General features: G+C 38.2%; 11 protein-coding genes and 1 long non-coding RNA gene across 17 annotated transcripts; 6 read left to right on the forward strand and 6 right to left on the reverse strand.

The window, feature by feature from the left end:
- The first annotated feature begins 11,883 nt into the window (after positions 1–11,883).
- LOC141643668 (mitogen-activated protein kinase kinase kinase 3-like) lies at positions 11,884–19,362 on the forward strand. Its single transcript, XM_074452917.1, has 11 exons — positions 11,884–12,568; positions 13,771–14,064; positions 14,583–14,670; positions 14,849–14,911; positions 15,236–15,396; positions 15,578–15,653; positions 16,208–16,267; positions 16,387–16,494; positions 16,590–16,829; positions 18,372–18,463; positions 18,570–19,362. Exons 1-11 carry the CDS (start codon positions 12,117–12,119, stop codon positions 18,835–18,837), a joined length of 1,902 nt encoding a protein of 633 aa, XP_074309018.1. The 5' UTR covers positions 11,884–12,116; the 3' UTR covers positions 18,838–19,362.
- An 8,698-nt stretch (positions 19,363–28,060) lies between these two features.
- Positions 28,061–32,843, forward strand: LOC141643660 (uncharacterized). Its single transcript, XM_074452905.1, has 4 exons — positions 28,061–28,480; positions 28,669–28,774; positions 29,587–29,798; positions 30,695–32,843. Exons 1-4 carry the CDS (start codon positions 28,292–28,294, stop codon positions 31,970–31,972), a joined length of 1,785 nt encoding a protein of 594 aa, XP_074309006.1. The 5' UTR covers positions 28,061–28,291; the 3' UTR covers positions 31,973–32,843.
- Positions 32,844–33,166: 323 nt separating this feature from the next.
- LOC141643661 (NAD(P)H-quinone oxidoreductase subunit O, chloroplastic) lies at positions 33,167–34,738 on the reverse strand. Its single transcript, XM_074452906.1, has 6 exons — positions 34,402–34,738; positions 34,245–34,300; positions 33,817–33,882; positions 33,699–33,740; positions 33,518–33,577; positions 33,167–33,373 (listed from the first exon to the last, which is right to left on the reverse strand). Exons 1-6 carry the CDS (start codon positions 34,625–34,627, stop codon positions 33,344–33,346), a joined length of 480 nt encoding a protein of 159 aa, XP_074309007.1. The 5' UTR covers positions 34,628–34,738; the 3' UTR covers positions 33,167–33,343.
- A 1,848-nt stretch (positions 34,739–36,586) lies between these two features.
- LOC141643662 (protein ENDOPLASMIC RETICULUM-ARRESTED PEN3) lies at positions 36,587–40,241 on the forward strand. Of its 5 annotated transcripts, XM_074452910.1 has the most exons (4): positions 36,587–38,104; positions 38,359–38,462; positions 39,254–39,334; positions 39,760–40,241. In XM_074452910.1, the coding sequence occupies exon 1, from the start codon at positions 36,671–36,673 to the stop codon at positions 37,994–37,996; it is 1,326 nt and encodes a 441-aa protein (XP_074309011.1). In that variant the 5' UTR covers positions 36,587–36,670; the 3' UTR covers positions 37,997–38,104; positions 38,359–38,462; positions 39,254–39,334; positions 39,760–40,241. The 5 variants fall into 5 exon arrangements, with proteins under 5 accessions (XP_074309011.1, XP_074309013.1, XP_074309009.1 ...); XM_074452912.1 differs by lacking the exon at positions 38,359–38,462; XM_074452908.1 differs by lacking the exon at positions 39,760–40,241 and having other exon boundaries at positions 39,254–39,758.
- Positions 40,242–41,683: 1,442 nt separating this feature from the next.
- Positions 41,684–44,649, forward strand: LOC141643669 (ABC transporter I family member 10-like). Its single transcript, XM_074452918.1, has 6 exons — positions 41,684–41,855; positions 42,005–42,179; positions 42,531–42,617; positions 43,328–43,453; positions 43,537–43,659; positions 44,369–44,649. Exons 1-6 carry the CDS (start codon positions 41,785–41,787, stop codon positions 44,582–44,584), a joined length of 798 nt encoding a protein of 265 aa, XP_074309019.1. The 5' UTR covers positions 41,684–41,784; the 3' UTR covers positions 44,585–44,649.
- Positions 44,650–45,029: 380 nt separating this feature from the next.
- On the reverse strand, positions 45,030–48,706 carry LOC141643670 (large ribosomal subunit protein uL10c-like). 2 transcript variants are annotated; one of them, XM_074452921.1, is made up of 2 exons: positions 47,923–48,706; positions 45,030–45,549 (listed from the first exon to the last, which is right to left on the reverse strand). In XM_074452921.1, the coding sequence occupies exon 1, from the start codon at positions 48,626–48,628 to the stop codon at positions 47,924–47,926; it is 705 nt and encodes a 234-aa protein (XP_074309022.1). In that variant the 5' UTR covers positions 48,629–48,706; the 3' UTR covers positions 45,030–45,549; position 47,923. The 2 variants fall into 2 exon arrangements, with proteins under 2 accessions (XP_074309022.1, XP_074309021.1); XM_074452920.1 differs by having other exon boundaries at positions 47,897–48,706.
- A 626-nt stretch (positions 48,707–49,332) lies between these two features.
- Positions 49,333–55,519, reverse strand: LOC141643663 (putative polygalacturonase). Its single transcript, XM_074452913.1, has 5 exons — positions 54,862–55,519; positions 51,590–51,710; positions 50,748–50,922; positions 50,504–50,574; positions 49,333–50,404 (listed from the first exon to the last, which is right to left on the reverse strand). Exons 1-5 carry the CDS (start codon positions 55,324–55,326, stop codon positions 49,767–49,769), a joined length of 1,470 nt encoding a protein of 489 aa, XP_074309014.1. The 5' UTR covers positions 55,327–55,519; the 3' UTR covers positions 49,333–49,766.
- Positions 55,520–58,267: 2,748 nt separating this feature from the next.
- LOC141643664 (uncharacterized) lies at positions 58,268–63,551 on the reverse strand. Its single transcript, XM_074452914.1, has 7 exons — positions 62,836–63,551; positions 61,664–62,102; positions 60,361–60,416; positions 60,028–60,258; positions 59,266–59,557; positions 58,810–59,006; positions 58,268–58,657 (listed from the first exon to the last, which is right to left on the reverse strand). The coding sequence occupies exons 1-7, from the start codon at positions 63,234–63,236 to the stop codon at positions 58,504–58,506; spliced, it is 1,770 nt and encodes a 589-aa protein (XP_074309015.1). The 5' UTR covers positions 63,237–63,551; the 3' UTR covers positions 58,268–58,503.
- Positions 63,552–77,830: 14,279 nt separating this feature from the next.
- On the forward strand, positions 77,831–89,689 carry LOC141643672 (DExH-box ATP-dependent RNA helicase DExH6). Its single transcript, XM_074452922.1, has 14 exons — positions 77,831–78,241; positions 79,318–79,408; positions 79,697–80,015; positions 80,141–80,215; positions 81,170–81,214; positions 81,531–81,621; positions 81,937–81,995; positions 83,070–83,228; positions 84,483–84,535; positions 85,171–85,204; positions 85,280–85,369; positions 85,493–86,494; positions 86,989–88,065; positions 88,526–89,689. Exons 1-14 carry the CDS (start codon positions 78,109–78,111, stop codon positions 89,066–89,068), a joined length of 3,771 nt encoding a protein of 1,256 aa, XP_074309023.1. The 5' UTR covers positions 77,831–78,108; the 3' UTR covers positions 89,069–89,689.
- A 1,013-nt stretch (positions 89,690–90,702) lies between these two features.
- Positions 90,703–92,199, forward strand: LOC141643665 (uncharacterized). Its single transcript, XM_074452915.1, has one exon. It carries the CDS (start codon positions 90,959–90,961, stop codon positions 91,856–91,858), a length of 900 nt encoding a protein of 299 aa, XP_074309016.1. The 5' UTR covers positions 90,703–90,958; the 3' UTR covers positions 91,859–92,199.
- A 481-nt stretch (positions 92,200–92,680) lies between these two features.
- On the reverse strand, positions 92,681–99,167 carry LOC141643673 (uncharacterized protein At2g02148). Its single transcript, XM_074452923.1, has 8 exons — positions 98,661–99,167; positions 96,799–96,922; positions 96,364–96,705; positions 95,489–95,651; positions 95,102–95,225; positions 94,949–94,993; positions 93,267–93,530; positions 92,681–93,096 (listed from the first exon to the last, which is right to left on the reverse strand). Exons 1-8 carry the CDS (start codon positions 98,898–98,900, stop codon positions 92,995–92,997), a joined length of 1,404 nt encoding a protein of 467 aa, XP_074309024.1. The 5' UTR covers positions 98,901–99,167; the 3' UTR covers positions 92,681–92,994.
- A 1,754-nt stretch (positions 99,168–100,921) lies between these two features.
- On the reverse strand, positions 100,922–101,432 carry LOC141631585 (uncharacterized). The gene is made up of 2 exons (XR_012537659.1): positions 101,365–101,432; positions 100,922–101,230 (listed from the first exon to the last, which is right to left on the reverse strand). It is a non-coding gene; the product is annotated as an uncharacterized LOC141631585 (long non-coding RNA).
- Positions 101,433–115,060: the final 13,628 nt, after the last annotated feature.

Here is a 115,060-nt window from a genome sequence, read left to right on the forward strand (position 1 = left end):
TTGTCAATTTAACTAAATGAAATGCACATTTTGTAATGTAAACTTTTAGTTTAGCCTAATAAAGTGACATGTGACTCAAAATGAGATATAATCTCGACATTTTATGACATCCTAACCTTAGGTAGACAAGCACATTGCTTTGACTCGGGATTTGACGGTTTATAGAAAATGAAGACGGTTTTTGACCCGGACTCCAAATGTACTCTAATTACTGCCAAAACGACCGTATCGGCGCGTAGATGACAACTGAGAGGTAGACATTAATATTTGAGCAATCACTTGACGATAATCTTACGAACTGTCACAAATCGTTCCGCGTACCAAACATGCGGCCCAATCATCACCGGGTGGTTTGCGGGAGGTGCAGAAACGAGGTGTCTACAGAGCCCCCACTTTGACTGAGGCTTGGACAAGGCGAAAGTCAAAGTATAGCCATCAGGTCAATCGAAGATTACAACCTGACGACTATGGCGACGCGAGGCGACTCAAGGGGTCTGAGCCAAGGACTTGTCGTCGGGAACATTTTAGAGTCCGTCGACTATCGGGAGGGTCGTTTAAAGTCCATTAGACTACGTAAGGAAGCTCGCTTGACCATAAGAAGAGACCATACCTGAGATACCCCTGGGTGAAACGGGACTGAAGACGCTTCGGCAAAAACTCTTTGGTCTGAAGATAACTTGGTGTCTGAAGGCATTAGGGGTCACAGGGATTCTGAAGAAACTTCTTAACACTTCTGAAGGCTAAACTCTGAAGGCTATCTCCCTCTGAAGGAAAGGCTGAAGGATAATTCTCTCTAAAGGGAAGGCTGAAGGATAATTCTCTCTAAAGGACTGAAAGGGGACTTAACTGAAAAGGAGTTATCTGAAGGTTACTGAAAGGATTATTCTGAAGTGTCTGAAGAAATAAAGGATTATCTGAAGAATCATGTGAAGGGTTGTCTGAAGGGATTATTCTGAAGGTATCTAAAGGATCTAAAAGATCTAAGGGTTTATCCTGAAAGGGTTACCTAAAGGGATGAAGGATCGCCTGGGGGTATCTGCCTGCTTCTGTCCTCAAGCAAACTCTCGTTGGGGAATGAAACGATGACTTTGGGGAATCTGCCTGTCTCTGTTCTCAAGCGAACTCTCGTTGGGTGAGTAAAACGATGACTTTGGGGAATCTGCCTGTTTCTGTTCTCAAGCAAACTCTCGTTGGGTGAGCAATACTGCAAAATACCGCTGCGCTGGACATAACGATTTGAGCAATACTGCAAAATACTGCTGCGCTGGGGAGAATGGAGACTTGAGCGAAGCCCCCAGTTAGAGCGAGCACTGCTTCTGATACTTACCTGCATGGTTAGTAGCCACACAAGAATGCAATCTAATATATGCACGTAAGCAATTATCACATGGACCTCAAATGAGGAAACACATAGGTTTTCAAAAGTTGTTTCTTTATAAAAGTCGTTTAAACTTGTTCAAAAAAGTTTGTCGTTTGTAATGCGTTATGCATATTCAAATGGGCTTTAGACATAGGACCTGACATGACGTAGACCTTATATGGACGTGAAATATAGACTTAGGTTTGACTGACGCGACACTAATTTAGACTTGACGCGACACAGGGATGACTTTGACAGACTTTGCTTAAGCATGCGCAACCCCTAGGCAAGTGTGGGTGACAATGCGTATCAGTTCCAAAGGTAGGAGAATTGCAAGAAAGATGGGGCACATAAAGACAAGGCATGAGCCATGGACCATCTGTCTACTAGGACTTCTTTCACCACCATTTGCTGTAAAAGAGACCCCTCTTGAGGCACGATAACTTGGAGAATCGATCTAAGATCTTTGTCATTGTCCGGACCGAGTACTAGCTAGACTTAGAGGAATAAAGGAAGGGTGGCATCTTGGAAGAGAAGCCCCCAGGATGAGAAGATGACTTTGGACTTTTGGTAAAAAGGGAGACTGTGCGACAATAAGGAGCCCCCAGTATAGAGGTGGAAATGTAAATTTGGAAGGTTGAAATGGAAAGGGATGTTAATTGAGGTTGGAAGTTTGAAAATTGAGGTTGGTTGATAATTGAGGTTGAAAGTTGGGGTGGTTGTGTCCTTGAGGATCGCCACGTATTCACGTGAAGTGAAATCAAACCAGATCGTAGTTCTGAGGTTTGGTTAATTTTGTTTGGGTGTTGCGGTTGTATCCTTCTTGTGTAAGAAAGGACTGCCTACGTATCCACCTGAAGAGGTGAAATCAAACCAGATCGTAGTTCAAGTGTGTGCCTAAGCTATGTTGTTAGGGCCTTAAAGTGCAGGGTCACAAGGGTGATATTCCTTTGGTGATTTAAAGAATAGATTTGAGATAACCCCCTCTGATCATAGACCAAAGAGGTATAATTTTGTTAGTAAAAAATTTCCTTGTCATGTGAGCACACTTAGTGGACCCTAAGGATGTATTGGGTATGTCCCGTTCTAGGTAACAAAGTATTTGAAGACTCCGTGTTTGGGTCAAGGTGAAACTGGATTGGATATTTGGAATGTGGAGCTCGGAAATAAGAGGCTTTGATGAACAAATCTCTGGAGCTTTGATTTTGTGGAGTTAAGGCTTGATGGGATTATGGCTTGTAGTATGGCTTGGAAATGGAGTCTCTTGGCTTGATGTAGCCTGAGCACATAAAGGTGGGTTAAAATGACGTGGGTTCAAGTTTCCATGTCTTGGCCCTAAAGGATGGGTATACTCGACGAGCTTTAGAGGATTCTCAAAATTCCTAACTATCTCCCTATAACGGTCTCGAGAAGGACTTAGGGTGCGATGTGTGAAAGGCTAAGTGAGGGTGCTAGCTAACCATCTTCATTGACGTCTTGATTCTGCCTAGACTTCAGCAGTATTCTATATAGCATTTGATTTCATATTCGGTCTTGATTCAAACTCAGATTCTTGGTCTAGAATACATTTCGGCTTTTGCTCAGATTTTTGATTCAGGTTTTTGAGGATAATTTTAACTTTGGATATTGACATTGCTTGATTGAGCCTTTGTTCTTATTTTGACTCTTTTGTGTTGGATATTGATCTTGGTCATTTCTCTTGATTGAGCCTTTATCTTTGATCATGGCTCGCATCGTCTTGGATTTGATTGCTACCATGGATTTGAGTCAGACTAGCACCTTTGGATGTGAAACGGGTTGGTCTTTAGTAACACGGGTTGTTTATTGTGGGGAATGGGCTTGCCTTCCGTCATGGATCGTTAACAAGGGAGATGGTCTGGATTCGTCCTAGAATCTCTTGAGATAGGCTCGTGCTAAACTAGGGTTATATTGTGGTTTCTATTGCCAGACATGGAATAGGTAAAGAAAGAACACGGAGTTTCAGGTCCTCTACAACTTGGAATGGAACATTGTCTAAGTGTACTCACATTGACTTGGAACGTGTTGTTGTTCATTTTAAAATGTCTCAAACCAATTCTTGTTGTCACAGGAAAAGGGTAGAGGAAGAGATAGGATAGAATATGTGGATTGAAAATTGTACTTTCATTGAAATGAATAATGAATGTATTTAACATAGACTCGAGAAGACACGTGACTCGTGGGACAGCCCCCAGGTTGCCACTAGGAATGGAAATGAAGAAAGATACTAGAACAAATATGAGATGGAAAGCCTAAGACTCGGACTCGGACTCGGACTTTGACTCGATCCTAGAACTAGACTCGTAATCATCGGCCCATGCTTGAACATTTTCCCTTCCAGCAACTGGCTTTGGCATTCGGCTTTGAGCATTCACCCATTTGAGCACCTCGTCCTCATCATTGGGAACATTGGAAGGATAACAGTCAAGAAGAGTTTCTTGATAAGTGGTATATCCATGAGGATTGCCTAAGCTACCTTGTGGGTTAAAGGTTGAGAGGGACAACCTCCCGCTTTCGATCATATCCTGAATGACATGTTTTAATTTGTAACATTTCTCTGTATCATGCCCTTTGCCTCTATGGTATTTGCAGTAGGCGTTCTCATCCCAGAACTTGGATTTCTTTTCGGGTTCGGGAGTAGGTCCTATAGACTTCAACATTCGTTGTTCCATGAGTCTCTGAAGGGCATCGGTGTATGTAATACCAATGTTGGTAAATTCCCTAGGAGGTGTATCCTTCTTGTCAAAAGCCTTTGTGAATGACCCTGGAGAATTGCTAGGTTTCTTTGACGAAGGATCCATGAGGATGCCTTTATTGATTTTGATTCCCGGATAAGAAGAACTAAGAATAGATTGTCTACTTATTGCTTTCTCCTTAGGACTGTCAAATTGAGGGTTTGTCTGGACACTTTTCATTTTGAGAGGTTGGGCATCAAGCTTCTTACCCGTTTCGGCGAGCAGGTTTTCTATGTTGGAAAGTCGAGAGTTTAGAGTATCAATAGCTCCCTCTATTTTGGAGAATTTATTGTCAAAGGCCCTGGAAAGCATGAGCATTCCATCTTGGATATCTCCGTCTTCGAGGACATTGATTTCTTTATCATCATGAGGATCGAGGAGGTGAGAACAGTCTAGAGATGACTCTTCGTCATGTTTAATGATATTGGACCCAAGAGGGTCGGTCTTCTTGGATTTCTTGGCGGAAGGTGGCACAGGAAGCTTGCGATCCTCGATCATATCCTGAATAATATGCTTTAGACAAAAGCATTCCTCCGTATCGTGTCCCCTACCTTGATGGTACTGACAATATGAATCGCCCTTCCATCTAGGGAATATCTTTTCGTGGTCCAGGGGTTGGACCGATTGGATGAAGTTTTCCCTGGGAAACCAGTCTTCGTAGAGCCACTTCATATGTGGTTCCGAGGTCAACAAATTCCCTATGGGCTCGTCCCGGCCTTCTGGGTGGAGTTTCCAAGAGGTTGACTCCCTTGCCTTCATTGGCCTTCTTAGATGGGTGAGTCGTGTTGAAGCTAAAACTTGGCCTTGGGGTATGAGAAGATGGTAAAGGTTTCATCATGTCTATCTTGTCTTCCATATTGGTGACACGAGTTCTCAAGTCTTCAACGGTGGCACGAAGCTTAATGACTGCAAAGACTTAGTCCCTTGACGTCGACGGATAAACGTTCTTGAATACTTTCATCGAAAATTGCAGAATTCCTACCGAGAAGAAAATGATACGCATTACGACTTGACTTGACATGGGATCACGCATACTAAGGCAACAAACAAAGGATACATGACGAGACGAGATGACTAGACTCTTGACTTGTGAATCCAGGAGACATCGTGAGTGACCTCTCGTGTTTGGACTCACGGTGCTTGACTTTAATTTAGACTCGAGTGTTGACTTTGACAGAGTGACGTTTATGTGGTTGACCTTATTGACGGGATTGATGACACGTGTTGATTATGGACTCGAGGTCTGGTTATAGGTGTTTAAGAAGACTACTGTAGTTTAGACTCAAATATGAGGCCCATTAAGACTCGTGTGTTGAGCCTCGGAACGTGTGACTCGAGTGTTTAGATCCTAACTGAATTGGGGTAGGGGGGTCCACAATGACGGCGTGACGCCTTAGGACTTGACCTGAATTTGAAAAGACCCAAAATGTAAAGAGAGACGGGTTTATGACTCGACGGAGTTCCGACTAGGACATAGTCGGTTTGAACTTTGACTCTAACTTAGCCCAGTTGAATTTACATATTTACATTCACATTGTTTGAAAATATTTTGATTAAAACATTTTTTTTTCTTTTTTTTTTCGGACCCTTTACGTTTTTGTTTTTTTTTTTTTTTTTTTTTTTTTTTTTTTTTTTTTTTTTTTTTAGAAAACGTTTTTTTCTTTTTTTTTTGGTTTTTTGTTTTTGTATTTGGTTTTGAAATGGGTTTTAGGCCCGAAGTTTTGACTCGACAATTGGACAGAGTTTCGGCTTAGGCTTTTTTCGAAAAAAGGTTTACAAAAAGGTTTTTGATTTTACAAAAAAAAAAAAGTTTTTGTTTAGAAAATGGTGATCACATAAGGTACAAACAATCATACAGGCATTATAACGGGATGCTGAGTGCATTTAAATGGGTTTTGGTTTAAGGGGTGGGTTGCCATACCGAACAATCAAACCCGAAGTCTGTGGAGAGGCTCGTGCCAAACAAGAGTAAGGTCGATTCCTAGTCCATTTCCTCAAGTAGTGAAGGTCCTTGATACAAACAAGAGTAAGCATCATGGTATGGATGACGTCAATCGCTATCCATCCTTAGGCCCAAATAAGAATTAGGACCGTTTAGACGGGACGATTGGTCGAATGGGTTGGGTTGGGCCTAGGAAGGCCGAATTAAACGGTCTAGGAAGACCGAGTTATGAAAACCGACAATTGTCTTGTACAAACTTATTCCCTAACCTTGTTCAAGTTTCACCCTAGCTACACGTAAGTGTATGTCCCCAGCGGAGTCGCCAAACTGTGGACAGCGGGCCGCCCACGGGGGCGCTTGGTTGGGAAACGAGGGACAAGCGTTTGCATTTTGTAAGGAGTCGCCACCAATTTTTATGGGAAATTGGAACCGTTCGAATACCTCGTGTCATGTCAAGACACAAAGTAGTGACATGAACACTAAGCAATCGTTACCCTTAGCATTCTATGTCTAGAATGACTCTCGTGGATGCCAATGAACACGGGTGCTCACGGAGATCTGGAGTAAGGGGTGAGGGTACGTATTAGGAAGCTCTTTTGATCGAACACCTAATCCCGCCCGCCTCGATAGCGGCCTCTACTAATGATTAGGGAGTTTATTCGTACTTGATATATCGTCGGTTATATGCATGCAATGCAACATCCATTAGATTAATCCTAGCATGTGAGAATTTAACTAAGTCGGTGAACAATTAGTTTATCATACAATTAGGTCGAAGTTGTATTTAATGCTCAAATTACATGTAAAATCATACAAACAATAAAAGCAATACAATAATTATAAATTACAATAATGAAAATTACAATAATTACAACGGATAGGCGATTTATGTCGAAAATACCTTTAAAACGGATGATTTGATAAAAAGGAATAAAAGAATAAAACAAAGAAATACGAACAAGTCAGAAGGTGATAATACGAGTATTAGTGGATTAATACGTAGACTAATTAAACTAAGGTCAAAGCAGAAAAAGGAGTTCAGAGGCAGAATTCACCCTGGAACAGGCGCAGCAGACACTGCGCCCTTTGGAAGAGGCGGCAGCGATTCTTTGTCGTCTGTTTCCAAGGGTGAGTTCTGGCTGTGAAGCCGGAACTGCAAACCGTTAATGTTGATTGTTAATTTTAAGGATTGATTGATAATAATTATCCGGATGAAAGTGATTAGCATGTTATTTACATATGAATGATGGTCATAAAAACAGTAAAACATGGATAAGACGGATTAAAGACGGATTAATTACGTGAAGGGTCGATGTTAATGAATGATTAATTAAACTAACTAACTAACTAAACGAATTATTAACTAAACATGATGAATGAAACAAACATGGATGCAAATATATCAACGACTTAACCTCGAAACTCAATATGAACGAAATTGAACTTCTAAAACCCAGATTTGAATATTAATGACGAAAACCCGTAAATATTGATTATCTAGGATTTAAGTCGGAACAATGATGAATTAAGCATATACATGATGATGATGAACAGTTATATACATGTGAATTGATATGTTATTATGATGAACGAATTAATGACGAGCAAAACAAAAGAAATAAATTTGATACGAATTACAGAGGACGGAGGAAGAAGAAAAGAAGCAGAAGCTGCGGAAGCCCCTCACGAAGAGGCGCAGCAGTGCTGCGCTCCTTCAAGAGGCGCGGTTGTTTTGCGTCTTTTCTCGACGTCATCCACTAGAAATCCGAAAAAAAGGTTTTAAAGACGGTTTTAGAAATCGGTTTTAATGAGGTACTTTCGACATAAACCTTACAATTGTTATACAATAATAAAATACAATAAATAAAGATTATACACCCTCAGACTTACATGTTGACGGAACGAGAAGAACTAAGAAGATCGATTAGTGATGCTCGACGCGAATGCAAGGAAAGAATGCCCTCGAAAGAGGAAAACGATTTAACAAGTTGATTAATTAGATTGATTGAGTGTAGTGGTCAAATTGGTCGGTCATGCAACGGAGAGGCTGGTACCCGGAAAGATCCGAGCTTACGTGGTCGAAGGTTCAAGCACGTAGGCGCCAATTAGTAAGAACGAAGTCTAGAATGCAAAGGGAGAAGAGAAGGGCGGACACTCGCGTGAGAAATATGAGGAACCAAGGCTCCTATTTATACTAATCACATGACGGAATTATGGTAAGAGTAGGATACGGAAAGAAAGATCCGGAAATAACCGACTTAGGTTAAACGCGGAAACTTGGACAAAAAGAAAACCCTGGGGAAGAGGCGCAGCAGATAGCATCGCGTCCCTTGGAAGAGGCGCGGCACTGCCGCGCCCTTTCCCGGTAGGTTCCTCTCGCGCGTAGAAAACGCGTTTGAGACTGTCGTATTTTAGGCATAACTTTCTCTACAAGACTCGTATTTAGGTGATTTCGGTGGCGTTGGAAAGCTAAAAGAAAGATCTAGAACTTTATGTGAAATAGGCCTGACCCAAAAAAGTCGTTATGACCTCGTAAAACGGGCCTAAAGATCGGGTTGTCAATTTAACTAAATGAAATGCACATTTTGTAATGTAAACTTTTAGTTTAGCCTAATAAAGTGACATGTGACTCAAAATGAGATATAATCTCGACATTTTATGACATCCTAACCTTAGGTAGACAAGCACATTGCTTTGACTCGGGATTTGACGGTTTATAGAAAATGAAGACGGTTTTTGACCCGGACTCCAAATGTACTCTAATTACTGCCAAAACGACCGTATCGGCGCGTAGATGACAACTGAGAGGTAGACATTAATATTTGAGCAATCACTTGACGATAATCTTACGAACTGTCACAAATCGTTCCGCGTACCAAACATGCGGCCCAATCATCACCGGGTGGTTTGCGGGAGGTGCAGAAACGAGGTGTCTACAGATGGACCTATGGTAGGCCGACCGAGGGGTCTTGGATATGAGTACGCGGATATGTGCCACGGCTGGCGGGTTGCCAGGCCGAGACCCAGGTGACAGGCCGATGGGTTGCATCGGCTAGGCTGTCTGAGTCGTTGACTTTGCTGTGGATATCTTTGACCTTGCTCAATATGTTGACTTGGTCAGCGGTGCAGAATATGCCCCATCAGATCGTACTAAGTAAGCCTGTGCAACTCTACAAATAAGTTATTTCTATACTTCAACTATAAATCTGACTAAATATAATTGAGATTAATAGATATTTTACAAATTTGACATTAAAAAGTGGATAAAATTTTAAACTACATTGAATGGATTAATTTTTTTTATTCCCACATGAAATAGTTGACCGTATTTTTGTACTTTCTTTCTTTCTGTACAGTTAATTTAGGTTTATTTTGGAGTGCATATACCCCATGCACGTAATAAGAAAATCGTGTATATATAAATGTTGCACATTCACTAAAATATAATTTTATAACTTATTTATATATTTTATCTACATATGTCCGTGCAACTTTGCACGGGTTCTAAACTAGTTAATTAATAAAATGAGCTATTTGATAATAAAATCACACAAAATCGATGTTAGTAAAAGGACAAGACGGGATTTAAATGACACTAAATTACTACTTAACGATTCTCTCCACATTTAAACTTATGCTTGAGTAAGCTAATTAAACTGAATTAAGCATCTTTCATGTAAAAATAAGCATATAAAGGTGAGGAGATAGGGGCAGTGACACCATCTTTATCTTCAATAGAACAATCAATGATGTAATGAGGTAGCATAAAGATGTGCAAAACAAATGAAAAATGGGATAACCAATCTGATAAGGAGGTGGTTGAATATAAGGTAGCCAAGACTTAGGAGGTGGCTATGTAAGTGTCCAAGTTTAGAAGGTGTACTGCGTGGGCAACAAAATGTATAGGGGGGATAAGGGTGGCAAATTTATAAGGGGTGGTTGCAAGCCCACGGCACTAAGTATAAGGGAGTGACCGCATAAGTGACAGTTTAAGAGAGTGGACATTAGGGCGACAAAGGATAAAAGGGTGGCCGGTCCCATGGTGACAAGGTATAAAGGGTGAAGTTGTTCGGATTGTAGGCCTCGTCTTATGAATTATGATACAAGGATAGTCGGTGTTTAAAACTTAAATTGATTGTCTTTGATGAACATTTTTGTGTAGTGATGAGGTGTACGTCTGGGTTTTATGTAACCATATAAAAAGCTGATTTTTTAATTGTCCACAATACATAAAACTCCTCAAGAAGATAAATAAATTAAATTACAAGAGAGGATTTGAAGTTGGGAATAGAAGAGGCAAAGATTGAAGGGTTAGTGAATTGAAACAAGGTAAAACAAAGAAAGAAAGGCGATTTAGGATATCCACATGATCACATGGTGATGATTGATGAACAAACATTTATGTCCCACCTTACATTCACCCATATTCTGATATTCATATCATATCCTAAATTTAAAATAAAAAATAAAAAATCGTCATTCATATCCCACTCATTTTGTTTAGGATGGATGGATATACAATGTGGGAGTGAAGGACAAACATTATCTTATCAAGCTTGAATTTGAGCCAAAATAGTTTTTCCTGGCCAAATCGACATGGTCTGAGCTAGTTAACCAAGTTCTAGCCTCAAAATAGAGAATGTTTTCTTCTCCACTGTTAATTAAGGGTACTAATAAAGGTTCCGATGCGGCTGGTCCGGTGAAAGGGGTGGTGTGAGGCGACCGAGGAGGGGGGAGTTGAATTGTAATTTGAGAGAATTATACAAAATGGAAAGTAATGGTGTAATGATAAGGGTATAAATGTTATTTATGTCTATGATTGAGCATAACCTAGAATGAAACTATCATCCGTACTTGAAACGGAACAAATAGATGGACGAGACAAAAAGTAACAATTTTGACTCCAATGGTGGAATCTAGTAGCTAAAACGTGGGTGAACTCGTAAGGATCCGAGGTTCAAACCTTTGTAAGGCAATCTCGTGCAAGGTATTTATGGTATGAGACTCTAATATTATGTTGAATATACGTTAAGTCTGTCATCCTCGGGTGGTTGACTTGGTTTATGTGGTTTGTAAGCTACCACGTATATTCTGAAATTTATCCAGTGCGCATTAAAGGTAGCGGCTATTGGTTATAGCGTATACTTAGGATCTCAAGGCGCACCAAAGGTAGTAGTCGTGTGTTCCTCGTCATCCAGAAAAGCAAAAACTTATCTCACCTATCAACATGGATCAATAGTTTACCATTTTAAATTTAAGACGAATATAACCGTCTTAAAGTAAACCCGATAAAATTAACAAAACCCGAATAACCTAACTCGTATTCGACCCGACACCCAAACTCCATACCTAAACCCGAATTAACCCGACCGGAATATTTATTGTTGCACACTGATTATTATCTATTTATCCATAAATAATTTGATAATAGTTGCTCCAAAAATGACCCGAAGCCTGCAAACCCAAAAGTAAACCGATTCGAACTGACTCGACCGGAACATGACCCCGGTTAATCCGATTAGCAGGTTTATGACTTAAAAGTAGACATGACAAACAAGTCAATCGGGTCGGGTTCGGGTCAGGTCAATTTCGGATCTGTAGACTTCAGGTCGGGTTGGCTCATTTCAAGTTCGGCTCATTTTCGTGTCAACTATTATCAAGTTATTTTGTGAATATATAATCAGCTTGCAACCTTGCAAGTTGCAACAATAAACATTTAGATCGAGTAATATTTATGGGTCAATTTGAAATCGGGCCAAGTTCTAGTATTGGGTCGGGTCTACTCAAAAGGACACCAAATACGATGACAATAAAGAAGACAAGTGATTACTACATTGAGAACGTAAGAGGGTCTCATAAAATTCCTAAAAATCCACCCACTCCTTCGCTTTCTACTCGCCTTTGTGGGTGTTTGTCCCCTCTCCTTCCTTCTTCATCTCTGTCTCCTCCCTCTCCTTCTTCTTCCCTTTATCTTTTCCCCAAATCATTACCTCACCTCCTTCAATCTCTAAAATCCAATTTTCAATCATCATCATATTAATATTATATTACTATTAATACTATGCTTGCAAAAATGAATATGAATGGTTGGTTTTCCAAAAAAACCTCCAAAATCAAGGAAGAAACCCATGTTAACACCTTATATACAGAAAATGGTAGCACTAATTCCAAGAAAAACAGGTCTACAATACGTAGTTCTGAAGAGGGTATTCCATCCCCAAATTTGAGGAGAAATGGTAGGGATTTGGGTAGTTCTGGTTCCGGATGCGGCGGCGGTAGCGGTGGTTTTGCGGGGTTGGACTCAAATGTGGAGAAAAAGGCGGTGGCGGTGACGGAGGGGCATCCGCTTCCTAAACCATGTGGTGATCATGGGCTTGGGCTTGGGCATGGGTCTGGGTCTGGGTCAGGGGTTGTGGTATCTGGGTCAGCTTCAATTTCTAGTGTTGGGTCTTCGGATTCGAATTCGGATGACCCGGTTCCTCCTTTGGATCCTCCTCCATGTGGGTATTCCAGGTTTGTTCATTTTCAAAAGATCCTTTTTTTTTTGTTTAAGGGTTTTTGTAGAGATTTGTGGTTGGTATTTGTAGAATTAAATGATTGAGATTTGGTAGGTGAAGTGTGATTGTTTTGAGATAATTAAGTTGCTGAAAAATTGGGTAGTTTAGAGTGTGATCTTTGATGTATGAGCTGTACTTTTGGTGGATTAATATAGTTTATTTATGGGTGTTGTGCTTGATTGTGCTGTTGCTTCTGTTATCAACTTTATCAGTGAGTGTAAAGCAGGCTGCTTTTACTGCTTTTAAGGTGGCACTTGGAGATATGGGATACCTATGAAGTATATACAGTGGTTCTTAGATTTGTGTACGGGTTTCGAATGATGCGAATGCGAGATTTTGTTGTCATACAGTGCAACTGTGTTATATACTACTCGTATCATAAGGTCATAAAGATGATGTAGCTAGGTTTGGAGGTTTACAGTTAGAAATTTAGATTTCGGTTAGGGATTCGCTCTACCACCAGGGAACAAAATTAGGAATTGGCTTGAGCTTATGCTACCATGGCGCTTGCTAATAGCGTATCACACATAGAATGGTATGTATTCATGTCGAATTAGCCAACCATGGAGGATGAGTTATTGAGACTAGTAATTGCTAATGGCCAATTATGATCAGAAGAAAGTAATTTTACTGACCGTAGGTATTTCACAATAATGTGTCGAAGGCTCTTTGCTGATAATGGAAGTAGGGCAGTATCTGAGACTGCCTGTATGACATGTCAATCGTCATGTTGCTGTTGCTAGTAGCTGCCTAGCTTTGCGAATGTCTAGTTGTAGTCATCTTGACAATTGATCAGCTGGGACTTTCTATTTTCCCTAGATAAAGGCTATGAAAGTGATCCGAGAAATCTTGGAACACTCTCTCCTTGATCACTGACAGAGTGACAGTTGAGTCACCAAATAATAGAAGTAGATTTCTCACCATTTTTAGGTTTTGCTCCTTTAAATATCTCCCTCTGGCACTCAAATCATCAATACTGATCAGATGTAGCCTATTATTTGAGCTGGTTATATGATACTTTATTGGAAAAATTATTGTCTGTAACTCTGTACTTATTATACTTTAACGAGTATTGTTATCTGAACACTTAATGTTTCATAACTTCATGAAGTGGGAAGCTTGTTTATGTTGTGATCTTGTGTGTGGTCAATAACTCAGCTCAAGGGCGAGGAGTCCTGGCCCTGGATCACGAGGAACTCCAGGTGGTACGTCACCACTTCATATGCGGATGACTGATATGAATACAGAATCTCTGACCCGTAGACAAGAAGGAGGGGGGAGCCAAGGTCATCCTTTGCCCTTACCTCCTGGTTCTCCTAGTAGCCCTCCTTCCTTGCCCAATGGAAGAGCTGGTCTGGTAATTGAAAATGCACAGAATTCTCTATCCAAATGGAAGAAAGGGAGGCTTCTTGGAAGGGGAACGTTTGGGCATGTGTATCTTGGTTTTAATAGGTAATGAAATCTTTCATATACGTTGACATCCTGGATTGTTGTTTTGAGATTCTTTAGATGCAATCATTTTGAAGTTTGAATAAACCATGGTATTCCAATCCAATCCAATCCAATCCATTCTATCCATTTATTTTCTGGAGGTCAAACTTACAAACTTTGACCGTACTTACAATAAAAATATGAAACTTTGGATGTTGAATCTAACATGTAGAGATTTGTTATGAGAAAAATCTTTCATAAATTATATTTTTGCTTTTAACAAAGCATGTATAAACTATAAATGGAGAAAAATATGGTCAAAGTATCATGTTGGAGACCACCCGAAGTAAATGGGTAAAATACTAGAATGGATGGGATTGGAGGGAGTATTAAATGTCGGTTTAGGACTTGATCCCAGAATTGCTTGTTAGGGTTTGATGTTGATAACTCGGTCGTGGTGTGGCGTCACATTCTAGAAATTTTGGGACCCTTTTTTTCCTTTGTCTTTACCTTTTTATGATTCCTATCAATTTCTGCAGTGAGGGCGGACATATGTGTGCAATAAAGGAAGTGAGGATTGTTTCTGATGATCAGAACTCCAGAGAATCGCTTAAGCAACTCAACCAGGTCTCTCATTTCACTCTTTTCTACCTCATGCTGACTAATGATTTATTTCTTCTCTCCATTGCTATTGATTTTTCTTTCAACCTTTATTCATTTTTTTAAGTATTTGTATATGCACTGATGAAATGAAGAAGTCCGCAAGTTTTTGCTAATGTAGATTTTTTTTTTTTTTCATTTACAGGAGATAAATTTGCTTAGCCAGCTGTCACATCCAAATATCGTTAGATACTATGGCAGTGAGCTGGTATGTCTCAATTTTATTGTTTTCATGGTACTTATTTTCCTTCACAAAGACACAAACCTATCCAAATGAGGTGTTAAAATAACTTTTGTCGACAAATGGGTATACAGGTGGGGTTTATAATTGAAGGTTTTGGTTTCATATTATAATTAACTCGAGATCGTCTTACTAGCGGCTAATTGATTTTCCTGTTGCTGAGAATGTCCGCTAACCTGTTTCATATTAGACTTCACCTTCTGCAATCGAGAAGTAGAAGCATGTATTGACTTATATGTGTTGCGGTAGCCAGAAGCAATCAGTTGCTCTAACATTGCATATTTTTCTTAGGGTGGAGACACGCTATCAGTATATTTGGAATTTGTCTCTGGTGGTTCTATTCATAAATTACTTCAAGAATATGGCCCGTTTAAGGAACCTGTTATTCAGAACTATACAAGACAGATACTTGCTGGGTTGGCATACTTGCATAGCAGAAAAACAGTTCATAGGTACTTTTCTCTTCGATAATTCTTCCTGCATACAGTTTGTTGCAAATAGAGTTAACTTCGTGATATTAACTTTGTGACATTCTGTTATCCAGAAATCAGAATCTCCTCAACATTGAGTGAACGGGCTTCGTTTGAAAAAATGAGTTAACTTTGTGACATTACCTTTCAATATGACTGACAGGGACATAAAAGGAGCCAACATATTGGTTGATCCTACTGGCGAAATCAAACTAGCAGATTTTGGCATGGCGAAACACGTAGGTGACTTTTGCTTGTAAAAGCCTTAAACTTCATCGTTGCTGTGCATGGTATTAACTATTAAATCTAGGTTGAGACTTGATCTTGACATTGGTCTTTGTGACCTGGTCTGGTCATTACTTTGTAAATGTAGCCGATACCCTCCTAAAATGTATCTGAATGACCTTCAAAACCTTGATAACCCGCTCATGATGCAGTTTCATGGCCGATATTTAATACCATGGTATTGTGTGCTAATGTTTGAAGGTAACAATGTTGGCTTGTCCTCTGTAGTCTTTACACACTGTGCTTTAAACAAGCTATTCCTGTTTTAAATTGAAATGTTGTGGTGTTACCTGCTGATCTGGTATATAACTTTCTGGCGTGCAGTTTCACTAGTACATCCGTTATTAATTATTCCTGTTGGTTAATAACGTGAGGCCTGAGTACATGACCTTTTCTATTTATTTCCTCTTTATCATGTTCCCCTCTCTAAAGCTTTTGATTGATCCTTTTTTTTTTTTAAAAAAAAAAAAATATACTTCTAACTTACTTTTTAATTTGTCTAATGCAGATAACATCTTGTGCTGCAGTGCTTTCATTTAGAGGAAGTCCTTACTGGATGGCGCCGGAGGTGCATTTCACTCCTCCCTATAGCTCTTGGTTTGCTTTTAACTCAGGAGTCAGGACGACCTCACTCATTGGCGTTCTCTGTGATTTCTACTAAAATATTATTTCCTTTTACACTCACAGGTAGTGATGAATAAGAATGGATATAGCCTAGAAGTTGACATCTGGAGTTTGGGGTGTACAATTTTGGAAATGGCTATGGCAAAACCACCTTGGAGTCAATATGAAGGGGTATGTCGATTGAGAGTTTGTCACTTTTGCAATCGAAAGCAACTTTGAAATGTGAACGTGGAATTAAAAATCTTTTTGCCATGTTGAATTTGCAGGTGGCAGCAATATTTAAAATTGGAAACAGCAAAGATATTCCAGTAATTCCTGATTTCTTATCCGATAATGCAAAAAGTTTCTTAAACCTTTGCCTGCAGCGCGATCCATCAAAGCGTCCTTCAGCGTCATATTTGCTAGAACATCCATTCGTTAAAGACCAATGTGCTGGAAAGATTGTCAATGTTAGCACAATGAATGATACAACGCCATTCTCATTCGATGGATTCTCCAACAAGCCCGTAAGATTCCTGTTTCTTGGCTCTATCATATGTTTTTGTTTTAATTGGTAGATTGCATTACAGTACACTAGGGAATATGACTCAGTAGTCAGTACAGTAAATCAAGTAAATCCCTCGATAAATAGACAAGCCTATTGAGAAGAATAAGGACAAAGATGAAAATTATCGCGTTATTCTTGGTGGTAGATGTTCCTTGTATGACAATCTATCTGGATGTTTATAAAGAGACATGAGGGTTTTTGGGAATGTAGAAGCATAGGTCAAGGTCACTCAAAACTTGAGGAAGTGTTGTTCAAACGGAAGTGCTTCGGTAGTTTGGGACTTGTAATATGAAAATCGTCCTAAACTTTTCCATTTAACCCCTCCAATCAACAGATGCCATCTGAGGACTTGAGGAGTGAGGCGCCTAGGAGCTAGCACCATTTCACAGTTGTTCATAGAGTGCATAACCTCAACCTGCGTCAGGCCCTTTGTGTGAAGCTAGCAAACTATCATTATGTGTTAGTGTTTTAAGGGCAACCTTAATGGTGGAAGCTGTTTCTCAGTTTGTACCATTGGGACATCATCTCCAGTCTCCACCATCAACCAAAAAGTCAAAAGCCGTTCCTCTTAAAAACCTCAAGCAAATTTTCAACCAGGATCCAATCTCTCACCTTTAACATTGGAAGTCGAAGAAGTAACTCCCATTATAACTTGCTCCGTAATTTTGGGGTGGTCATTGATTGGGATTTCTTCCCACTAAAGCTTTTTATTAAAGGCCAATAGAGTTAAAACTTAAAACCAACCATTCTGGATGGCCTAAGGAGTTCATTGACAAGGATTTCTTCTCACGGTGTCAACTGTTAATTTTTTTTTTTTCTCTCTTTGGTAATGATATATTATAACTATTGGATAGATAAATATGACAAATTTTACTTTATCTCTCTTCTATGGTTGGATAAATTAATAGTTGAAGTACGCATAAGTTGACCACCGAAATAAATGGGTACAATATACTCCATTTGGGATCGAGGTTGTATATGATAGGATATTCTTTCAGTCTCTTAGGCCCTGTTCTTTTGGACTTGAAGTTGCTTAATTTAAGTTCACTTCAGATCCTATAAGTTCGATTCGATTCGAGATCGATCCTATAAGTTCGATTCGAGATCCTATAAGTTGATTCCGCCGATCCTATAAGTTCGATTCGATTCGAGATCCTATAAGTTCGATTCGATTCGAGATCCTATAAGTTCAGTTCAGATCCTATACATCACTTAATTTAAGTTCAGTTCAGATCCTATAAGTTCAGTTCAGATCAGATCTTATAAGTTCAATTCAGATCCTATAAGTTCAGTTTAAGTTCAGATCATATAAGTTCAGTTAAGTTCAGATCCTATAAGTTTAGTTCAGATTCTATAAGTTCAGTTCAATTCAGATCTTATAAGTTCAGTTCAGTTCAGATCCTATAAGTTTCAGTCCAAAAGAACAGGGCCTTAGTTGCTATATAAAGTACAGATCTCTGTGGAGGCATTACAAAACTTAATATGTTGTTTACTGTTGCAGCAACCCTTGGAAATTCAGCCTCGACGGAAGAGTATCAGTTCCTACGACATGGAGAACATGAGAAGACCAGGGCCGACTATATGGGAGGCTAGGTAAGCCTTCTACGCTTTTGTAACTGATAAGAGAAAGGGTGAAAATCTCTACCCTTGTGTTGTGTAATTTCTTTTTTTATAAATTAAACAACATATTTGGGTTCAGGGACAATCGTCGATCAATTACGTCATTGCCTGTGTCGCCCTGTTCGAGTCCTTTACGACAACTAGGAGCCACTTCCAAGAGTTGTTTTCTTTCACCACCACACCCATCTTATGCTTGGCCGGGGCAAAGCAGCAGCTACAACTCAAGTAATCAATCGTTATCTCCCACAAGAAGACGTCCTGTAGGCTATACACTTGATCCGTTGATTGAGTCAACGCTATTTAAAGGTCAAACGCCTGGTGGATCCCCCAGAATGCGACTCTTGTGAGTATCTTGACCGCAAAGTATTCCCTCCATTTCAATGAATAACCCCCATTTGACTTTTTTAGTGAGGAGAAAAAAAAAAGCCAACTGGGCCTTATTCAATGAAATTGAGAGAGTTTATATGTTGTCTCCCCCAAATTCCCAATGATTTTGGATGGATGTACATATCTTGAAGCTTCTTGGCGAACACGGGAAAAATGTCGGGCATTTTATTTCCTAAACTTGCCACAGCGAAAAGGAAATGAATCTGACTGAAGATACTTCAATGAGGTCATCTCTAATACTTGGGAAACGGGACATGTAATTTAGGAGTCGGTAGCTCGTGCGTTGATCACTTGATCGACTCCACTAGACACGGGTTTCCGATGATGATGTAAATGTAATAGTATTGTCTATAGAAATGATGCTTCTGTGAATTGGAAGCTGTGTGTTTAATATAGTTGAGAAGATGTAAAAGGTCTCAAGGCAGCATAGGAAAGACTCATTATATCAGAAAATGATCATAAATCGCATTATTCTTTAGGCTAAATCATCAATTACTCCCTTTTATAATGCACTTTTTCAAAATTGCTCCCTTTTAAAAAAAAAAATAAAAAATTACACCCATAAAATTGTAAAAATTTTGAAATTGCTCCCAAATTCCTATATTTCTACTTTTATGACGAAAATGCCCTTAATTTATTTTTTTTCTCCTTCTTCTCCTCCTTGTCTCCCTATTTTTTATTCTCCTTTTGTCTTAATCCCTATACACCGTTCAACCACAACAATCACCGTCTTTCACCGCCAACCACCACAATCACCCACTCTCTCTAAACTCAACCGTTCAATGATGATATGAAACCCAACAACATATCTAATAACAAAATAATCAACAAATTAGCCGAATTAAACGATAGGAACCAAGTAATAAAACAAATAAGCAAGAGAAGGGTAGAGAAGACAAAGAAGAATGGAAAATTGGAAATTAAGGAGAGAAAGAAGAATGAAAAAATAATATGAGAATCAAGGGCATTTTCGTCCTAAATGCACAAAAATAGGGATTTGGGAGCAATTTAAAAATTTCAGCAATTTTCTGGGTGTAATTTTTAAACTTTTTTTAAAAAGGGAGTAAATTTGAAAAAGTGTACTATAAAAGGGAGTAATTGATGATTTAGCCTATTCTTTATGTTATTCTTATTTCTGAAAGCTAGTCCACAATGATGAAACAGGGGTTAGGAGTCGAGAGAAGTCAGATTTTCCAAAGGACAAATAAACAGTGTAATACTCGTAATTTTTAGGAAAAGTCGAAAATATTCTTCCAAAATTCATGTTTTATTGTTGAGGAGGGCGGTAGCCGGTAGGGCGTACGGCTATTATACCTTCATGAACAAATCTTTTATCCCATTTTCAGATCGCATTTTCATGTTTGGTCTCGCGATCTTTCCTAAAGCACCACTGCTTAATCACGAAGGAAAAAAAGTGTGTAAATCACATATAGCACAGGCTAACACCACTTTTTTGTGGCTAGAATGAAGGCTATAGGATAACAAAGAGTCTTGTTTGTGACGGTTTCTTCAAAGAGATCTTTTCCAACCCCTTTCCACTGTGTCTCACTCATTCCCACTTGCCCCTTTGTCTCACGTCTCTTCAAAATAACGGATTTGAATTTGTGATAGGAATAAACTCCTATCGAGTAATCTCTTCGTCCCAGACTAATCCTCCGTGTTTGCTTTTTATACAAAAAAAACCAAGAGAAATAAAAGACGACTTTAAAATTGTAGACAAAAACAAATAGATTCCTCATATTTTATTGACGAAGTAATTATGAACAATTTCACATCTATATATATATATATATATATATATATATATATATATATATATATATATATATATATATATATATATATATATATATATATAAGAGAGTTTTTTCGAGCGATCTGAGAGCGTCCACATCATCAAAAATCAATTTAGGAAAGTATAATTTTTTATTTAAAAAATAAAGTGGAAAATTTTTTAATTATCATAATATGTATATTTCCTAAATTATATTCAAGTGATATTTCCAATTTTTATATCAAACTTTTACATTTCATTTGGCAAAAAAATATCGTTAAAAAAGTATGAAAATAATATAATTAGCTTTGTGTTAAAAAAATGCTATCATTTGGCACATATTATAGATGATATACTTCTTAATACGTAAAATTGTGTACTTTTTAGTATTTTTGTCCCACATTGGAAAATAAGTACTCCCTCCATTCAACTCCACTTTACAAGTTTGCTTTATCACGTTTGCCAACGCAGCTTTTACGCGATAAATATCATTAGCTACGTATTTGCAAAAATTATAAAAGTTAAATATTTTTAATGTACTATTAAAGACGAATCAAATAAGATCCCACATGAATATATTTTCACTTATGTATCGAGAGAAAATTAATGTTGAATGTTCGTTTGTGAATAGTGCGCAAAAGAGAAACTTGCAAAGTGGAGTTGAGTGGAGGGAGTACTACATATAAATAGTAAAATTGTCTCACATCGAAAGATTAGTATAAGGTGATGTGATCCTATGATTATAAATAGGATGCATACTTGGAACTTATGTATCCACCCAAATTTTTTTGAGTCTCATAAATATTGTTTTAAAGAGCTCTTAAGATTTTCTATCATTATCTTACGATATGATATAAAAAATACAGTGGAAATCGTTGGGAACTATCCGGGAAAGAGTTAAGAACATGAACAAGAAAATTAAAAAATAACTAAAGGTTTTACAAATGGTAGTCTCATGACACAATACAAAACTAAAGATTTTATTAATGGTTGTCTTATTAATGCAGTAATAGAGCGTTAATGAGTCGTTATATGTACGATGTAGAGACCCATATCTAATGATCGAGACTAAGTGGTTTTACCTTCAAAGAAAAATAATATGTATACAATAGTGGTTTTTAAAGAAGAAACATGTATTTCTTGGTATGTTATATCTTTCACATTGAAAAATAATGTAGGCATTATGAACATACTACGTCTAAATAATTAAATTATGTATCTCATATTGAAATAATAGTATACAGTAGGGTGGTTCTATAAATATAAATAGGTGACATCCTTGAAACTTAAGTATTAATCCAAAATTTTTTGATATAAAAGATAAAGACTTTTTAGTATGTTATATGTCCCACATTGAAAAATAATGTAGGTGTTGTGAATATATTATGTATAAATAATAGAAATGTCCCATATATATACATTTTCTATATTATATTAAAGTGATGTTTATAATTTTGATATAAAAACTTTATATTTCATTTGAAAAAAAAAGTATCGTATGAAAATTATATAATTAGATTGTGACCAAAAAATGTTATCATTAGAGTGTATATTGTATTGTATTGTATTTTCTCATTATTAAATCGGGTTGATGTCAAAGTAGGTGCAAAAAAAAATTGGTGTACTTAGTATGTTATTTGTCCTACACTGAAAAGTAACGTAAGTGTGGTGAATATACTATGTATAAATAATAAAATTGTCCCACATCGGAAGATTACCATAAGGCATGGTGATCTTATGATTATAAATAAAAGTCATAACCCAAAATTTTTTGATTCCCTTAAGTATTGTCAGAGATAACTTTTAAAAGAGTTTGTATTACTGTCTCTACAATAATAATTTCTAACCTAAGTTAATGTTTGGAAAATCTTTTAGTTATTATAATATATACTATGTATTTCTTATTTTATATTCAAGTGATGTTTCTAATTTTTATATAAAAACTTTTAAATTTCATTTGACAAAATAATGTCGGTAAAAAAATTATGAAAATAATATTATTAGATTCATGGTAAGAAATGCTATCATTAGAGTATATATAGATTTCATATAATTTGCACATATTAAAGATGGTGTATTTCATAGTATGTTATATCTCCCGTATTGAAAAATAATATAGGTGTGATAAAATATACTACATATAAAAAATAGAATTTTCCCACATCGAAATATAGCATAAGATGGGTGATTCTATGAGCATCCTTGGAACTTAGGCATCAACCCAAAATCTTTTGAGTCGCCTAAGTATGTAGTCGCCTAAATGAACTAGTTTGAATGCCCGTGCGTTGCAACGGGGTAATGAACTTATTTATAATGCAAAAAAAAATATTATAAGGGTTTAATGTTTACATTCTATGTCTAATGATTTGTTTACATATTATTAAAATATCTCTTTCAAAAAATAATTAAAGATTAATATATACGTGGGTTAACTCTTATTTATAATCATATAATCACCCACCTTATACTAATCTTTCGATGTGGGACAATTCTACTATTTATGAGTAATATATTCACCAATATTTCGATGTGGGACAATTCTACTATTTATGAGTAATATATTCACCAAACTTGAATTTTTTTCTGATGTGGGACAATTCTACTATTTATACGTAATATATATTCATCAAACCTGCATTATTTTTCAATGTGAGACAAATAACATACTCAGAATTACACCATCTTTTTTGCACTTAATTCGGCATCCAACCAAATCTCGAATACCGAATACAGACAATTGCTACTCATTATATCTAATAGTTATATTTAAATTTAATAATATGATCAAGTACTCTCCATTAATATTTGTACGTTATTTTTCTTCAAAAAAAAAATGTAACATAATTGAGATACGGAAATTTCCCGTGTTACCCCTTAATTTTGTCAGATTTTCCATGTTACCCCTATTTTTAAGAATCTGCCTATGGTATCCTTGAGTTTCCATTTTTTTGCCCATGGTACCCCCTAATGTAAAGGCTGTTAAATGTACGTTAAGTTTGATGACGTGGCAATAAAATAACAATTAAAAAATAATACCCCTTTATTGTTTTATTGGTACGGATATCTCTCTCTTTTAATACCCCTTTATCATTATAATATTGGAAATTCTCATGGTAACCTTGAACTTTGATAGATTCCACATGCTACCATGGACGTTTGTTTTCTATTTTTTTTATCATAATTAAAATATGTGCAAATGATAGGAACCTATACTCTAATGATAAAATATTTTTTAACACAATTCTAATTATATTATTTAAACGTAGTATATTTACCACACCTACAATATTTTTCAATATGAGACATATAAAATCTATAGGTAGAAAATATAATGATATAAACTTTTAAGAGCTCTCCAAGACAATACTTAAGAGACTCAAAAGATTTTGGGTTGATGCCTAAGTTCCAAGGATGTCTCCTATTTATAATCATAGAATCACCCACCTTATGCTATATTTCGATATGGGAAAATTCTATTTTTTATATGTAGTATATTTATCACACCTATATTATTTTTTAATGTGGGACATATAACATACTATGAAATACACCATCTTTAATATGTGCAAATTATATGAAATCTATATATACTCTAATGATACCATTTCTTACCATGGATCTAATAATATTATTTTCATAATTTTTTTACCGACATTATTTTGCCAAATGAAATGTAAAAGCTTTTATATAAAAATTAGAAACATCATTTGAATATTAAATAAGATTTATAGAGTATATATTATAATAACTAAAAGATTTTCCAAAGATTAACTTAGGTTAGAAATCATTATTGTAGAGACAGTAATACAAACGCTTTTAAGAGTTCTCTCTGACAATATTTAAGAGAATCAAAAGATTTTGGGTTATGACTTCTATTTATAATCATAAGATCACCCTGCCTTATGGTAGTCTTCCGATGTGAGACAATTCTAATATTTATACACAGTATATTCACCACACTTACATTACTTTTCAATGTAGGACAAATAACATACTAAGTTCACCATTTTTTTTTGCACCTACTTTGACATCAACCCGATTTAATAATGAGAAAATACAATACAATACAATACAATATACACTCTAATGATAGCATTTTTTGTCACAATCTAATTATATAATTTTCATACGATATTTTTTTGTCAAATGAAATATAAAGTTTATATCAAAATTATAAACATCACTTTAATATAATATAGAAAATGTATATATATGGGACGGTTCTATTATTTATACATAATATATTTACCACACCTATATTATTTTTCAATGTGAGACATATAACATACTAAAAGTATATATCTTTTATATCAAAAATTTTTGGGTTAATACCTAAGTTTCAAGGATGTCTCTTATTTATATTTATAGAATCACCCTACCGTATACTATTATTTCAATGTGAGATACATAATTAAATTATTTAGACGTAATGTGTTCATCATGCCTACATTATTTTTCAATGTGAAAGATATAACATAGCAAGAAATACATGTCTCTTCTTAAACCCCCCTCCCCCACTATTGTATACATATTATTTTTCTTTGAAGGTAAAACCACGTAGTCTCGATCATTAGATAGGGATCTCTACATCGTACATATAACAGTAAAATCTTTAGTTTTGTACTGTGTCAGGAGACTAATTTCCACTTTATTTTTTATATTATATAATAGATAATGATAGAAAATCTTAAGATCTCTTTAAAACAATATTTATGAGACTCGAAAAATTTTGGGTGGATACATAAGTTCCAAAGATACCTCTTATTTATAATCATAGAATCACATCACCTCATACTAATCTTTCGATGTGGGACAATTCTACTATTTATATGTAGCATATTCATCACACCTACTTATTTTCCAATGTGGGACAAAACATACTAAAAAGAACACAATATTACGTATTAAGAAGTACATAATTTTTAATATGTGCAAATAATATGAAATGTATACTCTAATGATAGCATTTTTTACCACAAAGCTAATTATATTATTTTCATAATTTTTTTAACGATATTTTTTTGCCAAATGAAATGTAAAAGTTTGATATAAAAATTGGAAATATCACTTGAATATAATTTAGGAAATATACATATTATAATAATTAAAAGATTTTCCTCTTTATTTTTTACATCAAAAATTATACTTTCCTAAATTGATTTTTGATGATGTGGACGCCCTCAGATCGCTCGAAAAAACCCTCTTTTATATATATATACTAGATTTAATGCCCGTGCAATGCACGGGCCACTTGTAATATCGTGTTTTAAAACGTTATAGAAGAATACCATTACAAACTTCAGTCCAGTCATGGCACGACTCGATTCGACGTCATGTTGATTGAACCACGCATCCTAATACATTTTATTGAGCTATATGATTAGTTAACGTTAATGCTATTAATGACTTGACTTGAATGGCTTAAACCTAACCCACACCCGAGTAAAAGACCAAAAACCTTAATCGACCTTATCTGACTCGACCTGACCTTATATGACTCGACCTAAATATTTATTGTCCTAGGTTGACTGTTATCCCTCAACTTTCATGTTAATCATGTATTTGCTCCGATGAACATATTGAGATGAATTTCTCTTTTTGTCCCATTTAATTATTCAACTTTCCTATTAAAAGTTAGTAAGTCACAAGTATCAGAGTACCGTATAAGACCATCATAAAGGAAAATCTTAATAAAAACAAAAGTTTATTATAACAAACTAACAAACTTTCAGCTCATTTGTTTACCTATTCCGTTTTAGGGTATATAATTCATTTGTTTATCTTTTTATATTAGGAAGACTTTTGATGAGTAATCTGATCATACACAAATTGTCCCTTCCCGTTCCTTAGTCTTTGTGTCAAACTAAAGGTAAACAAATAACGGAGTCGGAAGAACTATATTTTATTCCGTGACAAAAAGAAAAGCTTAGGGACTCACATTTTAGTCGCACGTTTCCTTGAAAGTGTATCTCATGTTCAATATGGTATTATTTTATTTTTATTATTTGGCTTTTTCATACTATATATTTTACTAATGTATGTATAACTAAAGTAAACATGACCGCCAGTCATACATACAAACTATAAAAAGTACGTACTACTTGTATTTTATACTGATTGACATGCCTTGTAATGCAATACAATACATAAGAAGCCAAAATTAGAATATTCAATATAATATAATGGTTAGAAAGGCAAAATTAAATAAGAAGTAATATTGTAAGAGGTGCGACAAAATAAAGCAAGATATACTTCAACTTAATTATATAATTTCTACGTTGTATTTTTCTATACTGAAGGATATATGCGTGATGGTATAAGAGTGTACTAATGTAAGAGATAGCAGTCTTGTTCGATGTATGTTAAAATAGATAAGGACCATATAATTATAATATAAATTAACTGAAATAACTTATATTCACTTTGTAAAATACGTTTGAATGATCTCTATGTTAAAATACTAATCGAAATACTAATCGAATATGCAACTTTCGATCTTGTTAAACAAAGCAAACTAATTATATACAAAGATAAGTAACATCAATGACAATAAGCCAATAAGATGATATTCATAGCCACTAATATAGAGAGCAAGATAGTTTACAAATTAAAGTCATGGTACATGTCCGAGATATTTGGATATATAGATGTAAGAGTGCTCTAGTAAAGAGAATTGTGTATATCAAAATCAAATGAATAATACCCAGTACAATAGTAACCATACCTTTAAGAATATGGCATTATATTCGTACCTGAAATTTGAACCCAAACATTATTAGTATAGATGATATAGTAGCTAAAACACAACTTGTTAGAGCACAATATACTGTAGTTTTTATCAATGTAATGCCACACAATTTTTATAAAAGAACAAATCAGAAAAGTAATACCAAATTAAAATTAAAAACAAATAAGAAAAGCAAGACATAAGACATATAAGAAGGGAAAAACATTGATTTGTTTTGTACGTGTATTGTGTATTGTGTATTGTGTATTGTGTATTGTGTATATGGCTGTATATATATGATTTCATATGCACACAACAAAGTTATTAGAACTTAGAAGTATATTTGAACTCTCTTTCTTCTGTTTTACCTCATCACGTTTCCTACTATTGGTTAGATGTTTTGATGTACGTAGAGATAGTAATTCTTAATATTTTATTATGAGGTGATTCGTAAAACTTGGACTCTCTGTAATCGCTCGAAAAAAGCTTCCTTTAATAATATAGATAGATAGATAGATAGATATTTGAAACATAATTGAGACATTTAAATAAGAAAAATAGGAATACTTTCTAATTTTCATAACATAGAAATGTAAACAAATGAATGACGGAGACGAACGGAGGGAGTAATAGTTTAAAGTTTAATTAACCGCCATGTCTCAAAATTTTAATACGGAGCATAACCTTCAAATATTTTCCCTCCCATTTGACCAAATTACCAGATTCTTTCCCAATTATTCCATTCTCAAACACAATCCTTCCAAAGCAAGCTTCTCTACTTCCCTATCCCTATCACCCAATTTTAATTTAATTTCTAGGGTTTTCACCATTTTTAAATACCTAATTTCGTCAATACACAACCCCATTTATTTACAATCAATTGAATACCAAATTGACAAATTCAAAATTCAAAATGCCAATTGAAATGCCCAGAAAATTACCATTTTCTGTTGATACATGGAACCCTAATTCCAAGATGAAACGCCATCATTTTTTAACCCATGCTCATAAAGATCATTGTTCTGGAATTACCTCTTTTTGTTCTTACCCTATTTACTCTACCCTTCTTACTAAATCCATCATTCTCCAATTCTTTCCTCAGGTATCGTTCCTTTTTCGATTTTGTCACTAGTTTTTAACATTTACAGGTCATGTTTTATGTAGTTAGGAATTTATGTTCCGTTTTACAACAATATTAGTGTAAAACCGCTTTACAGGAGACTAATCGATCAAATCATTTTTCGCAATTGAAACCCTTCATTTGTAATTTGTTGATTGTTGTTTTTGCAGCTGGATGAGTCATTATTTGTGGGAATTGAGGTAGGACAATGCATTACAATTAAAGACCCAGATGGGTCTTTCAAAGTTACAGCCTTTGATGCTAATCACTGCCCTGGTAATTCATTTCGTCGATTTTTTCCGGCTTTGTTAAACCCTATTCTGATTCCGTTGATTTGTTTTTGCTGGATATGCTGTTCTGTGACAATTTAATTTTTTAAGTCTATACTTTATAGGGGATTGGGAATAAGCCTTTTTAATTGATATTGTTGATGATGATGAAGAGTTTGAGCTGACTCCGAAGGAAATTTGAGTTTTTTTTTCGGGATTAGTAATCTAATACTTCCTCTATCCTGATCATTTGTTGTCCTATTCTATTTTGGGTGTCTCCGTCAATTGTTGTCCTTTCTATTTTAAGAATGAACTTGATGGGCAATTTGATCATTCACACTCAATTTGTTCCACTTGTCATTTAGTAATTAGCCCTCCCCTTTCTTCGGTCTTTGTGCCAAAACCAAAGGACAACAATTGACCATGAGAGAGGGAGTATCACTTATTAATGATATACTCGTAGTCACGAATTAAAATTGATGTCTCGGCCCTTTGCCAATTGCATAATGGAAGTAGGGCATTCTGATCTTTATAACCTTTGATAATATGACGACCCAGCTAAACCTAAAAGTCCATGTTTTTTGTGTTTGCACTATGCATGCAACACTCTTTCGGAAAATGGGTGATATGACCCTTAAATGCTTATATTAGTATGCACATAGAATTTGGAGTACTTGATGTTTATGCCTTATGGACGTCTAATCGTCAATTATTGCTTCGAACAAAAATGCAACTGCAGAGTTTAAACCTTACTATGGTTAACTATGCTATGTACAGTAACAAAAATGTTAATGATTGTCATTGAATTATGATCTTCAGGAGCTGTGATGTTTTTGTTCGAAGGCGATTTTGGCAATATTCTTCATACAGGGGACTGTAGACTGACTCCTGAATGTCTGATGTATTTACCAGAGAAGTATTTAGCGAAAAAAGGCAAGGAGCCAAATTGTCCGCTTGATTTTCTTTTTCTAGACTGCACATTTGGCAAAAGTCTCATGAAAATCCCTAGCCAACAATCAGCAATTCAACAGGTATGAGCTGAGTGCTGTCCATCCAGTTCATTATTCACCCTTAGTAAGCATACATTTCTGTTGGTGAAGGCTTTTGAAGGTCTCTTTTGATACATTATCCCTATCGTTAACTTCCTTACATGTTAAGGCTCTTTAAAATTCAGAAAAGAGAGATATTGAACAAAAATTTATCTAGAAAATACAAATTTGTTTGCAAAACAGTGCGCTACGTGTGTATAAATTGCATGCCTACGCCTGGCACCTCGCGCTTGTTGCCTTGGACCCTCCTTGACTTGGTGCGGCCACCGCTGTTAAAACGGAGTTGTCCATTTTGCGGCAAGGATATTAAAGGAAATAACATGGTGGGTATAGTTTTGTGCAAATTTACCTTTTCCATTTCCAACGGAGTCAACAACTTACTATGATGGAATAAAGCAAGTCGACTCACTGACTCACTAAACTATGAAATACTCCCTGCATCCCAAATTTATTGTCACTGTTTGACTTTGGTGGATTACCAATGTCAACTTTAGCCATCATTTTGTCCTAGTACATGACATACTATGAGAAAATGCTGGTCAAAGTGGTTATCGTGTGAAACTGTAAACACCAAAGTCATATGATGACATTAATTTAAGATAGAGTACCAGTCTGTTAATGCAATTTTCAAAACAGTTTTCTTTATGGGTCATACCGAACTATCTGTTCTTTTTACACCAAGTTAATGTTACATGCATACTACCCCCCTCATCGGCCATCGCCATGGGCGGACGCTTTTGCAATTGCTAGTTTGCAACTGCAACAAGGTCTAAAACATAATATATTTGGATTTTGGACCATATGTGATAAATCTGGAAAATATATTTATCTGAAGTTAAATTTGTTGGCTAAATGTTCGCACACCTGCAATGTAACAGGTTACCAATTGCATATGGAAACATCCCGATGTCCCTACAGTATACCTCACATGTAATATTCTCGGTCAGGAAGAGATACTCGTTCATGTTAGCAAAACATTTGGATCTAAGATATTTGTTAATAAGACTATACACCCTGATTTTCACCAAATTTTACAACTTATAGCACCACAAATCATCTCTGATGACCCTAGTTCCCGTTTCCATTTATTTGAAGGATTTCCCAAATTATATGAAAAGGCAAAAAAGAAAATCTCAGAGGCTCGGGAGAATATGCAGCCTGAACCTCTCATAATACGACCGTCAGCACAGTGGTATGCACATGAGGAGACCGAGCTTACAATGATGGAGAGGAAAATTATAGAAAAATCGAATATAGCAGTTAAAGACCACTTTGGTGTCTGGCATGTCTGCTACTCTATGCATTCTTCTAGACAAGAACTAGAGTGGGCTTTGGAACTTCTAGTTCCTAAATGGGTTGTCTCAACAACGCCTGAATGCAGAGCTATGGAGCTTGATTATGTTAAGAAACACTGCTTTAAGTCTCAAGCTTCTGATGCTCATATTTGGAAGCTTTTAGACCTTTCTTTTGATGATGCAATCCCTAATGCAAATACATCGCCAAAAAGCAGCAGCAGTAGCTCTTCTATAGAGGCAATGGCAATTGGAGCACTTGAAGAATACAAATTAGAAACTCCAAAGAAATTGCCTAACAAGAGAGTCTTGAGTTTGTCTCCTTTGCAAAAGAAGCGATCAGTAACTCTTTTTGGACGAGCGAGATTAGGTTATCAGTATTGCATCTCAGCTGAAGCAATAGATTCCTCATCTAAATCGGTATATGATCAGGAAGAAACAATCAGCAGTAATTTAAAACAAAAGCTTCCACTTCCTGATGATGATGATGATGATGATGATGATGGAGGGAGTGAAGTTGAGAAACCAACGGACCTCAATAACAGCATTGGAGAAGAGAAGTTGCCAAACTCTGATGATGTTATTGATATTGAGAAGCCAATTGAAAGCAAGGCAGAAGTGTGTATCTCTGAAATGGATTCTGATATGTCCAAAAGGGACGTGACAATGACAGTTTGCGAAACTGTTTCACGTTCTTCATCTTTTTCATCATGTACCCTATATTCTTCAGGTACTTCCTCAGGATCGGGAAAAGGTTTCAGTGAAAATGTGAGGAAGCTTTACCGGTCAATGAACATACCTGTGCCTCGACCTCTACCATCCTTGGTTGAACTTATGAAGGCTCGTAAACGTGCCAAAAGATAGCTAGTTGGAGGTAACTGTAAGTCGTACTTTTGAACTACTTATCATGTTGCATTTCCTCAAGATACAGTGAAGCGTCCATGCGTCATACACGTATCATAATGGTGAGTCCCGGAACAAGTATGCCCAGTTACTATTTCCATCCTAAATTTATTGTCCCCCATTTGATTTTGCTGGTAATAAGTGTCAACTCTAACCATTAATTTCTCCAAATCTAGGTAGATGTACACACATTTGATTGATTGAAACAATATAGTGTCATTTTTAAAAAGATGCAACTGTTGTATATTATAGATTATAGAAACAAAAAAAGTCAAAAGTTTGTGAATTAGTCGTAAAAGTCAAATGGGGGCAGTATAATTGGGATGAAGGGAGTAATATGAGTCGTCGAAGTAAACATAGTTAGAAGAAATGCTGGCAGCACATTGCGAACATTGGGGAATAAGGCTGCTGTATAGAATTCTTCCTTGATTGAAGTCTAGCAGAGTATCCTTTTTAGGTTGCTGGATGAAAGTATGTAGTTGATGCAACAATTTGCCTGCTGCATATCTGAAATACCAGATAACAAACGTGAGAGTCGCCTGCTCCTTTGTTTTAGAAGGTTGTAAGATTTACGCAGTATACCCTCACCTCACTTGCTGAAGGGATTTGTTCTGACTACTACTGATCAGTAGCTCACCAGTCGCCATTGTGGCTCTGTATTCTGTAATACTTCAGATCAGAACTGTAGCAAACTTGACATGGAGAAATGATTGTAAAGATAAATGCAGCCATTATTGTATTCTTGTTTCCATTACAGAGAAATAAACTTTATTTTGTATACCAAGTTTTACACAAGATCAATCTTGAGAATTGCCTTGGTGTTTGGTTGGGTTCTGTTAGTCTTTGCTCGAATTAAAGTCATACAGTATTTGGTAACTGTGCATATGACGGATCATGCTTATGATCTAGTGGAGTTCTAATACATCTTAGGCAGACTTTCGTTGATGAATTTGATGGCACAATATTCATAGTGGGTCTTTCAGAAATAGTCTATTTGTTTCTTCAAGGTTGCATACATCAGACATCTCCATGGATGGAAGCCCTTGAGACAATATGGTAAAGTAGTCGGTGAATAAAATTTTAGGACCTTGCCTTTGCCGTAAAACTGTAAATTTCTCAGACTATAAACTGTTCTTGTATCCGAACAAAAGATCAGTCACAAATTGTACTCCGACTTGAATAAACTCTCTTTTGTTTCAGTATGGTACATCATAAACTATTTATGCAGATTATCGGAATATCAGCCAGCCGACTAATAATCGGCATATACATTTATATTACATTTCACTTGGGAAAATAAATCTATCTTCTAGTTCTGCACGGAATGAATCACTACATCCTTTCATAGTCGAGCTTGTCAGACTGCAAAGAGAAACACAGAGTCGTAAGTCAGATCAGTTTTATTCACCATTTGCAGAGTGGCTCTGAATCTCTGATGGTTAATAGTGATGATCGAATAATATGGCAGTATTTGATCCGTTCAAGGAGCTAACAATGTCTGCATACCTTGATGAGCATGTCTGTTGGGAGCCAAGCTGGTGATGTTGGGATACCAACCCATGCAACCTGCAGTTTTAAATCAGAATCAGATATCCGAAACTTTTCCCTTGTGTTAAAAACTCTGCCTCTACTGAAAATGGAAATTTGCTACTGATCATAAGTGTTTTTTAGGGCTTGAGTTACTTACAAGTGCATATTCCCCTGTCTCGAAAATGCGTATATCCAGTACCTGCGTGTAAAGTTGCAGAAAATTATCATACGGCTTCATGGCTCAATGTTGAGCGCTACAGTATAGAGAGTAGTACCTCTCCACGATCCTCGTAAATGTAATCTAGCCCCTTGAAGTAGATTGGATGTCCAACCGATAAGTACTGTCCATAAACAGTGGCAGAACAAACAATTAATCAGGACTTACATTAGGTTATAGTTAAGTATTAAATTTTCAGTTCCGTCCAACGGAATTGGCCAGTGAATGTTGAGTTCAGGTCAGATTTCTGAATTCCACTGGTTTTTACAGCGGCGAATAGCTTTACTTAAGAAATTACAGTGTTGGTTCAATGCCTGAAAGGCTCCTACTACAGCGAGGAAAGGGACGACCAGCTACAAGCAGAGGTATGCAAACTTTGCCTAATGTTGAAAACATGGAGACCCTTTTCAGAATCAAGATGACCTATAATAAAATTTCATTGTTAATTGTAATGCGATGGATTAAAAGACGAAACAATCAACCCACATTGATGCTATTGAGGTATTTCTCCTTGTCGACCCTTACAATCTGACCCTTTTTCACTGCCAGGAAAGAATGACAGTCAGTGATCAGAAGTGAAACATATGTTTTGATTTGAAGCAAATGAAGCATAAAAAAGGATGAATGAAAGTGAAATACCCACTTGAATAAACGGGTTTAGCGGCCCTCTTAGGAGGAGGAGGAGGCTCATCTTTGATTTGCTGTGTTTCAGTCACTTGTTTCTGTTTGCTGTCAGCTTCAGTTGGTTCAGAAGCATTTACAGCTTTAACTGATAACTGTCGTCGAAAGGAGGTGAATTTGGTGGGTTGAGGGAGAGAAGAAAAGCGCGAGAATGGATGAGCATTTGAGAGAGAAGTGGAGAAAGCCATGGGGAAGAGAGGAATAATGTTAAAAACCCACTGCTTTGCTGCTGCTGTTATTGTTATATTGTTGTATATTTGAGATAAGAAAAGAGGGGGTGTCTTTCCTTACTTCCTGTTATCAGTCTATCTTCAGCCTCTTAATATATGCTGTACATGTTTTAGACAAAAACTCTTGTTTTGGCTCTTTATGCAAGGTACCCAAGTAAATGTGGAGATGTCTGCAGTATCCGTTTTAACTTTAAAATAGGTCAAATACATACTACTTGTATAGTTGTATATATAGAAATGTATAAGGAAAAATAATATATTTGTCTCATATATACAACTATATAAGTGGTATGATACTTGACCCGTCTTAAATAAGAATTTGTGATTGAAATTGGGTCCCACCAAATGGGCTATTCGGGTTAAGCTCCAATCGAGTTAATTTCGGATCACGCCACTTCAAGTCACATTTTTTTTGTCATTTTCTAGGCTCGGGTCAGCCTTATTGGGTCTGATCACTTCAGCCTTCGGGTCTTTCAGATCAAGTTTGGATCATATTTTTCGGGTAATTTTCTTGGACTCGATCAGCCTTATAGCGTCGGATCACTTTTGAGTCAGGTCACTTCAAGTCTATGAGAACTTTCGGATCCCATTTTTTGGATCATTTTCGAGTCTCGAGTCAGAGCAGTTAGGAAACAATTTACGGATATATGTAGCTTCATAAATAAGCATTGTGGCAAACAATTCAATTATTGGGTTCGACCGAGTTATTTCAAATTCGCAAAAATTCTCGTAAGATCAGGTTACTTTAAATTTTGGTTATTTTCGAATATGTTATTATCAAATTCTTTACGGATGATTGTCAGTCTATAACTGTAAACATTCGAATTGAATCGCTTTAACTCGAGTAAATTCAGGTTATTGGTCATGTCCAATTGCTCGGGTTCTCACTCCGACTATCGGGTCAAATCATTTGAACCGTTTTTTTTATTATTTTATTGTTCAAATGAGCGCACCTATGTCAGTGTGCCTTAGGGATGTTAACGAGCCGAGCCCGAGCTTGGCCTTACTCGGCCTGTGCTCAAGAATCAAAAGTTTAGCTCGAGCCGATCTCGAGCTTATCCGAAGTTGAAAAAATGTGCTCGTTATAATGCTTGCGAGCTTTAATGCGAGCTCGAGCCAAAGTCGAGCCCAAATCGAGCCTATATAAAATTGTTTATTTTTTTATTTTTTATTTTTTCGATATTTTCAATAATAAGGCTCGGAGGTTATATGTAAAAATATTTGGCAAATCAGCGAGACATTTGATATGTGTGCTACAAAAATATAATCATGATAAAATATTTTTATAAAATATGAGCAATATCTTATGTAATCACACAAGTTCGAGCCGCTCGCGAGCTTTTCGAATCGAGTCAACCTTTGCTCGGCTTGACTCGTTAAGCTCTCAAGCCGAGTCCGAGCCGAGCTCGCATGAACCGAGCTTTGACTGAGTCAATCTCGAGTAAGTCGCGAGTTGTCTCGTCTCATTAACATATCCCTAGTACCAAAGTTGGCTGGTGTGAGTGGTAAGGGCTCTCATCTCTTAAACAAGTGGTCAGAGGTTCGATTCCTGATTCTTGCGAATGAAAAAGTCAAACTTGGGAGGGGTCAACCCATTAAATTGCCTTCAATATCCCGAAGGAGATTGCCCAGATGTCGGTAGGGGATATTCCTGGTCAAAAAAAAAAAAAAAAAAGGATATTCTATATGGTACCCTTCAATTTTTCGAGTTTCTACATGGTACCCCTACATTTTTTAAAACATACATGGTACCCCTAATTGTTGTCATTATCACTAAGTGTACCCCTAAACTTTATTTTCCGTCAATTAAACTCAGTTTAGGCGTTAAGTGATTACTTGGACGCGTAACCAAGCTTGTCATTTATCATCCACGGACATAATTAACATATCCCTAGTGTGCCTAATGCCTAGTATGATACGGAGTACAATCTACCCCCGAACTTGTGATTGGAAAGTCAACAAATGGAGTAACCATTTCCACACTCGTCCAAAACTCAACTAATGGACTCCGATTTTCACTCCACCTCCAACCACCGCGTTAAACTCAACGTCGGCGGCAAACACTTCGAAACAACTCTCTCCACCCTCCGCCACACTCCCATCCACCTCCCCCATCTCCTCACCACCGCATCAACCACCCCCATCTTCTTCGACGCCGACCCCCACCACTTCACCACCCTCCTCTCCACCGCCCGCACCCACCACCACCTCACCCCATCACCCTTCACCCCCTACGACTCCTCCCACACAACCACCCTCACTCCACCCCTCTCCCCCTTCATCTCCACCTTCGCCCCTCCCACCACCACCACAACCACCGCACCAACCACCGCACCAATCACCCTCCCTCTCCTCCTCGGCCACAACAACCTCATCTCTCACTACCACCCAACCACCCTCACCCACCTCTCCACCATCCCCACTCACCTCCCTCTAATCACCTCCATCTCCGCCCTCTCCTCCACCGTCTCCGCCGTCGCCTCCTCATCCCGTCCCGGCCTCCACTTCTTCTCCGACCACCACATCTCCACCGTTCTATGGTCTGACCCCACCGACCTCCGCACCCTCTCATCCCACGTCACCTCCCTCACCTCTCCTCCTTCCTCCTCCACCGTATTCGCCTGCTTCAAAACCCGCCACGCCGAAAACACGATCCTCGTCATCGACAAAACCACTCTGAAAATCTCATCAGAAATCGGTCGTCAATCGGGGAACACTTCAAAGTCAGCTGCATTGACCAAGCTCACGTGCGTCCAACAATTAGGACTGCTAGTCGGAAGCGCGGTCACGTGCAGCGCGTTTGGGTATTCGGGGTATGTGAGAATATGGGACGTAAGATCAGGGAAGACACTGTGGGAGACGAGTGGAGAGGGAAGAGGGAGGAGATTGGGAGATGGGATTGCTGACGTGGATGTTGATGAGGAGACAGGGATTATGGCCAAGGTGGGGTCCAGGAGCGGGGATGTCGGCGTGGCGGATTTGAGGATGTTAGGAGGAGGTGGGGATGAGGATCCTTGGGTTTATTTGGAGGAGGTGAATCCGGGGTTAAGAGGAACGGGGGCAGTGAGGGGGAGTGTGGTGGTACATTGTTGGAATAAGCATGTGTTTGTGGGGAGGGACGGGGCGTTGGAGGCGTGGTCAATGGTGAATGGAGGAGGGTATAGGAGGAATTTTATGGATAAGGAGGAGGAGGAGGAGGAGGAGAAGAAGGGAAGGATTAGGATGATTGGAGGCGGTGGGAATAGGTTGTTTGTTGCTAGGGATGATGTCGAGGGTCTTGAGGTTTGGGAGACTTCTACGTCTTCTGGTCTTATTACGCTTTCTTGAGGTGTTTGGTTGTACATTCGACTTCCAAGCTCATTTGTATTCTTTTGGCTTTGTAAGACCAAGCAAGAACAGTTCCCTGATGCAGGAATGCAAGAGGAAGGCATATATGTAAGTCTGCCTTCCTCGTTTCTTATTTCCGTGACATATGTGTTGTTCTGGTTGCATTGTGTAAGCTTGTGTGGTGTTGCGTTGTTGTACAGCTTGTGTATAGTTGTGTTGTTAGTGAAGGTGATTGATGACTGTTGTTTGTAATGGTGGATGAATTACTCCAAATGGTTTTGATGAACCTATTATTAGCGATATCAACACTTAACATCCTGTACACGATACAATGAGCTCTTGATAGTGTGTTCCGTATACAGATTTTAAGCAAACAACACGATATGAATATGCTAGAACCGGTTGGCGAATCTTTAAGGGGTTCAGCTGCAGATTGAGATGATGATTGCTGAGTGGCAATGCTTAGGTAAAGGTGGTTCTCAATTTCTCAAGTGGTAGGATTTTGATTTTGTCGTAACAGACTAACAGCTCTCAAACTTGATACTTCGAAGAAAGGAAATCTAAAACTTCATAGAGTTTTTAGAAATACCCTCGGGATCTCATTTATATTGCAAGTTGTGACTTGTGACCATTGTTTTTAATAATTTATGTCGTGGTTTTAACAAGATTGGATTTTGTGATCGAGACCTGTAAAGCATACAGCAGCAAAACGAAACAGATGAAAACAATTTCCCAGTTTAGGTTTATGGTTGATTAAAGGCATGTGCATAACTGCATATTGAGGAAGTTTGCATATACGGTATCCCTAATTCTCATTGAATATTGATATTGTGTTCACGATTTTCTGAAACAGTCTAGGGCTCTAGCTACAATTTGTGTTAAGATAATTATTATCAAATTTGAAATACCAATATAGAAGGATCTCTTTTGACAGATGAAACTTTTTAAATCTTTAATTTACGATACACACTATAAATGTTCTTAAATTCTTCCTTGTCAGTAGATTCAGGACTAGGTTTAAGTATAAGGCGTTTTGCTGTAACAGAGTTTGGGCATATGCTTTCACACGAAACATTTACAGACTAAATAAAAAATTGATTTTGATTATCGTGTAAAGATGCAAATTTGTTAGGATCACTACAGGTACACGTGATATGAAAGTAGAATCTCGATTATTGGTGTACTCATTGCAGCATCTTCTTTCAGGATTGTAATGTCCTTCATTTTGTACTAATTAATCTTCTAGTTAATTTGCAGTATAACATATTAACATCTGGCTGGGTGACGCAATTAATCAAAGGGAGGAGATTGTACATCTGGTTTGTGTTATATGAATGGGTACGAACGATGGATGCTAATTTTTGTACGAGTAATTGTAGAATAACTGATGTTAGGTTTCCCCTGATAGGTTCAGATAGAAGCCGATGTTGAGAATAAATTGGGATTGTGCTTAGGAGTATACATTTTTTTTCCCATTTTAGCTTAGGTGAAATGAACGATTCCGGCGTTTGCAGTCAAAAAGAAGCTATTCACGATATTGACCGTGAGTCGTGACCTTGATATGGAGCCAGAGCTGCCAACTATGGATATGATGGTGGAAATCGACCAATTTTGCATTACCCATCAATTTGAATTAGCAGAAGACTCGCTAATATTTTTTAGCTATGATATTGTTATGATTATATAAAGTTCAGTCAGTGAAATCAGTTCGCTTCAGTTTTATTATGAATTTGAATCATTCAAATGAAGTTCATTTGTGACAGGGTAACCGGTAAGGTCGTGTACATCTTATTTCTCGCTTTCTCGTCATTTGTGAAGCCTAAAATACATTAGGAATACCGAAGAGGACTCCAGCAGTTTTATAAGCTTTACCAAGTTCTGCTGTATCAGCTTGCTCATCTAGATCATCCGGACTGCTAATGTATTGGGTATAGAAATGCCAGTAGCAACTCTCGATTTCTTGTGCATCTGTCTCTTCGACACGTCGGTCAAGACTTGATAAATTATCCTGATTCAATTAAAACCCAGAAAAGTTTCAGGAAGTAATCTCTTTTTAGAGCTGCAAAATTCCAACTTTTTTAGTATGGGTGGGAAGTCCTATAATTTTGCTCATGCGTGTGATTTCATTTTTTTTTCTTTATATTTTATAGTACAATTAACTTAAGTTTCATGTGTAATATTGTATCAGTGTATCACCATTCAAATGCCTAAGCTAATAAAAACATTTGATTGAGTTTAATGTGCATTTCATGAGCATATGGCACTTAAATGTGCGAGTGACTAAATTGCCAATTTGAGATTCCATTCGAAATATGAAATATTTTTAGAATTGTTTAGTAAAAGTTTGAATTATTATGAATTGAAGATCTCTCGGACTACTTGAAATTAACATATTTCATCTAAATTGTTGGGAGTGAAAAACTTTTTGGATCATTATATATTTATATATACGAAGTAACATTTTTTCACGATAATCTTTATTGATCAAGCCATGACTACTAATACAATAGTTAACCAAAATCTTAAATTTTGTTGGTGTTAGTAAATTGACATAAACTTACAAATTTGCAATGCTACGTGAATTTTGACAACTAAAAACAACTTTATTTTTCAACTCATATAAATGTCACAATTTTTTGGTTAAGACAAACATATTCATCTATGATGGTCACTTATCTCATCTATCTAATGGCACACAATTTGACTATTTTAAACTTAAAATCGATATGCACGTCTTTAAAAAAATATATACCATATATTTTTTTCGTTTTATTCAATTAAGCGCACTTATATTACGGGTGAGAATGGAACCCCAAACTTCACGGTTGGAGTAAAATAGCTCTTGCTACTTGAGCTCTCAGCTTTTGTTCTCATTGCAAAGAAAAATATAAAGAGTAGACTTGTCAAACGAGTCGGTCGGGTCGGGTCGGGTTAGGGTTAGAATACGGGTCAAAAAATAATTTCTAACATCTTTTTTAACGATTTTTGAAATAAAAAAAATATTTTTTTTAAAAATGTAGAACATATTTAAAATTAAAATGTCATATGTAGGGTTTGCCTGGAATCCATGGAATTATTAAGGGGGTAAGTTTTATTGGGCGACAATTACTGGGGAAATTAATTAGTGGGGTAATGAGTTCCTTGATGATATGTTTGACATAAGAGTAATGATTACTGAGTACATCTTTTACTTCCTTAATCATTACCTGGGGGGAGGGTGGGTAATGTATTACTCCTTCACAAGGGTAATAATTCCAAGAGGTGAATAATTACCCGCATACCAAACATGGGAAATACACCTCACATATTACTCCCATATTCATTTCCCTCCTATTACCCTCAATCCAAGCAAGTATGTTTACATTAATTGTATTGACATATTTATTAAAAATTTTAATAATTATTTTATTATAAAATTTATATAAATTTGACTTTTTAATTGTGCTTGTAATTTTAAGTAATAAAATAAATAATTTTTTAGCTATTTATTCAAATATAATATATAAATATTAATATTTTAATAAAATTATTGATTTACCTTTAATCCAACGGTTATTTCGGGTTCGGGTTGAACGGGTTATTGGATCAAAATTTTCGGCCTTGACTCTTGACCTTGAAAAACGGGTCGGTGTAATTTTCGGCCGGGTCAGAATTTGGCAGGTCTAAATTGAAGAGTGACACAAGCATTTTACGAGTTACGGATCGAGTTAAAGACAAAAAGATTTAAAACTCGTCGGCCAATTACTGTGACCAATCTCCTAAATTGGAGCTCGAAGCCATTACACAAAATGAATCTCCCCTCTTTGCGAGCTCCAGTACCAGCTCTACCACCTATTAACTGTACCATGTATTCTTCAAGGTCTTTTTCTCTTTACTTTCTCAGCTACGCATTTCGTCGAACATCTTGCATGCATTAACTCTGATGTAATGTATCATTCATTTTTGTTCATTTTTAGTAGTAAACTGCTGTGAATTGTGATGGGTTTGTTCCAATTGTTGTGATTGTAGAAATGGGAGTGATGTGAACAACTATGCCATACTGGGTCAAAACTTGAATTTTTCAGTAGCCAATAAAAATGGTGGAACTTTGCCAATTCTTAAGAATTGCTCGATTTCGATACCGTCTGGCCAATTGTGGATGCTTCTTGGACCTAATGGCTGTGGCAAATCTACCCTTTTGAAGGTCTTTATCTTTGTATCTTAACCTGTTTATTTGATCTTGCTTTCTTCTCTAGCTTGTTAAGCTTGAATATTCTATCATTAGTGTTATTAGGAAGTTATTCCGAAACCAGGGTTTGAAACTCGTCAGCATGAATTTGATCTTTGTGGTTCTCTGTGAACCCCATCGAATGATTACGAGTGTCGACTTTGATCAGTGTGTGTTCCAAAACAAGGATCCTTGGAGTCATGGAGCGTCGAGGGAACATAGCCATCCTTTATAAAAACGTCTTTTTTTTTGTTCTATCGCGGCTTTAGCTTTCAGGGTTTGTGTCATTGGTAAAAGTCTAAGGGTTTGTGTTATTTATGGGTACAGATTTTAGCTGGCCTGCTGAAACCAACTGGGGGAAATGTTTATGTTCAGAAGCCGAAGAGCTTTGTCTTCCAGAACCCGGATCATCAGGTCAGTTTTGGGTTCATGAGATTTGCTTATATATCACCAATGTCCATACTTGGCTGTGCATTGAGTTTGTTGAGTTTTTGTTCGATATGAGTTGAGAATCTCTGATGTTGATGTGATCACTTATCAGTTAGGTAATTCGTTGTTAACTCGGACTTGACTCATGACAAGAGGTGTCGAAAGTGGCTATCTAAGTCTTGAATCCTTACATTCACTTTAGAGTAGAGACTTAGATTGCAAGTAACATTACTCCACAATAAGTAGCCATTAACTGATGTTTTTAGTCATTCATCAATAAAGAAGTAAGATACGGAAATGTATTAATGTTCCAAAAACCAGGAAACATAGAATGTAATCCTCACAACCCATGCATGCTGATTTATTGTTGGTGAGGGTGAAAATGACCATGGTTCATTAACAAGAGTCTCTCCGGTAAGATCCCAAGCCTTTGTAAAGGTAGCTGCCGGGCTGTAAACCAGGAAATCAAAAGACCAGGGTAGGTAACATACTGGATTTCCAATGCCTATATAAAATATAAACTTTTTAACTCTTGTTAAACGTTTAGCAATGAGCACAAAAATTCATATGATATGGTCATATATGTGAGACGATTCAATTAACCAGATAATTAATTGAGAGGTGCATAAGTATTGGGGTTGTTCTTACATGCGGCACAGTATCAGAAAAGTTTCGCTGAAATGTGAATGTGATAGGTAGTGATGCCGACCGTGGAGGCTGATGTTGCATTTGGTTTGGGTAAATTTGACCTGACTTATGACGAAGTTCAAACTAGAGTTGCAAAAGCTTTGGATGCTGTGGGAATGTCCGATTGCTCACAGGTATATCTCTGGTATAAGATAATGCTGCTAAAGTACATATGATCAAAGATTTGCATCTAATGAGTCAAATGGTTGATGAATAGAGAGCAGTTCAGACTCTGAGTGGTGGTCAGAAACAGAGAGTAGCCATTGCAGGAGCATTAGCTGAAGCTTGCAAAGTCCTGTTGCTGGACGAGCTTACTACATTTCTGGACGAGAGTGATCAGGTACTTTACTTTTGTGATAAGAAAGCTAAGAAACTATGATTAGATTGTATGACATGGTCTCACTTGGGAAACCAGCCCATATAATTAAGTACTCTTCTGTTGATGTGTAAGAGTTGGTCTCACATGTATGACCGTCTCATATAAGCTTTAGTGCTCTAAAATATACAACCTTAACCAGCTAATCATGGCAAGCTCAATGGTAAGCATCCAATGTCATTTTGATTTACGTGTCTTGTTTATCACGTGTCTATCCCACTTGAAGTATATAAAACCTGAACCAGGCATGCGAAAACTGACCAGCTGAGACCCAATGAGACTCAAACAGGGATCCAAGATGATCCGAAATCCTACACAAGTCTATTACTGTCACTAGAAAAGTTGACATAAACCTTGATGAATAGAAAAATGACCAGAATCAGCACAAACTGAACCAACTTGTAAGTCCCTGACCTGAATGACTTGAAATTAACTGTCACATATCTCAAAATTACCCGACAATATCAAACTAGGAACATATCTGATCTGATCCGATCCGATCTGAAGTATGTTCACTTTGGTATCTTGTTCGGCATTTTCATGGCTGTGTGCTTTAGATATGTATTTACAGAGTATAGAGTATATATCGAGTCTGCACGAAATGTACGATCTTTCAACTTCCAGAAAAGCAAAAAGTTGTGAATTTGATGCTAACGCTTACACGAAATGACAGGTTGGCGTGATAAAAGCGGTGAAAAATTCGTTGACGAGCTCTGGAGAAGTGACAGCATTATGGGTTACACATCGACTGGAGGAACTTGAATATGCAGATGGTGCTGTGTATATGGAAGACGGAAAAGTTGTGATGGATGGTCGCCCTTCAAGCATTCTCAAGTTTATTAATAGACAGCAAACTTTGTACATTAATCACATCAATTCTTTAATATGATTCCTTCCAATTATTCAATTTCATTGCACTAATCAATGGCTATGAACTGTTCTAACTAGCAAAAAGGAATTATTATTACTTGTAGTTCATAACTGGAGTTCAAATGACAAAGGCATTTCGTCAGGCGACATATCCCTTTGAACCAATTGTATGGTTCACTTGCGAATTTTCTCACCCCGCCAATTAAGTGTGTGTTTGGCCTAGTTTGTAAAAGTGTTTTTGGACTCAAAAACACTTTTTTGCCAAACACATCATTTTCTAAAACTTAAACAAAAAATTACCAAAAGCTAAAAATCCATATTTTTGCTCATAGAAATAAAAGCAGCAATTTGTTGCTTCTGCTTTTGAAAAACACTTTTGAAAAATTAAGCTTGATAAACAAAAACTCATTTTTGAGAATCAAGGCCAAACATGCTCTAAAAAATACACCTTCCACAAAAGATTCACTTTCGCAACTATAGTTGCAAGCACATAAACTCAGTGCTTCAAGCATTTCTACTTGTGGAATTAATTAAAACTGAAAATGTATGCAACATCAATATGGTTGCAACTACTTCAAAATCTATGGAAACATAACCGAAACTACAAATCTTTCAACATTTTGTAATAATGGCCGAATCAGACTAAAAAACCAAATATCCAAAAAGAACTCTAGTTCTTCCAAGACTCGTATTATTGTGGCCAAGCAAGCTGAAACAAAATGGCCAAGAAATAGTTCCTAGGCAAAAGCCGTCCTCTTCCAAACGGTTGTGAATCTTAGTACGGCCACAAACTTTCTCCTACCTTCTCCCTGGCTATCTCCTCTCGCAATGCAATATAATTTGCTTACATAAATGTTAATTGAAAGAGGAAAATACAATTTATATCAGAGGATTGTGAACAGAAAAGGTACGTAACAGTGCTTGTCTTCCGTCTACAGGTTGTAATGTTGATAGTGCTCTCCTGGCAGCTCTACAATCTAGTATCTGTGTAAGAATAACACGATAAAATTAGACATCCACTATAACCAACTCCAAATAAATGTTGAAAATTGCAATTTAAACACAATGTGCAGTGTGAAAATTTCCAGTCTACATCGAGTCGTATTATGACTTATGTGTAGAGAAAGAAGTTCAGCCTGGCAAAGTAATCTTACTTGTCTACCTATAATGTAATAGGAATATTTATAATAGTTGGGCCTCAACCATCACCTTAAGGTTTTGGTTGAGATGGTTCATCTATCATGGTATCAGAGCCAGTGTGACCGAAGGTCACGGGTTCAAATCCAGGCAACCTCAAAACCCCTCAAAAACTCGAAGTGGAAACCCAGCACACGGTACGGGGGAGCCGGTGCACAACCAACCACTCTTCAAGCCCAACAGGCATTTGAGTGAGGGAGCGTAATAGGAATATTTATAATAGTTGGGCCTCAACCATCACCTTAAGGTTTTGGTTGAGATGGTTCATCTATCATAATGGATAGTATGAAAGTGCCCCAAAAATTCTCTGATATGATACTGAGGGACAACCTCTCTGGCCTAAAGCCCTAAAATACAACCAACCTTACCAACATAGATGACAGACACATTCGGAATACTGAGTTGAAAATTGCAGACGTGCCCCTACTTTATGATGGGTAGGCCTAATGCCAGAGTATATTTTGCTATGGTCACTGGGTAATTACTCAGCATGAAATTTCTTTTAGGAAAATTCTCTTTATATCTCCCGTGGAAATAGCAAACACCGCAGAGGAAATATATCCTCCCTTTATCCTCCCTTTATGATAGGCTATGTTGCTTTAATCCGTTAATAGTCCACATAAAATCAAGGGCAAATCCTACACAAGTCACAACCTAGTAAGGAAATGCTCCTTTCAATAAACAGATATATCAGAGCAGACTTTCTCATATTGCACTCCATTTCCTCGAGTGTTATCAAGTTCAAACTTATTTTCAGTTAGCCACGCTTAAGAGTACTCTTCAAAGTAAAGTCTTAATTAAGCAATGAACTGTAACCCATGCCTAAGTAGATCAATAAGGCTTTCAAAAATCACCGCCATCCTTCACTATTTCTTTAACCACCATCAAGAAAAAACAAGCATACAAGATGCTACCAAGCTTCTCCAGATCCAGAAACAAATGTTTCCTTGGCATATATGTATATGGAAGCGGAATACTACACCAAAAGCTAATCATGAAAACTTCTGAACTTTAATATTGATATCGGCAGCGTGTGTCGGTAATGAAGTTAAGTATATATCTATAAATAAATTCGGATTCCTTCACTTATTTGTGCAGATTTCAGTCTTTCCTATTAAGACAAAATAGAATATATACACAACTTAGTAGAATTAAATCCGTATACTCTAGTCAATATCAGTCAAGTCGATACACAACTTATTTCTTTCAAGAAGAACCAATATTTGTGCAGACCATTTCCATAATTTCAATGAACAAGCTTACTCTAATCTAACTACTCAAGTCCACATAGCTACCAAACCCGTTCTATCTCCACTGACAGCAATCCAATCAACATAATGGCCCAAAGAAGTATACATTGACAACAATATTTTTCAGTTCCTTTCAATACTAACCTCAAGATCAGTTTTCCTTAAACATCACTTAAAATAATAATACGGAGAAAACCTCCTCAATGAGATCAACAAACACATAATTACGGAAATCTATAAATCCTCAAATCCAATCAACTTAAAGCACTTCATTTCTTGAAACCGCACTTTTTTTCAACTACCAAACCTACAACCACGACTCACACGAATACAACTCCCTTACATCAAAATACTCATCACCACATTCACCAGTTCCTGATCTCCTATCATTTTACTGTTTTCATTACAACTCCGTGACATTCCATAGTCGACGTACCAATCCTTTTGTCTAATAGTTGACATATATTACCTTTTTACATGTTTTGAGCGACGGGAAGTGAATACTGGACTTCCTAGTCCCTACCACACTGGCACACATGCATTAGCTCACATAACAAGCTCATCTAAACCAAATGTAAACTATCTAATCAAACAAAACAAACACATTACACATCAATACATCTAAACAGCCTTATTCACCGAAATTCACACAGAAAAACAAACAGTTACAACAAAAACTCGTACATGTAGTAATATACTCGGATATTTTAATCAAAGGTAAACATATGATTGGGACGTAGGGATTGAACCTCAATTCACAAAAACACCAAATATACGAATCCAAGATAAAACCAATCACAAAAAAACTCAGCAATCAGAAATATACTAGGGAGTAGGGTATTTAAATCGAAGATAAATAAATGATTGGGGCGGAGGGATTAAACCTCGATTCTAGCAAAATGCCACCCACCCTAAGCAGCAGGAGCAGCACCCTCACCCTCCACCTTACTCTCACCCTCAGCAGCCACCTTACTCTCACCCTCACCTTGACCCTCACCCTCAGCAGCGACATCATCACACCCAATTCCTTCCAAAACCGCCATTAAAGTCGAAGACGAACCGAAAAGCGACTGAAGAATCATCCCATTAGCCTCATCTCTCGACGGCGAATTCTCCAAAACCTTCAAATCCAAATGCCCAAACAACATACCATCAACAACACCACCAGTAAACTCATTAAACTCCATCTTCCCTTCCTTAACCTTAGCCTTAACCCCAGTTAAAGCGGGACCCACAAGCTCCTCTTTCTTAACAAACAAAAGAGAGTTCATCCCCTTCATACACGGACTAAGCTTCTCCCACTGGGTCCCACGCAACGCCATAGCCACAAGCTTGTTCTTGGCGACGACGATCTTAGCGGCGGTAGGGTTGGAAGGAAGAGGGGATTTTAGGTTTTTGAATTGATTTGCGGAGAAGCCATGGCAGGGGAGGGGTGATACGAGGTAGGAGTTTTGGAGATGGGATTTAATGTTTTTGATTGTGCGGAGATTTTGATGGAGTTTAGGTTTTGCGATTGGTTTGTATGGTGTCCATCGTGCGAAATTGCGGATTTGGGTTGTGATTTGGGGGTTAATTAGGGTTTTGTTGCGGATTTGGGCGGTGATTGGGGACGCCATTGTTGTTACAGTTGTGGTGGAAATGGAATTGGGGATGGTTTTAGTTTTCTGGGTTTATGAATTTTGATGAACTGTTTGACGAATAGACCTGCAATTCTCCAAATGTCAAATGGGCCATTCCGGTTGATTCGGATCGGGTTATTTTTGGGTTATTTTCAGTTCAAGTTATTTTGAGTCGGATCATATTGGTCGGGTCATTATGAATCGCTTTGGGTTCGGATTTCGTCTAACATAGTTATTTCGGGTCTATCGAATCATGTAGTTCATTTACTCTTGATTTTAGTTTGCTTTTAGACTTTATTTTCGTTCTATTTTTATTTTGTTTTTTTACGAATAAGTTCACATTTTATTACTCGGTAAATTTTAAATTTTATTTTGAGTCGGATCATATTGGGGTTCGGGTCATTATGAATCGCTTTGGGTCAGGATTTTGTCTAACATAGTTATTTCGGGTCTATCGAATCATGTAAATTTGTATTTAGTTCATTTACTCTTGATTTTAGTTCGCTTTTAGACTATTTTTGTTCTATTAAAAACGGTGCGGTTTAGGTTCAGAGCTTGGCTGAACCGAACTACATGCAAACCAAATAAAATTAGCAGTTTGGTGAACCGAATCGTTCTTGAACACCCCTAATTAACCAGAGGCTAGATCCAAGTGATATCCTTTTTACTACTAGTATTTGCTATGTACATTGTCTAGTCCATTAAGAATCAAATTGCTGGTGTCATTGCATATAAAATAAGACAGATCAGTGGAATCATCATTTCTCCTACTGATTCACAAGTCACTACAATTTCTATTCATCAACTCAAGCCTTTTCTCCTATAACAACATTTATAATCCTCTTTTTCTATAATCAAGTACTCCTAACACTTTTCATGGCTGTGCAAAAGAAATGAAAGAATTACATTGGAAGAAATCCCGTAAGTAGCTCGTCAAGATATCTCGTGGCAGAATTGTCAGTTTGATCTCATCTCATCATAGGAAAACCTGTGAATCAAAACCTGAATGACCGAGTCAGGGAAATCGGTCCAGCTCATCTTAAAATCTTTCCAGAGGCTGACAGTGCGAAAGTGATCTACAAGAACACTCGAAAGCCCAAATGATGTTCAAGATCGATGCAAGCTAGAATAACTTTCATAAGAACCCACATAAAGTCGACGAACTAATATTGACTTGTAACTCGGGACATGGAGGTGGGTAAACTTCACTCGAAAAACCCGAAACATGCTCGCAGTGCCACTTGGCGAGTGACGGCAGGCCAATGATACTTACATTCCTCATGCATATACCTTCATAGCCTGAACCCTCAACACCCAGTATTTCAGGTGCTCTCTTTGTATTCAAACTGATCACGTTTTTAATGAACACCCGGCTAATCGTGGGAATGGCATTTGGGTCCCACTTATCATCCGGGTGATCATTGGCTCCCCGACTAAACCGAATGGGCATTTTTACTTTATCCAGTCTTAGGTTAGAGATGGAGATATTTGTTATATATCCTCCTCGGCCGATGTCGGTTTTAATGCGGACCCCGGCTGCTGCATTCCAAACATTAATGTCGTCAATGGTAATGTTCGATATTCCACCAGACATTTCGCTCCCTATTCCAACACCGGAGCATGTTGGTGTCGTGCCAGATATTCTCCTTACTATTATATTGGAGCTTGGGCGTGCCACTGCTATACCATACTGATCCCACCCGCTCTTCACTGCCACAAGATCATCCCCACTCTCAATATAACAGTCTTCAATGCATACTTCTGTACTTGAATCTGACGTTTACATTGGATTTGTCAAATCAATTGCAAAGAGATCGACAAAGTTGTCAGACTAGCTTAAATAGACATGAAACAAGGTCTATCTTTCATTACCTGGGTCTATACCGTCTGTATTTGGGGCATCTAATGGAGCCAATATTGTCATATTCTTAACCAAAACATTCCTGAAGTAATAGCAAGAAAACTCGTTAATAACACGTCAGAGACATTTTTGTTCCTCTAAAATCTGAAGCTTACTGATACTTTTCTAAAGTAAAACATTGATCATGATACATGAGTCTTTTAGCAAGTATAGTTTGGTACGAAGTACGGCCATCAAATTAGATTTTGTACCAACCTGCAGTACACGGGATGAATGGTCCAAAATGGAGAGTTTCGAAAGGTGAGATTGTAGATCATGATGTTGCGTGAATTGACAAATTCTACAAGGTGGCCTCTGGTATGCTCCAGTGTTCTATTCCGCCACATATCCCACCAAAATTGCCCTCGTCCATCGATTGTGCCATTACGTCCTATAACAAGAAAGCAAAAGCTTAAGAGTTCAGACGCTTCAAATATTTAAAATTTAGTAAGGCCACCAGTAAGGGACCAGTACAGAATAGTTTATAAGACTTCGGATCACACCACATGCTAACATGCTAAGGGCTCACTTTTCGGGAGGAAAATGTTACAAAGAAGAAAATAGGAAAGCGAAGATGGGCAATGTATGATAAAGGGGTGGTGAAGGGGGGTGAAAGGAGTTGGGAGGATAATTACTCCCATATGGGGCAAGCATTACCCTGGAGCTATTAATCCCATTAATTGCATAGGTACTAGGTAATTATTAAGAACATATTCATAATATACAACGTATACAACCTTCCATTACGAAAATGATTTCCACATGCAGTGATAGATAAACAACACAAGGACGACCTAACTGCCTAACATGCCTAAAACTCTTAAAGGGGTTTAAGGCTTTCGAAGATAGCCACGCAATTAAAAACATAAAGAGGTTGTCTTAAAATCAACCTCGATGAAAATTGTACCCAGAATTGCATGGTAATTCGACTTCACAATAGAGGGCACAAACAATTGAGTAAGCTAGTTAGCTTTATTCAACCGTATTAAAAAGCCAAATAACAATCGCACCAAAAAAAAAAAAAAAAAGCCAAATAACAATGAAATTAAGGACCTTACCTGTAATGACAACATTGCTGACAGAATTTCCATGGATGAGACTTATATGTCGGCCTCCTAATCTCTCTCTTCCTCGTCCATAAGATGGCAATGGCTCAATGATAGGCCACTCCTCTGGGTCCTACTGATTTCAAATGAAAACTAAAAATTTAGCACTACTAAAAGAATTACCAACTTGCTAAGAAAATAAGTCATAAAATCACTCTATTTCCAGATACATTGCATGTACAAATGGAATAAATGCCAGACAGCAACACTATGGACCCTCAAGAAAATAAGGCGGGACCTTTAAAATGAGCAAGAAATTATCATTTTCATCCAAAAACTACTCTGTACTTAAATACAACTATCATAACCACATGAAGTCACGATTACGAGGCACATAATATAAAATCCTGCAAGAGTTTTTGACTGCGGTAATTGCAGAACTGCCATTTTGAAGTTTTACCTAAAAAAGTTTGAAAAAGATCCACTAATCAAATGAAGTACTATACAACAACAACAACAACAACATCAGAGCCTTAATCCCAAAATGATTTGGGGTCGGCTGACATGAATCATCCTTTCGAACCGTCCATGGGTGAACGCACGCCTCAAAATGCGAATAAAAAGGGGAAGATAAAAAACAAAAGGGAGAACGAAAATGTAATGGAAAGTCAAGGTGAACTTAGGGGTTTTAAAATCGAATTCCGTCTTTTTTTATAAAAACTTAAAATTTAAATCGAGAGAAAAGATTAAAACGATTTTTAAAAACCGAAATAGGGTTAAGGATCCGGATAAGAAAGTGGTTGTTGAAAAAGTGTGTAATAAAGGAGAGAAAAATAAATAAATTAATTTCTTTAAATTAAATAAATAAATAAAAACACTAAATCTGTCAAAAAACATCAAATACTAAAAATCCACATGTATCTTTTCCCTCCATTGTGCCCCTCTCCGTCACCATACTCTCCTCAAGCCCCTTAACTCTCATATCGTGCTCTATCACTCTCAACCATGTCCTGTCTCTGTCTTCCTCTCGCCTCTAGGGACCTTTTCTCGTTCTCCAAGTCTCAAACCTCTCCTAACCTGCAAGGCCCATAGGTCTCTCTTCTCACATGGCCAAACCATCTTAGTCGGTTTTCCATCATCTTGTCCTCTATTGGCGCCACTCTAACCTTTTCCCTAATCACCTCATTCCTTAACCGATCTTTCCTTGTATGTCCGCACATCCACCTCAACATGCGCATCTCCGCCACACTCATCTTTTGAATGTGACAATGTTTCACGGCCCAACACTCGGAGCCGTAAAGTAGGGCAGGCCTAATTGCCGTGCGATAAAATTTTCCCTTTAATCTTTGGGGCATATCTTTATCGCATAGAAACCCTGAAGTACTATAGTAGATAAAATAAGTAACAGGCGACAATTCCCGAGACCTAGAAAACTTGTTACTGAGAACTATAAAATGGCTTTCCTTCTAATAAAGGATTAAAGGCAAGCGGCAAACATACTGTTGTTTATTACAAGAATATTCACGACATGTGATGCTTAATCATGGACAATCGTGGGTATACAAAAGCATCAGACATGGCACCCATAATTAATTGACTAGAGATGCAATCTTAAGTTAACTATCAAGTATTTATGTAAGAAATCAGAAGTGTGCAAAAGGAAAGGAAAAATGTACTTCGTAGTGTCAAACACCGGCAAACCCATATACCGTGACTGTAATTATTAATGCACTATCACATGTTCTGCCCTTGCTTCATGGAGACTTACCAAACATCCCAATTAAGTATACGGTGAAACCGACAGATAACCTCAATTTATTATTTCTACAACCATACAGCTCAATCATAGGCTCCATATTTTATTGTGGGGATTAAAAATATTAGATATCGCGGACTTTTGACAAGAAAGTGAAGGTCCACTAAGACTATGACAGTAATTAAGAATATAGTACGTTAGTACGTATATCACACTCTACTAGATTTGATATCAACATCTTCAGGTTGAAGCTAACGTACTCATAAGCCTACTTCACATTTAGCCCATCGGTAGAGCTCGGATTCATTTGGAGTCCAAATTCTCTGTCCCATTTCGTGTCCTATTGCCTCTCCATTTGACATACAAACATTAAGATGATTATATGTCAGAAGATAAAGACAATGGCACACGAAAATGGGAGTATGGGACAGAGAATCCGGTCTTGTTTATTTGAGCAAGCTTGATCTGATTTGAGGTCGACCAAGCTAACTGAGCTGAGTTCAAGGGCCCAAGCAAGCGAGATACTAATTTCCTAAAGTTGCAATCTCGGATCAAATACCAAAGTTGCCAAACATACCAAACATGGATTTAAGCACTCTCACATGGGTTTGTCCTTATTTCAAGAATAATTGCCAAACATACCAAACATGCTATAAGGTGGAATCACACCGTCACCCCCTAGTGTATTAATACCATAATGATACAGCTCAATCAACACAAATAGTCAATAATGTTGTTCACTCGGACTAGAGCTCTTTACGAAAAGTTAATAAGATATCATCTAGAGGTTGACACTGACATGTGGACTTGTACACAGATCAACTCTCCGGCAGGATCCATGTTTTATTTTAAGATCTGAATAGTTTGGACGGAACTGAATCAGAGTGCCGGTCACCGGTGTTCCTAAAGGTAAAAACTCAGATCCAAAACCGAAACTGTTTCATACTAGCCAAACCAATCCACCCATTGCATACAGTACAATCCCAAATATACCCTCACTTTACCAATACCAACTTCATACTATATTGTGTATTGACATCAATAATTCAAAATCTTCAGATTAAAGCCAACATACACGATACACACCTATTACTAATAAGCCAAATGCAGACTAAACTTCGACCCCTGAGTCCCTGACCAAACCGAATCCAACAGTTTCACGACCCCACCAGGATTATGCACTTATGAATTAGAATTATCTGCTTTTGCAGTAAATCATTTTGCAATTAACCGGTAATCATAATTGCATCAAACAAATTGCTTTCTAAACTCTTCACCTACCATTAACATCAAACTTTATAAACCCCAAAAAATCAATTACATGAACATATTACATTATTAAAATAATACAAATTCTTATTTAAAGACGGTTTTAAGCATGAAACGGATCTAAAACAACTCATATGCCCGATACAGTAACAAGCATTAATTTATTAGTGCTAGAGATATGTAATTGGGTCCGTTTAAGGGAGACTTACTATTAAAACAAAACACAGTAAAGATTAAAACTTTTAAGAAAATAACATGCCTGAGAGCCCAAAATAACAGCACCATCTTCAAGAAAAAGCGTAAAATTACTGGTAACATTGAAACTTCCAGTAACCCATCTACCCTTCGGAACATAAAGCTGAGAACCACCATTAAACTCGAAACGTTTCAAAAACTGTACCGCATTTTGAAACGCGTAAGTATTAGAAGTTTCACCATCACCAACCCCACCAAATTCCGTAATCGACATCACGTACTTCCTGGGTGGGCCGATATTGACGAACCCGGAGCAGGAATCCGGGTCGACTCGGGTTGAAATGGGGTGACCCGGGAGAGAAGCCCATGAAGGAGGTGAACGAAACGTTTTTGTAGTGAATCGGAAGGTGAAGATAGTTGTGATTGTTAGGATGAAGAGGAGAAACGCCCATGCAGGACGTTTTAGTGTGTGAATTGTTTTGGTTGATAAAATTGATGGTAAATTTAATAATGGGTTTTCATCTTCCATGTGAAATTATGGAGAAATTAGGGATTTAATTTGATTAAATTGGGGATTTGAAATTGGAAGAGATAAAGAGATGGAAAAGCAGAGGAAAGAAGGAAGGCAGGCGGGATGTGGTGTGGGAGGAAAAATGAGAATTTTTATTGGTTTTTTGTTTTCGAAACAAAAAAGACGGAAAATTTGTGTGGGTGTGGGCCGTGGGGCATGGTGGGTGCTGGGTGGATGGAATATATTGCTCTTTTATGTACATGATTTACTTAATCATGTACATAATTATCCATCGTACCCTTCTCATTTCAACTTCCCTCTTTTTCAATTTTCTAACTATTTGAAATCTCTCCCTTTTACTCCCTCCCACCATCTCCCAACAACCACCCCTCCTACACTGTGCTGCCACCCCTCCACCACTAACACCGTCCCTAACAACGAACTTAGGGCTTCTTAAATCACCATTGAAATTATACGAATCCTTTGATAACAAATGAAGGCCTCCTCAAATTGACTGGCATTTTTGTTCAATTCGCGCGAATAAATTGACAGGCATTTTGTGCAATTTGTGAATGGTCAACCTTTCAAATGTTAGACATCAGGTTTTACAAAAGGAGATCAGAATGCTAAAAATTCAAAGTAACCTTGTTCTTTAATATTTTTAGTTGTTTCTCGTATCCATGAAACTCAAACGAGTACGTTTGTAATGACGCGATAACCCTAATTGTATAAATTACTCTAATTTAGTTGTATGTAATTAATTTGATACTATAATTGAATGCCTAATTGATGAATCGAATTATTACCCGATTATGTGAGAATTAAGATGTACAATTGTTTAATTTGCTGAAAATTTGATTAATTTTTTAGAGAAAGGCAAAAGGAGAGAACTTTTTTGATTGTTGTAGGAAAATGGTAGATGATGGAAAAGTTATGGAAAAGTGTACATGATAGAGTAAAACTTGTACATAAAAGAGCAAGAACGTTTTCATTTTATTTCTTTAGAGAGACGGACGATATTTTTCTGACGCCCGTCTCTCAAAACTTTAACTAAAATAAAGGTGATGTGGATCGTGAGTGCAGTGGATGGCAGTGTCGGAGATGGCTGGTTAGTCGTTAGGGTTGATGAAAGGTAATGATTTATGTGCATCACCCACTCAATGCCGTCAACACTTGCATAGTTACACTGCAAAGTGGTGGATCAACTACTAATGTCGCAATTGACTATTATTAGTAAAGTTTAAGGTATTATTGATATTTCTAGAAAAAGAGGTTATCACATTAAATTGAAAAGGATGTGGTGGCAAGAATGAGAAATATTATGATAATATGTAATGACATTAGTAATGTGAGTTGTTTACAAAAGTGAAATAGTAGTTTTAACTCTTAAGACCAACAACAAGATCTATTGGCCTAAGCTACGAAAATTAAAACTTTCTTGATCAAGATCGGATCTCAAAAAATTTGGTCTTAGATTGGAGCAAACATATTATTCAGATATAAGTTGTAGAGTTGCTAATTAAGGCGAGGAAATTCTACAACTAGGCAAACATTTTGAGTCCTTCATAGTTTCGTATGCTTTTGTTAAATGAATGGTAATTGGGCAGGTTTAGAGGATGGCTCATTACACACCGTTGGTAGAGATGGAAGTGGACACGCGAGCCATTGAGCTGGCACGCCCCTGGCCCATTTTAGCAAGCCATAGGTCGTCTTTAGGCCGAAATTCGAGAAAAAAGACCTTGACTAGCCCGAGCACGACATGATCCACTTGGGCATAGCACGCCTGGACACGCTCAAAATACGAAGAAATAAGGCTAAAGTGGAGGATTTGCAAGGGCACGCTCAAGCACGACACGATAGATGCCGTGCCTGGGCCGCATTTTCATTTAACAAGCACGACGCAGCACGGTATGATGGGCCGTGCCATTTTCTTCTCTTAACACGACGGGCCGACACGGCCCACTTCCATCTCTAACCTTTGTCTATTCAACTAGAATTTGAGCAAATCTTATACCATACACCCATGTGCATGGTGCATGGTGCATAGTACTCCCACACTCCCAACTTCCAACTCTCACCCATGATCCTTTTTTATAGTCCATAATTTGGGTAGTTTCTAAAAAAAATACTACTAAAAACAATTTAAACTATTACTAATATTTATATTTTTTTTACCTATAAATAAAGATCACATTTGATATAATTTAATGCTCATTTATGATACTTAAATATATATTCATAAAATTAAAGTGACATATTCACATGTTATATGGGGTTGTAGTGAATATGCAATAATATTTTGTGAATGTGAAATTTATACATTGTGAATATGTAATTATATTTTTAGCATATGTGTTATTGATTGAATATGTAAAGTTCTATTAAATGAATATCTATGATTAGCTCAACATATACGTTTGTTATTCTTATGAAGATGACTTAATAATATGTGAATATGGTTGTTATTCTGCGTGAATATCTATGTTAATTGTGTGAATATGTGACCTTAATTTGAGAATATGATTTTTAATTTACGTGATATGTCAATTATGTAATGTGAATATCTCGGTGTTCTGAATATGTTAATTCTGGGATGTGAATATGTGAGTAAAATTAATAAAAACACCAAAATATATTAAATGTGATCTCTACCTGTAGAGAAATAAAAATTATGAATAATGGTATAATTTTTACATTTTTCTAATTTATAAAATTTTAAATTTTATAGTATTAAAGAAAAAAACTAAATGGGAGTATCATGCATCATACACTTGGGTGTATGGTATAATTTACCGAATTTGAGTTGATATGGGTCGGGAGAAAATAGCTAGTAGGGTCTCCTCCGATCTCATATTGGAATTTATGTGATTAATAAAATTCCCATCTTTGTACTCAGAATGATTGATGTTTAGTTAACAGAAATACATTCCAGAAAAGTAAAAATAGTAATACACCTGAATTTCCCAACAAAAACAAGTACAGTATATTGTATTTGTAAAACTAATGGGTTGCTTCAAATCAAGCAGCATCCCCTTCAACTATCAGAAGACAAATCACATAAGTTGTTTATACTATGTACAAAATCTCTTGGTATAGATTGAACACTTGTAAACTATATAATAATGTTCGAGTTTCAGTACTACTCTCTCATTTGATGACTTAAACAACATCTGGAGACATACGGTATCGTATCACCTATGAATTTATAGACCAATCATAATTTTGGTATAGAATGCTAACAAAGTCACCATCACTTAATAAATGAGTCAGAAGACTAGTTACTTGTGCATCCAAGTAATTCATAACCCACTTGGTAAATTCCTTTTCATTCCCAAAATCAGCTTTGTACCTGCATCAAATTTTGTGTGCATTTAGTTAGAACTTTTCTGCATCCAAGGAATGTCGTGACAGATTTGTCGACAAAGTCCGAGACTAAGTGTGTAAAGATCTGTTACCCAAATGAAAACATTATAAAAGCAAACTCAGGGTGTTCTGATTTACCATTTGAGGATGCAGGGGAGATTGACAGTTCTTTTCATCAAGTCGACTTTCACTGTGCTGTTCGTGAAGAACTCTCTCGCTGCGCTTTTTAGTTCAGCTTGTACGTTTTGGAGTGTGAAGAATCTCACGGAAGGGCTTGACTTGGTACCGTCACAAAGCCCGAAATGAATCAATGGATTGACTGTAGGAAAAGCCATCTGATCACATTCAATAGGAAATGCAAAAAGAATGTCAGAAGATTGATAGTTCGTTTAAAACACACATCTTGAAGTTTCAGAACTATAAGTTGACGACCCTTCACGCATTGTGAAACAACATTTGATCAATTCAATTCTTGATGCGTTTTTCATTATAGGAAAAGGTTGGACGCGTTTAACTCCTTACCTCGCCAAAGTATGGAGCCTTTGAGGCAATGTAATAATGTTAAATACTTTAAATGGCAGGAACAAGTAGTACCTGAAGACGGCTATCTCCTGCACTAAATGGTTTAACCAAAGCATAGGGAGCCCTCCTGTTGTTTCTTAGAATACCATTCTTAATGGCATTGAGAGAGTATGAATTGCCTCCTACTAAGTACTGAAACTCGGTCACAAAGGATTTCCTGTCCATCATCCCATCTGGAAATCCTTTCCTAATTACAGCATGTATGACCATTGCATTGTATAGATTTAGAAAGAATGCCAGCTTCTCATCGGTCGACAGCAATAATATATCCACTCTCTGAAGACCCTCAACAACATTCAGATATCTGCCATTTCAGCCAACATAAAGAAAGAGCATTTTATTACATTGTGCAACTTGGAAAAGTGCCTATGATTCACAGACTTGCTGGTGCGTGTCCGAGTGTCAGAGACTGTTATTTGCAAAAGCGATTTCGTTTTTTGGCATAAAAAGAAGTCCAGAGGAGTGTAGTGTCATATAGAACACATAGTCAAAGTATATATAGACAAACCCAAATCATTATGTTTTCATCATTTAAATATATGATTAATGGGTTGGTCTCACATGTAAGACACGATATGCAAGCATATTGGTTTACTGCATAAATGTCCTGCATTATTGTAATTGAAGCTGCATATTGCAGATTTTGTATTTCGCCAAGTGCGAGCTGACCTTGAATTTACTTTTTGAGATAATTTGCTTCAAACATGGTCATATCTAGGATATTTTAAGATAAAAAGGGTGAGATTCTAATGAAAAGAGGTATTTCTATGGTACCTCCTGAATTCTTCACTGTTGCTGATAGCCAAATAGTCAACATGAAGCCTATCTTCAGAAGCATAAGACTCGAGTATTGCAGACATGATCTTCATCAGTTTTTGCCCAATTACAACAGGAGATTCAGGCTCCCTATCATCTGTAGATCCTCGAAAATTGAAGCATTTAGGGATAAACTGTTCATGCTCCAGGAACCGATAGAGTTCAGTTCCGTCCTCAAAATTTGTTCCTCTGTGAAAACGTAACATATATGAAGTTATGGTAAATGGTAATTATGGACAAGAAATTAGACAGAACATTCTCTACATTGTGCTAGTTTCTTAGATTGTTTACCCAAAAACTTGGTGAATGAAATGCTTCCTGACAATTTCTTTTCCAACCTCAATTGCCTGCAATAACAGTAGCATTAGAGGTCCATTATTATTATGTTCTGCACACAAAATTTGGTCATTGATTTATAACAAATATGCACTGAGATCTAATAAATAAAAACCACAGGGAAAATAAAAAACTACTCTGTACTGTTTTAAAAGATACTGGCATCCCAACAAGCACGTTGAAAAGCGGAGTTCTTAGTACATGAAAACTCGAACAAGAAACTGTAGTTAACTAATGTTACTAATATTATACTAACAGCCCTGTTAATCGGTTTCAAACCTAGGTTACGAATATTACAAACCTACGTCAGGGTAACTCTTTGCACACCAGGTAAAAGCATCACTGTTATGCTGGGACAATGTCAATATAACAAGGAAAATATAACACTAACTTGCAGGCCAAAGTCATCATCACGAAGAAATTTCAAAGTATTTAGTTACAACGAGCCTACAACTTCTGAAAAACGCAGAAAGAAACTTCAAAGTATTCAATTACTAAGTCGTAATTATATTAATACGGAGTATATCATAATCCAAAATCTAGGCACTAATCAAGCCTCAATTACTGGAACATACTCCGTATCCAATAAATGGAAGAAGTCAATAGATATCACCATCTAATACTGGATTCTTATCAAACTGGAAAAACTTTCAACCTCAGTCAAGGTCAACTCCAAATGTAAACAAGTGGTTTCTTAACATTACTCTGGTGGTGGTGGAGCATGCTTTTTGATGACAAGGCTCTATTAATCAACTTAATCCAAAGTCCAATTAAATTAATGCTATGAAGGAGTTATACCAACCCAATCTAGACTTCTTCTCAGTTCCCACTTACCAGATAACATGTACAAATATAACTCTATCGGAGTCAAAAATTATTTTACACATGAATTAATCAAACTTTTACAAGAAATTCAGCTTTAGAAGTTAACATAAACTATTTCCTGAACTCAGGAAGTCGGATTAATGAATAAATGTAAACTAATGACCGGTAATGCTTTACTTTCGTGTACATTAATAAAACATAATACTGCATATCATTTTAAATCTTCAGCTTACGATATCCATATTCTTATATCCTAAGGTCCGTCCGAGAAATAAGGACTTACTCGTATTTAGGGTGAAAAGTTCATGCTATTATGTATACTTGTATAGCATAAATTGATAAACAACGATATTAGCGAACCAACCAAAACCCGATTCTAATTTTAATCAATATTACTGCCCAAAACACATAAAAGCAGTCAAAGGGTACACACCTCGTTACGAGGACATCCCAAGTGATGTACAAGGACGTCCACCAACTCCTTACCAGTAAAACAATTCTTAATAATCCTCATCCGGACCAACCGGTCTTGAATAGGTAATCTAAGCCGTAGAATCTTTACTACTCCGGCCATCTCATCCATCTGTTCTTCCTCCGGTTCATCAAACCCATAAACTGGCGGTCCAGGTGCATCATCCGGACACTTGCGTCCTAGTAAATCTTTCGCGGTCCTGTCCAACAAACCGCTGTTCCTCAACGAGTTTACTGCCACTAAACCACCAATTAACTTCTCATTGAAAAAGATTTGTGGCACGGTTGACCCACCGGTCCGGTCTACTAACTCATTTTCCCTGGCCGGGTACACGTCCAGGTTGATTTCCGTGAACTTGAGTCCTTTTTCTCTTAAAATTTTTCTTACTGCCCCACAGTCCCTGTAGAAGTAGTATGACAACCAAATTTTAAAATCTTCAGGAAAACATCATATCATATGCAATTGATACAACTCAATGTTAAATTTACTATGTGTTTACGATTTCAAATGATAATTCATGTTAACAAATACAAATGAAACGGGTTTTTTCATGTTTAATGTTCCAATTAACATGTTCTGTCCCAATTTCTATTTATTAAAGACACAAAAACGCAATTTTGTAATTAATTTCTTAATGGTTCTCGTATATGATAAATAGGCGATAATCTTTAATCACACGATAAGAGATAAAGTCTCTTTCGAGTCCCTTTAAGAAATTACGGAAACAATTACGTACTAATATAAAATTTCAAATTATTTGAATTATTCAACCATTAGGAATTCTAAAATGTCCAAAAAATCACTTTCAAAATACAAATGACAATGGAAGGCAATATATTCAATATCATGGATTACCACTCAGCTAAACTACGTGAATACGTGATCCTCTATTTATGAGGCGATTTTGTTCTTTCTTTGTCAAAGGATTATTAATTTAAGTTAAATTACTACAATAACCCGTACAAATTACAATCTTTTAGCTGACAATTTTTTTGAGTTACAAGACAAATTAATTCGTATGGGTTAATCTCACGAAAATAAATCTTATATTATATGAAATTCCGTGCTAATAACTCGAAAACCACGGTAAATAACTAAAAATGTGAAACACAATAACAATTACTCGTACATACCTGCAATTAGATCTCGAGTAAATGGTAACACGTCCTTTAAGCAATCCCAACCCCTCAAAACTCCCATTTTCTTCTATCTCCTCCTTCCGACGCACCACCACCGTCACACCCGACATATTAAACTCCGTCACACCGCCACCATTGCTATCACCATCTCCTGACTTCCTCCTCGATAACACCGTCCTGAAATATTTCCCGATCGCCGGAAACCCGTTCTCCGTCACCGTCGCTTTCTCCTTCGCCGGCGGCGACAACTTTCCGACATCGGCGTTGATCCCCGGCGGCGGTTCCGGCTTCGGCAGCCTCTCGTCAGGGAATTCAACCACCTTCACCGGCGATTCCTCTGTTTTTCCCAACGTTTTTGAGCTCGGTTTCGACTCGAAATCGATTTCCTGGCCCATTTTTTTTAACCTAATTTGAATCAAAGCAGGAGATTGATAACTAGCGGTTTTATAATAATATCAAATGTTTTTTTTTTTATTAATCACTAGGCTAATACATCTTCTGTTATAATAATGTTAATGATGTAAAATCGTCTTACACAAGTATTTATGATTTGAAAAAAGTCGGAGATATTGTTGAAGTAGAAAAGGAAGGAAATATTGGGGGAAATGGAAAGAGAGGGAAATGGCGGGGAGATAGGAGGAAGGTTAGATATTATTATTATTAGGATTAGGATATTTATAGGGAGAAAATAATGATAAAATGATAATGATGAAGAATTAGTCTAAAGCTGCGTAAATAAGAGTTTAAATTGTAGAACTGAGTCAAAACGGCTAGTTGCAATTAGCGTACGTCAATGGGCGGCAAAAGTTGAAAGAGTATTATGATTGTGATTATGGTTATTGGGTTAGATTAATTACCATTGTCAGTAGTTTCATTATTGCTCTCTTTTGTTTAAGTTCAACTTTTACTAATGGGTTAGGGTAAGTCATTAATTGGTGTTTCTTGGAAATTGTGCATCGAGTATTTTATTGATTTTTGATGATGTAGTCCTCTTAATTTAAATTGAGCTGAATTGAATTGAATTGAGCCGGGCCCAATAAAACTCTTAAGCCTTAACTGCAGGGGGCTGGGCAACCCTGATGCAGTAGGCGGTCTAAAAAACCTTGTCCGGAGGGAGGCCCCGATTCTTATCTTTCTTTGTGAAACGAAGCTTAGTGGAGTGCAAATGAGGAATGTTAGGAATCGTCTTGATGGTTACGAGGGTTTTGAAGTGGATAGTGTGGGTAGGTTGGGAGGGTTAGCCTTATTATGGAAAGAAGAAGTGACTTGTACTCTTAGGTCAATGTCAAACCATTACATTGATGTAACGGTGGCTCATGGGAGTTTTTCATGGAGGTTAACGGGTTTTTACGGGTGGCCTGCCATACAAGATAGATGGTTGTCTTGGCAACAATTAAGGCTCTTGGCGGAGGAGGGACCTGACCCCTGGCTTTGCATAGGAGATTATAATGAAGTTTTGTATGCTAACGAGATGTTGGGTGGAGAGCGACAACAATGGCAAATGAATAACTTCCGGGATGCTGTGGATGAATGCGGGCTTAGGGACATTCCTTATGTGGGTTACGGATATACTTATGACAATGGACAAGCGGGGAGCGATAATAGACAGTGCCGACTTGATAGAGCTATGGTGACGGGCCTTTGGTGGGATTTGTTTCCATACTCTAAATTGTTTCATTTGGATAGGGAATGGTCAGACCATTCCCCAATATGTGTCCACATAACCAGGAATAGAGAGGAGACGGATAGGAGGCAAAAACCGTTTCGATTTGAGCAAGCTTGGATTGGGGAAGACGGTTGTGAAGACGCTATACAGAGGGCATGGCTGGGAGGTAATGGGGATCTAATGACAAATATCAGACGTTGTGCGGAGGAGTTGAGGGAATGGAAAGGCATTAGCATAGGTAAGGTGGTGCGTGATCTAAAGAAAAAGAGAGAAAAGTTGAAAATCTTGAATGAAGGGGAAAGGAGGACACGGGATACACAGGAAAGGAGAAAGGTCATCAAGGATATTGCAAATCTTATACGCCAAGAGGAAATATTTTGGAGGCAGCGATCAAGGGCTCTTTGGCTCCGGAATGGTGATAAAAATACATCCTTTTTTCACCAAAAAGCAACACAACGCAAGGCCAAAAACCATATTGCAAGAATTGTGGATGACCAAGGGCGTGGATACGAGAAAACCTCTGACATAGCTGATTGTGCGGTGAGATATTTTTCAAATTTATTTAAAACCTCGAGACCGAGAGATTTTGAGGGGCTCATGACGGGGGTTGAAGGAAGGGTGACAGATGATATGAACATGATTCTTAAGGCAGATTATAGGGGTGAAGAAGTGGTTGAAGCGCTAAATCAAATGCATCCTTTAAAGGCACCGGGTTTGGATGGTATGAATGCTCTTTTTTATCAAACATATTGGCACATTGTCGGCCCCTCGGTAGTGCGAACAGTGCTCGGTATTCTCAATGGTGGTGAAATCCCAGACGGTTTGAACCATACAAAAATCGTTCTAATCCCAAAGAAGAAAGCCCCGGATAAGTTATCGGATTTTCGCCCTATAAGCCTATGCAACGTTTTATACAAAATTATCTCTAAGGTTCTAGCTAATAGGCTAAAGTTGTTCTTGGATAAGGTGGTCTCTGAAAACCAAAGTGCGTTCACAACCGGACGACTTATAACTGATAATGTTCTTGTAGCTTTTGAAGTTTTCCACCATATGAAGAACAATAGGAGTGGGGGTGGACACATGGCTCTAAAACTCGACATGGCAAAGGCATACGATAGGGTCGAGTGGCCTTTCCTTGAGGAGGTATTGCTGCGAATGGGCTTTGATCACCGATGGGTGGATAGAGTCATGACTTGTGTCAGAACAGTGACGTATACAATCGGTGTTAATGGGGAAAACTCGAATAATTTTCGGCCTGAGACAAGGGGGCCCGTTGTCGCCATACCTCTTCATTTTATGTGCTGAAGTTCTATCAAGTCTTATCCGGAATGCGGTGGAACGAGGGTCAATACAAGGGGTAAGGATTGCACCTACTGCTCCTCCAATCTCGCACCTCTTCTTCGCTGATGATAGTCTCATTTTTACGCGGGCAAATGAACGGGAGGCTACTCACATTCGGGATATACTGCGTCTGTACGAGAATGGATCCGGCAAGTTAGTAAATCTTGATAAAACAACCGTGTCTTTCAGCAAGGGCACGAAATGGGGCAGGAAGCAAAGGGTCAATGAGGTTCTTCGGGTAAGAATGGTTGAGGAACAAGACCGGTATTTGGGTTTACCTACCACAGTGGGACGGTCAAAGAGAAATCTCACGAATATCATCCGAGACAGAATTAGCAAGAAGCTTCAAGGGTGGAGGGGGCGTACGCTCAGCAAGGCAGTGAAGGAGATATTAATAAAGGCTATTGGCCAAGCAATTCCTTCTTACACGATGAGTGTTTTTAAACTCCCATCCAACTTTTGTAGTGAGCTTCGGTCCCTGGTATCGGGTTTTTGGTGGGGCTCGGAGAGAGGTAAGCGGAAAATACCGTGGGTCGCTTGGCGAAAGATGTGTCGACCTAAGGGAGAAGGAGGGATGGGATTTCGGGATTTCGAAAACTTTAATGATGCTCTGCTAGGCAAACAAGCTTGGAGGATTATTACCCATCCGGACAGTCTTATGGCTCGAATTTTTAAAGCTAAGTATTTCCCAACAACAAACTTTATGGAGTCGGTGCTAGGAAACACGCCAAGTTATGCGTGGCGAGGAATTTGGTCTGCGAGAAGGATTGTGTTATTGGGAGGGAGGAAAAGAATTGGAGATGGCAACTCAACTCGTGTGTGGACTGATCCTTGGATTCCTGCTACTCAATCCCACCGTGTATTATCGCCAAGAGGAGACAATGATCCTGACATGAAGGTTAGTGAGCTCTTCCATGAGAATGGTATTGATTGGGATTACGAGAAATTAAATGCTCTGTTTCTACCCTTTGAATGTGATCGTATCAAAACCATTCGCATCAGTGAGAGGAAGCCTCACGATGAATGGTGTTGGGAGCTCGAGAAAAACGGTGATTACTCTGTGAGGTCGGCATACCGAAAGTTAATTGGGGAAGATAATGTTGAGGCTGTACAGTCCGAGGATAGCAAGGCTAGGTAGGTCTGGAACAAAATTTGGAGCGCCCCCGTTTTGCCGAGGATTAAAACCTTTTTTTGGCAATTATGCAATGATGCACTTGCCACGAGAGGTAACATCGCTGCCCGAATGGAATTGACGGATGAGACTTGCCCACGATGTCGATATGGCATGGAGACGTGTCTTCATGCTATACGAGATTGTGGTAGGGTGGGGGACATATGGGATGGCTTGGGAGTGGAGAGGATGGATGGAGTTGGGTTTGGGAACGCGAAGGACTGGGTAGAGGAGATGTTGAGAGGGATGGGTGTGCGGGAAAGTGTGGAATTCATGGTGTGCAGCTGGGCCATCTGGGAGGACCGCAATAAATTGGTGTTTAAAGGGGAGAGTGGGGACGTGGATAAAGTAGTGAAGAGAGTGAGGGACATGGTGTGAGAGATGAGAGAGAGTAGGGGGGAAAGAGGAAGGGGACGCCAAGACAGAGGGAGCAGGGAGTGCAAAGGAGAGGGCGGATAGAGGAGGATGGACAACACCAAGACAGGGATGGGTGAAAGTCAACGTGGATGCTGCAGTTCTTGAAGGAATTGGAGTGGGCTGGGGGAGTGTTGCGAGGGATAGCCAGGGCCGAGTGTTGTGGTGTGCAGTGACTCAACAGAGGAGTGAGATGGGTGTAGCGATGGCGGAGGCGATGGGCATATGGCAAGGCTTGCAGGAAGCTAAACGGAATGGACTTCAAGATGTGGAGATTGAAAGTGATAGTGTAGTGGTGGTGGAAGACTTGCAAAGACGGACAAAGGGCCGTAGTGACTTACATCTCATTTACGATGACATTTCGTTTTTGTGTAATTCGTTTCATAGTGTGATTTTTAAGTTTACGCGTAGGACAAATAATATGGTAGCGCATAAGATGGCCCACTTCGGTCCATGGTCTGAGGGCCGACGGAGCTGGTCAGATACGATACCGCTAGATATTACTTGTATGGCGGAACGTGATTTTAATGCTATGATTTGATTCCCCTTTGGGGTTTCCTTCAAAAAAAAAAAAAAAAAAAAAAAAAAAAAAAAAAAAAAAAAACTTGAAGTCAAAAACAAAGATACTCCATCTGCACCGGTTATTTGTTGTCCTTTTTCATTTTGGGGTGTCTCAGTCATTTGTTGTCCTTTCTATTTTAGGAGTGCATTTGATGAACAATTTGCTCATTCACACTCAATTTGGTTCACATGTCATTTAGTAATTAGCTCTGATCTCCTTTTTTCTTAGTCTTTGTGCCAAAACAAAAGGACAACAAATGACCGGAACGGAGGGAGTACATATTAAGATGAGTTAATCTAACTAGACTCAAATGTAGGTCCTGAACTAACTTGAAATTAAGGCCAACAGAATGAGGACTGACTTGAAATTAAGCCATATGTGATCATTTCTTTAATTTCCAAGTATTATTTCCTAAATTATCTATAGTTTCAAGCTAGTACTAGACAACTATGGTGAAACCAGAATTTATATAATCTGGGGACGAAAATTTTCGATGGGGAAAACGAGTAATGCTTTAAAGTAAATTTGAATAAAAAAACTCTAAAATTTAACTGAAAAATTTGAAATTTAAAATTTTCAACGGAGACGAGCGTCCATGTTAACTCTCTCGCTCCATCACTTATTAATAGGGAATAAAGTGTGGTGCTCCGTATTTGACTTGATGTAAGTCTCGCTTATAACGGTTATATTCGTCACAAGCTTGTAATAGGTCGGTAGATAAGACAAAAATCAAAGTGTTTTAGGAGTCACAAATGAGTTGTCTTATTCACCCATGTGGATTTTATTTAACCCGTCACAAATGAGAATTTGTGTTGATTCGGATAGGCTCATAGAAGATCATGCTTGCACATCATAGCTAAGTGAAGAAACAAATCATGCACTCACGTTTATAATGAAGTACTTCCGTTTTATGTTGGGGGAGAATGATTAAATGCCAGTCCACTTTCATAAATTGATTGGTTCTAAACGTTAGTGATCAGAGGTTGGATTAACAATATACCCGATTTTTCCCATTGTGATGATTATTCGGATATCGATTGCCAAATATCCAACAATTTCTTTTCTATGGAAGGAAACATATGTGAAATTCCTATGAGATGGGAATATAAAACCAGCTAATTTTGTTTAACATTGTTTTAAGTTTTAACTTATTACTTTTTACGACGTATTTTTATTTTCACATTAATTTTAAATGGGTATGAGATCCGTGTTAAATTAAAATGGTCTTAAAAAATATTGTGCTATGTTAGTATAAAACTATCTTTGATGTATGGAGTAATTTCTTCCTTTGTATTTTGAAATTTATTCACTTTGTAATCACATGGGCGAATCAATATAACCACCACCAATAGAGAGGAGATAGTATAGTTTACATGGTTGTCTCATAAGAGAGTAAGAGCAATAGCAATAGTAATAGAAAAACTTTATATTAAGGTGTCGTTTGGTTCAAACATTATGTATGAAATTGAGTGGATTCTAACTCCCATGAGGTATGGAGTTAGAACCCTATACATGTTTAAAGTTGTTTGGTTCAATTCGGGAATGAGAATAATGTGTTGGATGGAATTGAATTGAAAACTTGGGGGAGATGTGGGTATGAGATTCCAAGGGGGTAAAATGGAGTTATAATCCATTCCTCCTGTTTAACATTGGAATGGACTAAAATGCTCCATGTATGAACAACCAATATCTTATTATGAACTTGGGGTAAAACTTCAATCCAAAATGCTCCAACCAAACTTGGGGGTAAAACTTGGGGGTTCAATTCCTCCTGTTTAACATTGGAATGGACTAAACTTGGGAGTAAAACTCCATTCCAAAATGCTCCAACCAAACATTGGAATGGACTAAATTCATTCCAATTCATCTTCTTATGTCATACGGAGTATCATATTTTATTAGTTCTACTGTTTAAGAACTTTTGCCCACAATAGATGACATTTGTATAAAGTTTTTAAATAAAAAATACAGTATAAAATAAGTAATTTGTCTTCCACATTTTTCAAATTATGCTTATTGGTTCTCAAATTCTCATGTATGAACAACCAATATCTTATTTTGGAACTCAATTCTTAATTTTTTTTTTTTTTTTTTTTTTGACAATGGTGAAAAAATGTATTACGTAATGTTTAGGCTCTCTGAGCCCATGATACATCCGTTATTTAAAAATAATACAGCAGCAGTAAGACAAAGTAAAGAAACTAAAGCAGTATGAGAAACAACGGGAAATTGGCAACAAGCGAGTGAACCAGCTTCAACTTCACCAGCAAACTGACTTCCAGAAACCGTTGATATGTACAAGCCGCAGGGTGACAATAACAAGGTGTACTTACGCTCTTGCGAAAAGAACGTAGAAAGAAAAGGTGAAAAGCAAGACGACGAAGTCTGCCATCGATGGAGATAACTCTCCTACACCATAGAGATTGAACCCTTTGATCATAAGACCAAATGCCCGAGAAAACCAAAGATGCAAAAACATGAGAACAAGGACAAACCCTCAACCAATCTCCTAGCCACAGATTCGAAAAGGCACCGGCTTTTAACGAATCCAACCCACACTTGACATAAATCCCAAATGGTAGAGGGGCAGGACACCCTAGACCATACGAGGAGACACTTCCTAAAGGAGACTTTTATTGATGAACATAGTAAGCAAAGAGAACAAGTAAACATGACACTTATAACCAACATGACACTTATAACCGATAACATGGAAAAAGGAGAAGACAACCACCACAACCAACCTACCCAACACCACACAACCGGACCTATATTGATACTACCCAGACCAACACAATAAACACTCAATAAGACCCAACCATGACGCCAATGTCAATCAACAGATGAATAAGTCTCAACCATGTCACCAAGATCAAATCATAACCTCCACAAAGACCCATGACGAAGCATAAAACACAAACAACAAACACCCGGAAAACACCAAATCCCCAAACGGAACTCAAGAAGGACAGACACACCCAAAGAGACCGAGAACCTAAAGACCTGACAATCAAGAGGACATGCAAGACCGAAAAGACACCCGTTTCACCAAACGACACCTCTCAGGACCACCGCCGTACATGCAACCAAACCAAGCTAAAAGACAATACTGGCAAACACTAGTGAAAAAAAGAAAGTGTAATACTACGGATTTTATAGGCCGGTACTCGACCGAGTATGGCCTACTCGGTCGAGTAAAGTGTGTTGGTATTCTGTTTGGCTTCTGCCTAGGAATACTCGGCCGAGTATGAGTAATACTCGACCGAGTAGAGGGTACTCGGCCGAGTATACTCGACACTCGACCGAGTATCCGGTCTGACGGATAATATTTCAGCGGTTTGATTTGGAGATGATTAGGGTTATATTAAAACGTAAATCAGTTTCTAATTAGACTGTTCCACAACATATCGTTCAAAGACGCTCTAATCTTCTCCAAATCTATCCCTATGGTGTGGATCGTTCGTGAGTCTAGTTCATCTTTCCTTGTGTCGATTGTGTCGGTAAGCCTCTAATTTCGTAAGTTTCATTAATTGGTCTTTTAGGGTTTTGCCCTAATTTGTGATTTGGGGGAAAGGGATTTTGTGCGATGTGGTAATTGGAATTATATGTGATTATTGTACGTAGGTGACGGTGTCATGAGGAACTGCTATTGATTGCTTATTTGTGCTTGGATTGCGAAAAGGTAGGGTTTCCCTACTCAGTTTACTGTTCATTGTTAAGACATATTTGTTGTGTAACTATTGTTATCCGTTGATCATCGGAGTATGGGTGTTATTGTGTTGATGTTGTTGTGGAGGTGTTGCGACGGCTGTGATGTCGTGGGATTGTGATTGTGGTGGAGTCACTTGCGGGAGTGGCTTCACACCCTAGTTCGCCCTCCGTGGAACCCGCCACGGGAGGGGATGTGCACATTAAGGGACAGGGATTATTAGTCGCTCGTTGATGAGTTGGACTAGGTGGGGATGGGCTGCGGTCACCCACTGGCGGCGAGGATTACCTGTTGCGATGGGTAATCTGGCAGGGCTACACATTTTGGTGTGTAGTCGATTACTGTGTGAGCCCGTATGATTTGGGTTGGAAGATGATTAGATAGTTACCCTATTGTTTGTCTTGTTTTGATTGAGTAATACTGACCCCGTTGTTGTTTGTGGAATCTGCGGTGATCCATTCGGGGATGGTGAGCAGGCTTGACAGGTATTGCTAGTGATGAGCTTGGGACAGTCATGGGAGTGTGTCATCACCAGTCATAGCATTACCGTCCGAGTCTTAGCTTTGATTTCTTTAGTTGTCAGACATTAAAGTTGTATTTGTTGAATCAGTTTTTGGATTTGGTTGATGTAAACTTTTATAAGTTACAGTACTTTAATAAATGTGCTCCGTTCAGACGCTTTTGATATATACTAACCTCGGGCAACCGAGATGGTAACAACCTTTCATGCTAGGGTAGTCCTTGGTAAGGTACTTTGGTATGATGGGGTGTTACAGAAAGGGACCGATTGGTGGGGGGAATGGGGGGATCACCAAATCTGACCCAAAACATGACCACATAGACACACACAAACCAAGGAAGCCAAACCAGGGGTGGGGGGAATGGGAGATCACCACTGAATTGGAATCCAGACCGACGATGACAGGACAAGGGAACGGAGGGACGAGAATGCCAAATGGTCAGATGCATGCAAAATGAACCATAAACGGACCACCAACACAAAGTCCGTGAACCACAAAGGGGCATGCAAGACCATCAAGAACCCAGATGAGGATCAGAAACGACAACGATGAAGACCATACAACTTACGAAAATCCCACTAGCAATCAAGCATATTACTGTAAATATGCTACTGTAAAATCAAAGGATGCAATCCTTTGGTCCTTCAGGTACAATTTTTAAGGAAAGCCGTACGGAAGTTGTCCAAAGAAAACGACGATCCGACATGGAAAAACAGAACAGGACGAAACTACAATTTGATAGGTGACGACATCGGCGAAACGAAAACTCATCAGGAGAAGACAACCGGGAATCAAAGACGAGAGGTATAATCAGAGGTGAAGGTCCAACCTCCGGAGATGGGCCAAAGCATGGCCACATCCCCGGAGAGGCAGTAGAAATATAGGGGAAGGTAAAGGGGTAGGAGGTTAGTGATGAAACAAGATTAAAAGTTTGGGGATTTTTTGGGGGATTTTTTAGAGAGAAAAATTTAGTGAGAGAAAGTGATGTAATGACAATTCTTAAAATTAAGAACAACCTTTTACTTGCAATAGAATAACTTTTTATTTTGGGTTTTAAGTGATCACCCCAAAACTAAGAACCACTATTGTTATTGCTTTAATTAAGTTGGCATACTTATGTCATAAATTTACACAATTAGTTATATTTAATACTAAACTAACTATACTCGTGAGCACTTAGACGAAGTGATAAAGAACTATTACATAGGTCTCGAGTTCGAATGTTACTACCCTCGTGGACCGATTTGATTCGAATCTAAACTAAATCGAATGGTCGTAGCTCAATAAATTGGTTTAATAATATAAGAAAAAAAATTACACGAACAAGCTTCACTTGCTCTATATGATGAATCTATTAAGCCATAGAATTACAGGTCTTTTAACAAAACCAGTATATCATAATGGAGCAGTAGTCGAGTGTTTCGCAATATATGCAGCATAAATGCAAGTTGGAGGGCAACTGAGGGTATCCATTTCACCCCCACTTGCACTATTCATTTACATTTTGTGAGAGGGACACTATCCGTCTTCAACTTGTGATGGATAGTGTCCGTCTTCAATGAGAATTTGTGTAGAGAGGAGGATATGATCATCTTATTTTTTTTTTCTTCCTATCTTTTTTTGACACCTCATTTTATGTATGACCCACCTTATTATCTTACATGTACATCTTGTTCATAAGTTTGTCCTCTATATTTTCCTACAATAGAGAGGATCATCTTATACTTACTCTCTACCATAAATTATTCTTATAACATTTTATAAAAGAAAAAGTAATTTGTTTACACCCCACATGGAAAATAATTAGTGGGTATTTGGCACAAGGGCCAAAGTTCAACTTCCTCTAATTTCAGAAGAAGTTGTGTTCATCCTCTATCTAAGAGCATCTTCCATATATGCTCCACAATAGATAAGACCTCCTATTAGAGGAAAAAGAGTGCTAAGAGCATGAGCAATAGAGAGGATGGTGTGATCCTCTTATTTGTTCTTTCACCCTCCCAGTTTTTGACATATCACTTTTTCTATGATCAATCTTTATTTCCACTATGTTTATCCTCCTCTTTATATTTTTGTCTACATTTGAGAGGATCCTCTTATCCATCCTCTACCCATTTATGTACATTTTAACTTCTTACAAAAGAAAAAAAACAAAGGTAAATAATCCATATGGAAAAATATTATTAGAGCATCCACAATAGAGAGGATGTGAGATCCTCTTAACACTCTCTTTCTTCTAAAAGGACATTCTCTCTATTGTTAAGCACATGTTACATGTCCTCTTAGCAAGAGGAAGGTGCTTACTTCCTCTAGTTTCCTATAACAACCCGACCCGCCACCGTCGTAACACACCCTAATTAATAAGATGAGATGTGTACCTTTGGACCCATAATTTGTCCTCATCTAAGCCCAAAAGCACAAGGCCTTGTTACTTAGTGATGGGTAAAAGCCTTTATAAATATCTCATAAGTCACTCAATTTCCCGATGCAGGACAACTTCCTTCCCAATCTCTTAGGCTGTTACAAACTCCCACACTTAAATAACACAACGTCCCCGTTGTCCCCGGAGGCTGACCGCAGCCAAGCCCAGAAATCCTCCCCCGCTAGGTGGGTGACCCGGGTACTCCTGACCACAGGCTCACTACACGATCGCAGGATTGCTCTGATACCATTTATAACAATCCGACCCGCCACCGTCGTAACACAACCCCAATAAGATGGGATGTGTACCTTTGGGCCCATAATTTGTCTTCATTTAAGCACAAAAGTAGAAAGCCTTGTTACTTAGTGATGGGTGGAAACCTTTAGAAATATCTCATAAGCCACTCAGTTTCCCGATGTGGGACAACTTCCCTCTTTATCTCTTGGGGTGTTATACTTACCTTGGCCCTAGTGCCTACCAACCAATCATTATTTGTCTTTTACACAACAATACTTTTGTTTTTTCTTTTTTAAAATTTTAAAGATTATTTAAAGTATGAAAGGTAATATAAGAGAATCCCCTATATTGTGGGAAAAAGTAATGGAAGAGGATGGTGATGGTGAGAAATGAGATGAATGAAAGAGAAAATGGGGTGTCAAAAAAATAGAAGCAAAGAGAAAAATTAAGAGGAAGATAACATACTATCTATTTTGGATGCTCTTAGATAGTTGACACAAGGGCTAATGCTATACTCCCTCTAAAAGTAGAGGAAGTAGAGAACATCCTCTTGCTAAAAGGATGTTCCATACATCTCCACAATAGAGAGGGCCTTCTCTTAAAGGAGAGGGAGTGCTAAGATAAGGCTTCATCCTCTTTATTGTGGGTGCTCTAAGAGGATGCTAAATCCTCTCTATTGTACATGCTCAATGTGAGTACATACTATTAGCATTCTTTTTTAAGAGGAAGATGAAAACTTCCTCTATTTAGAGAGGATGTTCATGTCTTGACTCTTGTGCAAAATAAGAGATAAAAATTATAGTGGGGTTTATTTAAATGTGAAAGAGGACAAGAAGATAAACATCATCTTTGATGTGGACAAAAATGGATGAAGAGGAAGAAGATAGTGGGAAGTGGGGTACATGAAAGAGGGTATGATGTGTCAAAAATATAGAATGAAAGAGAGTAAATAAGAGGATCAAACCATCCTCTTCAATGTACATGCTCTAACATATTAGTTTAATCAAGTACTTTAAAGTTATTTTTGAGTCAACCAAAAGTTCTTGGAGGGTTAGGAATTAGAAATACTCGATTTTTTAATCAGGCGCTCCTTGCTAAGGTGGGTTGAAATATTATTCGTATACCGTCTTCTCTTATAAGCTGTACTATTGGAGTTGAGCTGAGTTTTGATTGGTTTAATTGTGTTAATCGTGTTAAAACGGTTAGAACTAATGATTCTTGGATTTGTAAAGGAATCCTTTGAGGTGCTGAGATCTTTGTTAAGCATATTGTTTGGATTGTTTCCGAGTCTAATTTGAATGTATGGACGAATCCTTGGGTGAATGGTTTGATCCCTATTCCGAAACATTATGATCTTTTGCATGTTCATCCCTCCCTGCATATTTTGAGAGTTAAGGATCTTATTTATGGGAACAATAAGTAGAATGTTGACATGGTATTGAATTTCTTTGAGGAGTCTTTTACTACTAAAATACTGGCTATTCTGCTTAGCAACGATGTTAAGGACGACTCCGTTTGTTGGAGTTTGTCGAATAATGGTGAGTATTGTGTCAAGAAAGGGTACTTTGACGTTTGGCAACATCACTGGAATTTGACGGCTACTACTAAAGATTTGACTCGAATTTCATCGGGATGTAGGGCTTTTATTAAAAAATGTTTGTGGCATCTTCCTGGTCCAAAAAAATGGATTATTTTGCTTTGGAGAATTATAACCCAAACTCTACCTGTTGGACGTGAATTTGAAAAGAGGGGTATTGGTGGCTGTTTGGTTTGTCAGCTGTGTGACAAGCAATGTGTGTAATCCCTTGAACACCTCTTCCGTGATTGCGAGTACACGTCAGGATTGTGGTGTGCAAATCTCCTTAGTATTAATGCTAGTAGTGGCTCTAATATTAGCATTCAAGAATGGATTATCAATTGGCTTAGTCTACTGCTTAAGATCGAAGGAGAACAATGATGGGGTTATCTCTTTTATGTGCACTTTTTGGATCATTTGGGTTACTCGTAATGGTCAAGTGTTTGGTCATGAGCCTTTGTCTCCTATTGGCTCCACTCGATTATATGAGCATGAATTGGGCTTGACTATTGCTGCTGAAAAAGAGAGGAATGATAACAAGAAAGTGTTGGATAACACTCGTCTTTCGGATAATAGGGAAATTAATTTGCATGCTCTTCACAATGGAAATGCTTTTCCTCTTATTGGTCCTCTTTTGTGTGAGGTACATTCTCTTATTTTTACAAATGCTGCTTGGAGACCTAGCCTTGATGGGGGTTTGGGCTGGACGGTTAAGATTAGCAATGACATTGGAGCTGTCATTTATACTAATATGAGTTCAAATCACTATGCGCAAACTGCTACTCAAGCAGAAGCTTTATCCATTCTGGAAGCCCTTCGTTGGGCTAGAAGAAGAAACTTTCTACATGTGTGTATCTACTCGGATTGTTTGGAGGTGGTCGCTCAAATCTTGGAATTCATTCCGGTTACAATGGATACTAAAGTCATTTTGTTATGTTCGTAGAAGTTGCAATAAAATGGCTCATAGACTAGCTAAGAGGGCCATAAATATGTAATCTTGCTTCTTTGTCCACCTGTCAATAAAAAAAGTTCATTAATTACAAATATTTTGTTTTTAAATTTTCAATTTACAGTCATCTATTCAATTTTCAACCACATAAGACAGCTTACTATTTAATCTAATTAGTAATCACCTCTAAGGCCCTGTTCTTTTCAGCTGAAAAAAACTAAAATGAACGTAATGGAACTGAGCTGAACTAAGAGTTAATTTGCAAAGAGATAAGCTGAACTGAAATGAACTTAATAAAGATGAAACCAAACCGAAATAAGATGAAATTAAGTCCAAAAAAATGGCCTAAATATAAAGTTTGTGAAATTGTCCTTTTTTGTTTTTCAAGTCAATTGTTTTTGTTAAACAATTAAATAGAGGTGTGAAATATGCAATAGACAAATTCCTCTAAAAAAAAAAAAATCTCAAAATTAGGGTTTACAAAATTCCCGCATAACCCAAACAGGTTGGGTATATACCATTACCCCTCTTTGACAAAGCCCACCTTCAATCAACAACCGCCCTTCACCTTGTTCAACCATCGCCGCCACCTATTCTTCCCTGAAAAACAAAACCAAATTCTTCATAATTTCAGATTATTCTTCTGCAATCATCTCAATTCATTCAATTTCATCGAAATTTCATAATCTTGTGCAAATTACAATGACAAAAAAATCAGCTGACAAGCGAAGGCCGAAGAAAAAAAGTGCACCTACGACTGTTTCTGCGATTGATGAACAAACCCGTATTCATATTCATCAAGTACTTGATAAATTCCGGGCTTCTCATGATAAAGGTTTTTTTTTTTTTTTTTTTTTTTTTTTATGAATTCCCCCTTTATTTTCGCATAATTTTGATAATTCTTTTTTTAAAAGTTTTGTATTTTGTTTTGTTGTATTAAATCAATGGTGTATTTAGCTCAATTCTGACCCGGACCCGTATAGGACTCATTTGTGCATGTAGTCTTTAAGATATGGTTAAGTTTCGGGGATTGTAGGCGTAAGTGTTGAAGAGAATAAGAGATTACTTTATTTTAGTAAATACTCCTTACGTCTCGATCATTTGTTTACCTTTTCATTAAAATACTCCTCACAAAGATAAAAAAGGTAAACAAATGATTAGGACGGAGGGAGTAAATAATTTGGTGGGAAGTTTATTTATTTTTTGTTGTGAAAAATCATTGCCATTGGAAAATTGGTGCCTTTTTGTTACGAGTTATGTCTGCCGGTGTTGGTGTCGAAAGGAAGACTATTTTGTTTATGAAGGGAGGTTTATTTTAAGAGATTAGTTTATTTAAGGAAGTAATTTCGCGGGAAGTTGATTTTTTTCGGGTGAAATTTCATTGCCGTTGGAAAAATGGTGTCTTTGTTGTGAGTTATGATTATTGGAGTTGGTGACGGTATAGGAAAGAAGACTGTTTCGTCTATGAAGGGAGATTTATTATTGGAGATGAGGCGTGGTTGTAATTAGGGTTTAGGGGATTGGTAGAGTGTTGCTAAGTATTATAGATTATAGATTAGAGGAGTTGATGGATGTTTGAATGGGATTACAAGGGGAATTAGGTGTTCACTGACGAAATTTTCTGTTTACGCTTGTCTTTGACATTGTATAATTGTTGTATTCGAGGGGTTACTTGGAGTGATATTTAATGCACGCAAGTCTACTGAGGTTAGTGTTGGCAACAGAGATTTAAATTCCTTATGGCAAGCAGCGCTTTGGTGCTTTGGTGTTTGAGGTGTGTGTGAGACTGTGAGTGTGGAAAAGTTGATCACATCAGTTTGTATATACCTTTTTACCTGTAAAGGTTGTAGGTTAAGTTCAATGTGCTCTTTGTGGCATTTTGATAAATTCATTGTCATACTTTTATCGCAGTTTACACTTTTGACGCCAACCTAGATAACCATGAACGTGCTGCGGTTCATCTGCTCTGCAGAAAAGTGGGTATGAAGTCAAAAAGTACTGGGTGAGTATTTCTACCTACAAGCTAATGTGTCTTTTGAGCTTCCATGAAAACTGTGGCTAATAAGTAATACGGAGTTATGTTTAGTAATTAAATTTTCGTGGGGTCTGATCCCTATCTATGGTAAGTTGGTAATTATGACTTTATGGGCACTTTCTCAAATTATATATCTGCTGAAAAAAAGAGATTTATTACGCTGAGCTTCCTAATATGCAAGTCAGATTCAGTTTATTTGGTGACTGGTCGTCTATCCTGCTTACCTTCAGGTGATATATTTGAATTTTTTCCTAGGACTGGGAAACAGCGACGTGTTTCTGTGTATAAATGCAACAAACGCAAGAGTAAATCAGGATCCAAGGCTGAAGAAGAAGGAACAATTTTAGCTACATTCTCAGATGAATCTAGAAGAGTTCTTTCAGACTTGTTTGTTCGTTATCCACCTGGTGACGATGAAGCTGTCAGACAAAGTCTAAATAAGCCCTCTGAAAATTCTATGTCAAGTGGCAGAAAAGATGACATATTTCGCAAGCCAGTAATGAAAAAGGCCGAAATAGTAAAAAGAATGCAGTCACTTGCTTCGAGATTAAAATCGATACCAAAATTAAAAGAGGTTATCCTTACTCATGCGAAATAATTACTTTTGATTCTTTGTGGACATATCTTGATACCTTCGATATGAGATCTATTTTCGATAGCTGAAAATAGAGTATTTAATTTACTGAATAATATGTGCAGATTTCTGCCAAGAGGTCTAAGCTTCCTATTGCGTCTTTCCAGAATGCTATTACATCCACAATTTCAGCTCATCAGGTCTGTTGCAACTTGCAAGTGTATGCTACACTTCAGTATATACCAATGATTAGTTGTTTTAATTGTTACCTTCGAGGGATTTATCTCTTTGTTATGACATTAGGTAGTGGTGTTTAATTTTTTTGTAATTTTTTATGTAACCAGACAACTTTTGTGCAGTAGTCAAGATAATTAATATCGGGGAAAGCTGATATTCAGTAAGCTTAAATGTCCTAAGCTTATTCCTATTGACATGAGCTAATGGTTTTTCTAGTCAGTGGGTTTAAACAAAGGAAAAGGGCCACACTTGTTGCTTAGCCTTATACTCCGTATATTTAATCTACTCCACAAGTTTCCCTTGAATGTTTCTATATCCCTTGTGGGTTTTATTTCCCCATTTCAGGTTTGAACAACCCTGTCTGAAGTAGGCTGGTAACCGGTTGGTACATAAAAGAGTGGTCATGTTATGATTTTCATGGTTTTTGGCTCTTTTCTTGAATTGTTATTTTTTAAGTCTCAACCTTACTTATAAGCTGCCATCTTAATCTCGACTTGAACAGTGATTTCTTTACCTTTTTCCTTTTACTAAACATCAAAGCCTTTTCTTTTCTGTCTTTTAATTTTTGATATTAACGATTGATTATACATAAAGCTATAACAATTGTTCTTATTTAAAAAGTAACAAACATTTCATTTGATGATCTTGATTTTTTTTCTACTTCTAAATATTTTTCACCACATCTCTCTATCTCAGTCATCTTCTGTTATCAGACAGAAATCCTGTAAACCGCAAACTGCGTCATTACGAAATAAGAACAGCTCCTATCATGACTCTTTGCTGCAATTTTTTGTGTTTTATTGTGTATTTTGCCTGAATCATTTGATGGGATACACGTATACACCCATTTTAGTGTTTTTTAAAAAATTCTTAGATCCTATTGAATGAAGACTAAAAGGCTATATTCCAAAAAACAGGTAGTGCTCATATCTGGCGAGACTGGTTGTGGGAAGACTACACAGGTAAATCTTTGCTCATTGACACTAGTTTGGTAAAAAACTGGCCTTTGCAATGGGTATTAATGCAGTATCTTCAATGGAATCGACCTAGCGAACCCTCAATGAATGGGTTATTATATGTGTATACTGTATAGATGACTATAGCTACTTTGTATTATAAAACGAGTACCCTAAAGCTGCCGAATTTATCTAGAAGTTCGCAATGCTTTAACTGATAATTTAGTACTAATTGTTTGGCTTCATGCTTTATTGATTAAGTAAAAAATGAGCTCCATTCTCCAATTATGCCTGGTTGTTAATTAATGCCTTCTTTAATCAGGTTCCACAATATCTATTAGACTACATGTGGGCTAATGGCCAGGCTTGTAAAGTAGTGTGCACACAACCTCGCCGTATTTCAGCAACGTCAGGTGCAGATTATCTTATGGTTATTGTTTTCCTTTTTATTGTAAAAGTACTACTTCGTCCATCCATTTTTCTTCTTCATGTATCATTAGGCACACAAATTAAGGGGTTAAGAGTATGTGGTGGAAAATGAAAATGAAGAGAAGATGTGGGGCTTGAAAACATATTGGCTGCAAAAACCGGATTAAAGATGACAGATTCTAACTAGATAGTTAAAAAATGGACAACTCAATAAGTAGGAAGTTTAAAAGTGAATTGAGGAAGTATTATATTTGGTGGATTCTGAATTTCTCATTTTCCCCTGGTTGTGTATTCTGCAGTTGCTGAAAGAATTTCTCAGGAAAGAGGTGAAGATATTGGAGATTCGATCGGGTACAAGGTATGCTAATTGTGTTTTGTTAGACATTAGGATTGCTTGTTTGGTCACGATGCTTGTTTAACCGTATTCGCGGGTTGCTTAACTTCTTTAATGGAGTGTCAGATACCATATACTTTGCTGTATTGTATCCAGCCTGTTTCGAGCGTGTCTGAGTAGCACACAGGTAGACAGGGTCTGATGACCTTTTGTTCACTATGTATGCATTTAATATAGTAGCTGGGGAAAGTAATTTTTTTTTTGTCTGTCTCTTACTAATAATTTTAACTAATGTTTTTTTAAGAAGGTTGAAAACAAATTTTCTTTCGTCTTTCCCCTTTAGTAATATCAATTAGTTTTTTTTTTTTTTTTTTTTCTTTTGGAAAAAATAATTCTGTCATACATCACGCTGATCAGTACATATGGTTTTTTGAGACCATATGAATATTGACGATGACAATATCTCTGTATTAAACTCATTTAGTCTTTCAGGTTCTTATCCACATTGGTTCTAGTTACTCCGTCCATTTTAGCACCACCTATCACTATCATATTATAGAAGAATTAAGAAATATGATTGGATATACATAATTACTTGTTCTTTTGTCCCTTCTGACACCTTTAGGACAAATTTAGCTTATTGTTCATCTTTAAAAATAAATGCCAATAGGCAACAGTAGTTATTTTTGAGATGGAGGGAGATGGCTTATGAGCATGGACAGTATGTTAGGAAGTGTGCATACAAAAGAGTGATTCTGTATTAACAATGGAATGTGTTTGCGTAGTTATATGTCCTTTGTCTAGATGGGTGTTTGTTTGAGGATAAACGGTTCTCTTTGTTGTACAGATAATGTCATAATCTACAACGGTTGTATATGTATTAGCTTTGCATCATATAATTTTTTTTCTTGTGGGCATTTATTTTTCTTGTAGATCGTTAGTACATACTTCCATAAGATGTCATTTGACGAATAATTAAATAAGGCAATAAGCACAGTGTAACATAGAGTGCTATAAGAAGAAATAAGGGGGCATGATTTTGATTTAATTGCGGAACATTGATGTACGAACCCTAAGTTGACTGATCTGCATTGATAGATACGGTTGGAAACTAAAGGTGGAAGACAGACATCCGTTATGTTCTGCACAACCGGAGTCCTTTTAAAGGTGCTTGTTTCCGGTGGCGCCAATGGATCTCAATCAGAGTCATCAAATCATTCTAGGAAAGTTATCTCTGAGATCACCCATATCATCGTGGTACTGTTTGCTTTACCTTTTGATCTTTCTATTGTTTTTGTAACAGAATTAAAGAGTGACTGCTTCATTTTTTGTGTTAGATGTTGGGAGATATTAGTTGTCTGATGTTTGTTTGTACATTTTGTTGAACTTTGTATTATTGGTGATTCTAAAGTCTGTTATTGAGTTAATGATTTAATGTTGGGTTAGTTTGAAAATGGGTAAAGTGCACCGAAGCAACAAACTGCGAGGCGCGCTATTCAAAATTCAAAATAAAATTTGTGCTGTGGAGCTGCATAATAATAAACCTAGAAGAAAGGTGGATGTAAGTTGCATATCGGGCCTCATTAATTGCACCTTTTTCAAAAGTCCACCCAAGGCAATCAAGGCGTTTTGCCCAGTGTCTTATTGAGCCACAAGGCAATCAAGGTGTTTTGCCTATGACTGTCATCACCTTTGTCTTTCTTTTCCACATATCTGTTGCCTATTGGCATTTATTTTTAAAGATGATTGACACAATAGTAGTTATTGTTAGGAATACAGATAATCTTTATACAGCGTTCCTTACAACTCTTTCCTGCTTGCCCGGGGCTTTGGTAAATTAGATTGGAAGATACGAGCCACAAGTGGTAAAATAAGGGGTAAAGATTAAAACTGCAGAGCGTCTATTGAAGTACTAATTATTAGTGCTCAAAGCTATCTGTCAAGGAAGAGAATTTTGAAATATAGACAACTTATGCCAAGAAGGGATACAAATTAAGGAAACTAAAATGGATATTGTTGAATAATAGGCAACTAGTATGCTAGGAAGGAGATATATTTTGGACTTTCCCTTGTAAGTTGTAACATCCATTATGTATATTAACTAACCTTATGGGTGGACATATAGGAACGTGTCCGTTAATTTACCATGCTTTGATCATCATTTACAAAGTAGTAAGCCTCTTATTCATTAACGACCAGCATCTGTGAAGATGTTCATATGCACGGAACTTTATTGGTCTTGGAAAGTTATAATCTATTTGGGTAAATGTTGGTCAGCTAACCATAATTTTTGATCATCTTTCACAAGCAACTAATTCACCAATGACCAATCAACTTTAAAGATGTTCCTATGCATGTCACCAGCTAACATGGGTAAATGGTAGCTAACACTAGTGTTTTGTTCAGTATTATTTGTGATCTGTTGTCTAACTTATGGCCTAATTGTGTTATGCATCAAATTTACTTCATTGGCACTGTAGTCTAATGGCTGTTTCTGCTTATCTATTGCAGGATGAGATCCATGAGAGGGATCATTTCTCTGATTTTATGCTGACAATTCTCAGGTAATCTTCAGTGTGCCTTTAAACCCTCAGTCTTATCCTAAAAAATTTTCAATCATGTCTTTTTTTGTTTTCATCTTCAGCGTATGGCTCTGAAAGTTTTTTCCATAATAAATTTTTTCGTTTTGCTTATATATGTTAAATATAATATCCACATAGTTTTTTTTCCAGCATGTTTATGTAAACTGTGACCTTGAAAGTCAAATGGGAAGCACATTGGCAAATGGAGAGGGCTTTTTAAATTTCATAATGTTTATTGGGCTCCACTAGATATTCAAACTTTTCCTTTGTTTGTATTCCCTCCGTCTCGGTTAATTATTGTCCTTTGGTTTTGCCACAAATACCAAGGAATGAGGAATGGGCCAATTACTAAATGACAAGTGGAACAAATTGAGTGTGAATGATCAAATTGCTTATCAAGTTCATTCTTAAAATAGAAAGGACAACAATTGACTGAGACACCCTAATATGGAAAAGGACAACAAATGACCGGGACAGAGGGAGTAATACATTAGGAAGTAGACTGTCAATGACCTGATCTAGATGCATTGACTGTGCATTTGTAGAACATATTGCATCTCTCTGCCTGCTTTTTGAAGCTTTGATTAATCTATCTGCTTATTCGGCCTTGCATACAGAGACTTGCTTCCAATGTATCCTCGTCTGCGTTTGGTGAGTTTTTCTTCTGAATATAAATTATTTTCCTTTTCTATCTAGTCTTCCTTCTCATTATATTGGACATTGCAGGTGCTTATGAGTGCAACTCTTGACGCTGAAAGGTTTTCTAATTATTTTGGTGGATGCCCTGTCATCAGAGTTCCTGGCTTCACTCATCCTGTATAATCTCACTAGCTATTCTGTCATTTCTTTTTCGATTTTCTTCTGTTGTACCACATTACCTCTGCCTCTTAATTATGGATTAGTTTTTTCTCTGAATTTTTGGCCACATTTGTGTTATAGGTGAAATCATTTTATTTAGAAGAAGTTCTTACCATTTTGAAAACGCCTGAAAAGAACCATCTTAATGCCAGCTCTAATTCCGTTATCGAGGAGAGTAACCTGAGTGAGGAGACTCGGGTAGCACTAGATGAAGCGATTGAGACGGCTCTCTCAAATGACGAATATGAAGCTCTACTAGAATTAATTTCATCTGAAGGAATGTCAAAAATGTTGAATTATCAGCACTCTAAATCTGGAGTTTCCCCATTGATGGTTTTTGCTGGAAAAGGGAGAGTAGGTGATGTTTGTACACTTCTTTCTCTTGGCGCTGTCTGTCATTTACAGGCTCGTGATGGAAGCAATGCTTTAAATTGGGCGCTGCGTGAAGGTCAAACTGACACGGTGGAAATATTAAAGAAACACATGAAAGGTAGTTCAACAAGCTCAGTGGAGGAACAGAAATTGGTCGAGAAGTACATGTCATTCATCAATCCTGAAATTGTCGATGTCGTTTTAGTTGAAAAGTTACTGAACAAGATATGCATGGAATCACAGGAGGGAGCTATACTTGTCTTTTTACCTGGTTGGGAAGAAATCAATAGAACCCGAGAGCGTTTACTTGCCAATGTCTTCTTTAAGAATTCATCAAAATTTCTAATATTAACTCTTCACTCTATGATTCCATCAGTTGATCAGAAGAAAGTATTTATACGGCCACCTCCTGGTTGCCGGAAAATTATCCTCTCCACTAATATAGCTGAGACTGCAATCACCATAGATGATGTTGTGTATGTTGTCGACAGTGGCCGAATGAAAGAAAAGAATTATGATCCCTACAGTAATGTGTCAACTCTACAATCTTCATGGATTTCACAGGCTAGCGCCAAACAACGAGAGGGACGTGCTGGTCGCTGCCAGCCTGGAGTTTGTTATCATCTATTTACAAGATTACGAGCTGCGTCCTTTCCTGAATTCCAGATGCCAGAAATAAAAAGAATTCCAATTGAGGAACTCTGTTTACAGGTATTTTCTGTTTGAATTATGTTTCTCTTTCTCTGGTGATACTTGCAAGTAATGAATATGATGCCCTAGGAGTTTAGTTCTAGTATGATGACTTGGTATTTTTTTTATGAAAAAGGTATAGTATCTTGTGCACTTTTTTTGACTTGCTTCTTTGATAGTTATTTGGTAAGTTAAGCTATATGCTACTCGAGAAGTTCGTATTACTCACACACTGTCGGATACTTTTAAGTTAGATATGGCCACATAGGACACTTAGGCATTTAATTGTAATCCAAAATTATGAGTGTTTTTCAAAGATGGTCACGATCAATAGTTAGACGAACATCGTGATTTGTGACTGATACTCCTAGCCAAGACTGATAAGCATAGATGCCGAAAAATCAAGTCTGTCCTTTTTACTTAAAAGGTGTCCTTCAATACCTGAGAGTAAGATTTATAGAGATTTTAATATTTGGGTTGTTAACTAAGAGACTGATATGTTACTTGTATAACAGGTGAAAATGCTTGATCGAAATTGCAAAGTCGAGGAATTTCTGAAGAAAACACTGGATCCTCCAGTTTCCGAAACCATAAAAAATGCTATTAGCATCCTTCAAGAAATTGGTGCATTTTCACATGATGAGAGATTGACAGATTTAGGGGAGAAACTCGCTGCATTGCCAGTTCATCCCTCAACTAGCAAGATGCTCTTCTTTGCAATATTGTTGAACTGCTTGGATCCAGCTTTGACTCTTGCATGCGCATCTGATTTTAGAGATCCGTTTACAATACCTATGTTACCAAATGATAAAAAAAGAGCCGATGCTGCAAAAGCTGAGCTGGCATCATTGTATGGAGGACATAGTGATCAACTAGCTGTCATCGCTGCATTTGATTGTTGGAGGAAAGCGAAGGAAAAGGGCACAGAAGCACGTTTTTGTAGAGAATATTTCGTGTCCTCGGGCACTATGTTTATGTTGTCTGGCATGCGGCAACAACTTCTATCTGAGTTAATCAGAAGCGGGTTTATTTCCGATGACAAATCAAACTGCAGTATGAATGCGCAGGACCCAGGTATTGTTCGGGCCGTCGTCGTAGCCGGTTTGTATCCTATGGTGGGTAAACTTCACCAGCGCAGATATGGTGGTAAACGGTTGATGGTAGAAACTGCTAGTGGTGACCAAGTCTGTTTGCATCCTTCTTCAGTAAACTCAAAATTATCATTCCAAAACCCTGGTGACCGCCCTCTGCTTGTTTATGATGAGGTCATTAGAGGGGATGGTGGCTTGCACACTAGGCGCTGTACTCTTATCGGTCCACTCACTTTGTTACTTGTTGCAACTGAAATGGTTGTTGCTCCGGGAAAAGGCAATGAAAATGCGGGAGATGATGACGGTGATAATAGTGGAAGTGGTAATAATGATGATATGGAAGATGATAAAACAAACAAACAGGGGGATAAAATCATGTCTTCTCCTGATAATGCCGTTACTGTAGTTGTTGATCGCTGGCTTTCCTTTGAGTCGACTGCACTCGATGTTGCTCAGATTTATTGCTTGAGAGAGCGGTTATCAGCTGCTATTCTTTTCAAAGTAAGTTCTAGAGTTAACGTTGGGATTCATCTTATTTTTCGCCTGTTTTATTATATTAAATCAAAAGGTGTTGAACAAGGAGGAAACGTTTTGGTTATTAGGGATTTAGCTACTTTTATCTCATCCATTTGTTTGTGTTTCTTTTTTGGTTAATTTATATCACAAATGTGCAAGCACATCAAGTGCATTAGTGGTATTTGTTAGTGTAATAATAGTGTGGGGTTTAGAGGTCACATCTCATTTTTTTATAGAAAATATTTCTTATAGGAAACATAAAGAATTGCCTTAGAGTGACTAAAGGGGAACAGAGAGTGTTATACTAATGGGTCATTCGAGTTTTAGGTGGAAATTTCATGTTCAGAGCCATGACTTCTCGAATGTAAATGGGTCCGCTCCAGAAGTCGGGTTATTTTTCGATAAGTCTATTGAAATATGCTAATGATTTTCTTTTATGTTTCAGATTAGCAACCCAAGTTCAGTTCTTCCACCCGTTCTAGGAGCATCGGTGTATGCTACCGCTTGCCTTCTAGCTTATGACGGATTAAATGGAATTTCTTCTTCAGTGGAATCTGTAGACACTTTGACTACCATGGTGAATAATACTGAAATAGGAAAGAAAAAATCGACTGAGCCCCCAAATTTATTTCTGATGTCTCTATTTAATGGTCCTCAGCGTAATCTGTCATCACACGGTAATAAACCCACAGTAGAAGCCCCACGAAGGCAAAACCATCCTTCCCAGTCTGTGCCAATGGTGGTTGTGCGACCTATGGCACCACAACCCAGAATAGAAGCCTCGCGAAGAGAAAACCATCCTGCCACGGCTTTCCGTTCAGTACCAATGGTCGTTGAGCCACCTGTGGTGCCACTACAAACAAGGCCAACGCTCAGGGCCGAATCCTTAACTGGGTATAGCGCAAATACATTCGGACCATATGGTCCCAGAGGCAGTTCATCGAAACGACCACGTGGCAGTTCATCGAAACGATCACGTGGCAAATAGGTCTGGGTAAGGAAATGTCCTATCCAAGTTCTCAGAACACGGGATCAAGAAGGGTACTAGTCTCTGTTGACAGACATTTTTTAATCCATTCGTGATACTGGTTAGTTTATTACTTTTGTGAGCCTTGGTTGAAGGGTTGATGAATACAGTCCACAGTAAACCAGTTACCCAGCTACTTTGGGGATTTATGGAAATCAACCTCTTTATTTTGAAGGATTATGTTGGATTTTTAAAGATTATCATACTACAGAAAGGAATTGGTTCCGGTTAGAATGCCTTGAAATGCAGAGGAACAGCTCCTGTAGAATGCATGATAAACATTGTTGCAGTTTATCAGTACTTCTCTTTTTGGTGCAAGGGGTACTGTTGAGGTTGATGCCTTCGAATTCAGATCGATACTCGATCGTACAGGCTGTTAGCCTCTGTGTACGGCAGGCTGTGCCTGAAATTATTCGGAAATCATATGCTTTGTAAAATTTTATTTAATTTTATATTATAGTATACTCCGTACAATTTTATTTCTGGTGTCCCTGAAACCAGACTACGCGTAAATGCTATGGAGCGATAAGCAACAATTCTAGATTTCTAGCACGCTCAATTTGCGCCCATTTTATTTTCCAATTCTGCCTGTATAAAAAAATATGAAGAAACATGTAGCTCAGAATTGCAGAAAGCCGTCTGCAATTTCTAAAAAGATTATGACTGATTTACGTATGTAATGAATAGATGAGTGAGACATCATAAAATGGAAAAGTAAACAAATGATGGGACTAATAAATGAATGAGACGTCATAAAATGGAAATGATAAATAAATAACCGAGACTCAGAAGTAGTATATGTTTGAGAATGTGCAACTCAACGCCACGTTAAATTACAAGCTGGGTTATTCATGGAAAATATTTATTATGTAGCTCCAAAGTTAATATTGCTTTACGACACATTAACCGAATTACAAAATGTTTTCGTAGTAAATGTATTTATATAAGATGAAAAATATAATTTTACTAAATTTATATGTAATGTTTTTGAGTTTATTGTAATTTTTTAGAGCTTAATGTTTAAATGAATAAACTCAGAAACTTTCTAGTAAAACTCAAAATTTTTAAAACAAAATTCAAATTTTTTTGTTATAATGCTCAGAAACTAATGAATTGGTGGTAATACATCAGATGTATAATCCACCTATTGAGAAAGAAAGCCTATTTTCTTTACTTAAGATTTTGATTTGTTTTTATTCTTGTTTACTATTCTTACAAATCTCTACTTACACAGGAGATACGAGTATTTTTTTTTAAATCTTTTCATCTTAGGATATAGATTGATCTAGAAAATAATTTTGTTCTATAAGAGTAGTTGTTCTTGCTTTGGCCGGATTTTTTTACACGTCTTATTTATTCAATCATTTCTTTAATTTTTCTAAAAAAAACCTTAACCAACTTATATTGCACCGTAATTGTGGTAATCGTGCTCCTCTATTTTGTATAATCTTAAGATTAAACCTCTCAATATTTCATCAAATGATTAGACCCTGAGTTAAACAACAAATAGAATTAAACTCTTTCCAAAACCGTCCTCAATTTTGCAAGACGAATCTCTTAAGTGACTAACCCTTTACTTCAATCAATATTATTCGTATTTTATTGGCCGTTTTACGCAATAACTACGTAAGACGATCGTAAAGGAGAATAAGTATATATTTCGACACGGAGGCTTTCCAAAACCCAAAACACGCGCTTCTAATTCAGCACCCCCGCGCAAAATCCCCAATTCGAAACTTTGAATGAAACCCTAATTTCAGCTAGACATTTCCACAAACACCTTACGCGCATTACACTTACAAACTCTCTTCTTCCCAATCTCTCTCTTTTCTTTCTGCAATTTGTGTTACCATGAAATTCAAGGCATTCCTGACTGAAAATGGAGTAACCCTCTTAGAGAAAAGATTCATCCCTGCTCTTGAAAAAATGGGTAAAATCTGCCATGTTTATCTAACCAAAGAACACACTTTTTTCCTTCATAATCTTCTTTCTAATGATGGTGTTCAATCAATTGCTCAATTCCGTAAGGAATGTCTCTTTTCCGATTATCGTATCTCGTCTCAAAACGATGATCGAATCGCTTTCTCCCTCGATCTTTCGCTCCTTCTACGAGCGCTTCGGTCAGCGGCCGCTATTTCATCGGCCGCTGATCAACTCCAAATTAAGCTTGTTAAAAAACTTCCTCCGAATTCCACCTGCCCAATGCCTTTTTTGACCTTCGAGACAAAAGGGTACGCCTCGGCCGTAATTCAGGACATTCCTATATCGAAACCAATGTCGAGAGCGCAAGTCGTGGAGCTGCAGACTGCTCTTGATGATGCACAGGACTTGCCTAGGACTCTGGTAGGGATCAGTGAGTTAGACAGGATGTTGAATTTTGTTGAGAGGATGAAACAATTGGGAGATGTGATGGAGGTTGGAATTGCCTTTAATGGGGAGCTTTCGTTGAAGGTTTCGAGTAGTTTGGTTACGCTTGGGGCGGAATTCAAGAGGTTGATGATAGTAGGGGAGGATAGTGAGGTGGAGAGTGGTGGGAATAGCGGAAATGGGACAAGTGTGTTGGTGGGTATGAAGCATTTTGCTAAGTGTTTGCAGTGTCACTTAGCGAAACCCGACTGTGGTTTCTATGGTGTTGGATCACAGGGTGGTTCTTTGACTGTGGTTTTTCAGTTCTTTGTTCCGGGTTCAAGGCAGACTGATAAGTCGGTTAGTTTGCATTGCAGGCTTCCTGTGCTTGATCCTGGCGTTTGAATTCTGCGTTATTACTCGCTGTGGACTGGTATTATCTGCAGCATTGTGATATCTGGATTAATTTTATTGCTATGATCTGCAGGTTTCGCTTCTACGGATGTTTCGTGGGTCTTACACTCTTACTATGTCTTCTTTGTTATCGTCTGGATCTTTAATTCTCGTCAATATATCGACTACTGTGTAACCTGTGACTAGTTGTTTTATGTCATAATGTTTCTAGAAATCGGCTGTCATGTTTATTTTGAAGTTTGGTTTAAGAATTGTGAATGGGAGGATAACTGAGGATAGTTATGGCAATGACTACTTCGCAACTCAATTTCGTAAATTTTTGGATCATTTCTTTATTTATGTGTCTCATCCCTTGAGGTCCTGTTACTCCTGTATATCTGACCATTTCTTTTATTTTTGTGTCTTATCCTTCAAGTAGAGGTCCTGTATGTCTTCTCCATATTACGAGGGGAGGTCTCCTGCAGTAAGACCGTCTCATTTGACACAGTCTGAAATCAAATATTCTAATAACTAACCCTCATATGAATGCATCTCATAACAAAAAGTCTGAAAATTGTGTTTTATCGTCCTCAATCAGAACCTTCGCAGAATCGCAGGGGTCTTCTCATTTTTCACAATTCATCAATTAACCCCACACATTTGACATACACTATGCATACTTTCGGTGAAATTCAGCAAATTTCCATTGTTTGACGAACAAAAGGGTGACTCTTGAGAATTCTTTAAGGCGTGAGGATCTCCCTGATCGAATGCTAAGACTTGTTTGCAATGATATAACAATGTACAAGATACAGCAAATGTTACTAAATTAGCTGTTGAAACCGTTTTGGGGGGTGATACCTTCAACTATTGTTCAAAATCGTCAATATCCAAAACCTACCTCTACACCAGATGAAAATATACAACTACACCAAGTACCTCGGTCACAAAGAACACGAAGACTGCCATTTTTCACAAGCTATGTAAGCTGTTACAGAGTACTTGCTAAAATACATGCTGAGGTAAAATAAATTAGCACTGGAATTACAGAGTACTAGCAAGCGGTAAGCCGGTAACACTGATGAAATTGTGTAAAAACAATCTACTCCCTCTAGAAGTCCTGGATCCTTACGGGGATATAAGCATTTTTATATTCCAAACCTCTTAGTACCACACTGCGAACAAAATTTGGACGTTGGCCTTACATAAGGAGACCCGCATTCATCGCAGAACTTTGCGGGAATAGATGGCTGTAAAGGTAACGTGTCAAATGATCACGAAAATTAGTAGAATACAGGAAGAACGTAGAATTTGTAGGGGGGAAAAACCATCCTTGGGGGAATAATTAACAAAAAAAAAAAACATAAAACTGGAAGGAAATGAAACGAGAGGAAAAATGTAAAATACGGAGTAATATTACCATCATATTCAAACGATCTACAGCTTGAGTTCCTGCAAGTGGCTCCACTGACGCCATGTTCTGAGAAAGAGTCGGGGACTCGTGGACATGAGAAATGTCATGTAAATGGGAAGACTGTCCACTTTCATGAGAGCAGGATATAAGAGTGGCCGATTGATTATGTTGAAAAGAGTGATGATGGTTCAGGAGAACTGGTTGATATTGAGGCTGATGAGCCACCGTCACCAGATTCTGTTTTGATGGTGTAATCGGGTCTCCTGGATTCTGAGATACGACAAGACATAGAGAGATTAGCACTCAGCAACCCAACCTTTGTGCAAATCTTTGTCACCCGACAAGAAATCATGTTGATTTCATTTTCAAGCTTTGAAATGACACTAGCTGAGATAGTGAACGAGACATAGTAAGCTGACAAGGGGCTATTAGAAAGAGTGAAATGGCACTTTAGAGAAAAGATTCAACTTTAACCCAGCAAGTCTCAGTTAAAACCTTAAAATATGGGATCCCACACCAATTTGCACTAGGTGCACCAAGACGGAGATCTAAGTACGAAAAAAAAAGGAGATAATCCACGGCACAACCAAAAATATCAGCCAATGAAATAAGATAAGGCAAATTACCAATGGGGATAGGCACACTCTTGTGAGATTAATTTAAAGGTCTCACATTGATTCTAGCAAGACTAACGAACACCTCATGAGCCCTTAAGTTATCCTCATTGGGTTTACAAGAAAATATTGATAATAAGGTATTATCCGTAAAGAGGTGGTGGGAGATTGTAAGGCGTTGACAGGAATTATTCGAGTAGTTGCTTCGTACTATAAGTCTCTACAAAAATCTCATTTGAGACCGCTAAGTTGAAGACGGCATCTTTCCATGTGTGTGGTTCATTTAATGATGGCTATAATGGCTATGTCCTAAGCTTAAGACGGTCTTAAAAAAGAGTAACTCAAAAGTCTTACCTCCATTGCTTCGTTTACTAAAGTACATAGTGCATACCAATATGAACATCTCGCAAGTGGTTGAAAAACAAGTAGTTGAGAATTGAGACATCAAAAAAAAAGTAAGTACTTTCTCCGTATTCTAGGCAAGTCTATCCTGTTTTGAGTGTACATAGACCAGAAAACATGCCCAAAGCTCAAAAGCCTTTTCAAGATCGACCTCAAAGACATAACAACCAAGGACAAAAAAATAAGAACCAAGAAGCTTATGAGCATAATATTAAATCTTTGTTGTCATGGTCGTGGTCTAATCTCTCTAACTATGGTCACCATCACCTCCAAAACATTAATAACTCGGTCACAAATCATTGTCACGGCTGATATTTAAAACCATGCTACGAGTTGCCAGTCGCTCTTATTAATTTCAAAGTCAACACCTTGACGAGAATTTACAGGCGCCATCAACCACTCTGAAATTTTAGACGCACCCCAAGCTTTAAAAAGACACCTTTAAACTCTTCTCAAACATACCATTTTCATGAAAAATTTCACACATTTAGAACTGATTTCCATTTTCTTCCTCTAAGAGAAATGCCGAACAATGAATACAGCATAAGCAATAACTCCAACAACAAAGCCTAAGCCCCAAATAATTGGTCAGCTATATGGCTAGAATGCTACTTGCACAGCATAAAAGGTACATAAGGAAATGAGAAAAGAGAGAAGAGACTGATAACAAACCTCTGATGCAGACTGAAATTCGTGGTCGCTGGAGCCATGGTATGACTGAGAACATAAAAATTGTCAAATTTCTTAGATGTGCCGATGCAATAGCAGATCAAACCTCTTGTAAACTCAAAAAAAATATCAAGTCAAGATGAAAAATGAACTTACAAAAAGACCAGAAACAGATGGGGAAGCATTCAAAGAGGCACGCCTAACTTTATGTCTAGGGTTATAGAACTTATAATCAGTGGCGGTAATTGCTACTTCGGACCGACCTGTTACACGCTTAAACCTACAGCCACAAGAAAGCTAGATACAAGTTAGAAAGTGGAAGGCTGCGTCAAATTCAGCCATAAACATGAATATGGCTCAGTGATGGCGTCTCTAAAGGACTTCTGTGGATGTGAGACCGAATAAGAGAAAGCATTGATTATTGCCTTTCAAATAGGAAGGCCAGAGAACTATAAGAGTGCCTAAGCAGGGTATAAAATAGTCAACTAAGGAAAACGTAAGCCTAAGAGATAACTGAAATACTCCATATATAATTGAACTAACCATTCTGCATCCCCAGTAGGCACCTCAATTGGTTTTTCAATAATACTTAAGCCATTGGCCACCACAAAACGAATCCGCTTCTCTTCTTGCACAACCAATTCCGGAAACCTCTTCCTCGTTTCCATTGAAGTAGCCAATTCCCGTCTTTTAAACGAATATGAACCTATGTACAGATATACAGCTAAAGTTAGCGATAATACTCCCACTACAAACGGCGACAAACACCCCAGAAAATGAGTCCAACAAACAAAAAAGCTGTTGCGCAATTAGGCACTTAAGCTTCAAAAGAGCTCTTAGAATCATTAAGGAGATGGTAACATATCTCATATACCTTCCTCGAACAACAGTTTCTCTAAATGACCAAAATACTATTTGAATAAATTATAATTTTGAAAATATTGTCCACACCTGTGACCTGTCTAAAACCTTGTGCTAGCTACACAAAGGCTTCAATATTGAGTTTCCAGTCCAATGCCATTTTTTGTTAGTTAATAAAGTAATTGATGCCATGTAAAGGCATTTGTTTTGGAAGCAAAGTCTTTCTATAGAAGTACCAAGACTCACATAATGGCATATAACTGATAATAGTGGTTGCGAGTTTAGGAAGGGTTTCCAAGAACAGAGCTAAGATTTTAGATTTAGTGAGCACTTTGGCTCTTCAGTCATCATTAGGATGACTCACCTATTCCCCTGATTTAATGAACATTTATGCTCTTTCATTCAAGATGATTTATCTAACCCGCTTTGTGAGATTGGAGGCACGAAACCTAAACTCAAACAACTTCACATTAAGAAGAAGATGATGCGTTCCAGCATAGAGGTAACTAACTTGCGGCCTTGCGCAACAACAAACACATCCTGATCAACAGCCCTACCTGATTTTGGAAATTTTTTGGTAAGCTTTCTGTAAAGCCCACCAGACGCTTCAAGAGCCACTCCAATCGTCTTCTCACGTAAGCCATTTAGCGAAGCAATTTTCAGGTTCACTTCATTTACCAAAGTTTCATACACGTTAGCCACATACATCAATGGCAAAACAAACCTTGGATCTCCTTCATACTGAATTTCACCAGACTTTCTCTTGTTCATACTATCTTCTCCAGGCTCAGCAGTATCATCGATAAAGCCACCCTGCTTTACTATTACATGCTCGCTGATAAAATTATCCACAATTACTTGCAAGAATCGTGTCCTGGCAGTTTCAATCGGTAAAACATCTGATAAGAACCGTTTATATCAGTTGATGGAGCCTTGTAGTAAATTTCTTGCTCGTTAAAAAATACAGAAGAAAACAAAGCTGCAGAAAGTACCCTTCATGGTTAATTCATTGCATGAGTTTCTTAAGGAGCCACTACTCTCAAGGCTCGACCGATCATCTTCAGCCCCAATACTTGGAATCTGCATAGGGTCCTTGTACCGCTCGTCCAAACAGTCCTAGATGTACACAACGCACATAGTCTTTTATCATTAAAATGAGAAGCTGACCAAAATGAGATTTAGGACCTTATTTGGAACAAAAACAGAAATAGATCGACCAGAGAAGAAGAAGTAACAAAAGGACAAACCCCTGGCTAAGGGTCCATAAAGGTTACTTCAAAGAAGAAGATGCACTGATGCACAAAGTTTCGCCCATCATGTTTTTTAAAGAAATTGATAATTACGTGAAACAAAGGAAAAGGAATCATGAAAGTATGAAACTGTCTGTGTCTCAGACCTTTTTTTGGAAGCCAAAGACATAAGATGGGTCATTTGTCAAATTTTCTACTCGGGTGCTCGTACCAGAAAAACGAAAATTGACCCATTAGCTTCTCGATATCTCTTTACTACTATATGGGAAGGAAACTGAAAAATCAACTCATAAACCAGCTTTGTTACTTGTAAGAAAGCTTTTGGTCAGCTGCTGACATCTAGCTCATATCACATCCAAATACGATTTCAAAATTGGGTGATCTAGCTTTTCCAGTAAGTGCCAATTATGCGCCATGAGACACGTCAATTACATCTGAAAATCCTAGCCTAATTGCCCAAAGCACCAGAAATCATAGACCAAAGGTAAAAAAATTCCACAAGTCCACGACACACGAAACAGTTTGAGAATTTAATACACACACACTTTGTCTCAATCAGTTTCATTTTGTGGTAGCTAGAATTCATGTAGATCTAGTCACTCTTTCAAAATCCTAATTTTATCTCCTTTGGTTGAGGAAAGTATCTCGATAGTAAAAAGGCCTCCAAGTAGTCCCAGATACCATAGAAGCACGAAGGATGTTTCTGGCTGTACCAATTATTTCCCACTGACCTATCTCAATCAAGATAATTGCCCTTTTATTATATTACCAGCTTAAGTTTTAGTCCTTCATCTTCATTGTCAACCAGTACTCATAGAATAACATATGAGCCTTACTTTGAGCAAGTGAGAGCTGTATTATTAGTGATTTTAGTAAGATATCGTGGCTGATACTTGAGTCCTATTATCCACCTATTTGATCATCTCGGGAGCAGAAGCCTTATCCTAGATTCTTAAGGAAATGTACAAGAAAATAATGGCTGCAAATGGTTTTTATCATCCAAAATGAAAAACTCGATGCTACTTCAAGAGAGGAAAAATGTGTCCAAGACCGGGCAAAATGGTTATCTTGCTTCCTCCTTCGTTGTCGTTTAATACAATGTCTCATCCCTACTCTTACATATTCATTGTTATGATTAACAGCATTCCGTAAATATTATCTGTTTATGCCTAACTAACATTTCAAGTCATCAACAGTTCAACACTCATTTCAGCAGCCTCCTTCCATCTTTCTCCTATGTCTAACTCGTATCGCATCTCCTTGAGCTATATAATTCCTCTTGAGAACATAGACATAACCACTAAGGCTCAATCACAGGATTATGAAAAGAGAAAGTAACACTGTAATATACTAATTCCGTCTTGCGAAACCTTATTCCAACATGACATGGAAATGATCAATCAAGCAAGAACAATATCAAATTACTCATCTACTGAGAATAATTTCTTCCAGACTATCATCGAATCGATACGAATACAAAAATCATTACTTTTTCTCATTTCAATCAATGGGTAACACATACATATCACAGTCAAAATACACAAAAATAACTAATAAAAAAAAAACAATTAAAAATCAAAAAATTGGAAAAAAAAAACACTTACAACAGAGTTAGAACCTTCATTGCGGTCCAAACTATCACCGGCGGTCGCTTCGTGACCGATACCGCTAATCCTTTCAATTTCATCAGGATTAATTTCATCCATAGTGCTATCAAAATAGGTATCTGCGGATCTTAAATTAGTATGAATATCATAATTATCGTCATTTTTAATGTGATTATTGTCATGATGATCATCATGAATTCTGCTGCTATAATCGTGAAGTGAAACCCTAGTTACCATGTCAAGCCTTTAATTTGGGCGAAGTTGAGCGAAGTGATCGAATTGCGAGTTGATTATTTTCGCGCGGAAGTTGAAGTGATAAACTATTGTAGAATTGTTACGGTGGTTCTAGCGGTGGTGGGGATGGTGGAGGTGGCGGCGGCTAGCAAGGTTACCAGAATACCAGTGTTCGAACCGGTTTATGATGCGAGGTTGGTAAAGTCCTAGTGGGGGTGTAAATGAGCTCAGTACGCTTAAGCGGTTCTGTCGGGTTAGCTTATACTAGTTGCTCGTTCAGGTTCAGATTTTACTCTTTTACTAATACTAGTTTTAGTGGACAATAGGTTTCAGGTTCGAATCCCCCCTCCCCTATATTGTAATGCGACTAAGTGCGCGCTTCGATTGACCCAAAAAAAAAAAAAAAAAAAAAAAAAACTAATACTAGTTTTAAATCGTGCAAAAAATGCATGGGTCATAATAATAGGCGCATAAATAAGTAGTGATTAAAAAAATAGTTTTTGTACCTAAAATAAAGGTAAATAAATGACCAAGCTGAAGAAAATAGCTATAGGTAATTTTTATAATAATTAATGGTAAAAAAAATAATCTTATGATAGCCTATAAGAAAAGTAGAGTAACTATGTTGTAAAATAATCGCATAATATGGGCGGACTATCCTATATAAAAGTGTTTAGGTTTAAAATAAAATGACCAACTCACACACCTTTTTAACACAAACTAGTTCTTTTGCCCGTGAAATTCAGAGGACTTTTATGTTTAGCCTTATGTTTGATGATGATGAATTTTTTGAAAGTAAAGGTGGCACTTGCGGTGGTGTCAGCCGGCTATTTTATGTGACTTTGTTGGCTTTTGTCACTTGTTGTCCATGTTGAATCTATCTAATTACTTTTTTTTTTCAGTCTTTCAACAATAACTGTTGATTAATATCGCTCCATTTGTTTATATTTTTCGTATCTGAATATTTGGCAAGATTTCATAGTACCTATTTGTGGCTTGTTTTGCCATATATTCTTAGGTTGTCGGGAGACATTCTATTCCCAACACAATTTTGTTATTTTGTTGTAGGAATGTTTGTGGGGGTTAAGTTGATTGTGCACTTGTTTTTCCCAAGTTATGTGTTCATTTTTACCTTTTATCACCCATAAACAATGCACAGTTGGTATAATAAGGTTCATTTGTAGGATTACCTGGCAATGAGCAATCTGATATTATAAGCTTGATCACGACACCAACTATATTCTCAATGGCCTTTATTATGCCTCAAACAATTACATTCTAAGAAGGTCATTCCATAATTAAGAAGCATTATCATAACAATGGTCAACTCAACAAACTACAAGTAATATATAGTAAGTAGTACTTGCTTCTTCTGCCCTGCATGCCGAAGGACATGCTGCTATCATGGCGCTTAAATGGGTCTTGGACGAAGGCTATCTCCATATTAGACTAGTTACAGATTGTCTTATTTTAGTTATGCAGGTTGCCGAAGCGGAGAAGGCGATTGCGTCTATTAGCTGCATTATCACTACTACAATAACCATTAAAGAGAACGGTCAAGCACCGTTCTAAATGCGCCTTTCAACCAGCCTGTGGCCAAGCGTTCTCTTTGACATATGAGAACGGTTGGTAAATGGTCAACCCGTGCTCATTGTTATTTCAAATAGCACGGTTGCTAATGGGAACCGCTCTCATTGATATTTCAAACAGCACGGGTGTAAAAGGGGACCGGGTTCTTTGTTAAGGCGTTCTCTTTGACAGAGGTATTTGGCGCCATTGTTGAACCTTTTCAAAGAGAACGGGGGATGATACAACCGTCCTGTTTGTTAAGGCGTGCTCTTTGATATACCATTTGGCGCCATTGTTGTACCATTTCAAATAGAACAGGTTTAACAATTAACCGTTCTCTTTGAAAAGTGTTTTTTTTTATATTTCCTTTTTTATCGTAATTCCTACACGATTGAATCGTATATATAGCTCATATAAGAATTAAACCTGCATTAAAATTCAGGAACTCCAGCATATTTTACGCAACAAATTTTATTAGAATTAACAAGGACAAATCCTTGAAAAAATATACATCGTTTAATGTTTGTAATAGCGCATAGGCTACAAACGTACTTTCATACTTGCAAAATATAAATAAAAATCCTTGAATCGTTATTACTTAGTAGCATGTAATATAAGTGCACAAATAATTGAACATCAAGAAATTGTAATCGGCTTCATCCACCATTATTTTTCGGCTTAAAATTGAGTGTGAATTCCGCCCAAATATTCCGCACCTCGTCGATTTGCTCAACCGTATATGTCTTTGGGGCGTTAAGCATGAACTATATATATAGGACATCCAAAAATTTAGTTAATATGCTATATATATGACGTGTAAAGTAAAGCAATTAATAAGATGGAGATTATAATAAGCAAAGCGATGAAAATAATTGAAATGAAGAAAAAAAATACATACATTTGGGGTAATATTAATATATCTTCCTTTGACTAGCTCCAACATATATCGACAAATATAATACCCGTATAATACGCTCCCATCAGGCTAGCGAGGACACTAAAACAAAAACCAATCTCATATACATATATATGTCATATCTACTCCGACCAAAAACAGGCCAAAATAAAGCATGATGCAAAAATGACGAGAATGCAAAGCTTGATCAGGCCAAAAAAAAAAGTCTTTCGCACAAACCGATCGGTGCAAATCGATCACCCAAAAAAAAAAACAAGTCTCGCATGGTGACATGCCAAAATAAGTGAAGCCAAAGAGAGTTACAATCACAATGGCAGACGCAATTGAGTTTATTAACTTAATACTTTTTATAGTACTATCATTTTCAGGTTGTAGAACTATGGTGCAACTTGTTAACTTGACAAAAATACAGTAATATATACAAAGGTAGAGACTCCAAATGATTTGGCATCACTTAAATGAATCTACTTATCATTGAAAGTTTAACACCACAAAGTAGCAATTTAGTGAGAAAGAAGGAGAGACATACTAAAGGTAGCGGAAGTGAAGGTCGAAAACCCGTCAACAAAACTCCCTAGGCCCAGAAATGACAGTAGAATTAATCCCATTACCCATCAACATGATGCAAAAACTCAGGGCATATTCTGACCGTAAGTGCTCAATATGCGGCACATTTAGATGATGCACGCACCAACAGACCAAAATCCATCAAATTTAACATGACTCAACTATAGTCTAAGTAGTCTATCAGGTGACAATATAAAAGATATACCTTAATTATTCTCCAAGTAACTGGTTTTGCCTCGAGCCCTGCTAGTGGATCGATAGAGTTTCTTTTCTCGAAGGCTCTGTATTTGATTTAACTAAAATAAGTCATCATGTCAAACATAATTCAAATCACGCACTAACATGTAATATACATGATTTACCTATTAATTATTTCCATGATAAACGTTCGAGGCTCCGTATACCCAGCAGGATCACACCAATACACAATACTTTCAGATGAATTAATTGCAGCCAACATCCAATGATCACTTTGATTAAAAAAAGAGGACAATGAGAAAATTTCACGTAAGTAGCCAGGAATAAATAAATAGAAGTTCGAAAATGGGAAGCTTTATGTATACCTTTCGTGATAAGCTGCTGTTATAACATAAGCAAGAAAGAACTGATAAAAACAATAAAGAGACAAACGCACAGATTTACGTGGTTCACTAACGGTGTGTTAGCTACGTCCACAAGTGTGGACATGGGCCACGGGGGCGCTTGGGAACAAAAAAGCGTTTGCATTTTGTATGGAGTCGCCACCAATTTTTATGGGAAATTGGAACCGTTCGAGTACCTCGCGTCATGTCAAGACACAAAGTAGAGACATGAACACTAAGCAATCGTTACCCTTAGCATTCTATGTCTAGAATGACTCTCGTGGATGCCAATGAACACGGGTGTTCACAGATATCTGGAGTAAGGGGTGAGGGTACGTATTAGGAAGCTCTTTTGATCGAACACCTAATCCCGCCCGCCTCGATAGCGGCCTCTACTAATGATTAGGGAAGTTATTCGTACTTGATATACCGTCGGCTACATGCATGCAATGCAACATCCAAGTTTTAATCCTAGCATGTGAGAATTAATACTAAGTCGGTTGACACATAGTTTAGCAATCAATTGGGTCGAAGTAGGATTTAATGTTCAATTACATGTGAAAACATACAAACAATAAAATAAATACAATAAAAGAAATACAATAAATATAAATTACAATAGTGAAAATTACATTAATTACATCGGATTAGGCGATTTATGTCGAAAATACCTTTTAAAACGGATAATTTGAGAAAAAAAGAATAAAGGAATTAACGAACAGGAATTAGCGTGATACTACAGATAATAGTTAGTTAATATGCAAACTAATTCAATTATGTCAAGGCAGAAACGGAGTTCAGAGACAGAACTCAGCCAGGAACAGGCGCAGCAGAGCTGCGTCCTTTGGAATAGGCGCAGCAGACACTGCGTCTGTTCCTTGGCTCAGTTCTGGTTGTGAAGCCGTAATTGCAAGCCGTTAATGTCAATTGGTGATTTTAATGATGGATTAAATTATTTACTCGGATGAAAGTGATTAATAGGTTATTTAACATATGAATGGGTCATGAAAACAGTAAAACATGGATAAGACGGACTTGAATGAATTAATTACAAGATGGAATAATGACAGAAGTGAAAAATATTAATGAGTCAAACAAATTAATTCAATTGTTTAAGTTAGATACGATGGATATGACAAATAACAGATGAAAACTATATCAAAGACGAATTCCAGAAACCCAATATGAACAAATTGAATCTCTATAACCCGGAATTGAATTTAATGACGAAAACCCGCAAATATGAGATTATTAGGGATTTAAGTCGGATTTGCGATGATTAAAGCATGTTAGTGATGAAGATTAATATACATGTGAATTAATTATGCTATTATGGCGAAGAATTAACGAAACAAACGAAACAATCAAAAGGATTTTGAGACGAATAACAGAGGACGAACGAAGAAGAAAGGAAGCAGGAACTGCGGCAGACTCACGAAGAGGCGCAGCAGGTACTGCGCTCCTTCGAAGAGGCGCAGCAGTTGCTGCGTCCTTTCTCGACGGTTACCTACTGGAAATCCGTAAAAAGAGGTTTTAAAGCATAGTTTTAGAAATCGGTTTTAATGGTACTTTCGACATAAACCTTACAATTGATTATACAATTGTTCCGGGTGTAATTTCCAGAGCAGTTACTAGTTACCACCCGTGGCTTGTAGAATAATGTCTTGAGTTGAACCCTTCTTGCTTCTATCGTCCCTCTCGGCCTCTCCTGCAACAATGAACGAGGCGAGGGCTTGTGTGCAAGCGTACTCACTCCGACGCTCAAGTCAGTAAACTTAAAGGATTAAGCTGTGTTACTTGGCTAGATACGTATTGTAGAGAGATAAGGGAGATATTACCAGATGAATAGTGTATTTAGGTTTTAGTTGTGGGATCAATTGCCTCCTTTCCTCAATGAGAGTTGAGGAGTATTTATAGACTTTCACCTTTTGTCACGTAGTGGCCAAGTGGCCAAGTGGCAGAGCAGGTGGAAAGTCTGTTCTACCCTCGGCCGAGGGACCCATGGCAGGCCGGCGGGCCCTGTTGACTCGCCGCCGAGGGTTCTTGGATATGAGTTCGCGGATATGTGCCTCTACCGGGTCGCCGTGGCCGAGGCACAAGAGACAGGCCGACAGGCTGCGTCGGTTAGGCTGTCCAAGTTGTTGATTTGCTGTGGATATCTTTGACCTTGCTCAATATGTTGACTGGTCAGCGGGTGCAGAATATGCCCCATCAATTTGCCCCCAGCGTAGTCTATGCCGTGGTATGGGCTCCGATGTGTGTTGAGCATATATTCTGCGCAAGTAAAAATTTTTTCGCCCGCTTCTTCTACCTCGGCTTGGTTCTCGCTTAGGCCGCACCTATCCCCCTCCACATGGATGTGTAATGGACATCCGATGTGGAAAAGAGAGGGACGTTGGCCGAGACCAGGGCTGAGAGTGGACCGTTTGTCAAGTAGATACCAAGTAGCGTGTTGAAGAAGATACGTCGATTGGCATTCTGTCAAGGAGCGTGTCCCAACCGCCGCTGTAAACATGTTAGCGTATCGGTCGTTGTGGCCCCGCTGCTTCCCGGCCTTGGCCGAGGGAATCGGGGTTACGGCGCGACAACGTTCGTATCTATAGACCATTATTGATCGCGTCCTCGTTCACGCTCGGTCTTAATTCGCCGAGGTGTCAGATTTGCGTCTCAACGGTACTTATACATTCTTAAGCTCGGTCTTAATTAGCCGAGGGCAAGTCGTGGTTCCCTCGTCACTCTCGGTCTTAGTTAGCCGAGGTGATCGAGTTTACGTTCTGACTGCCGTTGTAAATATCTAGGCATATCGGCTCGTTCCCCCGTCGCCCTCGGTTTTAATTAGCCGAGGTGATCGAGGTTTTGGCTCGATTGCATTTACCGGCTCGTTCCCCCGTCACTCCCGGCTTTGGCCGAGGTGATCGAGGTTTTGGCTTGATTGCATCTTTCGGCTCGTTCCCCCGTCACTCCCGGCTTTAGCTGAGGTGATCGAGGTTTTGGCTCGATTGCATTTACCGGCTTGTTCCCCCGTCACTCCCGGCTTTAGCCGAGGTGATCGAGGTTTTGGCTTGATTGCATCTTTCGGCTCGTTCCCCCGTCACTCCCGACTTTGGCCGAGGTGATCGAGATTTTGGCTCGATTGCATCTTTCGGCTCGTTCCCCCGTCACTCCCGGCTTTAGCCGAGGTGATCGAGGTTTTGGCTCGATTGCATGTACCGGCTCTGGTCGCTTGGGTCACCTTCTCCTTTGTATGATATGGGCGGCAACTTTAGCTTAGTCGGCACCGGGACGTCAAGGACATAGTCATTGAGGGGCTGTCTGACCACGTGTCGAACGACACGCGGCGATCGGCTCCTTGTATCCTTAATCCGGCTCCCCTCCCCGTGGCGGGTCGGGCTTCTTCTCCGACTCTGGTGAGTCGGACTTCTTTCACTCCTCTGGGGCATGCCTCGTCGGTGCTGCGGCGACGACGTCCTCCCGCGAGTGCGGGAAGGACTAAGGTCTACCACTAACCTAGAATTCGTTTTCCACCAACACCTTCTCTGGTTCTTTCGACATCTTCTTTAGCTTTTTGGGTGGGTTTTTGTTTTGAGTTTTGTTTTTGTTTGGGAATGAATGTGACTAGCTTCTAGTATCTTTCCCCACAGACGGCGCCAATTGTTCCGGGTGTAATTTCCAGAGCAGTTACTAGTTACCACCCGTGGCTTGTAGAATAATGTCTTGAGTTGAACCCTTCTTGCTTCTATCGTCCCTCTCGGCCTCTCCTGCAACAATGAACGAACTGAGGGCTTGGCTGTGTGCCAAGCGTACTCACTCCGACGCTCAAGTCAGTAAACTTAAAGGATTAAGCTGTGTTACTTGGCTAGATACGTATTGTAGAGAGATAAGGGAGATATTACCAGATGAATAGTGTATTTAGGTTTTAGTTGTGGGATCAATTGCCTCCTTTCCTCAATGAGAGTTGAGGAGTATTTATAGACTTTCACATTTTGTCACGTAGTGGCCAAGTGGCCAAGTGGCAGAGCAGGTGGAAAGTCTGTTCTACCCTCGGCCGAGGGACCCATGGCAGGCCGGCGGGCCCTGTTGACTCGCCGCCGAGGGTTCTTGGATATGAGTTCGCGGATATGTGCCTCTGGCTGGGCTGCCGTGGCCGAGGCACAAGAGACAGCCGACAGTCGCGCTTGTTAAGTTGTCCAAGTTGTTGATTTGCTGTGGATATCTTTGACCTTGCTCAATATGTTGACTGGTCAGCGGGTGCAGAATATGCCCCATCAACAATAATTAAAATATAATAAATAAAAGAGATTATACACCCTCAGACTTACATGTTGACGAAACGAGAAGGACTAAGATATCGATTAGTGATGCTCGACGCGAATGCAAAGAGAGTGCCCTCGTGAGAGGAAAACGATTAATTAATTAAGTTGATTGATGTGTAGTTGGTCAAATTGGTCGGTCATGCAAACGGGGAGGCTGGTACTCAGAAGGATCCGAGCTTACGTGGTCGAAAGTTCAAGCACGTAGACGCCAAAAGTAAGAACAAAGTCTAGAATGCAAAGGGAGAAGAGAAGGGCGGACACTCGCGTGAGAAATATGAGGAGCGAAGGCTCCTATTTATACTAATCACGTGAAGGAATTAGGGTTTCGGAGACTCTTTGGAAGTGACTCTCGGAAAGATATGAAAAAGATACGAGAAACATGCAGAAAAGGGTCTGGGAAGAGGCGCAGCAGCCACTGCGTCTCTTAGAAGAGGCGCAGCACCTGCTGCGTTTGTTCCCAAGAGGTTTCCTCCTGCTGAAGAAAGATTTCCGTGTTTGAGTTATGGTAGGACGGAAATAATCCGGTTTTCCTTAATATCTTATGTGAATATTACGGGAAATTACTTACTAAAAGATAAAATTTATGAAATATGGAATAGAAATATCCGGAACACTCCAGAACATTCTGACTCGGGTTTTAACGGTTATCAGAAAATGGAGACGGTTTTAGGCCCGGACTCCGAATGTACTCTAATTACTGTCAAAACGACCGTATCGGGACGTAGATGACAACTAAGAGGTAAACATTAATATTTGAGCAATCACTTGACGATAATCTTACGAACTGTCACAAACCGTTCCGCGTACCAAACATGCGGCCCAATCATCACCGGGTGGTTTGCGGGAGGTGCAGAAATGAGGTATCTACCGAGCCCCCACTTTGACTGAGGCTTGTACAAGGCGAAAGTCAAAGTATTGCCATCAGGTCAATCGAAGATTACAACCTGACGACTATGGCGACGCGAGGCGGCTCAAGGAGTCTGAGCCAAGGACCTGTCGTCGGGAACATTTTAGAGTCTGTCGACTATCGGGGAGGGTCGTTTAAAGTCCATTAGACTACGTAAGGAGGCTCGCCAGCCATAAGAAGAGACCATACCTGAGACTTCTTTCTCGAGATGCTTCCGGAGGTGCGTAGGAGCTAAGGTTGAGCATGGGAGCTAAGGGTAAGACCTAAAGGATACATAAGGATTGGTACTAGGGTGTGGGACCCTAAAGGAAAGCATCGTCGGGAGTGATGTGACACCCCTCGTTGAGGCAACTAAATATAACTAGTAAATCGTGGCGGAAACACGAGATTTTTGAAAACTTTTAAGACTTCTAATGAAGTCCAACGCGAGGTATCACCAACACGATAAATAAGTTTAGATAGTTAGCTTTAAGTTTACAATACAAGTCTGTTTATTGGGGAAAAGATATCCCACGAATTAACATAGATTCGAAAAGTAGGTGAGTCTATTATGTGATAACTAAATAAGGTCCAAGGTAAGAACTCGCTAGCTCACACGGTCTTGCCCACTTAAGCTTCATCACCAACCTGTCATTCATAATAAATATGAAAGCCACAGTCAGTGGGGAGTAACTCAGGGTTCTCCCAGCCACAATATGTCAAAATACAAGTAATTAGGAATGTAATTAAATAAACAAGTATAAGAATAAACACTTACGGTGACAAGGGAATCATGATTAATATACAAAATGCAATAAGAGTAGTTATGCATAAATGTGAGAAGAATAATTAGGTCCAACGGTCAAATATTGACTCAACTCAAATGTAAGACAAATTACAAAGTATAGACTCAAACAAGACAACCCTCTAGACTCCAACCTCTTGGTAGGACGACGATCATAATACGGTCCTAGTCTAAACCTGGCGGACTCTCGGGATGGACGACACCCGATTCGACAAACGATACCAAATCGTATCCAAGACTCGAAATATGGTACACCTAACCGTGCCCGAAAGTCGAGTAACCTCAAGCGGAACCTTGTCACCTAACCGTGACCCCCGGTCCGAAAAAGGCGGAAGGAAAATAGCCCAACTCGGAAACAATGGCACCTAACCGTGACCCAATGTCCGAGGGCAAATAAATAAGGTATGTCGAGTAGTCTCACAATGTAAAAGTCACACTTGGTTCACAATTACGAGCAACAAAGGTTACCCAAACATAACGTAAACAATTCATGTGAGGCATGCATAAAGTATAGGAGTAAAACAATATTAGGTGTACTCTCTCGGTGTGGGCCTTGCTGCGCCCACCGGCAAAGGATACCGCCGCAAGGTGAAACAAGATAAAAATCTTTGATATGTGTGTTTTGCTTAGAGTAGGCCTGCCGCCCACCGGCAGGGAACACCGCTATAGATGAAACAAGGTAAAAATACCGGTATGTGTGTTTTCCGGTAGAGCCATTCCGCCGCCCACCCGGCAGGGAACACCAACTATAGTCCCTTTTAGTTCAAAATGGCACATTGTGTGTTCTCTGCTGGTTGTTGTTGGCTGCCGCCCACCGGCAGGGAACACACCCAGCTATAAAAGACACCAAATTGCATTTGTCCTCGCTACCGGTTGGTAGACCGACCTGCACGGTCCACCGGCGAGGACACACATTGAACTTAATAAAACACAGGGGCGCTTTGCACGGTTGGTAGAGACTGCCGGTCCAAGCAAAGTCACGCAATACTAAATTTTCCTTATTTTTCAACTCGGGGAGGCATGGTCTCGCTGCCGGTTGGTAGGCTTTGCCGCCCACCGGCAGGGACACCTTGTACACGAAAACAACAATGAACAACATCCAAAGTCCTCCAAATTCAACTATCTTTCATTTAATCATTTCATGCTCCTCTAATATGATGAATACTCAGAAAATTACCACTTTCAAGATGTAATTAGCATATGGGGTTGTTTATCAATCATTAAAATAAAGTTTAACCATGTAATTATGAGAGAAATTCTTTAAGACAAGTCTCATATTTCAACAAGGCACATAACTACTCCTTAAACATGTGAGGATTACCATACAAGCATTCTACTCAACATCAAATCACCAAAGGGCATGAAAGACATCAAATTTGACATTCATGTGAGTCTAATACTACACAATTCACACAATTTTAACATAAAAGTCGAGTAACCCATCACCGTTACCTTTTTGCACTTCAATCTTCTAAAGACTCGTCAATGATGTAGCTATCCTCCTCCGGGTTGTCCAAGTTCTCCCTTAGAAAGAAGGGAAATGAGAAAAGGAAGAGAATGGCGCGAAAAGGAACGAGATTGGTGAAGAATTGAGTGAGATATGGTGGTTTTAGGGTTAGTAAGGGAAGGTTCAACAATGGTGGGGTGGTTGTTGGGAAATTTCAGAAATTACAAGTGAGGGAGATGAAGTTGTGAGGGTTTAGGTGAGGTTTTTGTAGAGAAAAGAGGGGAAAAAGGCCCATGAGTCAAGTTAAGCCCAATAACTCAAAATGAGTCGGTATCCACTAGAATTTTCGTCCCAAGTCTACTATAACTCGAGTCGGAGAATAATATTATTAAAATCTACACTATTATTACCGTTACACGGCCACGGCTATATTTTATGAAAATAAGCTTTAAATAATAATTATTTAATAAAAATTACTTAAAAGTTTATTTAAAAATATAAGGAAAGCGCGGGGTGTTACAATCATCCCACCTTTTAAAAAGTTTCGCCCTCGAAACTTGAAACGAAAAGGTATTACCTTAAGAAAACAAACTAGGGTACTTGACACGCATGGAAGCTTCCGGCTCCCAAGTCTCTTCTTCTACATCACCACACTTCCACAAAACCTTCACCAAGGGCACCACTTTGCTCCTTAGCTTCTTCTCCTTCTTATCCAAGATACGAATCGGTCTCTCCTCGAAAGAAAGACTAGGCTCAAGCTCGGGAATCTCATTTTGCAACACATGACTAGGGTCGCTAATGTACTTCCTAAGTTGAGAAACGTGAAAGACATCATGAACTTTACCCAAACTCGGGGGCAAATCCAATCTATAAGCCACGACACCAATCCTTTTTATCACTTCATACGGTCCAATGTACTTCGGACTCAACTTCCCTTTAACTCCAAATCTCTTTACTCCTTTCATCGGGGACACTTTCAAGAACACTTTATCTCCAACCTCAAATTCCAAGGGTCGACGGCGAACATCGGCATAGGATTTTTGACGATCTTGGGCGGCTTTCATTCTTTCACGGATGAGCTTCACTTGATCAATCGTCTCGGCTAACTTGTCGGGTCCTAGATCACGAACATCACTTGCTTGGTCCCAACAAATTGGACTACGGCATTTCCTTCCATAAAGGGCTTCATAAGGGGCCATCTTGATAGAAGTATGATAACTATTGTTGTAAGAAAATTCCACCAAAGGTAAGCTCTTCTCCCAACTAGAATGAAAATCAAGGGCACAAGCACGCAACAAGTCTTCTAGAGTTTGAATTGTCCTCTCGGATTGTCCATCGGTAGCGGCATGAAAAGCGGTACTCATCAACAACTTACTACCCATGGCATCTTGCAAAGCTTTCCAAAATCTTGAACAAAACCTCGGGTCACGATCCGAAACGATCTCCTTAGGAACACCATGGTAACGAACGATCTCTTCAACATAAGCACTAGCAAGACGGTCTAAACTCCAAGTCTCTTTGATGGGGATGAACCTAGCACACTTGGTCAACCTATCCACAACAACCCATACGGCATCCTTTCCACCAACGGTCTTAGGCAAAGCCATAACAAAATCCATGGAAATGGACTCCCACTTCCATAAAGGAACATTCAACGGTTGTAGCAAACCTCCGGGTCTCTTATGCTCAATCTTCACTTGTTGACAAGTAAGACATCTTCCAACATATGACACAATGTCATTCTTCATGTTAGGCCACCAAAACTGAAGCTTCAAATCTTTATACATCTTGTCTCCTCCGGGGTGAATCGAATAAGGGGATAGATGAGCTTCATCTAGAACTCTCTTCCTCAAATCAACGGCATCGGGCACAAACATGCGTCCTCGGTAACGGAGGTAACCTCTAGCGTCAATCTCACAATCCTTTGCTTTCCCTTCAAGGAGCTTGGCTTGAAAACTTTTAAATGTAGCATCGTCCACAAGGCTGTCAAGGATCTCTCGGTGAAGAACGGGCTCGGCAACCATAGCACTAAGATAATCAAAACCACTCTCCACAAGTTGCAAACTTAGCTTACGAAACTCGGCACAAAGGTCGTCGGGGAGCACACGAATGACACTCAAGGAATGAGTAGACTTCCTACTAAGGGCATCGGCAACCACATTTGCCTTACCTTCATGATACAACAGCTCCATGTCATAATCATTCACCAATTCCAACCATCGTCGTTGTCTCATATTCAAATCCTTTTGGGTGAAGATGTACCTCAAACTCTTATGGTCGGAGTAGATACGGCAATGGACTCCAATGAGGTAGTGCCTCCACATCTTCAAAGCATGGACAATGGCGGCTAACTCCAAATCATGAGTGGGATAGTTCACCTCATGAACTCTCAATTGTCGCGAAGCATAGGCAACAACTCTTCTATTTTGCATAAGAACACAACCTAAACCCATCTTAGAAGCATCACAAAACACATCAAAATCAACTCCATCCTCGGGCAAGGTCAACACGGGAGCGGTAGTCAACCTCTTCTTCAACTCTTGGAATGCACTTTCACAAGCTTCGGTCCACACAAACTTGGTCTCCTTCTTCAAAAGTTGAGTCATCGGTCTAGCAAGCTTGGAAAAATCTTTCACAAAGCGACGGTAGTAACCCGCCAAACCCAAGAAACTACGGATCTCACCAACATCGGTTGGACTCTTCCACTCAATCACGGCTTCAATCTTCGAAGGGTCCACCATGACGCCATCCTTAGATATAACATGGCCTAGAAAAGATACCTTAGACAACCAAAATTCACACTTGGAGAATTTGGCAAACCACTTTTGACGACGGAGGATTCCCAAAATGATATGGAGGTGATCGGCATGCTCTTCTTCGGACTTGGAAAAGATGAGGATATCGTCGATGAAGACCACAACACACTTGTCTAAGAACTCACAGAAAGTCCGGTTCATTTGGTCCATGAAGATAGAAGGGGCATTGGTTAAACCAAAGGGCATCACCTTAAACTCGAAATGTCCATATCTCGTGCTAAAGGCGGTCTTAGGGATATCGGACTCACGAACGGGAATTTGGTGATAACCGGATCTCAAATCAATCTTGGAGAAAGTAGAAGCACCTTTGAGTTGATCAAACAAATCTTCAATTCTTGGTAGAGGATACTTGTTCTTGATGGTAACACGGTTAAGCTCACGGTAGTCAATGCAAAGTCTCATGGATCCATCTTTCTTCTTCACAAAGAGAACGGGAGCACCCCAAGGCGAGGCACTAGGTCTAATGAATCCTTTCTCAATCATTTCATCAAGTTGCTTTCTCAACTCCTTCAACTCGGTTGGCGCCATACGGTACGGGGCTTTAGCAATCGGTCCGGTTCCGGGTACAAGGTCGATAGAAAACTCAACATCACGCTCGGGAGGAATTCCGGGCAATTCTTCGGGAAAGACATCGGCGAACTCACAAACCACGGGTACATCATCGATCTTTGGTAAGGGAGGGGAGGTAGAAGTCACCACACAAAGAAAGATTTGGTAACCTTTCCTCCTCATACTCATCAACTTCAAAGCGGAGATCAACTTCACACCTTCTTGGGAACGGACTCCTCTATATGACACACGAGTGCCTAGCGGACTCTTGAGGCGAATCTTTTGGTCTCTACACTCGAATCTTGCATCATACTTTGACAACCAATCCATACCCAAAATTACATCGAATTCCTCAAGGGGAAAACGAAGTAGGTTAGCGGGGAATAAGGTTCCCGAAATAGAGATAGGAATGTCGGAGAAAGTGAGGGAACAAGAGAACATTTCTCCGGAAGGTAAGGATATAGAAGTTTCCTCACTAGGAATAGGCTCAATGGCTAGTTTTTCCGAGAACTTGGAAGATATAAAAGATAAAGATGCGCCGGTATCAAATAAAATGAGGCAAGGTTGATCAAAAATTGAGAACATACCCGTAATGATATCGGGATGAGCGGCGGCTTCGGCTCGGCTCATGACAAAGATAGTTCCTCTTGGCCTAGCATTTGGAGTAGGAGCATTCTTCTTCTCGGGGCAATCGGCAACACGATGTCCGGGCTTCTTACAATGAAAGCAAGTCAAGGGCTTGCCGTAGCATCCAACTCCGGGGTGTAGAGCTTGTCTACAATGGTAGCACTTACGGTCCTTCTCAAGTTCATTAGTTGGTGTGGGAACTTGTCCTCTAGGTTCTTGAACTCTCGGTCCTTGTCCTCCATGATCTTGTATCCTTGGCACAAATCTTCTCTTGTTGGCATAGTTGGAAGTAGAAGGCACAAATGGTCTCTTGCCATGAAAGTTAGGACGGTAAGAATGAGAAGAGGAGTGGATTTTGGAATCTTCTTCAATGGCCTTCAAAGAGCTTTCGGCCCAAATAGCATCATCATAGACTTCCACAAAGGTAGTTGAGCTTCTTCTCACCATACTTTCCACCTTAGGATTCAACTTGTTCTTGTAGAAGTAGACACGATCCTCTTCATCTTTCACGAACTTGGAGGCATAATGAGCAAGTTCATTAAACTTGTCGGTGTAGGCTTGAATTGATAGCTTCCCTTGCTTGAATTCCATGAATTCCTTCAATCTTTGTTGCTTGAGCTCCTTAGGGTAGAAGCGGGTCTCCACAAGTGACTTGAAGCGGTTCCAATCAAAGTTGGGGTCTTGAGTAGCGGTAGGACCGGTCAAAGTCCACCACCTATCGGCTTCCTTCACAAGAAAGTGAGAGGCTAATCTCACCTTGTCCTCCTCTCGGGCATCAAAGAGAGAGAAGTTCTTCTCCATATCACGAAACCACTCCGAGAGAGCAACGGGATCCACTTCACCACCATAGGTCTTAGCCTTGTTCCTTGCTAGTTGACTTGCAATCCAAGCATAACTTCCTTGACGGTTAGCTTCGGGTGCAAGGGGAGCGGGTTGAGCATTTTGTTGATTAGCAAGTACTTGAGTGAGGGCTTGCATGATAGCATTTTCCACTTGGGTTGGTCGTGCCATCTTGCACAAGAGCAAACAAGTTAGAACCTAACACAAAACATACACAAAAAGGCTACCAACTTAGGTCCTTAATTCT

Source organism: Silene latifolia, chromosome 2, assembly GCF_048544455.1.
Source record: "Silene latifolia isolate original U9 population chromosome 2, ASM4854445v1, whole genome shotgun sequence".
NCBI classification, from domain to species: Eukaryota; Viridiplantae; Streptophyta; class Magnoliopsida; order Caryophyllales; family Caryophyllaceae; genus Silene; species Silene latifolia.

What these genes read in the sequence shown, in the direction of transcription:
- LOC141643660 (XM_074452905.1), top strand. Translation starts at nt 28,292, where the DNA reads ATGCCAATTGAAATGCCCAGAAAATTACCATTTTCTGTTGATACATGG. An exon ending in TTCTCCAATTCTTTCCTCAG is followed by an intron (nt 28,481 to 28,668) that starts GTATCGTTCCTT and finishes TTGTTTTTGCAG; the next exon opens with CTGGATGAGTCATTATTTGT. An exon ending in TGATGCTAATCACTGCCCTG is followed by an intron (nt 28,775 to 29,586) that starts GTAATTCATTTC and finishes TATGATCTTCAG; the next exon opens with GAGCTGTGATGTTTTTGTTC.
- LOC141643669 (XM_074452918.1), top strand. Translation starts at nt 41,785, where the DNA reads ATGAATCTCCCCTCTTTGCGAGCTCCAGTACCAGCTCTACCACCTATT. An exon ending in GAATGTCCGATTGCTCACAG is followed by an intron (nt 43,454 to 43,536) that starts GTATATCTCTGG and finishes GTTGATGAATAG; the next exon opens with AGAGCAGTTCAGACTCTGAG. An exon ending in TTCTGGACGAGAGTGATCAG is followed by an intron (nt 43,660 to 44,368) that starts GTACTTTACTTT and finishes ACGAAATGACAG; the next exon opens with GTTGGCGTGATAAAAGCGGT.
- LOC141643670 (XM_074452921.1), bottom strand. Translation starts at nt 48,628, where the DNA reads ATGGCGTCCCCAATCACCGCCCAAATCCGCAACAAAACCCTAATTAAC.
- LOC141643668 (XM_074452917.1), top strand. Translation starts at nt 12,117, where the DNA reads ATGCTTGCAAAAATGAATATGAATGGTTGGTTTTCCAAAAAAACCTCC. An exon ending in CCTCCATGTGGGTATTCCAG is followed by an intron (nt 12,569 to 13,770) that starts GTTTGTTCATTT and finishes TCAATAACTCAG; the next exon opens with CTCAAGGGCGAGGAGTCCTG. An exon ending in AGCAGAAAAACAGTTCATAG is followed by an intron (nt 15,397 to 15,577) that starts GTACTTTTCTCT and finishes TATGACTGACAG; the next exon opens with GGACATAAAAGGAGCCAACA.
- LOC141643662 (XM_074452910.1), top strand. Translation starts at nt 36,671, where the DNA reads ATGGACTCCGATTTTCACTCCACCTCCAACCACCGCGTTAAACTCAAC.
- LOC141643664 (XM_074452914.1), bottom strand. Translation starts at nt 63,236, where the DNA reads ATGGGCCAGGAAATCGATTTCGAGTCGAAACCGAGCTCAAAAACGTTG. An exon ending in TGGGATGTCCTCGTAACGAG is followed by an intron (nt 60,417 to 61,663) that starts GTGTGTACCCTT and finishes CTGTTATTGCAG; the next exon opens with GCAATTGAGGTTGGAAAAGA. An exon ending in CAGGAGATAGCCGTCTTCAG is followed by an intron (nt 59,007 to 59,265) that starts GTACTACTTGTT and finishes GAATGTGATCAG; the next exon opens with ATGGCTTTTCCTACAGTCAA.
- LOC141643672 (XM_074452922.1), top strand. Translation starts at nt 78,109, where the DNA reads ATGACAAAAAAATCAGCTGACAAGCGAAGGCCGAAGAAAAAAAGTGCA. An exon ending in GTTGTGGGAAGACTACACAG is followed by an intron (nt 81,215 to 81,530) that starts GTAAATCTTTGC and finishes TTCTTTAATCAG; the next exon opens with GTTCCACAATATCTATTAGA. An exon ending in CCGTATTTCAGCAACGTCAG is followed by an intron (nt 81,622 to 81,936) that starts GTGCAGATTATC and finishes TGTATTCTGCAG; the next exon opens with TTGCTGAAAGAATTTCTCAG.
- LOC141643661 (XM_074452906.1), bottom strand. Translation starts at nt 34,627, where the DNA reads ATGGCTTTCTCCACTTCTCTCTCAAATGCTCATCCATTCTCGCGCTTT. An exon ending in CGCTAAACCCGTTTATTCAA is followed by an intron (nt 34,301 to 34,401) that starts GTGGGTATTTCA and finishes CTTTCCTGGCAG; the next exon opens with TGAAAAAGGGTCAGATTGTA. An exon ending in TTTACGAGGATCGTGGAGAG is followed by an intron (nt 33,741 to 33,816) that starts GTACTACTCTCT and finishes CTTTACACGCAG; the next exon opens with GTACTGGATATACGCATTTT.
- LOC141643663 (XM_074452913.1), bottom strand. Translation starts at nt 55,326, where the DNA reads ATGGAAGATGAAAACCCATTATTAAATTTACCATCAATTTTATCAACC. An exon ending in CAGCAATGTTGTCATTACAG is followed by an intron (nt 50,923 to 51,589) that starts GTAAGGTCCTTA and finishes TTCTTGTTATAG; the next exon opens with GACGTAATGGCACAATCGAT. An exon ending in TACAGACGGTATAGACCCAG is followed by an intron (nt 50,405 to 50,503) that starts GTAATGAAAGAT and finishes TGTAAACGTCAG; the next exon opens with ATTCAAGTACAGAAGTATGC.
- LOC141643665 (XM_074452915.1), top strand. Translation starts at nt 90,959, where the DNA reads ATGAAATTCAAGGCATTCCTGACTGAAAATGGAGTAACCCTCTTAGAG.
- LOC141643673 (XM_074452923.1), bottom strand. Translation starts at nt 98,900, where the DNA reads ATGGTAACTAGGGTTTCACTTCACGATTATAGCAGCAGAATTCATGAT. An exon ending in CCTACTGGGGATGCAGAATG is followed by an intron (nt 95,226 to 95,488) that starts GTTAGTTCAATT and finishes TTGTGGCTGTAG; the next exon opens with GTTTAAGCGTGTAACAGGTC. An exon ending in AATTTCAGTCTGCATCAGAG is followed by an intron (nt 93,531 to 94,948) that starts GTTTGTTATCAG and finishes GTCGTATCTCAG; the next exon opens with AATCCAGGAGACCCGATTAC.